Source organism: Dasypus novemcinctus, chromosome 21 (genome assembly GCF_030445035.2).
Source record: "Dasypus novemcinctus isolate mDasNov1 chromosome 21, mDasNov1.1.hap2, whole genome shotgun sequence".
Classification (NCBI taxonomy): domain Eukaryota; kingdom Metazoa; phylum Chordata; class Mammalia; order Cingulata; family Dasypodidae; genus Dasypus; species Dasypus novemcinctus.
Genome location: NC_080693.1, coordinates 17502728 through 17646906, shown reverse-complemented (window position 1 = coordinate 17646906; position 144179 = coordinate 17502728). Strand labels below are relative to the sequence as shown.

The 144179-nt window shown below is 43.1% G+C and overlaps 3 protein-coding genes, 1 long non-coding RNA gene and 1 pseudogene across 10 annotated transcripts; 2 read left to right on the top strand and 3 right to left on the bottom strand.

Moving 5' to 3' along the window:
* Nucleotides 1-46198: 46198 nt before the first annotated feature.
* Nucleotides 46199-63583, bottom strand: TVP23C (trans-golgi network vesicle protein 23 homolog C). The gene is made up of 7 exons (XM_058283453.2): nucleotides 63423-63583; nucleotides 58986-59068; nucleotides 57504-57648; nucleotides 53107-53196; nucleotides 51603-51734; nucleotides 48933-49061; nucleotides 46199-47356 (listed from the first exon to the last, which is right to left on the bottom strand). Exons 1-7 carry the CDS (start codon nucleotides 63555-63557, stop codon nucleotides 47330-47332), a joined length of 741 nt encoding a protein of 246 aa, XP_058139436.1. The 5' UTR covers nucleotides 63558-63583; the 3' UTR covers nucleotides 46199-47329.
* Nucleotides 63584-64164: 581 nt separating this feature from the next.
* Nucleotides 64165-64333, top strand: LOC111766700 (U2 spliceosomal RNA; annotated as a pseudogene).
* A 608-nt stretch (nucleotides 64334-64941) lies between these two features.
* FBXW10B (F-box and WD repeat domain containing 10B) lies at nucleotides 64942-114695 on the bottom strand. Of its 5 annotated transcripts, XM_071210310.1 has the most exons (15): nucleotides 114283-114392; nucleotides 113949-114187; nucleotides 110999-111166; nucleotides 109296-109496; nucleotides 109079-109206; nucleotides 108199-108321; nucleotides 105127-105236; nucleotides 102109-102309; nucleotides 87547-87668; nucleotides 82971-83119; nucleotides 80154-80296; nucleotides 75226-75384; nucleotides 72420-72697; nucleotides 71350-71502; nucleotides 64942-66286 (listed from the first exon to the last, which is right to left on the bottom strand). In XM_071210310.1, the coding sequence occupies exons 2-15, from the start codon at nucleotides 114127-114129 to the stop codon at nucleotides 65460-65462; spliced, it is 2943 nt and encodes a 980-aa protein (XP_071066411.1). In that variant the 5' UTR covers nucleotides 114130-114187; nucleotides 114283-114392; the 3' UTR covers nucleotides 64942-65459. The 5 variants fall into 5 exon arrangements, with proteins under 5 accessions (XP_071066411.1, XP_004469069.1, XP_058139433.1 ...); XM_004469012.4 differs by having other exon boundaries at nucleotides 113949-114695; XM_058283450.1 differs by having other exon boundaries at nucleotides 64942-66283; nucleotides 113949-114695.
* On the top strand, nucleotides 114642-120027 carry LOC139437126 (uncharacterized). Its single transcript, XR_011646779.1, has 3 exons — nucleotides 114642-114730; nucleotides 115445-115570; nucleotides 116941-120027. It is a non-coding gene; the product is annotated as an uncharacterized lncRNA (long non-coding RNA).
* Nucleotides 120028-121727: 1700 nt separating this feature from the next.
* On the bottom strand, nucleotides 121728-141213 carry TRIM16 (tripartite motif containing 16). 3 transcript variants are annotated; one of them, XM_071210311.1, is made up of 7 exons: nucleotides 138432-138449; nucleotides 135993-136096; nucleotides 135345-135440; nucleotides 132361-132594; nucleotides 128527-128692; nucleotides 127962-128057; nucleotides 124144-124868 (listed from the first exon to the last, which is right to left on the bottom strand). In XM_071210311.1, the coding sequence occupies exons 2-7, from the start codon at nucleotides 136065-136067 to the stop codon at nucleotides 124285-124287; spliced, it is 1251 nt and encodes a 416-aa protein (XP_071066412.1). In that variant the 5' UTR covers nucleotides 136068-136096; nucleotides 138432-138449; the 3' UTR covers nucleotides 124144-124284. The 3 variants fall into 3 exon arrangements, with proteins under 3 accessions (XP_004469074.2, XP_071066412.1, XP_004469075.1); XM_004469017.5 differs by lacking the exons at nucleotides 135993-136096; nucleotides 138432-138449 and adding an exon at nucleotides 140636-141213 and having other exon boundaries at nucleotides 121728-124868; XM_004469018.5 differs by lacking the exon at nucleotides 138432-138449 and having other exon boundaries at nucleotides 135993-136112.
* Between the last annotated feature and the right edge of the window lie 2966 nt (nucleotides 141214-144179).

Here is a 144179-nt window from a genome sequence, read left to right as displayed (position 1 = left end):
GTGGTATTTACTTTAGTAGCCAGGAAACTTATACAATGCCTCACTCCCCTGTGTTTCTACAGAAATTTATTTATGTGACTAAATCTCATCATAGTCATTGCTTGAAGTATAATCAATTGTTTATATGTCTGTCTCCATCACCAGACTGCAAGTCCCTTGTGGCCAGCAATGCTGCCTCCTCTGCGTGGATTTCCTAAAGGTGTGGCCTGATGCCAGGATCCAGGAACTGACCCTTGGAGATGGGACAGGGGGCCCTCCATGCAGCCAGCAGCCCAGGAAGCAGACTGGGGAGGAGATAATTGAGTCAGCTCCCACGTCTCAATATCTCCACCATGGATGGAGAAGATGGAGAAGGTCCTTCAGATCACTCTGTCACCTTTGGGGTAAGGGTCCCAGATGTCTTTTCTTCTATCTTTGGGACTTTTGTAGGCTGTTTTTAAATAAGAGAATTTGAGTTCAGAAATTAACTTAGTCTACCTATAACAGCATCTTACTGAGCCCAGCCAGCATCTTCTACCAACTTATGCTAGCCAAGGAGCCATTTAAATTTAAAAAGAAGAAAAAATTAAAAATGCCTGCTCTGTGAGAAGAAGGGTGATCTGTTGGAGAAAGGACTGGATTGGAGTCAGGAACCTGATATCTGAGTCTTAAAAATGTAATTAACATTGCTAGGGCTAGGTCCATGACTAGGCTCTTGCAAGATTCTATTTCCTCAGTTCTACAACTTCAAATTCTAAAAATGAAAGGATCATAGAGATCCTTAACAGGTCTAAAATGAGCAATCAACTAAAAGGTTTAACCCTCATAGGTATATAATTTCTGGGAAATTTTTTTAATCTTATGGCCATCAACTACCACCTAGACAATAAAGCTCATGATTTCTACCACCATTAAGGGGGAAATCAGGCAGGTTTCTCATCCCCCCTGCCATTCCCTTTCCAGGTGGTCTCTGAGGTGTGTGGTCATCTTCTAATGGGACAGGACATCAGTGGCTCACGTAGAGGAGGGTCCGAGTATGACTTGCACCCATTGTAACCTCCTCTCTGAGGGCAAACTATGTCCATGGAAACCATCCATAACGCCTGTTTAAAATAATACTTGGTCCTCGTGCTCCATCAAGGTCCTCACCCTAGCCAGGCTTCTTGCCCTGATTTAGTTTGGAAAACATGATTGCTATAACGATGACTCTGTTCCTTCTGCAGGCAAGAAGCTCATGGGGAGAATTAGTCAATTCTTCCTGGACTTCCAGGGGCCTCTGAGCAATGGGAGGAGGCCAGGGGACCGGAAACATAAAGACATCCTAGAGACGGTCGACCCTAGAGACAGTGGTCCGTGGCTTCATCGTAGGGCCATGGCTATCCCAGGGATGAGCCTCTGCTAGGACCTACCCTGGGGAGCAGGGAAAGGCCCACTGACCTGACTGGGGAAGGGAAGGACTCTGAATGGGCCATATGCTGGGGAGGGAAAGGCACAGATTTCTGTGCTGTCTGAGATAAGAGGCTTCTCAGGAAGTCTGAGTCACCCACCGTGAGTCCGTGAGTCCATTTGGAAGTATGGAGGCCTCTGACAGCCCAGCCCTGAGGCCAAGCCCAGGCTCCCTCCTAAGGGGGGGAGGAAGGGGGAGGGCCTGGGAGTTAGCATTTCCTGTTGGTGTCCTCTGACCTGGGCAGTCAACAGCCCTGGGAGGTATCCGGTCACTGGCCCGGACACTTTGAGCCTGGTATTAACAGGTCTTTGTCCCTTTACTGATCCTGCTTTTATTTCCTCTGGAATGTTCCAAGCCCCTCTTGTCATCCTGTGCCAGGAATCTGAGCATTCCAGGGTGGGAGCAAGTTACTCATCCTTTGGAGAGATTTCCTGATAGAGGATCCAGAGACCTGTATTTTGTATTAAAGTCTCTAAACCTTCCTTTTTGCTATATCTCATTGGGGATGGATTATTCTTTTGAGAAAACAGATCTTTCAACCTGGAATGATAGCTAATAGGGTCTTTACGCCGCCTGCAAATTTTCTTTGCTCCCTGCTGGCTGAAGCCTGCCATTCCATCATTAGATCTGAACTGTTATCCTTTGTTTATTCCTTTGTGTAAATGAAGGATCCAAGCAGATTTCTAACGGAAGCAGTAAACTACACAAAGATGTTGATCATCTTCAGGGCTTGGAATAATTCCTGGTGAAGATTTGGGGAAGGGAAGAAACAAAGATAGAAGATTCTATGCCACCTATTTCTTATTATGTGGCTGTAAGGGAACCTACAAAGAAAAAAAAAAGAAAAAATAATAACGTTCCCTGGTGCTGCAGAACGTTAAATAACACTCCCCCTTTTCTTTCAATAATTCAGCTTTTAATTATGTGTTCTTTCTCCGTCCCTTGGAAATGCATATTAATCCTTTTTAAAGGTTAGATAAGCCCCTTGCAAATTTCACACCTCATGACTGTTTCTTCAAGCACCAAGACGTTTCTTTGAAAGGTAATCATCAAGGAAGCTAGCGCCCTCGCATCCCAGTTTCCTGAGAGGAACTGAGCAACACTTCAGGTGCTTTGACTCCTCCAAATAGCAAACCTACTTCCGATCATAAAGCTATCTTGAGCACTGTGGGTTGTATCTGTTTGGTTATACAAAGAGGCTGAGCTCTCTGTCTTTGCGATCTCTTCAGCAGACTGTCCATGCTGCATCACATTCTGTTTTCACACTTATTCAATAATAAAATTTATTTTCTTTCCCTTTTACCTTTGCAGAGAGGTTATCTGGGTTGGGAGAAGGTTTTGTTTTTAATTATAGTTCCCCAACATATCCTAAAAAATGATAATATTAGGCAGGAGTTCTTAACCCTGGTCCGTGAGCTTTTGAACTGAAAATTCAAAAAAAAACATTGTTCTTGTGGGGACATGTTGGTGCGGGTGTAATCTATTTATTAAATAATACACAGTATAGTGTGGACTTAGTAAGGGGTCCGTGGTTTTCACTTAACTGGCAAAGGTGTCCGTGGAACAAAAAAGGTTAAGAACCCCTGATATTAGGGAATTTTTTATACATTAGGAAATAAATCAGTGGAAGTCAATAAAGCCACCCTTGATTTCAAGTAGGGAGATCAAGATTCTAAGAGTGTCACCAAGTTCCTGAAACCAGGACAGGTATTGGCACCTTGACTTAATACCTCGTCACTTTGGCCAGTCATTCAAACTCTTAGTCTCAGTTTTCTCAACCATCATAGGTTTATGAGGAATAAATGAGACTAGACACACTAAGACTGGTAATAGCAAGTGAACAATAAACATTAACTTACAACACTAATAGCAAATGTTACTGCTATTACTACAACTATAGCGACTGCCACCTGAGTCTCTCAGCAAGTCTTTCTACCAGGATCACAACTAAACCATCCTCCTGACCAACCTCTATACTCTCCTGTATGAGAGAGAATATGAAATAGTTCTCCCATGATCCTAACCTCAATTCTCCAACATCCCTCTTTCGCCCATACCTATCCATGGTAAAGATGGGAAACCATTTCTATTCTGCCCTTGGAGGGGGTCACTGTGGGAGTCATTCAATGGAATAGCAATGCTCCAGTCCCCTGTAAATGGACCCCAAATTTCCCAAAGACAAAGGGCATCTATGTGGTTGGAGCCATAGGCAAGCTGGGGTTTGTGGGAACCAGGCAGGTTTGCTCTTGGAAACCTATCCCCCACCCCAGCTTGGTTCTGGGCTAGAAGCTCATCAGCTGGAAGAGGGACAGCTGCTGACTGGGGCGAGGACAACCACGTGCCCCATCACCAGTCAACCGTGACACAGGGTCCAAGAGTGACTGCTGGGGGCTGAGCTGCCCTGAGAGCACAAGTCTTTGTCAAAAGGATGGATTTGTGTGATTCAAACCCCACAGAGCACGATCATTGTGAACCTGTCTGTCCGCATTTAATCTCTGGGCTTCACCCTTTGATGGAAGAGATTCTCTGGTTGCACAGTCACACAGCGCATGGACAGTGGCAACACAAGTTCACACTCTTTGGTGCTAAGTGCCTTGTCTGATTTGCGGCAGAACCCTGCTTTGAGGGTAGTGGGGGGAATCAAAGGAATCAGAAAACCTGTGCCTGCCCTCAGGGAGCTTTTTGTCTAGCCAGCAAAAGAACCCATAAGGCATTTGAAGCAGCAAGAATAAAGCACTCTCTTTTGGGGGATTGAGCATGTTCCTTATTTATTAATAATTAACATTAATGGCACTAGCTCAGCCTTTCTTAGAGTGGGTGTTGAAAACCACCATATTCCTCAAGATGACCGGGTAAGAATCTGTAGGTGGTGATGATGATGGTGCTACCAGCAGAAAATGTAACAAAACCCATTTTCCCTACATGCCACACATTTGAAAGATTGTGTGTATGGAAGATTGTGCTCCTAATAATTGTTACAGCCTTAAAGTCTGGTTACAGGTCACAGAGGCTGCATTCAATTCTCCATCTTGGGAAGCGGACTTGGCCCAGTGGTTAGGGCGTCCATCTACCACATGGGAGGGCCACGGTTCAAACCCCGGGCCTCCTTGACCCGTGTGGAGCTGGCCCGCACGCAGTGCTGATGCGCACAAGGAGTGCTGTGCCACACAGGGGTGTCCCCCGCGTAGAAGAGCCCAACGTGCAAGGAGTGCGCCCCATAAGGAGAGCTGCCCAGTGCGAAAGAAACTTCAGCCTGCCCAGGAATGGCACTGCACACACGGAGAGCTGACACAACAAGATGATGCAACAAAAAGAGACACAGATTCCCATGCCACTGACAACAACAGAAGTGGACAAAGAAGAACATGCAGCAAATAGACACAGAGAACAGACAACGGGGGTGGGGGCCGAGAGAAATAAATAAATAAATGAATAAATAAATAAATAAATAAATAAATAAATAAATAAATCTTTTTTTTTTTTAATTTTCCATCTTGGCCAACATTCATTTGATATGGTATGGTTTATCTAACCAGACATTTTCTCATTATTTATTTGCTATTGATTGTATTGGTTAGGTTTCCTTCTTTTGTTGTCACTCTTGTCTCATGCTGCAGCCCCAAATCACAAAATGAATCAAGGGTCAGAAGTGACTCACAGCTGAACAAAAGTAGTGATAAAGGCAGAGACATAGGGAAGCAGATTTGGCCCAATGGATACGGTGCCCCCCTACCACATGAGAGGTCCAAAGTTCAAACCCAGGGCCTCCTTGACCTGAGTGGAGCTGGCCCACACAAGGTACTGATGTGCACAAGGAGTGCCCTGCTATGCACGGGTGTCCCCCGCGTAGGGGAGCCCCACACGCAAGGAGTGTGCCCAGTAAGGAGAGCCGCCCAGCACGAAAAAAAGTGTAGCCTGCCCAGGAATGGCACCGCATACATGGATTATGCAACAAAAAGAGACACAGATTCCCAGTGCCGCTGACAAGAATACAAGCGGACACAAGAAGAACACACAGTGAATGGACACAGAGAGCAGACAACTGGGGGTGGGGCAGGGAAGGGGAGAGAAATTTTTTTTAAAAAGTAGAGACATAGACCTATACTCAGAATAACAATAAAAAGTAACAGAAATATAGTTAACTCTTAGAATAATATAATAATGAACCCCAATGGGGAGAAAGACTGATAATTTATATGTACTATAACTAATAAATCTGCAAGTGAACTCAATAACTACATGCTGCTTTAAAAAAAAGTGAATAGGACTTACGATAATTTATGTCTTAAGACTGGATTTTATTAGATCAGCCATCTGTTCCAATTCTCAGTGAATTGTCAGTTAAGAAACTATTAAATCACTCTCTGGTAAATCAATGAATTTTTCTAGAAAAGTGCAAAATCATGCTTTCCAAGAAAAAATAGTTTTGTCACTAAAGGTGAAGAAGGGACAAAAATTTTGAGGCATCGTTCATTCTAAGTTACACGAGTAGCAAAACAGCTCACACTATTTCTAAGATGTGAAAAAAACAGATTTAAAAATAATGACAAACGTTGGGCTTGGAAGAAAAGCAGGTGATGATACATGGTTAGATCTCATAATGTCAGGGGTATAACATGTAAGAGAAATTACTACTGAGTATGAAAACAAATATTTTGGTTTGTGCTTTGTCTAAACCAGTAGTTCTCAACCGGGGGAGATTTCACCCCCAAAAGGATGTTTGGCAATGTCTGGAAATATTTTTGGTGGTCATAACTAGTTGCGAGGGGGGGTTGCTACTGGATTCTAGTGGGCAGAAGCCAGGGACACAGCTAAAATCCTGCAATTTACAGGAGGGCCCTCACAACAAAGAATTATTTGGCCCAGTAATAGTGCTGAGACTGGAAACCACCATCTAAGCAACAAATGGGTGGAATAATAATCAGCTGCATGGTTTAATAGGTAGAGAGAAAGATAAAGATGATATAGATGATGGTAGATATAGAAATAGAGAAGGGGAGATAAATAGAGATACAGATAGGTAGAGGTAGAGAGATCAGATAGATTACATATATGGAAGATAGATGATGATGGAGATGGATAGATAGAGAGAGATGGATGATGGGGAATAGATAGATGATGGGTGATTGGATAGATAGATGATAGATAAAGAGAGATAGATGAAATATATATGTAATATAGAGAGGAAGGGCTTGAAGACTTTTTGATCTGTCTTCCTTGAAAATCCATGCCATAGGACAAAATATTTTGTAGGGATTTTGTTGTTGTTGATGATGATGATACTGATAATGATGATGATATTGAGCTAATATATTTTCTGAGCTGCGATGTGCACTGAAGCACCCTGCCCTGCTATGATGGAGAACCAGGGTCTGTGCTGCCCTCCTGCACCCTGCCTGGTCCACAGAGACTAGGCGGTTGCCTACAGACTGACTCCCAATTGTAACTCAGTGTTGAAATAAATCATGAAAACTGTAAAGATGGTCAACTTGTGGTCACTGAGAGTTCACCTCCTCATGAGTCTGAGTTACAGATTCTCCTTTTCCACCATGAGGACTGCAGGCACTGAAGGAGGAAAATACTTACTTGAGGTTTTGAAAGGAATACTTTAGATAAATTGTTTTTCTTGAAGAAAATGATGTCAGGAAGGGCCATTCTCATGATTTTGCAGTAGCTTTTGAGGGAGATGCATATCCCTGATGGACAAAGATTTTTGAGGCAAAAGCTACATTCCTAATCAGAGGGAATGGAGTTGAGCAGTGGGAATTTCTGCCTCTCTGGGTCTCAGAAGGCAAGCACAACCCAAGTCATCCTTACTGTTGGGTGTCCAGATGCATTTGGGGCCTCTAGTACTCCCCAAATCCAGGCTTTAGGGTTAACCTTGCAAGAGCCAGGCAAGAGCTTCTAAGAGACCATAACTCTTTAGCTACCCAATAGTCTTTCCTCCATACCAAAGAAAGTTTCTAATCTCCCGTTAGGTGAAACTATCCCACCCTCATTGGAAAGTGGCCCCCAGGATGGTGAAGCAGAGGCTCCTGCATGAAATCACATCCTTGCCCACACCACTGTAGTTCAGGGAGTCATCACATACTTGTTCTCCCATGTGGTGGAAAGGGAAGCAGATATGAGTCTGAGAACCAACAGACTGGGTTCTGAAGGCCAAAATGCTGAAATCTGTGCAGTGTGGATTCAATACTGGAGGCTAAAAAGGGATAAGGAAACATCAGTGGGTACCAGTTTGGACCCATAACTCCTATGAAGGATGCCTCCCCAGCCACCACTCCAATGTTAGATAATGGGTATCTAACCTCTGGAAAGGTTAGCTGTCTCTCTAGAAAGGCATGGATAGGTGGGAAATCTCCAAACTTGAATTACAGCAAAAAGAAAGAAATTCTGGAGTGACTAACGTGTACTCTGAATTGGCAAGGTTCTGTTTTCTACTCAGAACTGGGAACCTGATGATGATGATGATGATAATGATGATGATGACAATGATGCCATAAGGATTATTATAAGTAAATCGTCATTTATTGCAAAGTTGAGTACATGGTTTGAAAATGTGAATCCCCCTACACTACTGAACTTACATAGAAACATATATGCTCAAAGGAAGATGTAGATTTCTATCCTTTAGATGGGGCAGGGCTCAACAGAAGAATGGATACTTAATCCGGAGGCACCTAAATCAGACAATTAAAAGCCCAAAACCAGAAAAAGAATTGTTCCCTTGGCTTTCATCCTAAATATAACACAAATAAATGCCCAGTGTCTGTACTAGGACTACTTTGGCCCCAGAGACATTTGGAGAGCATTGAGAACAAACATCTGAAATTTACAACATGCCCTTGGAACAGGATATTTGGTCATTGGGATCTTCAGAAGCACTAGAACTTCCTTTACAGAAACAAGAGTGAAGCTCAAGAATTGGAAAGCATTACCGTAAGTTAGGAGTCCTAGGAGTCTCTGGGTTCCACTTGGTAAAAGAAAATAAGCAGTTTCAGACAAAGTCCTACCTTGAGGATTTCCACACAGATGCAAATTCCCAGAAAGTAACAAATTAATCTTGTCAAATTACAGTCTTGACAAAAGCAAGTCCTTCTTTTCTCTAGGCAAGTGGAGAAGCAGTATGTATACAAACACAATTGTTTTAAAATCCATCCTTTAAAGTTTACTCCAAAATTAAGTACACATAAACCAAGAGAATACAGAGCTCATCAAATGTTAGAGCAGAAAAGTCCTTCCAGAATTATCCAGTCTAGCTATGTCATGCTGCACATGAGGACTTGGGCACCAGAGTGCCTCACCAGACACTTGAAATGCCCTGCCTGCTGTTACCAAACTAGTAGAATTGGGACTAAAACTTCAGTCTTCTATTGCCTAGGGCAGACTGCTTTTATCTACTACTAACGTTCTCTTTTTTAAAAAAAAAAAAGTGTTGGTTTTTTGTTTTTTTCCAATACTGACCTCATCCAAGATAGCAGAATGTAACAAGGAAATATTAATAAAATATAACATCGTAACCTGGGAGGTGAGAAGGAGGTAAGGGGCTCCAACCTGGGGTGGGGTGGACTGAGGGGGACAGGATCTGAGTAAGAAATAGTTGATTCCAATCATCTAAGTAGACCATGTATTGGTAAAAATGTTGAGCATTAAATTATATACATGTACTACTACATATATCAATATATTATGTACATTGAACCATGTACACCAAAAGATGGACAATCTTTAAAGACATTTTTTAAAAAATCAATTTCAATAGAAGCTGGGTTAGTCAGTATAGGATAGCATCTATAACAAATAATCCCTACATTTCAGTAGCTTGACACAATCAAGTTGGTTTCTTGCGCATGTGAGAGTCCAGTGTCATTTGGTAGAGGGGGCTCTGTACCCAGCTTTAGTTGAAGGACACAGGATCTTCTCTCATCTAGGGCCTCAGGGTCTTCTTCATTCAACCAGTGGAAGGAGAAAGAATAAGAGCCTCAAAGATTGTACAGGGGTGATTCAAGAGCCAAACCTGGAAGAGCATGCATCATAGCAACCCTAATATCTTTGGTCATAATGTAGTCATGTGGTGCCTCCTAACTGTAAGGGAGTCTGGGCAGTGTAGTCCAGCTACATGCTTGGGGGGAGAAGGTCATTAGTTTTGGTTAACACATAGAAGTTCAAGTTTTCCTTCCCATGTTGGGGATTGAATTATGTCCCCCATAAAGATATGTTCAAGTCCTAACCCCCAAATCTCATTTTTGAAGTTGATCTTTGAAGATCCTCTCTAGATGAGGCCAAATTGAATCAGGGTGGGCCTGAAACCATACGACTGGAGTCCTTGGAGGGGAAATCTATTCAGAGACACAGACAAATGAGCAGGAGAAGGAAAAGCCAAAGGAGAAGTCACGTGACGGAAGCAGAGATGCATCTGCAAGGCAAGGAACCCGAAGGGTTGTTGGCAAAACAGCACCAGAATGCTATAGACTCTAGGAGAAAGCATGACCTGGGAATTTCCTGATGCTGGACTTTCAGTCTCCAAAACCATGAGATAATAAATTAATGTTGCTTAACCCAACCCATTCTGTGGTATTTGTCGTAGTAGTCCAGACTAACTAAGACACCCCATATCCCAAAAGATACATTGAGTACCCTTCAAGCAGGGTACATATTTCCCCACTCTGGGGAAAATTGATCTGGAGGACCTGGTGTAACCTGACCCAGTGACCCCCCATTCCCTTTCCCACAGAACAGACGTCCCTGAGGAGAGCCAGATTTGGGGTAAGATGCAACAATATACATAGTAGCTAATATTACTGAGCACTTAACCTGAATCTAGCGCTTTCTAAGCATTAATTCATTTAATCCAACAAATAGCATGACTTATGTTATAGATTGAATTTTGATCCCCCCCCCCCCAAAAAAAGATACATTCAACTCCTAACCCCAGGTCCCATGAATTTGACCTTATTTGACAATAAGGTCTTTGAAGATATGACTGGTTAAATAAGGCCAAACTGGATTAGGGTAAGGCCCTAATCCAACAAGACTGGTGTCCTTAAAAGATGAGGGAAGTCTGGCCACAGACACTCGGCAGAATGCCATGTGACAATGTGACAGAGATTGAAGGACTGCAGCTCCCAGCCAAGGAGCAAGCATTGCCAGGAAACCACCAGAAGCTGGGAAGAGGCAAGGAAGCCTTTTCCCCCACAGGTTTCAGATGGAGCACGGACGTACCAACACGTTCATGTCAGACTTCTTGGCCACCAGAAATGTGAAACAATAAATGTGCTGCTTTAACCCATCAAATTTGCAATACTTTGTTACAGCACCCACAGGAATTTAAGACATGGATGCCATAGTACATCCATTTTTCAAAAAATGAACCTGAGGCCCAGAGATATTAAGTGACCTGCCCCAAATCACACAGTGCCAGGGATGGGACTTAACCCCAGACACTGGCTCTAGCGGGTTCACGATTCAGAGCATGTCTAAACTTGGGTACATAGTTCAATCTACCCCATACACCTTTTCTGTTTTAGTTTTATTTAAAATAAAATTGTCCCACATTGTCAACACAGCAGGTTACCATTTGTTCTAACCAGTTTTTATTTGATGCAATTTGAAAGGGTACCTTATGGAATACCACCAGCCCATCCTAGAATACCCTGTAAGGCTCTCTGGTCCACATAATCCCTTTTAGCCCTACAACAACCCTGAGAGTCCTTGCCACCATCTCCACTGTGTGGATAAAAACCGCAGCACAGAGTTTATATGTGCCTTGTTGAGCTGGGGCTCAACCCTAGGAATCACTTGACTCCAGATCTCAAGTGATTTTCATCCCACTCTGCCTCAGGAGTAAGAGAGAAAGGAGAGCCAAGGAGCGGCCTGTGAAGTGGAAAGAAAAGAAGGAGTGGACATAGTTATGGAATGTCTTACAATTCAGAACATATAGTAATATGGGAGACTCTTTCCAGAAGAATTTATTGAAAACTTATCATGTGTAAAAATGTGAGTATGCATGCAATTATTAATTTTTCTGCCTGGTGAAGATGTGAAAGGTGTAGAAGGCACAATGTCTGCCCTTAAGGAGCTGATAGATTGTTTAGCTATGATGCATATTGACCTTTAATTTCTTAGCCCAAGACTTGAGGGTTCTCTATTAGCATCAAGGAAGTTACTGGATGTAGCTGAAGCATTTCTGCCATGGCTTTCCCAGAACCCTCTTCTATTCATCAATGTCCATCCCAACAACTCATTTCAATTGATATTCTCTGTAGTCACCAAATCCATTTCCTCTGCCCTTTATTCCTCTTGAAGTTCATTCTAACCATCTGGAGATGAATTCCCCGTTCAACCTTGCACTAACTTGGTGGCCCAGGAACGACGGTTTCTATCTCATCCAATGGGTCGCTGGGGCAAGAGCAGGGCATCAGACTTGTGCAACCCACTGCAATATCCCCCACTCAGGAGCCTCATGGCATCTCAGGGAGTCTCCTGGGGAAGACGCGGCAGGGCAGAGGACTCTGCACAGTCTGCTTGGCCTGGCCTGGTGCCTCCAGCTCACGGCCTCAAGGTCATTCTTCCGCACAATTCCACCAAGATACCTCCTACGGAAGCAGGGAGCAGATGATGAAATTGTCCATGATGGGGCAGCCAGCACTGGTGGGACCGAGCTGGAAATGCTATGGTTTAGGTGGAAAGGTATGAAACGATCAGATTTAGGGAGCTGCCTACCAGCTTGAGAACAGGTGGGACTCCTTCCACCTTTGTAGCTGACCCAGTTACAAAGGAGCCAGCAGAGGCAGCCTGGCCCAGCCCTGCTCCCACCACAGGTAGCCTGAAGGGTCCTTTGGCTCCAGAACTAGGAAGAATTCAGACTTCCTATGGAAGGCCAAGTGGGAGCCAGGGAGACTCCCCAAACCTGAGACACATCTCATCTGAGGCACAGCCCAGAGAGGGTGCTCCGCTGCCCCCCTCCCACCCTTGTCCCTCGACGTCCTTCCCCTCTGCCCTCCTTCCCAGCGGGCCAGGCGCCACGTCTAGACCTCAGGTGCCGGTTGGTGCCCCAGGCTGCTGGGCACTAAGTAGTGAAATCAGTCAACGGTTAAAACTGCTTTTCATCATGAACGTGCAGGGGCAAATGAAAAGTGAAATCAAAGGAGAGAAGGGACGATACTTTCTGGAATTTGACTCCCTCACGAGCCTTACCTATTAGTCACCCGCGGGCGTAAGGGTATGTCATTCTGCAGATTGACCAAGCTGCATGCCAAGGAGGAAGGTGGAAGCCTCCACCCCTTCCCTCTTAGTCTCCCGCCCAGGAGGGACGGCGATGCCAGTAAAAGGGGGCCCGGGAGCCCCGAGGAGAGCTCTGGGGATCCCATCAGTCATGCCATCCTTTGTTTGGAATCCCTTGGCTCCCTGCTTCCTTCCTCCAGGAGGTGTTGCCCCACCTACGGAGCGGATGGGGTGGGGGGGGGGCGGGGATCGTGGGGGGCTGGAGGGGCCGGAGGGGCAGAGGCACACCCTTCCAGGACCGGCGACTGCGGCTGCGCAGCATCTCCTCCGCCTTCTTCCCCTTCCCGAGGCCTTCGGGCCCCCTGTTTCCATCTCTCTCTCTCCTTCGCTCTCTTCTAAACAGACTCGTGGGTTGTTTTTAATGCATTCCAGATGCCAGAAGAAATGTTGGCCCAGGCTCAACAGTGCTTCTGCCATTGGGCCTCTCCCCCTCCTCTCCCCACCCTGCTCCTGTCCCTCCTCCTCCTGCTCCTTCTCCCTGCCCAAAAGGCCATAGAGAGAAATTAGGGGGCCTGGCGCCACCTGTTGGGATCAGCCCGAAGCTGAAGGAGGGGGCTCCTAGGGTGGGGCTGGAGATTTCAATTCAAGGCCCCAGTTGAAGAAGGGAGTTTTTACCTCCTGAAAAGTCCTTGAGGGGGAAGATTACATGAATTAAAATGTTTCTTTAGAAGTGAACAATGAAGGGACTAGAAACGGGCAGATGAATGGAGAAACCTCATTATTTCGTTTTATTACCCCATTTTGTTTTATTCAAGCTTTAAAAAAAATTACTGCGTGGTATCCAAATGGTTGTATGTAAGGCCAAATCTTATGAAAGTTGGAGTTTTTTTGCATCCAAACATGTGTTAAACATGTCTTAAACATGTGTTAAAGGACTAAGAGAAAACTCCATGCAAATTAGCTAAGAAGCATATAGACTGGTACAATCTACTAGGCAGAGGAAGAGGGAGATTTAGAATGAAAGAAGTGAATGGAAATACAGTTTCCATTATGGTTAGAATAGAGCAATCGTGAAGACTTTCACGACTATCATATGGACCATCAAAGTTCTAATGTAAACATAAGGAGAAATGAAGTTTGTAAACCGTATGACAACATGGGTGAACCTGAGGACATTATGTTGCGCAAAGCAAGCTAGACACAAAAGGACAAATATTGTATGATTGCGTTACTAGGAACCAAATATATTGTGTGACACATGGTATGATTCAAAAAAAATTATAGGTATCCAGTACATTTAAAAGTAAATAAATATTAAAAAACAAAAGAAGAAGATGGTGACTTAGGGCAGGTTTCTGCAAGGAATTGGCTTCCAGTCTGGTGGAAGCGGGGAGGGGAGGGACAGGGAGGCTGTGGGGAAGCACAGGGAGTAAGGTCGCAGGTTCAGATTTGGGCGCCACCCTGGCGTGGGATGGGGGAGTAGCCTCCAAACCTCAATGAGAGCTTCTGGGTCGGGGGTGTGGGGGTGTGTGGACAAAAAGCCCAGGCTCCTGAGAGGAAAGCGTCCAGCCCAGACTGTACCCATTTCACCATCCAATCAGGATTGGAAAACTTCACCAGGCGTGGTTCCACAATCCCTGCCAGCCTGGGAGCCAGTGGTCCCAGGCTTGGACAAAGGGTGAAGCTTCCAGCAGATGGGTTTTTACTTATGCGTTTTCAACAAGAACAAAGGTTTTTGGTTTTTGTTTGTTTTAATTTTTTTTAATTAATTATTTTTTTATTTTTAAAGAGGCTTTAACATAAATATTACATTAAAAATATAAGGGATTCTCAGGGAAGCGGCTGTGGCTCAATCGATTGGGCTCCCGTCTACCACATGGGAGGCTCTGGGTTCGCATCCCAGGGCCTCCCTGTGAAGGCAAGCTTGCCTGCCCCTGTGGAGAGCTGATGGCCAGCGCCCACAGAGAGCTGGTGCAGCAAGATGACACAACAAAGGGAGACAAGCAGATACAAAAGAGTGCACAGCAAATGGACACAGAGCGCAGACAGCAAACAAACCACAAGGGGGTTGAATAAATAAATAATAAATCTTTTTTTAAAAATGTGTACATATATAAAGGATTCTCATATTCCCCACTCCCGTCCCCTCCCACACCTTTCCCCATTAACAACATCCTTCATTAGTGTAGTACATTTATTACAATTAATGAACCCATATGAAGCATTGCTACTAACCGTGGACTAGAGTTTACATTATAGTTTATACTCTGTCCGCACAACTTTGTAAGTTATGACAAAATATACAATGGCCTGTAACTGTCACTGCAATGTCATGCAGGACAAATCCATTGTCCCAAAAATGCCCTCATATAACACCTTTTTTTTCTCCTCTCCCATCCCTTAGAACCTCTGGTGGCCACTGCCTTTACATCAATAATAAGAATTATTCCATTGCTAAAGTAATAGTACGTCTATAGTAGAACAATAATAAGTCTACTTTAGTCCATTGTTCGTTCCAATCTTGAGGATTTGGGGATGGTGATGCCCACTGTGCTTCTAACTGAGAGGGGACTTAGATCCCACGGTGCCGATGGATGGAGTTATCTTGTTTGTAATTGCGGATACTCTCTGTTCCTTGGGATGGGTGTTGTCCATCATCATCTTCTTGTTAGTTGTCCCGGGTGAGTTCAGCAAACTGGAGAGTCGGTGTTACAACTCTGCTGAGATGCAGGGCTCAACTGGCATATGGATGGACCAAAGATTTAAGTCTTTGGGACATACATATATATATATATTGGGGCTAATTATGGGTTCAAATAAAAGGGACAGAAGAGCCCTGTGTAAAGAGCATATAAATGAGTCTAACTCTGTTCCACTGGGGAGCATAAATTCCAGAGTAAGGCCCCGTGAAGGTTTTTAGCCTGCAGGTCTTCACCCCTCCCTCCCTCCCTCTGCCTGTGAGAGAGCCTTCTCTTTGCCAGCTTCTTCTTGGGGGCTCACCACACAGAGACAGCAGACAGGAAAGTCAGGAGAGGCAGAGCTGGAAAAGGGGTGATAGCAGCTTTGTTTCTGGCCAAGATTTATTGGGGAGAGAATGTGAAAAAGAGGGGCCAATTGAAGAGGAAAGCTGTGCAGACTGAGCTTTTGAAGGGGGCTTCAGTTGAAGCACTGAGGCTGGGGAGATAAAGCATGCTCCAGGGCAGGTGCCAGGTCTGTGGGAGACATCAAAACTAGTTTCAGTGAGGAACAGATTTTTTTATATGATTTCTTGTGCATTAAGAACGTGTTTTCCTTCTTCCTCCGGCTGCTCCACCTTTCATGACTTCTTGAGGGCCTAAAACTTGGAATCGCTCCCAGTCGTTTATTTGGGGGACATTTATTTGAGTAGCAGTAAGACTGCTGTTTCTTTGAATAGATATCTGTATAGAGTGGGCCTAAGGACCCCCCAGTTTTATGCTGATTGCAGCTTCAATGCTTTTATGTTCCCAGCCCTGAAGAGGCAGTGGCAGTAAAGACAGACTTTCCTCCCTTTAATATTTCAAACCACAACACCCAACTATAAATAAACACAGAGGACGTAATACTAAAACCTATGTCATTTTCTTTATCAGGACCGTGTGTCTCTCCAAGATGTGGGGAAACCTTTGGTCGAGGGGCACGGCGGCTGCAGTTCCCAGGCAGGACTGTGAGGTTGTCTAACAATTCTCCCACCAGCCTCAGGCAGGAAGTCTCCAATCTCTACCTCAAGACCCTGGGTTCAAATCCCGGCTCCTCCACTTTCTACCTGTGTGGCTCGGGCCTGCCACTGACCTGCTTTGCATCTGATTCTTTATCTGTAAAGTGGGGGGTGAAAACAGTACTGCTCCCTTAGCCTCGATGTGAGGATTAAATAGGTTCGTAGACAAAGCTCCTGGCGCTGTGACAGTCACGGCAAACACTCCCTAAACGTTAGTTACTAACTGGGTGAGATCCTTTAGTGAAACGGACAGGCTCAGTAAATGCTTGGGGTTGCAACCACTCAGCCAGATTAACCAAGAGACCCCCTGCCCTTGTCTCATGGAGCGCCTGGAGCCTTAGGGGCCCCTCCATCAGGCCCAAGGCTCCTCTGAAGAAGTTGGGTGAGAAAGGGCCTGGCCCACCGTGTCCTCCCCCCGACCGTGGTGCACTGGGACCGCCTCCTCGGGGCAGTGCCCTCACTGACCTCTCACTGGAGGCGGGGAAGATCCGGCGTTGCCAGACAGCCGGGGCAGCCTGTGGCCTCCGAGTTAGGGAGGTGGCCCTTGGGCCATTCCCAAAGCCCCCTGGAGAAAGGGACACACGTCCTCAGCCACTGCCCTCCACTCAGACATGATGGGCCAAGCCGCGCTTGCAACCCTCTCAGGTGCTGGAGCTGCCCACGGGTTCTGCATTGAGCTTGCCAGGAGCTCCCACCCCTTCCTCAGAAGCCCGGGTGTCCCAGCCTCTGGCTGCTCTTTCCTTGGGTTCCCAGGCCCTTCTTCCCCTCCAAATGGTTTCCCTGGTTCTTCTCACCACACCCGAAGCTCCACCCCCTTAATGGTGACCCCACAGTAGTTTACAAATGTGTGGGAGACAAGGCATGGTGGTGAGGCGTGAAAATATTTGGGGGGTCCTTCTGGATCTTCTTCTGGGCAAAACCTTATAGCCATTTCCTCCCTCATGGCCCTCTTGCCTCCTTCAAAGGCAAGGGGTAAATCCCCAGCCCAGCCCCAGCTTCTCCATTTAGATGATGCCCTCGCTCCCAGGGTACACTCGTGCGCTAGGGGGAGGCCAGCACGGTCCACCACCATGTGGGCAGAAGATGCTCGGACTCCCATTCTTCTCATTTTCCCTTCTATTTGTGTGTGTATGCTTCAAACTGTACAGAGGGCACTGTCATAACTTGGTGTTTCTGAGCAGATAAACATATTGGGGGGTGTGCCCTAACATGGAAAGGCGCCATTTTAAAGGCTTGGGGAAGATGGCCCCATTTCTTGTCTGTCGTTCTCAGATCTGGCCCCAGATTGCCTTCCCAGCGTTATTCCCCTTTGACCAGGGCAAATTCACTACCACAGGGAAGGCCTGGGTACCACCCACGCAGAAGGACCTGAGCAGGCATTGACCCTGGACTCAGTGGGTTGTGGGGAGGTCCTGGGGTTGCCCGGGGAGGGGGTACTCAGGAGGCTTGGGGCAGCTGCTGGTTACAGCCCCTGTGGAAAGATTTCAGAACATTAACAGCCAGGGGGGCTGTGCATCAGCCACCACATGCTTCCTTCCCACAGGTGCTTCTTGCCAGATGCGCCTCTGTGAGGTTTCTTTGTCTTTGCATATTCTGTTCCCTGAGGGTGAGATGTCCTTCCACCCTTCCTCTACTTGTTATAATTCTGCTCAGCATTCAAGATCTAGTTTAGATTCCTCCTCTGAGAAGCGGACTTGGCCCAATGGATAGGGCATCTGCCTACCACATGGCAGGTCTGTGGTTCAAACCCCAGGCCTCCTTGACCCATGTGGAGCTGGCCCATGTGCAGTGCTGATGCGTGCAAGGAGTGCCCTGCCATGCAGGGGTGTCCCCCACATAGGGGAGCCCTATGTGCAAGGAGTGCACCCCGTAAGGAGAGCTGCCCAGTGCAAAGGAAAGTGCAGCCTGCCCAAGAATGGTGCCGCACACATGAAGAGCTGACACAACAAGATGATGCAACAGAAAGAAACACAGATTCCCGGGGCCACTGATAAGGATAGAAGCAGTCACAGAAGAACACACAGCGAATGGAGACAGAGAGCAGACAACTGAGGGAGTGGGAAGAGAAATAAATAAAAAATAAATCTTTAAAAAAAAAAAGATTCTCCCTCCTCTGAGAAACCCTCTGATGCTTCCAGTTTGAGTGAAGTGGTCCTTTGTTTGCTCAGTCTCTTTTCGGGCATTCACAGTGTTCTATATGGTATAGCAGCTAGCTATTTTTTTTAACTTTTTTCAACCAAACTTACAGGTTGGTTGAAAACAAAATACAAAACCTATACAGAGAACTGCAACATCCCTCACCTAGGTATCCAGATCCACTAACTTTTCACACTTTGCCACATGTGCCATATCATTCTATCTACCCAGCCTTCTAGCCATCCATCGATCCACCCACGCATCCACCCATCTATCTCTATCTAAATATCTGAAAGTAGGTTGTACACATCATGACTAACTTTTTTGCCCTTCTCTCTCCCTACAGCTTTCACCCCAAAGAAAGATTGTAAGCTCCTTGACAGGAGAAATGACTGTATTTCAATAAATCTCAGATGCCAAGGATATAAAACACATCATTGCTTTATGCATCTCTAAGAAAGAAAAGAACCCATCCATTCAACTGTGGATTATAAAATGAGCCCAAATTTCAGAGATGTTAAAATCAAAAAAATAAAAGTAGTGCTTGGAGGTAGTGAAACGCGGTGCCGAATTTACCTTTGTATCTGCATCATCCCACGTCTAGAATAGTGTGTTGCATGCAGTAGGTGCTCACTAAATAGTTTTGGCCACTTTGTCGGAGGTCCCAGCTTAGAGTTCCCGGGGTCCAGAAGAGCAAGGGCTCGAGGAACCACGTGCTGGGAGTGGAGGGAACAGATATCAGCTCTTGAGCTAAAGCGCGTAAGCCCTCCTCAAGGGCAGAAGTGTCTGCTTCCTTGTGGTTCCGGGAAAGGAGTTTGGGGCCAGGAGCCCAGTCATCCCAGTTAGAGTTTCAGCCCTGCCATGGCCTGGGCAACACAAAAAAGTCACTTAATTCCTCTGAGATTCCCCAGATGAAGAAATGGCAATTAAGAAAGTAGTGGCAGTGTTCACTGAGGGCTCCCCGCCCACCAGCCACACTTCCAAGCGTTTTTACAGGTATTAGCGTGCTTTCTTAAAAGTGGAAAGCCATCTCACCGGCCCTTTCTATTTTAAAAAGGATTTGGAGAGCGGCTGCCCCCCGCAGGTCATGTGACCTTAGACAAGCCCCCTTTCTGCACTTTATAGCTAAGGAAACGGAGTGAAGACAAAATACAAGCTCGAACGTGCAAGACCTCTGAAAACCACAGAGCCAGACGAATGTGAGAGGCTACGACAGGCAAACAATGACCTTACAGATTCGAAAGTGCTCGTTGTCATCAAAAACAAGGATCTTATTTCACTCCAGCTTGTCACCATAATAGAGAGACAAGAGTCCCTGATCCCAAAGCATAAATTTTGCCCCACCGGAAGCCTTCAAAGAATGTTGAAGTCGCAACTTATTAATATAGTAGCATCCTAAAAGTTCCTGCAGTTTCCAGGAACACAAAGGAACTGGCCCCAAAGAATCCAAATCACTAAAAAACACCAAGTCCCAGCAGAAGGTATTCCTACAATTGCTAGGTCTCTGTACAATTAATGAACTGAACGATAAGAGTTTTTTTCAACTGGTCCTTTATTCCCATTTCTCTTTGTTCTAATCAGAAAATTGCCCCAGTCTCTATCCTTTCCCAAATCTGAATGGCCCTGAATTTACACAATGGACTTCCCTTGTTCCCACTGAACAGCTGGAGAATATCTGTTATAATCTTCCTTTCCCCTTTCAAAAGAATTTTGTGACTCTCTAGAGAGATTACTTAGTCTCAATATTTAATCTGCAAAAGTTAGGTATCTTTAATGGTTAATATCAGAGTTAGCGGTAGGAGGAAGCTCCAGTGGTTGGAGATTAAGGCTTAATTAGTGGGTATTTAGAGCAGTGGTACTCAAATTTCAGCGTACATCAGAATCACCAAGAGGGCTTGTTAAAACAGTGATTGCCGGGCCCCATCTGCTTGATGGCGTTGCTGATCCAGTAAGTGTGGGCTGAGATCTGAAAATCTGCATTTCTAACAAGTTTCCCAGGTGATGCTGAAGCTGCTGGTCCAAGGACCACACTTTGAGAACCACTGAATCCATGGTGATTGGAAGAGTCGGGGAAGACAATCCGCAGAAGCCTCTCCTTCTCTCTTCCTTGGGATGTGGGCTGTCACGATGTTAGGAAGAGAATGGGCAAAGGTTTGTAATACTGGGTAGGGTGATGAGTGTCCTTTGTAGAAATCTTTGCCCAAGTTTCCTTCTTTAGGTTGGGCTCAGTACGTACTATGGTATTCTCCCTTGGTGAGCAAGACATGATGAGAACTACGAGACTTCCGATAAACTCGGGCTCTGTGTATTTCTCTATGACTCAGGGAATTTCCCTGGGTGATCTCTAAGGGACCAAGGATACAGGAGGAAATCATCAGTACCAGGAGCTATCATGATGCCCAAACAAACCCCATACCCAAAGGCATGGGGTTTATAAGAAAGGAGATTTTGTTGTGCCATCTAGTGGTACCCAGTCGCAGAGTGGGGAGTGATCTGTGTTGCTACAATCCCCAGGCTGTTGGGAAGAAGCATTCCCTCTTGCTGTGCATAATGATTGTTGGATAAAGATCCTATATAAAAATTTTGAGTAGCCCATGGAAGATAATTTAGACATTTTTATTAGTACAATATAGTTCAGATTTGGAAATTCTCCATGCCGACCAACTCCTAAAGTACTCATTGTATTTCAAACAAACCAAATTCTGCCACGGTGTCCAAACCTAATCCAACCAAAGACAGGTACCCAGATTAGGGGCTGCACCAAATCAACAGGGAGAAGAAGCATCCACCCTCCTCCCCCGGATACCCCCCTACTTGGAGAGGCTGAAGGATAGAAAAGTAGAGGGCTGCATGAGACCCTGGGCAAATGCCTTCCTGCATGTTAATTTCTTCTGCAAAGCAAGAATGACAAATTTCATTGGCGCCGAAGCCATTTTGGCTCTGGCTTCCATAAACACAGTGACTTTCTGTTCTTTCGCATGCCTCTATTGGTCCCGCTTCTTTGTGCTATGGTAGGAACCTGCCCTGTCATCAGATTCAGGTTAGGGGGGTGTTTGAAGAGGTGCTCAGAAAGGCTGTGAACAACCCCTAGGAAACCGAGGCAGGCTTCAGAAAAGACAGCCAGACTCAAATGGTAGGGAACTTAGACAATGTTGCATTGTGGAGTTGAAAAGCATGCATTTTTAAGAGCCTGGGCTTACTGAGTCAACGATCTGGAACTCTTGAGAGACTAAAAATATCCCAAGAGTGGACTGAATTTTAAAAGCGGCTTTAAAAAACTTTCTGTGTGAAAACAATTGGGTATTTCTTCTTTCAAACAGTTGACCATTTTCTTTATTTAGATTTTCACAACTGGAAATGATAATAAGGACAGAGGGAGGTTCGAGCCTCAGATGGGGAATTGGGTGGTATGGCCCCAAGGGCTGTCCAGTCCTAAGATTCTATAGCCAGAGACCAAGATTTGTAAATTTAAATCCCTCAAGCCGATTTACATTGTCAAGGCAAAGAGGTCAAATGCTTTGTCTTTCCCTTTTGACCCTGGATTCTCTTTCACAGCATCAACTGGCAGGATAAAGGGTTCTTTTCAATTACGAGCTTAGCCTCTGCCAAAAGCTTGATTTTTGGTATGGCCTGCCTTCCCCCAGCAGATGTGAGCAAAGGATTCATAAGCAATCTGACAAGTCTGGTTAAAATGTATACACCTGGGAACCCTCTCCCTCCCCTCTCATCCCTCCCACCACGCAACCTTTCCCTAAGTCACACTGAAATGCATCTGGAGACACACACAAAAGGCAAATGTTCATGATAAGAATGCGAAATGGAGCAGCCACTTTGGAGGACAGTGTGGCGGTTTCTTACAAAGCTAAGCATAGGCTTATCCTATGCCCCACGAATCATGTGTCTAGGGATTCATCCAAGTGAGTTGGAAACTGATGTCCACAAAAAAGCCTGCACATGAATGTTTATGGCAATTTTATCCGTAATTACCAAAACTTGGAAGCAAACAAGGTGCCCTTCCTTGGTGAACACAGAAATGAACTGAGGCACATTCATGAAAGAAATGAGGGGAGCGGATGGAGCGCAAGTGGTTAAGTGCCTGCTTCCCATGTACAATGTCCCAGGTTTGATCCCCAGTACCTCCTAAAAACAAAAGAAACAAACAAACAAACGATAAAGCCAAGTCTCATTGGGAGCAGATGGTAGCTCAGTACTTGAGTGCCTACTTTCTGTGTATGAGGTCCTAGGTTTAATTCCTGATAGGTCCTAAAAAAAAAAAAAGAAATGAAATGAAATAGACGTGGAGGAGCCTTAGATGCATATGGGTAAGTGAAAGGAGTATCTGAAAAGGTCATTTACTGTAGGGTTCCAGCTATATTACATTCTGGAAAAGGCAAAACTGTGGAGACAGTAAAAAGGTCTGTGGTTGCCAGGGGTGAAGCAGTAGGAGAGGTGGGATAAACAGATGGCGCTCAGGGCATTTTCAGAGCAGTAAAACTATTCAGAAGAATACTGTAATGGTGGATATATGCCATTAGCATTTGTCAAGACCCATAGAACAGTACAAAGTGAAGAGAGAACTCTTATGTAATCTATGGACTTTAGGTAATAACTATGTATTGATATTGGTTCATCTATTATAACAAATGTGCCACACTAATGCAAGATAGTAATAGGGGAAAGTGTGGGCAGGATGGAGAGAAGCATATGGGAATCCTCTGTACCTCCCACACAGTTTCTCTGTAACCTAAAACAGCTCTCAAAAAATAAAGTTTATTTTAAAAAACAGCTCATGGTAATGAAAATTGAAACAGGTAAGATATTCACCATAAAGCAGAAGGAGCTGGATGGAGCAGGTGCCTTCCTGTGAGGACAGACAGGGAGGGAGGCTGGAGATTGGGGTCTGTCACTAACCGCAACTTGGAGGAGCAGCCTCTACACACGGCACAATAACTTTCCTTACCTGGGCATCATCAGGGCAGAGGCTGGACTGTATAGTTGGATAAGGACCATCAACCCTGCAGTGAAAACGCTGCAATCAAGGCATTGTCAGGTGATGCTCTCGTCAATCCTGGGCACCTCTGTCACATGGCAAAGCACATGGCAGCGTCTGCTGGTCTCTCCCATCTCTTCCCAGTTTCGTTGCTTCCAGCTTCTTGCTTTGGTGGCTTTCTCTCTCTGTATTCATCCAATTTATAAAGGACCTCAGTAGGAGGATTAAAACCCACCCTGAATGAGATGGGTTTCATCTCAAGGTATGATCCTACTCACCAGAAATTCCACCTACAATGGGTCCACACCTACAGGAAGGGATTAACTTTAAGAACACATTTTTCTGGGGTCCGTACAGCTTCAAACCATCACACCAACAGACAGGAATTCAGCGTCTGCATGAAAATCATACCCATATGCCCATGTTGGCAAAGCAAAGACTCGTCAGTAGAAACACTTCAAAAGAGCTGCATATGTTCCTAAACCTTTGTTTACTTAATCTCTCAAAACGAATCTCAGGGTTTCTGTAACAGCCAACACTAAACACGTCACTGCTTTTCAACTTGCTCCTGGACGCTGAAACAGTCATAACATCTGCATAATTTCGGAGGATTTCTTTACTTGATTAAAGGAATTTATGTACTTTCTAGCATTTACTTATTATTTTTAAGAGTGGCAAAATGGCTAAATTATATGTAACAGAAGCCAGGGACATTAAAGGAGGAGAAAAACAATTGAAAATAAGCACAAAAAAGCTCAGGGAAATAGAACAGCTGGCAGCAAGATGGCAAGGAGTAGTAGAGGCAATGTATGGTAAAACAGAGCTCTACAGTATAGAAATAAACTCTTGGGATTAAATGTTCAGCACCTCAGATGACACAGGAAATCTTGTCATGTTGGGAAGACTTCACCCTACCCTACCTATGTCCTCTACTCTGTTACAAGGGCTGATTATAGAGAATACACATGAAACAAAAAGCTACAGAGAATAGATTCAAGAGTGCTACTGAGCAATGGGGTTCCTACAAGTCCCCTTCGCAGATGGACCAGACAAGTGTGTGTAAATCTCTGCAGTGGGCACTGCTAGCACCCCACCTTGGCCCCCCTCGGTCCCTTTTTCTTGCTCAGGTGCATCCTTTCCCCAGCTTCACAGTGGTTTGCTGCCAGCAGCCCACACTTGCCAGCCTTTTTGGAAGCCAGCCCTTGGGTGACTGAAGCCGCCCTGCAGAATCAGTCAGAAGAGTCTGGGAGTTTCCACCAGCACCCCCCAGTGAGTGGGGCCCTCGGACAATGGTTGATGGGTGAGAGTGTGACAGCCCAGCTCCCTTGCTCAGGCCTGGAAAGTGCACTACTTAGGAAGGCATAGCTTTCTCCAGAGCTCCCCTGCAGAATCAGCCGAAGGTATGCTGCTCCCGGAGGGCTGGGAATCACACACGTCCCCACCGTGCTTCTCCCACTCCTTCCCTCTTCCCCCTCAGGAATCCTCATCTCGGTGTCTGCTTCTGGGGGACCTTACCCAAGACAAGGTCCCATTTTGAACACTGTTGGTGAATTTAGCAAAGAGAAGGCATCGTCTACCCACACGGCAAACACATACCCCAGCAGGGAGGCTGGGACACTGGCAATGAGAAAGGAGCTACGTTAGATCCTATTAGTGTTGCAGTGTCACAAGAGAATTCAGAGAAGAGTGAGAATAAGCAATTTTTTAAAAATTTCTTTTTGGTTTGTGGAGAACCAGAATCCAGAAGGCCCAAATGGTGGAAGACAAGTCTTTGAATGTCAAGCCAAGGAGTTGAGACTATAATTATCCTGGCTCTGGGGTCCCTCGCAGTCTTCAGCGTAAATTGTGGATGTGCGAAGGTGAATAACAGGCCAGTGAGGCCGAGGGCGGCCTAGGGCAGTACACCTGCCAGGAGGCGACACAAGAACATTGGAGAAATACTGACTTTCCACCACGAAGAGAAACCAAAACCTTTGGTAAACTGCATGTGAGAGGCAGAGAGGGGAGAAGGTTAGCAATACGATGACAAGGGTGATTCCAGGGAGAATGAATTTGAGGTGATGGCAGGACCTCCCAGGCTACATTGCAGATTGGGGCATAAAATTCAAGGGAGAGGTTATGGCTGTTGTGGCAAATGAAACCGTGTCCCCAAGAAAAGTCACAATTGAAATCTATATTCCTGTGGACACGCTGAACCCGTTGTAAATAGTATCTCTGAATATGTTCAGGTGAGTCAGGGTATAGCCTTATTGTGAAGATCCTATTTAGGTGTGGCCCAGCTGAATCAGGATGGGCCTTAATTTGTACTACTGGAGGCCTTAGAAAGGAAACCTGGAAGTCAGAGAAGCCAGAAAGGAGAGGACATTGCCATGTGACGGGAAGCAGAAAAATCAGCCAAGGAAACCCAAGGATTGCCAGCAGCCAGCCCCAGGAACTACAGACTCCAAGACAAAGCAAGACTTGCCACTATCTCGATTTTGCACTTCTTCAAGCCTCAAAACCATGAGTCAATAAATTCCCATTGTTTAAGCCAACCCACTGTGTGTTATTTGTCACAGCGGCGCTGGAAAACTAACACAGTAGAATAAGACTAGAGGAAGACCTTCCTGACCTGCCTGTTTCAATCATCTCAGCCCAGGGGTGCAAGTTCAGAAACTCATTTGCGTCACTTCACCCAAGTGCTGGCCCAGCCCTGGTGAGTCCATTCACCCAGCCAACAGTGCCCCTTCAGTCAGTCACTGGCCTGCAGAGATTCCTGACAGCATACTGAGCAGCTGTCATTTTCATGGGGCACTCCTTCCTATTGACTATTGGGATTTCTAGCCACTTCTCTCCAGTCCCCCACCAATTGTGAGCTTTCTGCAACCTGGGACTATACTACTCCATTCTCTATCCCTACTCATGTATTCCTAAATGTATCTGACTAACATTTGGATCCTGCCTGGCATCTAACACAGTTTCTTGCAAGGAGCAGATAGTCAATAAATGTGCCAATTTTACCAGGTGGTAGAGACAGAGACTGACTTGGAAGGGGCAGCAGGCTATAGAGGTGAAGACCACAGGCTCTGGGCTTTCTGAGCTAGAATTGAATCTTGGCACTACCGAGAACTAGCTATGCAACCCTGGGCCAAATTAATCTCCCCGTGCCTCAGTTTCTTCATCTTACAAAGAGGGCGTGATAATTTACCTCATAGGGTTGTTGCAAAAATTAAATGAGCTCATATATGAAAAGAGAATAGAGGAGAGGTGGGTTCACAGTGGACTATTCGTTTTTGCATACATTTTAATTTTCAACTTTTTGACATAGTAAACCTATGCACACCTGAAAATTTGCCATTGTAACCACTTTAAAGGAAGAGTTGGTTATTTTCAACATCTACCATCTGCTTGTCAAGTGACCTAGACTGTCTTATTAACTCTCCACAGCTACTTGAGGTGGAGCAAGTGGCAGTAGGAACACGCTGGTGGCCACCAAAACAGTAAGTGGCAGACGCAGGATGTGAGCACAAAGCCGAGCTTAATGCCTATTCTCTTTCCACTGTACCACAAATTAAGCTGAAGATAAGGCTCAATCAAGGTAGAAAATAAGCAAACCAACCCAGGCTCTCACAGAAGAGCCCTCTCCCCGGCCAAGCAAGCACTAAGAATAAGAAGGTGGAGCCCCTCTAACATCAGATCTGTTGGAGAAAAATGGCGCTCACTGGGACATGGAGACTGATTGCAGGCAGGAAGTTTATTGGGAAGTTCTCCCAACAGAGGGGGTCTGAAGAATAGACTTCAGTCCACCCCTAGACAGGGAGGATTTGAATTTATACAGAACTTTCCTAGGCAGGGAAATGATAGTTGGTGGGAGGGGATCAAGGGTCCAAGTGAGGTACAAGGGCCAATAGGAAGCCCTAGAGGTGATATTTTCCCTGATGTGGCTAGAGCATAGTGGGTTAGGGAGTTAGGTTTTCTTGGAATGCTGGAGGAGCATTCCTTTGATCTGTAGGGAGTAAAAGTTATTTTAATCTCCCTTTGATATGCAGGTAGTGAAGGTTTCCACCTCCCTTTGATACGCAAGTAGTGAAGGTCTCCATCTCCCTTTACTCCCTTCTCTATGTGGTTTCTTTGTTCAACCTTTGGGGAAGTGCAGTGCCCTCAGACATGTAGGCTTATGGGGGAGGGGGTTTGCCTTTCCCCAATGCATAGTGGGGGAACTGAGCTACAGCTTGTTAATTATTGCAAACCTCTAACAACGTTCTTCCCCAAAATAAGGGAGTTCAGAGATGTGACGGTGTCATAGCTCCCACCTTAGTGGGTTTCAACCTGCAGTTCTATTGACATCACAAACCCAAGCTCAAAAAACTTTTTGTCTGCATCATCTGGAAGGCATCCTTAGCTTTCAATGGCTTGATCTGTTCCCCTTGGCACTCAGCCAAACCATCAGCAGACTGGCAGTGTCCACAGAATTCCTACACCTGGAGAGCAGGTAACAACTGGGTTCCCAGACAACTATTTTTTTTAAATTTATTTCTCTCCCCAGGCTGCACTTTCTTTCACGCTGGGCGCCTCTCCTTATGGGGCACGTTCCTTGCGCATGGGGCTCCCCTACACAGGGGACACCCCTGCGTGGCACGGCACTCCTTGCACACATCAGCACTGTACATGGGCCAGCTCCACACATGGGTCAAGGAGGCCCGGGGTTTGAACCACGGACCTCCCATGTGGTAGACGGGTGCCCTATCCACTGGGCCAAGTCCGCTTCCCAAACAACTGGTAGACCACACTGATTGTGACCAGGACAGGTTGTTCCCATGCCTTAGAGAATCCTAAGTATTCCTTCAGCACCAGCATGGAAAGCAAGCACTGTCAGTACTGTAAGAAATGAATTTGAAGAGATTACCTAGAATCAGTGTTTTCCAAAGATTTCCACAGTTAAGACTGGGCCTGGTGGGAAAGAGCTCCATGGTTGATGAGCCATGTCTGTGAGGGGCACGGCAGGGCATGCAGTACACAGATGTATGATTGCAACCCTTCTTCATGCCAAACTGCTATGCATTTACTCAGGTATTGAGGGAGCACCTGGTATCCACATTTTACAGGCTTAGAGGTTGTGGAGAATACAAAAACATGTATAGGCCATGGTCCCTGCCCTCAAAAAAAGGCTCACAGATGTGAACAATCAAATAAAAATCTAAATGCAATGTGGGAAAAATGACTCTGTCTTAAAACCTTCTATGCTCTATTTTTCTTTTTTTTAAGGAGTGGGAGTCTTCAGGGGCTCTCAGCTTTCTCAATTTGCTTTAAAAACAGTCCATCAGTGTCAGCTGCCTTTTATAGAGGCCAAGCTATAAAAACCCCTGAATCTTAAAGTTGGAAGGCAGCTTGGACGTCTCTTGTCCACTGCAGGAATACCTTCAGCAACAACCTGGCATCCTCATTTGCTCTCTTTATGACCCCAGTGGAACAAGGCAGCCCAGCCCAGTCTGATCAACTACGATTGCTAGAAAATTTCCTTGGGCTGAGCCAACATCCTTTTCCTCTAATTTCCATCCAACTTCTTAATTCTGTCTTCTAGGGCCATACAAAACACAAATAACCCCTTCTTAATTCTTTCAAATATCTGAAGGCAGCTTTTTTATTAAATTTTTATTTTTATTTATCCCCCCACCCCCCACACTCACTATCTGCTCTCTATGTCCATTTGCTGTGCATTCTTCTGTGTCTGCTTGTCTTCTCTTCTTGTCTTCTCTTTAGGAGGCACCGGGAAACAATCCTGGGACGTCTGGCATGGGAGAGAGGCGCCCAACCACTTGAGCCACCTCAGCTCCCTGGCTGCTTGTGTCTCTCCTTATCTTTCCTCTGTGCCTCTTTTTTGTTGCATCATCTTGTGTCAGTTTGCAGTGCAGGTAGCTATCCACAGTGCGGATCAGCTTCGCCTTCACCAGGAGGCCCCGAGAACTGAACCGGGGACGCCCGATGTGGTAGACTGCTTGAGCCACATCCACTTCCCCCAGAACTTTTAACTGTTACCCATGTGCCATGGTTTCAGATCACCTAATCTATCCTGGGCAACCTTCTTTGCATCTTCTTTGATCTCTTCAGCTCAGATTGGCTGCCAGGCTCTATTTGGTTTCTTCCTCCCTAATCATATTTTCAGAAATTTCCTCCAGGCAGAAAGGCTAGAAAATTATAGGGCTCACTTCATTTATTTCCCTTTTCACAGGGATCCCAATCTTGAACCACCTGTTGTCCAGTATCTGAAAAAAAAGTTATTTGATCTATTCTGTACAGCTTTCTAGTTGTATACAGAGGGGGGATAAATATAGTCCTTGTTACCACATCATGTCTGGAAATGGAAGACCCCTATACTTTTTAAATTTTGAAACTTATTCCCAAGCTTTTTAAGAGACTTTTCCAAATTACAGTTCCACAAGTGATGTGTAAGAATGCCTATCTGAGGAGCAACCCAAAAGTTCTTTTATGTCTGTATCTCTGTCTGTATATTACTAGAAAGCACTACAATGTGCCAGACACACATATATTTTCATTTAATCCTCACCATTCTGTGAAGTAGGTATTATTATCCTATTTTTCAGATGAGAAAAACAGACTCAAAGAGGTTAGAGAGTTTTAAAGTGATCAGGTTCCACAGCATCAGACAAGGTAGGCCTAAATACTTGGAGAGAAGAACCAAGTTAGACACAAATCTTTTCCAATAAGTCTCTACCTTTCAAGGACATACATAAAGTTGTACTTTAAATGGAAGCATATATTTTCTAGTCACTGTGATTTTAGCTGGACAAAAGATCTTTCTAAATCCATTCTGATCAGCCTTCCATTCCCATGTTTCAATATTATGCAGAAGGCAATTTTCTCTAAAAAAAAATCACCAAAACAGACTCAAGAAAAATAGAAAACCTGAAAAGACCAATACTAATAAGAGAAATTGAATCAGGAATTTGATACATACACACGTACACATATACAATCACCATGCTTAAGAGTTTTACATTTACAAGCAGGTTCTACCAAACATTCAAGGAACAGATGAGTCATATTTTACAAATTGCACTGGAGAAAAGAAAAAAAAAGGAATACCCTCCAACTCATTTTATGAAATTAACATAGCTTTGGAACCTTCTCACAAAAAGTTGTTCCAGGGAGTACTACCAATCATTAAAGGAACAAGACTTCCAGTGTTACACAAATATATGATACAGAAAAAAGAGGGAATGCCTGTCCACTCTTTGACTCTTCGATATCAAAATGTGACAAGACAGTTTGAGAAAGTTTGAGAAAGAAAATTTTCAGGTCAATCTCACTCATAAACATAAATGAAAGATCCTTTTCAAAAAATAGAAGCAATTCAAATGCAGCTATTATAAAATTATAAGGCATCATGAAAAATTTGTATTTATCCTGTGAGTGTAAGGTTAGTTTAATATTAGAAAATTATTTAATGTAAGTCCTCACAATAATAGTTTAAAGAGAAAAATAAAATGACTTTCACAATAAATATAGAAAAAGCATATGATTGCTTTCAATATCCACTCATGACAAAAATTCTCAGCAAACCAGTGATAGGAGGTTATTTATCTAGATAAACGGCATCCACAAAAGTCCTACAGCAAATATCATATTTAGTTGTAAAATGTTGAAAGCATTTCCTTTAATTCTGGGAATAAGCAAGGCTGCTTCCTATCACCACTTCTTTTCCATCTGGCAAGCTCCTAGTTAGCGTAGAAAGTATAAATAGACAAATAACATAAAGACTGGAAAGGAAGAAACAATTTGCCTTTATTTGCAGATGGTATGATTGCCTCTATAAAATCCCAAATTATCTACACAACAATCGTACAGTGTGTTACATTTGCAACAAGCGTTTAGAAAATGTGATTTTAAAAGATACCATTAATGATAGCAACAAGAAGTACAAAGCACCTAACAATAAAACTAACAAACAACATAAAAGATCTTTATTTATGTGGAAGAGGGCAAAAGAAACCCAAAATCCTACTAAAATATAAGAACTAGGTAGACAGATGTTCCTTAACCAGATTAGTAATTATAAATCTATACTAATCAGTTATACTTAATTATACTTAATTAAGTTAGTATATTAATGGTTCAGGGATATTCAAATAAGGGAACAAAACTGAAAAGAGAGCCCAGAAATAGTCCTATAAGCATACAAAAATTCAATTCATGACAGAACTAGCATTAAAGATCAATGTGTAGAAAGAATGAACATTTCAATAATTTATTATCTACATGGAAAATAAAAAGAAATTAGAATTTGTATTAGTCTGTCATGCTGCTGCAATGGTGCTATGTAACAAACAACCCAAAATCTTAGTGGCTTATGATCCCAGACATTTATTTCTTACACATAGGTCTGTAGGTTGGCTGTGGCATATTTCAGGTCAGATTCAGGTCTGCTCCATGTATGTCTCATTCTTTGACCCAGGTCAAAGCAGAAGTGGCTACCTATGCACATCACATAGGGCAGAAGAGTCCAAGAGGGTAAACCAAAGTAGATAAGCACATTTAAAGCCTCTTGTTGGACATGGCATACATTATATCTGCAGCCATTCCATTCACCAAAGCAAGTCACATGGCCAAACTCAAAGACAGTGGGGAGGGGAATGTACTCTGCCCACAATGAACCATAGCAAGGACAAGGAAGAAAGGAAGAGCCATGAACAAACAATTCAAGATATTACAGGTCTCTTCTCATACCAAACACACACACACACACAATCAATTCCAGGTGGCTTAAAGAACTAAATATAAAAGACAACTATAGCAGTCTGATATTATTGATGAATTCCAAAAAGAAATATTGGATTATGTTTGTAAACTGATCTTTTCCTCTGGGCATATTAGAGTATACTGGATTCATAGGTTTACTTGATTAAGTGATTATGTAAACCTCTTGTGTTCGGTGTTTGGGTGTTTGGTGGGTGGGGACTTATAGACAAAAGGCATGGCAAAGGACAGAGTTAAGGTTCTTGATGTTGGAGTTTTGATATTGGAGTCTGAAGCTGAAGTCTTAAGCTGGAACTCCTGGGAAAGAGACATTGCCATTTGCCTGATACTCTACAGCTGAGTGGAGAGAGGCAAAGCCTAGAGAGCCTCACAGTCTACAGCTGACCTTGTGGAGAAAACAGGAGCTGAGGCCAGAGGAACCCAGGAAGCCTGAACCCTCGCAGACGTCGGCAGCCATCTTGTTCCAACACGTGGTGAGGAAGTAACTTATGCTTTATGGCCTGATATCTGTAAGCTCCTACCCCAAATAAATACCCTTTATAAAAACAACCAATTTCTGGTATTTTTGCATCAACACCCCTTTGGCTGAGTAATACAATAACATTATGAAACTTTCAGAAGACAATATAGGAGTATATCTTTAAATCCTTAGGGTAGAAAAGGGATTCCCAAATATGACACCTAAAAAAGAAACTATATAAGATTGATAATTTCAACATTAGAATTAAAAGCTTCTCTTCATCAGAAGTTCAAGAAAATATCTGCAGTATATATTAATGGCAAAGGCTTAGAATCCAGAATATATGAAGTACCCCTCTAAATAAATAAGAAAAGTAGGCCTGAACATATTGGAAACTTGGTATTTGACAGATGTGCCATTACAAATCAGTGAGAAAAGTGTGAACTATTCAGTATGAGGTGCTGGGACAATTGGCTGTCTAAGTGGGAAAAGATAAAGTGAAATTCCTACTTCACACTATACACCAAAATTAATTCTATATTATTTTAAAAGGTAAACATAAAAAGCAAAACTTTATAATTTTGAAAGAAAATATGGCACCCCTATTACATTGCATAAGGAAAGAGTGTTTTAAATAAAAACAGAAAAGCCAAGCCACAAAAGGTTGGAAATTTTGACTATAGTAAAAAAAGAAAAGAGAATATGCAAAAAAAAATCAAGTATAAATCAAATCATACCAAAAAAAAAAAGTTAAAAGCTACAGATTGGGAGAAGATATTTTCAACACATGTAACAAATAAAGGGTAAATGTCCAGAATATATAAAGAAGACCTATAGATACTGAAGATAATAAAGCACTGCTGAAGAAAGCATGGCACATTTGGAGAACAGACAAGCACCAGTGAGTGTCGGGGGTGGGGAACTGCATGTGTATGTGTCTTCTTGGTGCACCCTTTGCACAAGTCATCACCTTGACTTGGAATGCCCTTTCCCCATTTTGTTCCTGGAGTTGGAAAAGACTTCATGAAAATTAGTATTTCCTTGCTTTTATGCTTCCTTGGCTCATTTTGCATCCTCTTTTAGAAGAACTTTAAAATATCAAATGATATGCATTATGCTCCCCACCTCGCCCTGCACTCTGAGCATGAGCTTCTTCTCTTTTACTAAGCAATCCTTGAGCCTCTGCCACAGGTCCAACTCTGTTATAGGTACTAGGTATAAAGGTGAGCGTTCAGTTGTTGTGCCAGGTTATTCCTGTATGTGTATCTAAGAAAGGGGATGAAAGACAGGATGCTAGGAGGAAGTATGATGTGATCAGAGACAGAGGAAAAGATGGGCAAGTTTCCCAAGAGATGCTGAAATTCTGAATCAAGTAAGAAGTGACTCCTTTGCTGCTCCTTGGTGTTGAGGGAGGCATGAAATCAGAAGCCCAAGAAGGCTCCCCAGAGGGGAACATGCTGGGGGGATCACCTCCTATTTGGAAGATGCTTCCAACGTTTGGGTGACATCCGCTACCCTGTCTCTTTGTGTTTTCTCAGAAGGCTCCCAGGCCTCAGAGGGCCGCTCATTGGGCTGGTTTTTCAGTGGTTATGGGAAATCATAGGTCCATGATTATTCACACTTATCTAACTTCAGCAGGTTTTGCTGCTTGAAAACCTTTGTGTCTTCATTCTAAGAGATGAAGTTGCACATATCACTGACAGGTGGAAAAAGGTGCCAGCTGCAACCTAAAAAGAGAGGCAGCATATGTACAGTAGCCTTACAAGGACCACACCATTCAGATCCACTCATGGTCCCAGCTTGCAATGACTGCCGGTTCCTTCGTCTTCTTTTAGAAGACATTTCCTAAAAAGGAAAATGGCCTGCACTGGCCAGGTTGGGTCTCCAAGTAGGAGGTTTATCTGCCTTCTGCTTTGGAATCATTCCTCTTGCTGCACCATCCAGGGAGCCCCAAAGAAAGTAATGTGTGAATCAAGCAACCAGAAGTCTGTAGTCTAGCCCAGGATGCACTTGTTCACTTTCAGCTGGGCTGTCAGAGTGCGCGTGTGCACACACACACACAAATGTTTATTGAGAGCCACCAGGTGCCTGGCATGGGTCAGGCCCTGGGAATATAAAGGTATACAAGAGAGACAGGTTCCCTGCTATCATAGAGCTTACAGGCACTGGAGGAAACTCATACATACACAGGTAATTAGCAGGTAGCATCCTAAGTGCTATGATGGGGGAGGCATTGTAGATGGTGCTTAACAGTGGAGGCCTAAATCAGATTGTCCAGTAAGGATTCTGGTTCCACTGTGTACTAACAGCACCATGCCATTGGGCCAATTCTTACATTCTCCTGGATTGTCTTTCCTCTAAAATGGGAATTTGGTATCTGCCTCATAGAGCTGCTGCAAAGGGTCAAAGAGGTTTAGTAAATTGTCCATGGACACAGAGATAATAAGTATCCTGCCAGGATTAGACTCGGGTCTATGTACCTTTGGAGTGTGTGCCCTTAACTCTGAGACCTCACCTTGTTTCTTGGGACACATCAGCTGTTTATTCTTGTTTGTTTTTTACAGACCCTTTCAGCCACAGGCATACATACATTGTTAAAGCTTCAACTCTGATCTACAGAGATGCCTATTAAATGTATACCTTTTACCCAACCCTAAGGCTGAGTCCCCACTTTCCGTTGAATTCTGCTACTTGGATGTGACCCATTGGCTTCAAACCCAACACATCTTAAATTCAAACTCATCCTCTTCTCCCAATATTGAAAAGTCTTGGCTTCGCCTATGTCTACTTGTGTTAGCTTGGGAAAGTCACTTAACCCCTGGCCCTTAGTTTTCTCACTTCTTAAATGGAGGAACTTGGAGAGATCTGGAAGGCAGACATGGGTCACATAAATTCCTATTTTTGTTTGTGTCTGTGGTATCTGTTTTGGTGTCTGCTACATGGTTGGTACTGAATATATTTTTGTACTTATTCATTCAGCATTTACTCATTGATTAGCACTGATCCTAATTATACAAGAGACAGGAATTTAGTCTGTCTCATCATATGTAGGTTAATTTTCCAGGAAAGCCATCATTTCCCATTAAACCAAGTAAATAGAGGGTTACAGTACACAGCGGCTTCATTTACATCTTGTGATGGTGTACTGCCATCTAGTGGACTATGGGCAAGTTATAAGGCAAAAAAAAGGAGGGGTGTAAAAGTGGGCACGGCAGATTAACAAAGGCAACATCCTAGAATTTTTAAATGGTTGATGACTATCTCCAGAATTGTTACATTTCAACAATCACATTTTTGCTAACCTTTGTCACTTGCCAACAAATGACAGCATATAATTAAATTGGAAATAAGTTAGAAATGAACACTACAGCAAGTTATCAGCTCACAATATTACAATCTCTGACTTGTTTAACCAAACTAAAAAATAAATTAAATTAAATCAGGATTCTTTCCTATAACTGACTGCTTTGCTCCATTTGGATTACCTGTGCCTTATCTTAAATTGGAAACTAAATTAAAGTTGAGTCGCAGAGTTATGAGTTAGATTTCCTGATTTCTCTACCTTTAAGTTCTTAACAGCAGTGCCTTAGTTTGCCAAGTAGCTATGGCAAATACTACACAATGGATTGGCTTAACAAGAGGAATTTACTGTCGCACAGTTCGGAGGCTAGAAGCCCAAAGTCAAGGCACCAGCAAGGTCTGTAGCACTCTGGTGCTGGCTGGCCCCAGCCCTTGGAATTCCTTGACTCTCATCTCTGCCTCCCACCACATGGTGATACCACTCTCCTTGTGTCTACTCTGCTTTTTGCTGACCTCAGTTGCCCGGTGTGACCTTCTCTGACATCTGGCTCCAGTTTTTTCTTTTCAAGTCTTCCTATAATATGGATTTAGACCCACCATCATTCAACTGAGTGCCACACCTTAATGAAAAATAACAAATTCAAAAGATCCTATTTACAAATAGGATTAACGTTAAGAACATGTCTTTTCAGGGGGGCACACAATTCAATCTACCACAGTTACCATATGCCTGGCATGATGCTGAGCACTTCACATGGATTATCTCATTTAATCATTAACAATTATTATAATAAATCACTAATTCCATCCATCAGCCATGTGGAATCTAAGGCCCCTCTCAATTTAGAGGTGGAGTGGACATCGCCATCTCAGGGTCCGCAGGATGGAGGAATAAAATATGGATTAGAGTGGACTTACTGGTATTCTATTATAGAACTAGCTGTGACTCTAGCAATGGAAAAAATTATATCACTGGTGTGGAGACAGTGGCTACAGGAGTTGCTGAAGACAGGGAGAGGGAAAAAGAGGTGTGATATTGGGGCATTTTCGGGACGTGGCATTGTCCTGAATGACATTGCAGGGACAGGTGCAGGACATTATATATCCTGCCATAACCCCCTGAATGGACTGGGAGAGAGTGTAAACTACAACATAAACTATAATCCATGCTGTGTAGCAATACTCCAAAATGTACTCATCAAAGTAATGAATGTACCACACTGATGAAAGAAGTTGTCGATGTGGAAAGAGTGGGGGGTCTGGGGAGTGGGGTATATAGGAACCTCCTATATTTTTTAATGTAACATTTTGTATAATTTATGTATCTTTTTTTAAAAAAGATAATATAAATAAATCATTAATTGTTGAACTGTCTCTTTCTCTAATTCTGTTACCTTTTGCTTCATGTCTCTTTGGGAGTCTGTTGCTAGGTACATACATGTTTATAATTGTTATATCTTCCTGACGAACTGTTCCTTTGTCATTACAAAATGTCCTTTATCTCTAGTAACAAATCCTTGGAATGCAGTAACAAATTATCACAAAGTAGATGACTTAAAATAATAGGAACTTATACTGTCACATTTCTGGAGACATGAAGTCTGAAATGAAAGTGTCAGGAAGGCCTCGGAAGCATCTAGGGAAGACTCCTTCCTTTCCTCTTCCTAGTTTCTGGAGGCTGCTGGAAATCCTTGGCTTGCAACTGCACCACTTAGTCTGTCCCCTCTGCCAGGTGGCTGTCTCCCCTCTGTCTGTGTCTCTGCATGAACTTTTTATAAGAACACAAGTCATTAGATACTAGGGTCGATCATAGTCCACTATGACCTCATGTTAACTAATTTCATTGGCAAAGACCCTATTTGAAAGATGGCCACATTCTGAGATTCTAGGGGGACATGAATTTGGGGGGGAGGGGGGGACACTATTCAACCCAGTAGAGTCTGCCCTCTGGTCACCCAAAATTCTCATCTGTCCCACATTCAAATTACATTCACCCCATCCCAACATCCCCAAAACTCTTAACCCATTCCAGCATCAACTTGATGCCCCAAATCTCATTTAAATAATAACACAAAAAGCCCCAAACCTCACCATCTAAATCAGGGATGGGTGAGATTCTGGGATACAGCACATCCTAGGGCATAATTCCTCTCCATCCACTCAGAACTTTGAAACTAGAAAACAAGTTATCGGCTTCCAAAATACAAGGGTGGGACAGACATGGGCTGGACATTCCCATTCTGAAAGGAAGAAAATGGAAGGAGTAAAGGGGCTTTTGGTCTCAAGCAAGTTCACAAGGGAGCAGGGCAAATTCCATTAGGTTTCAAGGCCTCAGTTATCCTCTGTGTTTCAGTGCTCAGCCCTCTGGCTCAAGGAGGTGACCTTGTCCTCTGGAAACAGGGAAGCAACCCCACCCCCTGGACCGCACCCTCTGGACCCATGGAGGTAGCAGCAGCCCCACCAGCCTGAGCCGTCCTCAGTCTTCACTTTCTTGAAGGATAACACGTTTGCAGCTAAGTAGCTCTATCAGCCTGTTTCCTGCCTATGAAATTCCAAAGTTTAAAAGCCTTTCTTCACTCATCCCCTCTGTTCCCTTCAGTCCAAGCTGGCAGTGTTTTTGGTGTTCTGTCTCAAAACCCTTGTGGGTCTTCCACATGTGTCAAGGGATCCAAACCATTACATATGAAGGCTCTCTACAGATTCTTCCTGGATAACTCCATCTCGACTTCTGTCTTCTGCTGAAATGGTCAACGGGGTCCACAAGGCACATGCCGCTCTCTCTAGCAGGTTATCCAGCCATGTTCTTGGGGTTTTCTCCAGAACACTTTTCTCCTGTATCTTCCTCCCTTTCCCCATCAATTTCCTCCTCTTTCTCCTTCTTCTTAACATATTTGCATCTTTGAATCTAAAGTGCAGCTCTTAGAGACAGCATATAGTTGAATCATGTTTTTTCATCAACTCTGCCAATCTCTGCCTTTGACTAGAGGGTTTGATTTACTTTTAATATAATTACATAAAGTAGGACTTGCACCTGCCATTTTGCTATTTGCATTCTCGTCTTCTTGTCAATTCCTCCATTGTCTTGTTTGTGTGTGTGTATAGTGCACCACTTTTATTCACTTCTCATTTCCTTTTATGTACATTTTAAAAGATATTTTCTAGTGTATCATTTTAATTGCCTTGTTTGTTTTACTATATATTTAAGAATTATGTTTAGTGGCTGCTCTGGAGATTACAATTAACTTATTTAAACAATCTTGTTCATTTTCCTACCAATTTAATTTCAACAATATAGAGAAACTTTGTTCCAATATAGCTGTCTCTTCTTCCCTCCTTTTTGGCTATTGTAATACAAATTACATCTTTATGCATTATAAGCCCCCTCAATACAATTTTGTAAATATTGCCTTATGTAATTGACTTTTATTTTTTTAGAAGGTACCGGGGATTGAACCTGGGGCCTTGTACATGGGCAGCAGGTGCTCAAACACTCGAGATACATCCACTCCCTTTTAGCTGACTTTTAAATCAAATAAAAAGTTACAAACAAAAATACACTTTACCTGTTATATACCGTTACTCTTTATTTCTTCATGTGGCCTTGAGTTACTATCTAATGTTCTTTAATTTCAGACTGAAAATCTTCCCGTAGTGCTTTTTGTAGGGCAGGTCTGCTAGTGATGTATTCCCTCAGTTTTTATCTGAGAATGTCTTAATTTCCCCCTTGATTTTAAAGACAGTTTTCTGTATAAAGAACTCTTGGCTAACAATCATTTTCCTTCAGCACTTTGGATATGTCATCCCACTGCCTTCTGGCCTCCATGGTTTCTGATGAGAAATCAGCTGTTAATTTTATTGAGCATCCCTTATATGTAATATTAAAACACTGCAAAACGAATTATTCTTACCAAGATTTAACCATTTTTCTTGAATACACGCTTTTAGACCACTGCTAGCCTTTGGTTAATCGCCATAGTTAGTTTTGTGATTTTGCCAGTGTTCTCATCACTTTCACGGAGAGTGAATTTTTGAAGATGCTCACTCTACCATTCAGAAGGTGCTTCCCCAAGGACTTCTTTTTAATACAAAGTAGGTATATAGGATTTCCCATTAATGCAGACAGCATATACTTGATTCACATAGACATTCCTATGTTTGATATCCCATCAAAACAAGAAAATTCGTTTGGCTTTTAAAATTTCATAGTAGAACGTTAGTGCTTGTTTTCAAAGCTTATCGTATCCAACTTCAGTAAGTAATATGGAACACCAGAACACCAAAGTATAAGCTCAAAGCTACCACTCTCCAGCTCCAACGAAGAGAGAAGGCTTAGGGACAAACTGTCCATCAAAGACTGCAAACTAATGGTCCTCCCTCCCTCAGGCCCACACCATCTTTATATTATACATATATATTTAAACACCCTTTTTAATAATCTTTAAAAAAAGCTAATAGATTTGTGATGGTCAGGCTATTGTGTCAACTCGGCCAGGTAATTGTGCCCAGTTGTTTGGTCAAGCAAGCACTGGGCTAATTGTACTACAAGGGCATTTATGGACATTAGTCACCACTGACTTTACTGCAGTGGTAAATCATAGATAGCTGATTACAATTACATCAATCAGGGAGCTTGTCATCATCAGCAATGAGTGACATTTAACCCAATCGGTTGAAGCCCTTAAAAGGGGAAGTGATTCCAGCATTGAGAGAGAATTTCCCAGCTTGCCTCCCAGAACTCAACAAGAGCCTTCACTGGACTTTGATTGCAGCCCGTGGTTGCAGCTTGCCTGCAGAACCTGGACTTGTGGATCCCCACGGCTGCGTGAGAGACTCTTACAGAATCACATACTATTGACAGATATCTCTTGTTGATCCTGTTTCTCTAGAGAACCCTAATACAAGATTCAAGGACAATACAACTTGCCTCAGGCATCACTGTTCTAAAAATCAATATAATACCTAACTAATATAAAGGAGAAACCAAAATAAAGCAACTTATAGCACTGTGAACTTCAATATGAAAATACAAAGGCACAACATCTTAAGCAGTCAGATGCTTGTGAATGTAGCTAGTACAAATAGAGACTAATGCAGGGATTCTGACGTGCAACTCAAATGTGCCAAGCACAATATCACAAGTAACAGGAATTTACAAAATGGCAAAAGCCTGAGTAGAAGGCTGAACAGAGTACAACCTGCTCTCATTTAACTGGTAGCTACATTCTGGACAAGTATTGCAAATATGGGAGGGGGGGTGTCTGATTTTTATATGTAAAATGGTGTTATAGTCTAAGCTTGGATAATTATCATTGGTATCCACCAGCCAGAGACAATGAAGAGCCAACCAGTTTATGCCAAAAATAAAAACCAGATTTTAACACTTTTTACACAAGGGAGAATATACATTCTTGTTAACCAGTAGGTATCTCAGCATGAAGGTGTTAGGGGCAGTATATGTAGGACTTGGGCTTGTTTTAGGGAATTTCAAGGACTCCATTAAACATGGTTTTACTCTTTCAGAAAGCAGCAGAGTTCTGAGTGCAGATCTTAATTTTCATGTAGGCAGTAGGAGGAACAGGAAGGAGCTACCGCTGCTGTTAATAAAGCAGCAGTCACTCATGTACGTCAGGAGAGGGAGATGTTTGGCCACTTTTTGTGGTTGCCCAGCATTATTTCTATGTGCCTACATGATTATGGAATGCTCGTGTTTGTCTTACCCCACCATGGTCACAAAGTGGCTTTGTCTGATGTTGATTTTCTGTAAAACTGTGATTTGTTTCTGTTTGTTTTTTACAGAACACCACAGCCTGTTAGGGCCAGGCCAGCTCCCAGCTGACAGCTGTCAGGGACTGCTTGTTCTTTTCCATTGTAATCAGGATTTTCACATATAAATATTCAGTGGCATATTCAGAGTTATGAGAGACAGGATAGTTCTATGCTGTGCAGAATGCATCCTGATCTAAGGTATCTCTTTGTCTCCACCTGCTAAATACTGGGCACTCCCACCCAGCGTAGGGTTACCAAACCACCACCACTGCAAATTTCAAAAACACCCTCCCTGGGAAGTGGCACCATCCCCATGACAACCACTCCTCAGAATAGTCTAAATCCAAACCCTAAATCATATTAAAGCAGGATATATACGTGGAATACATCAGGCTACACCCTCACACAACACTCCCAGCAAGTTGTGTTTCCACAACTTTGAAATATTAAACAATGGCCTGATAAAAGTCTATTTATTTAAGATGATTCTGAGATGGATCATCAGTCGCTGTAGCATCTGATGTCTCCTGCATAACACCCCACAAGAGAAACATGCCTTCCCCCTTCTTCAATAACAAAATCTCGCTTTTATTCAAGGCAATATGCCTGACTAAATGCTGCATTCCCAGGCTTTCTCACACCTAGGTGACATCAATTTGGACCATGAGATATAGAAGCAAAAGTCTCTCAGGATTTCTGACAAAGCTTTTGCTTTCCCAGTAAAAGAGGAAAAACATGCACCTGGAGCTTCCCTCCTCCTTCCTTCCTTAAAAGTAGCCGCCATCTTCCCTTGTGGCAGCCATCTTGTGACAGAGGCAACAAGCATGGGGACAAAAACCAGCTTTCCAAGGCTAATGGAGCAACAGGATCCTAGATGAAATCGCTGAGTAGTAGAACCAATACAAGGAATCCAGCAGTTGTCTTCTACTTCCAGGCTGTTTACGTGAAGGGAAAAAAATTATTTTTCGTTTATGCCACTACTATTTGCAGGATTTTCTGTTATTTTCAGTTAAACACATTCCTAATAGAGGATGTCAACAGGTACAACATATAACAAAGTAAAAAATAGGTTTATATGAAGTCTTTAACACTGCAATCAACTGAACAAAAAACTGTTCTAACTATACGGAGTAAATCAATAAAGTTGACAAGCAAAAAGAAAAAACAAAACTATAAGCACATTATTTTGAAGTATAGCAGTAATGACCCAAAAATATAAAAATAGGAGGTAAAAATGAACAGAATTTAGAGTAGGAGACTACTGCTTTTCTTGTGAGCCCTTCTATACTACTTGATTTTCTGACCATGAGTGTTTCAATATTGTTAAAAAACATTAATCCTATTGGAAAAAAGCAGTATGAGATTAAATTCCTTTCTGGCACTAGCTTATGACTTCTTGATCTTGTATGTTTCCTTTCTTATTAAAACAATATGTTTTAAGATGATTCTTCCTTTTACACAGTACATTTTACATAGAATTTTAGTATGCATTCTTTAAACCAAAAATAGACTTTGGTTTCATTTTCTTGACAGTGGTTTTCAAACAGTTGCTCCTTGGAAACTGGTGGTCTGAGCTGGGTTGATGGTTCTGTAACTCCCAATCCTGTCTCCACTAGAGAAACTCTGCTTTATTTATTGCAGATACTAGGCTTTGACACAAGAATTTACTAGAAAGAGTTCCACTAGTTTTAAAAAAAGTTTGAAAATCACTGCACTAGAGCAAAGGTTAGTTAGCCACAGCTGAATTTGACCAACAAATATTTCATTGGGCTTTGTGTGTTTTTCCTTTTAAAGTTAATTTACACGAATTTAAAGATCAATTTTCATATAACCATCTAGATTTCCTCTCTCGAAAAACTGGATGACTAGCAATGTGGGAAAAGCATCCCTGCTTAACAAATGGCCACAGATAAGCAGCTCTGGTCCCGTTAGATGGGCTGTGGACTCTAAACAGTTTTCACCTAGGCAACCGCATCCATTCACTCTATCTGGTCCAGCCAGCTTCAACCCTGCTCTAAACAAGAAATCCAATTTCTTTCCTTTTTTAAAGGAAATAGCTGGAATCTTTGGAAAGACTGCTGAAATTAAGACTTTAAAAAGTTTTGAGTATCACTTCTTAGTTGTGCAACTGTATTAGTTAGAATAGGCTGTTATGTTGTGTCATGTTATAGAAACAAATTAGTTAGGAAATCCAAGTGACTTAAAACACCAACAGTTCTCATCTACCTGTATGTCCAACAGGAGGGGGAAAGGAGGAGATTCTTCTCTCCAAGTCAGTCAGGGACCAAAACTAACTAAGGATCCACCGTCTCCAGCACCGCTGGTTGCCCAGAAGGGCGAAGACTGGAGAACCTCACATGAGATTTTCCCAGAAGGAAAACAGATCACTTTCACTCTCCTATCATTGGCCTAAACAGTCACACAGCCCCAACGAAGGGAGTATTTGGTGAGCACTATCTTTGTTAGATGTAACTCTCAGTAAATTGTTTTGCCTTAGTTGTGCATCTGCACCATGAGGCTAATGATAATGGCCCTCCTTTCCTCTCCTGGTTAGGGGAAGAAGCAAAGGAGGTAATATACATATGAAAGAACTTTGAACTCTAAAGAACTATAGACATTTAAAGGATCACAGTGCACAATGGTGGAATTTGTCACTCTATGTGCTCTCACCAACACCTGTTTACTCAGAGGTGTCAAAGCATAACTCTGGGGCTGGAGAATGTGAAACTGACTTCATTTTAATTACAGCACTTGTCAATTCCCCTGTATCCAAGGCTGCCCCAGGGAATGGAAAAGGGAAAATAAACACTCACCTACCTCCAGTCTCTTCCAAGTGACTTTTCAGCCCTGATGAAATAACTGAAGTGCACCATACATTCTCCAAAGATGATTGCGACATCTCCCATTCCATGTAATCCCCTACAAACAAGCACTTAAGACACTTAGATGCAGTAGGGTCTACATCCTGTTCCCTTGAGCCTGGGTGGACTGTGACCTCTTCAATCAAAAGAGTACGGCAGAAGAGGGACTGTGTGAATTCCAAGACTAGATGAGAAAACTAACCACACCCTTCTGCCCTTTCTAGGGTTGTTCGCTCTGAGAACTCAACAGCCAGGCTGTGAAGAAACCCAAATTGGCCCACGTGCGAGACCAAGACAAGATCACAACCAGCCTAGCAGACATCCGAGCTGACAACCAACAGCCATGCCGACATGTGCCTAAAGATATCTTTGTTGACCCCTGGCCCACCCTTCACATCCTCCCTGCTGAGCCCCCAGACATGGTTTATCAGAGGCAAACTCCATTCCACTTTCCATCCCATCGAATTTGCTTTATTTGTGGTTGTTGTATGCCACTGACTTTGGGGTGACTTGTTACGAAGCAAGAGCATCCCGAACAGTGGGCTCATTAGCACCTCTAATAGCTTAATTAACACAGAGTAAAAGGAACTGAATTCAAATATGTATTTGCTGAATCACTGCATCTCAAATGCTGTACTAATGGAAACAATTATGGGTGATGCTAAAAAGACATTGTCTTGATGATTCAGGTAAGCTACGAGCAACTGAAAAGCCAAAACAGTAACATCTGTACAAGAAAGAAGTTTGTTTTTCTCTCAATGGAAAATTCAGATAGGCAGCTTGGGGCTGCTACACCCCAGATGGACCTCAGACAATTCCTATCTTATCTCACTGCCACTCACAAAAAATCAGACTTCTACCCTCCTACTCAAGATGGCTGCTCAATCTCCAGCTATTAGGTCTACACTTCAGCCAACAAGGAGAAAGAGGAGAACAGGGTTAGGCCCCCTCTATTTAAAGATACTTCCTGCAAGTGCATCCATTAGTCAGAACTTATCGTCACCCAGCTATATGCAGAAGGAAATCCAGGAAAAACTGCCTTTATTCCAGGTTGTCCTGTCTCCACTGATGTTACTACAGAAGAGGAAAGGGGAGATTGGGGAAGACGTGGTAGATCCTGCCACATGTGTATTCCAAAATCCATTTCATACTTGATTTAGGATTGCAGGTTCAAATACACAACATAGTTACCTCAAGAACCGCACCAATATATCCCCTGGTATTTTCTCAACCTTATAAGATTAGGTTAGATACTTTAGATTAAATAAAAACATGTGTATAGTGCTGTATCAACTTCTTTGACTGGATGGAGTAGCTGAATATAAGTAAAACAGTAAGCACTTAATAAAGGTTTCCTAAGAACGGAAAAGATTTAGATACAGATATTTCTCTAAAAACTGATACACATCTTGATGGATCTTCTTGTAATCTGTGTTTCCTTGGGCAACACTCAATAACCTGAGGTTTAGTTTTGTCATCTATAAACAGTGATCGCATATCACAGGTTTGTTGTGAGGGTTAAATGAGATTATACATGTCAAAGGGCTTTGTAAACAGTAGAGTTTTATACAAATATAAAGTTAGGCACCTTCAAAGCTATCACTCCAATAAAGACTCATTGAATTAAACACATCATCTCATAAAAATTTTTAACAATGTATAAATACATTCACAAAATAATCTGATTAAAAGACTTGAACAAAATTTACAGTACCTACAACAGAATTTACAGATCCTTATAAGAGTTTGTAGATAGGTTTAGTTTAGTTACATATATTGTTTTAAGAAATACCATAAATACAAATGTATGATTTACAATATCCCCATAATAGAAAAAGATTCACAAAATAAAATGTCTTTTAGGCATTCATTATGCCAAATATTTAACCTATTATTCTCACTACGACATAAGAATAATACTCTTTCATTGGTAAAAGATATATCTCATTAGGCCAAGGACCACTGGGGAACATCCAGGAAGTTCCAAAGAAAAATGTGGCTATCCTTTCCACATAATAAATAGAACAGCAGCAATCTCTAGATATTGCTTAAATATAAACTATGAAGATTCTGCTTATTAACTGGGTCTTAAGTACATGACCTTTACAAATAAAATTTAAAAATTAGTTTTTTACTTGCCTGTGTACGTCTAAGATAAGATGTTTTACCACGGAGTATGAAGTATGTTGTAAAATTAACTTTCTTACTCTTACCATGGAAAGAAAACTTTCTTCTCAAAATAATCTACAGAAATAATATGTGAACATATACAGCTCTGAGATAGACAAGAACATCTAGAAAATTTAGAAATCAAAATGCAAAGGTCTACATTACCCATGTGTGTGAATGCAAATGCTTTCATTAATTTGGGATACATGGAGATTATGAGACTATATGGAGAGACATATGGAAATTACAAGACTATTTCATGGTAAGTATATCATGAAATAAATTATGACAATGTTTCTAGTGACACCATACCTTCAAGCCTTAAGTGCTAGAAAGAAAAACAAACCTGATATGAAAACTATTTTTCCTTTTTTTTAAATAAACTTTTTCAATGGAGAAACAAACTCAACCCTCCTCTGCAAGATGCACTAAGCTCTAAATGTTTCAGCATCAAGAATCTCTTCAGTTGTTCCCCAATGTAACAGAACACATAAGCTTTGTTCTCTCTTCAGGAAGTCTGATCATTTTCCAAGTTCTGCAAAAGAAAAAATCTCCTTAATATTAAAGTTACTGCACTTTACACACCATGGATTCTAAAGCACTGGGCCTAGGAAACTGCCATATTCGTAAGCAGATCTAACTACTAAATTGCCTTACATTCAATGGCCCAATTACATTAAAAGAGGACATGCTGGAGAAGTACATCCATGGGTACCAGTCTCCCCCCAGATGTCCAGGATGTTCCATTTCTGCAGAGCATCTCCAGGTGTCCTGCAAGTCCACTAACCCTACCCAGGTCTCACTTTATCTGTATTCAATGTCCCTTCCCCTGCAAAAGCACTGAAAATCCTGAGGAAAAAACTATTATGCAGCACAAATGACAATTGCCATGGGGAGGACCACACGGGAGAGGTTTACGGGGACCATGCAAAACACATGCAGGATGAGTCATGTCCCTGAAGGAGAACTCATTTTCTCTCTCTCTCATCTTTATAAAAAAAAACAGTACAGTAAAATGGAAAGTACTATGAATTTAGAGTGCGGAGAGCTGGGATCAAGCCTTGGCTTTGCACCATTTATTAGATGTATATTCTTGAACAGGGGTTCTTAGCGAGGGGTCCATAACCTTGAATTTAAATTTAAAAAAACAAAAAACGTTACTCTTGTGGGATCATGTTTGTGTGGATGTGATATATTTATTAAATAATACGCAGTATGGTGTGGACTTAGTAAGTGGTTTTCACCTGACTGGCAAAAGGATCCCTGGAATAAAACAGGTTAAGAACCCCTGGTCTTGAAGTCACACTCTCTCCCTGCCTTCGTTATCTAAAGGGTAATCCCGGAACCCGCAGGGCAGTATCACTGGGGAACTTCTCAGAAACGCAAATTAGGAGATTCCTGCCCCAAGCGAGGGAATGAGACACTCTGAGGGTGGGGCCTAGGACACAGGGCTTTAGCCCTCCAGGGAATTCTGATGTGCTTTTAAACTTGAGAACCACTGTCCCCCACAGGGCCACCTGCAGCACCTACTGCCCTACACAAGTGTGAGGTGCTGCTCAGATGAAGACCTCACCAATTTTCCCAAGAGATTTAACCAATATGCTATTTACCCATGAAGACTGCTCAACCCACTGAAAGCCCTAATTTAAACCCTCCTGTTGGGTCCTCAAATCTTTTATGTTCGGAGGAGGAAGGAACCTCTGTGTACTTTAAAAATAATCTTCCTTTAATGATATGGTCTTATGTTTCAACATTTTCTATCTATAAAAACCCAAGACCATACAATAAACATCTTCACAACTGTTCATTTGAGCTATCATAATTCAATGAAAGCATATGAACTTAAATATTTTAAAAAGTAATTATTGATGAGAGTTCATCCCTCATAGTTTCAAAATAATTTCAGACAATAACAATACATTTTTGGAATATTTTAAAGCCTCCAAAGAGTAACTAGAACAACTTCATCATCACCTCATATTTAAATAAACATGTTCCTAAAACATTTCTGTTGAAAAGTTAGTTCATAAAAATCAAACTCTACAAGTGAGAAATCACTGCAACTGTCACTGACCTCATGAGAATGACCCTTCCACCCAGAAAAGGCTTACTTGTCTTAAAAACTGCTTCCCAAGGTAGGAGGTAGCCATGCTGGTGAGGGTCTTCCTGCTGCCCACTTTGCACCTGATGTAGCCGTACAGGTTGGCCCCCTGGAGCACCACGCCCATGATAACCACTGCCTGGGAAAAGGGAACAGACCTATGGTTACTGGCGTAAAGTGGACTGACCTTTTTCTTTGCCATGAAATGAATTAAGGCGATGTGTCATGGAAAGAGAAAGAAAAGGAAGCTTTCCAGTCAAGACCCTGTCACCTGCCCGCAGAAACCTATCCAATGCATGCTCTGCACAAGACACTGAGACACTCATGCCACAAATATTTAGTGAGCACATGATAGGTTTTAGTCTTCCATGCCAATTCTGATGCCTGTTCAAGTTTGAGAACCACAGAATGAGAAGAAAAAGTAGCTGACAGAGCTAAGGTAATGCAAATGCCTTCACTGACCACCCATCCAAAGTAGCCACTGGTCTCTCCCTAGCCCTCTCCTTCCGAGTATCCTGTGTGTCGTTATCTTTTCTAACACCTCCCATGATCTTATTTATTGTCTGTCCTCCACTAGAACGTAAGCTCTATCCGAAGAGGTACCCTTTTATCTTCCCCGATCTTATCCCCAGCTCTTAGAATAGTGCTGGCATATGGTGGACTTTAAAATATACTCCCTCAATGAATATATACAAAAGAAAAATACAAGACATTAAAGCAATTAGATAGCTGATGAGAACAGATAAAAATGATACAACACAGAGATAACTAGTACCATGGAATTAGGAAAGCCAAAAAAGAAAAAGGAAAAAAGAACATAAATAAATGTAAAGACTTAAGAGGACAATTTTCCGGATTCAAAGCAAAGGCTGAATCTGTATATTGGAAGGGAAAACAAGTTCCATAAAAATTGATTTAGAAACATACCCTGGTTATGATATTAATACTTAAAGAATAAAAAAAATCATTCACTTTAACTTACAAAAGTAAGCCTGGCCTTAGATTTCTCCACAACATTTAATACAAGAAAACAATGAAATAATGCCTCTAAAGCACTGAGGGAAAGATACTGTGGCCCAAGAATATTATCCCAGCCAAGTCATCATTCAAGTATAAAGTCAACAGGCTCATGTTCTTAAACATGAATAAGAGCCAAAGAACCAAGAAAGTTCTTTTTGAAAATAAAAATCACCCAACAATGAAATTTAGTCAACCAAAAGGTAAAAGGAGAAGGTATATGATACAAGGATTAGGGATAAGCAGTGAATGGATGTCCTTAAACAAATCCAGGACAAACAACCAATAAGAAATATTGTTTCAAAAGGGCTTCTAAACCTTAACAACACAAAATGACATTGGAACAAACAAAATTCAGACAAAAAAAAAAAACACCTCAGGGAAAAGAAAGAAAAGAGGAGGGAATGTGTTCATTCCCTTCCCTTTCTAAGCAGAGCCTGTAACATTTAGTACGTTACTTAAAGTTATAAAGGAAACCACTAAAGGAACTAAAATAAGAATATAATCCACAAAAATCCAGAGGCAGAAGTAAGGAGGACAAGTGAGATTGAAGCATATCAGAGTTAGTTTTCCCATCGCTCAGATCAAGGAATCTGTAGACACTGAATGATGTTTCTAATTTATAAGAGAATATGACATAAACATATAAAGTGATAACGATAACTAGAACTGAAAATAAGACAATTAAACTTCCAAATCCCAAAAAGAAAAGTATGTGTGTATGCAAATAAACACAAAGAGAATTTATATATTAAAAACAGGAACAAGTAACTATTGAAAAAATATTCATACCTAAAGTCAAAATATATCCAATCTCTATCAATACATGTTAAGTGGGATAAACTCATCTACTAAATGAACAAGACTCAAAAGTGTGGGTCGACAGACTGTATTTGCCAAAGATGGCAGCAATAACATCTCCTGTTCCAAGTGCTCTCTGAGAACTTCTTACGCGCCCACCAAGAGGTAGAGCCTAATTCCCATTCCCTGGAATGCGGGTGGCAGCAGAAGTGACGCTGTAACCTACGGCTTGGTTGCAGAGGCAATTTGGCTTGGGAGAGGAACACCCCTGACTGGCACGCTGAGCCGCCATGTAAACAGTCCAGCTGCTCTGACTGAGGAAGCCCAAACCAGCCCATGTGGAGAGACCACAGAGGAAGGCCAGGGACGCCAGGAGCAGACCCCTTGCCAGCACCTAGGTCCCAGCTAGCTGATTGAGCACTCAAGCCAGAACCTCCCAGCCAAGGTGTGAGAGATACAGTGATGGCAGTTTTTTAAACCACTAAGTTTTGGGGTGATTTGTTATGCAGCAACAGATAAATGGAACAGGTTACCAGGTAACAGTTTCAGAAAAGGTCACTGTATTACTTCCAAGCTAAGTTAAACATGTTAGTTTGGAGTTGACCAAGTATCCCTACCAATAAGGTAACCATGTGTCAAATGTGGTAGCCTCAGTACAAGGTGGGCTAAATAAAAATTCTGTTAGGCACTAATATCCTGGAAAATTGGTTTTAACAGGACTCTACTATCCAGTACTATCCAGTAATGTACAGTTGGGAAACAGAATTTGGAAAACACATGAGGAAATTGCCTACTAAGATAGGTCCCTAATTTCAAGGGAAGAGGTGACTGCACACCTCAGAAGTTCTCCATTGATACTTACCAACCACTTCACTCTGAAAGAGAAGAGAGCACTGAAGGCAAAGATCACCCACAGCACTGGACAGGTAATAAGTCCTAACCAAAAGATCCTCGATTCAGCCTCTGAAACAGTTTTATTCTCTTGAGAGGATGCCTAGAAAAGAGCATGAATTCAATGGTCACATTGTGATAATTATCAATAAAAAGATAAACATTTTTAATGAAAAACGTATTTCATGCAAATTCAAATACATCAATACATACAATCCAAGACCTGAGTTAGAGTCCAAAAACAAGTTAGTGACTCTTACCACTATTATAATAGGAACTAGGTTTAATATACTTTGTTTTAACTTTAGAATTTTCCATTGTGAGGGCAGAAGGGACATTTTATCATGACCCAAGACAGTTAAATATGGTCTTTGACAGGCTTCTATTCAATTCTTCCTGCTCTGCTCTGTTTATTCAAAAGAAAGTTTTGGATAATATCTTATTGGGTAAGGACCAAGGAAATCAAGGCTACAGTCATCCTAAAGACTGAAAGGTCAAGTCAGGATCTAGAAAAAGAAATGGAATCAAAGGATTCTAGATAATGACCAAAGCAACTTAACAATACTCAGGTATTTACTAGGTAGATTTTACAGTCAAAAGCAGGGGTTCTTAACAAGGGGTCTGTGAACTTGAGTTGAAATTCAAAAAATATTACTCTTATGGGGACGTGTTGAAGGTATGAGGTATTTATTAAGTTATAAATAGTATAGTGTGGACTTAGTAAGGGGTCTGTGGTTTTCACCTGATGGCAAAGGGGTCCATGGAATTAAAAAGGTTAAGAACCCCTAATCTAAAGGAATATGGATTCTTGGAGGACAAGGTTGCTTTCTGAGAAGACCCCTCCAAGGAGAAGATAAGTAATCTAATGGGTACTGTCTCCAGGCATTTTGTTGTCTGCATCCCAGAATGATCTCCATAGGGAAACTGAATGAATTCAGTGTTCGCTACTGAGCAGGCTAACTCAAAACAGGCAAGTGTGTCCCCGGTTCTTGAAGGCACAAGCTTAAAGAACAGATTGCTCCTGATCAATTCTGATTTTCTATCCAGTTGCAATTCTTCTCTTTCTTTATCCTGACAAGAGTGGAAGAGGACCATGGAAGCAAGGAAAGAACAGGATATTAGAAGTGGTTATTACTTGAACAGAAAGGAACCAATGGAGATACCAGACAATGCAACACAAGCAAAGGACCACCAGAAAGAGGCCTCACGGCAGCATCTGATAGGCAGCTTAGCATACCATAAACTGACCCCACATCCTCTTCTCAGAGGGATTCTGCCATGCATATGGTTTGTTTCTGATGTGAACTAGAGAGAAAACTATACTAAGTTTCAGAAGCCCATGTGGCTTAGTGCTGATGTGCCAAGTAATTTGCAGTAGTACTTTTTATCTTGAGTACTTCATCCTTATATATTCAGCCATAATCTACACATAATTTACCAAATGACAGTTTTACAAAAAGGAACAAATGGATTACCTTCCTGGACTCGAACACCCAATGGCTCTTTCCATCTTCATCAATATGATTCCACCAACGCAGGCCAACCATTAGTCTACCTGTGATGTTCTGGTAAAGATTAATACAGATACAAACAATTCAAAAATATTATTTAAAGATCTACCGTAAGTCCATATCTACACCTTTACTTCTGTAATGTCCAGTGAATAAAAAGCAAAAGACTAAACAGAAAGCCAAGGGCAGAACAAGGAGTAGAGGTGACAGGTAAGTAAGAAATCTATCCATGAACACTACCCTTCTCTTTTCCCTCTTAGCACTTGTCTTTTTTACCATTCTCTAATTTGTTCCTAAGCCCCTTGCTTTGTGGCTACCGTAACCTATCTTTCCCCATATATTTTAACTGTACCTACATTTATTTTATAACTATATATCTGTAAAAATGGCTTTAGGCACTGGCCTTCATTCCCTACCTTGAAAGTACCAAGTTCTTTTCCTGCTTACTGATGTAACAATTATGATAGGTCTCCTAAAGTTTCATATATTTGTTCAAGAAATATTTATCAAGCACCTCTGATCTGCTGGCACTGTGCTGGTAATAAAATGGTGAGTAACAGACACCATCCCTGACCTCACGAAGCTTCAAGAGTTGTGGGGGAGAGAAGCAATAAAATATAATAATACACAAATATACCCTTACCAACTGTGAGACGTGCTGCCAGGAAAAAGGGAGGCTTTGAGAGTGTAACAGAGAAAGCAATCTAGTTTGAATGTCAAAGAACAACTTCCTAAGTATTCAATGTCTGGAATGAAATCTAAAAGATGAACAGGAATTGATAATGCAGGGAGGGGGGTTTAACTTGGGGTCAACAAATACATTGAAGGGTTCTGTGAATTTGGATGGGAAAAAAATTCTATCTTAATTTTCATTAACCTCGAACTAAAATTTGGCATATCTTTTGTTTGTTTAAGGTATCAGGGCTGGGGATTGAATCTGGAACCTCTTTTGTGGGAAGCTGGTGCTCAACCACTGAGCTACATCAGCTCCTACAAGTTGGTTTTTTCTTTTGTTCATTTGTTGCCTGTATTTTGTTTTTAGGAGATACTGGGATCAAACCTGGGACCTCAAACACAGGAAGCAGGGGCTCAACTGCTTGAGCTACATCTGCTCCCCAATTTGGCAGATCTTTTATTTATGAATGTAGGCAACAAACCGTAGCAGAATTACTGTGCCTTTGTCACCAACAGAAACCACAGGTATTTTTCATTTTGTACTGCACATGTTAAAATATCTCACAATATTGTCTATACTCATCACTGCTTTGAAAGCAGTTATTAAGACCTGCCATAAATAATGTATTAATAAATAATTTCATACTACTATATCAAAATTTGTCTTTCTAAGTATTTTATATTTCAATATAAGAACAAATGATACTGCTTAGGAAAATATAGAAAGGAGCTTTCAAGACCAAAAAGACCATTACCTTGCAGAAATGCTAACATTTAAAAGCCAACTAAAGGAGAAGGGCTGTCAAGGAATAGCAGAAACAGCCAGAATTTTGCCTATTTTATTGGCATTTTAAAAATATAGTTCTTAGGATATTTACTTTCAAACTCCTCCATTTTCCAATTTTTCAAATGTTTGCTTTCTGCCTTTATCTTTATTAGTTTATTTTCCTAATATCCCCCAGTTTATTTCTTTGGAGTTTTTTGGACCTTTTTAGTCCATTATTTCCATTCTTTATCTAATAATAAAAGCTTTTAGTTTATGATTTTCCCTCTGAATTCAGCTTTACACACAACCCAAAAGTTTGACTGTAGGTGTTCACTGTCATTAAGGGCCAAAAATCTATATAGTTTTTGTTTCCTTTTTAAACCAAAATATTCAAGAAGCTGTTTTTTGTGTTTTTGTTTTTAACTTCTAAAAGAGGTCATTTCTGAGAACCAGTTTTTAGTCATCTTTCATTTTGTTGCATTGGATTAGAAAATGTAGTTACTTTGGCAATTTATTTGGTTTTTCTTCATAGCGGCATGTAACCATTTTTTGTAAATGTTCCTTAGGCATTGAAAAAGAGGGTTCAAAAGTACAAAGTTCCAAACACAGCTATTCAGTTGAGCTTATCAAATATTTCATTTAGATTCTTTATGATCTTACATATTTTTTGCTGCTTTGGTCTGTCAAAGGTAGGTTTGTGAAAGACTCCCTTCATGACAAGGTTTCTTCCCTCTTCTAGTTCTAATACCTTTTCACTATGCATAGTTTGAGGCCATATTAGTCTGTGAATGACCCTCACTGTGATTTTCACATTTACAAAAAATGGTCTTTTTTGTTCCATTTAAATGTTTTCTTACCCTGATTTCTACTTTTGTCTGATATTAATATTATAATGACAACTTTCTTTTGGCTTGAATAGGCCTGTTACATCTTTGACTTCTTTTATTTTTCCTAATGTTGCTATTTGTTAGTTTTCTTTTTGAACTTTCATTCTTGATCTAATCTTAGAATTCTTATCTTTAAAAAGGGAGTTGAATCAAATATTTACTATGTAACTAATTTGTTACTTCTGTCATCTTGTTTTATGCTTTGTGATATTTAAACTTCCTTGACACTGGCTTTGTCTTCCTTCTTTTGCTACATGAACTATGCTTTCAGTTGCTCCTATCTTCTTCAATGTTGTGGAAGAAACACAACGTGTTTCAAATTTTACTAATAGTTACCATTAAATTTTCAAAACCATTGTTTAACCTTTGTTACTCTATTTGTCAGAGTAAGGAATAACAAAAAAAACCCCTTATATATAAGATATAATAATAATATTTAAATGTATTTTTATCTTTCTTTCTGACAACTCCATTGAGATTTATAATTATTATAACACATCTCTACTCTAACCAGTTTCAGAACCCTTCCTAGACCTTTCCTCAAGACCAATTAATAATTTTCCCATTCTTGATTTCTTAATTTTGTTGCATCTCAGGTGGTTGGATTATATCTATAAGTAATTCTACCAAGGATAAGTGGGTGGCATTATATAAGCCCTTGTTTAAAAAGAAAGACAGCTTATCAGAAAATAAACTTTGGGGCCATAATTTTCCAAACCCTAAACCCATAAGGGTTTAATTTTAAGAGTTTGGAAATGAACAGGAACAAGCAACTGCAGGCCTTTGAACTGACTGTGGGAACAAAGGGGTAACAAGAACTGGTTAAAGGTCAGGTTCTATTTGGCAAAACAGCACTTTCATGAAAAGCAAAAAGAAACACTCATCAAAACAAAACCTGACACTAGGGCACAGTAAATATAAGAACAACAAGCAACAGAAGAAATTCAAAGAGAAACCAGCCAAAGAAGAAAGTACAAAAGAAAACCCTAAAGAAAGTAAGCCTCTGAAATCCTCCTTAAAGGCACACCACAATTCTCGGCATAATGTGGCCTACGGAAACTGGTCACCATCAAGCCAGCCACTTCTGATATGTTTAAGAATTAAAATATCTAAAAATGGCTGGGTTGCTGGATCTGAACAAACCTGTAATTAATCTTACTGGACTTTGAATCAATATACATATCCCTGAAATTACAAAATTAACCCTGGCCTTTGTTTTCTGCCTTTGATCTTTTCCCCCAAGATTTTACCAAATTTTTCAAATATGCAGAAAGGTGAACACCCATGTATTCACCACCTAGATTCTACATGCAATATTTTATTATACTTTACCACCTATGTCTCTCTCCATCCATCCATCCATGCCTCTCTTTACCCATCACTGCCTCTGAGTTTCAAACCATTTCTTATACTCCTTTCCACCCCTGAGAGCAGGGTTTCTCAACCTTGGCACTGCTGACATTTTGGCCTGGATAATTCTTCATTGTGGGGGACTGTCCTGTGCACTGTCCCTGGCCTCCAATCAGGAGTACCAACCTCCAGCTGTGATAACCAAAAATGTCTTTAGACATTGATATGTTCCCTGGGCAGCAAAACTGCTACTAGTTGAGAGCCACTGCTCTAGAGCAGATACCCACAGGAGGTTTGCAAATGGTGGGCAATCCCTAAGCATCTGTGGACAAACTATACTGAAGCCTTATCTAGAAACTGTATACCTCTACCTGGCAGCGGCCCTAAAACAAAAGCAGTTGTATGGTAGGGTGTGTGGCCACTAGTCACATTCTAAATTAATTAAGTAACTTATTTATTTATTGTTAAAGACAATGTAGGTTGATACACAGCATGGACAACTCAGTAGTAGTAGAAACTACATGCAATCTGATATACCTAGCATTTTAACGTGGATGTGGCCTGAGTTAAGAAAAGGATACATTAACACCAATCCAACATGCTTAAGTGTCATAGCCTTTACTGTTCGTAAACATTCAATCTCATATTAAATATGATTTTAAAACAAAAACAATCAAACCTACCTTCACTGCCCAAAAGTCACATGACAACAACAAGATAATTGTCACCATACAGGCAATAAAGCTGTTGCTGAACAATTCACAGAGAAGATAGACTACGATTGCACTGACTCGAAAGAATAAATGAAAAAATGATGCCACTGGGTGTCTGAAAACCAAAACATAACAAAAGAAATGCATTACATTTTACAATACAGATACTAACTAATGTTGACAGATGAAAAATGTTTCAGCTAGGGCATAATCATGCAGAGTTTTGCTAAAAACATAACAAAACAGATGACTTGAGGAAGAAGCAACCTGTCTACCTCCCTTTGTTCATAAGTTCCATTATTTAATGAGGCCCTGCCATCACAGAAAAAAAAACCTATGTAAACAAGACTCTAATACCTCAGTGAATATAAAATTTCACAAAATAAATAAGAAGCTTTATCAAGCTTGGAAGAAATAAATAAGGAAACTATATCCTTAGGATTTGAATCCTAAGATGTGGGAGGAGTTGGCAGGTGGGGAGTGAGGTATATGGGAACCTCTTATATTTTTTAATGTAACATTTTGTGAACTATGTATCTTTGAAAAAAAGACAATTAAAAAATTTCATTTCCAAAAAAAAAAAAAAATCATGCCAAAAGAATTCCTAGGCACTTAGAAACCTGACTTCAAGCATTAGGAAATTACCACTAGGCAGTTCCGTGTGTGTTTACTTTTTTCTTAAGCTGATTGAGATATGATTCACATACCATAAAATTTACCCATAAAAAGGGTAAAATTTAATGGTTTCTATTAATAGTGTATTGAAAATTATACAACTGCTGACACAATTTTAAAACATATTCATTACCCCAAAAGGAAACCCTTTAGCAGACATTCCTCATTGCTCCCCAGTGGTTCCAGGTCTAGGCAACCATATATTTACTTTCTATCTCTATAGATTTGCTAGTCTAAACTTTTCATATAAGTAGAATCATACACCATGTGTGGTCTTTTGTGACTGACATCTTTCGCTTAGCATGTTTCCAGAGTTCACATACAATTTTAATTTATTTCATTAGATGAGTATCTACAGAGAGAACTAAATTTGGAACAGACAACATCAACAGGTTTAGCTTGACATTTTCATGTTATTTTATACAAAAGACAAAATTCTGAAATTTGAACAATGACTCAGAACATAATGTCATTACAACTACCTAAAGAAATGGTACATTTTTGGTCAATAGTAGCCAGCACAAACTTAGCTGTATCATAGGTGTTCGAATAACTGGAATTGCTGATATGGAAAATCAGTACTGACTGAAATTCCATACACCAGATATACCCAAGGAATATCTAAAATGTCATCTTTGTCTCCGAATAAAGACCAACGAGCGATGCACAATATCCACAGGCACATTGCAACCCCTCTGCCTTGATTTTCACCCTCTGTTGCCCTCCAGACACAACAGCACTGGACACTAACACAACTCATGTAACTTATCCTTGTACCTGATTTTGGATTTTCTGGGCCTATTCGCAGTCTCCTCTTCAGCATCAAACAGTGAAACATCTTCAATGTCATCATTACTGTCCTAATAGGAAAATTAAATATCCATGAGGCAAAACGTAACTTAACATTTGCCTGCCTACTACATGCAAGGGAGCATGCTAGTCAAATGGAAGATTAAGACAGTCACAGCCATCAGGAATTCACAGCCTAGGGAAAGGGCATGCTCGGTTCCTTCACACACACACACCCCAGACACACACGCACACCTGCTGCAATCATCTGGAACACACCTCCCTCCCAAGGTAATCTGTATCTGCTGTCTCCAATCCCACCCCTGAGCCCTATGAGAAAACCCCTGAGGGGTGCAGAGGATGCTCCTGCAAACTTCAATATCTATTCTCAGCTGCCATCTCGCAACTCACAGAGAAAAACGGGATTACACAGGGGATAAACTCGATGTTTCTGACTCCCCAGCAAAATCACCGGAGTGCATCCTATTTCCATGACCCTATCTCATAACTCTTTCTCTTCTTAGCCATGGCAAATCCAACTACTTGGGCTCAGAATTCCTTCTTTTCCTGCCTCCTCAGGGCCTTGTTCCAGCAATTTTCCCTTTATTTACTCTGTGGGAACTTCAAGTCTTTCTACTGGATGTTTTAAAACAGACCTGATCCTGAATCTTCCCTTCCAGGGACCAGTAAAACCAGGCTCTTAAGAATGGTTCAGGCCTCCATTCACTGCAATTTGCCTCCAGCCTTAACCACAGCAATGAATCTGTTCCTTATACCTCAGTGATGGCCATTTACCTACTTTCATCTCTAGTCTCAACTCCCTTCTCTGCATGTCTTTCCTCCATGTTACTCACAGAGTAATCTTCTTAACGTGAAGACACACTGTCTCCCCTGCTCAAATTTTTCAATGGCTCCCCTACAGGTACAGAATCAAATTTAACTCCTTCATATACAGCATAGATTTCAGGATCTGGTCCTGCTTACTGATGTTCTGATACTCCCTTGCACTTGACACTTCACTCTGTGTTCTCTAAAAACACTAAGGTCTCTCCATCCTTCTACCTTTCACATGTTTTTCTCCACCCAGGAAGCTTTCCCTTCCCTATCCCCCAACTTAGCTTACCATCAGACAAACACCAAATTACCCTTCAAATTTCACAGCACTCAAACAGATCTCTAGTTGAATAACTCTCTCAGGTGTTCTTAAAGTCCAGTCTGACCTCTTACCCCCATATGGACTCTAAACTACTGGAAGGCAAAGACTGCCCTTGCACTGGAATAATTCCTAGCATTTAACAAGAGCACCTGGCCAAGTGGTACAATATTTTGTTGAAGGCATGAATGACTAAACAAAGGAAGCAATTACCTATAATGCTTGGCAGCCTGTAATCAGTGCTAGGAGAATGAAGTACAAATGCGAGCACAGGGAAGGAAGAAAATCATTTCTTCCAGAGGGCTGTGGAGAAGTTTGCTTACTCTGGTCCCTCAATGAAGTATATTTTCAAAGGCACAGAAGTAGGAAAACAAAAATTATGCATAAGTAGTGGCTAAATAAGTATATGGACCGGCCAATGTACAAGCACACATAGTAAGTGAAAGGTGGGAGGAGTAGAAGCTAAGGCTAGAAAAGTAAAATAGACTATTTTAACAGAAACAGAGATCAGAAAAAGGGTTTTAAAGACACTACATTGCTGGCTGTGAAGATAGAGGAAGAGGCCACCAACCCAGGAATGCAGGTGGCCTCTAGAAGCTGGACAAGGCATGGAAATAGATTCTAGAAGCTCCAAAAGAAACAACAGCCAATACCTTGATTTTAGCTCCATAACCTCATTTCTGACTTCTGACCTTCAGAACTGTAAGATAAGTTTGTTGTTTTAACCACTACTGCCTTCCTTAATTCATTAAGTATGCCAATCTTGTGCCCCACAGGGTCCTTTGAATTTGGGATTAATTCTACTTACAACTCTCTTTTTTACCCTGACCTTAAAAAGACTGGCATCTTCTCAGTCACTCAATAAATACTGAGTGCTTACTATGTACCAGGCACTGTGGTACAGCCAGAAACAGTTCTGCACTTAGTGTTGAATTAACTGGGGGTGGATGAGGTCAGGAGTTTGGCTTTGGAAACATAAGTTTAAGACACAGGTATAAAAACTTCAAAACATGTTTTTGTTGTTTTGTTTTTTAAGTAAAGAGTAAACAAAGGGTTCTGAGCAGAGGACTGATATATTTTGATTTGTTCAAAAGGAAAATTCTGGCTACTGCATCACAAATCTGGGAGGTGAAGGCGGAGAGGCACAGGTACAAGCTGGGAGACTGGTTAGAACGCTACTCCAATAACAGAGCCAAAAAAATACAGGCTTGGTCCAGGGTGGTGGCACTGGAGGTGGTGGCAAGCAGTTAGATTCTGGATATATTTTAAGGGAGAGCTGACAGGATTTGCTGATAGAAGGAAGGTGGGAATCAGAGCAAAGAAATCAAGAATGATTCTAAAGTTTTTATTGGGAACAGCTAAAAGGATGAGGATGACAAAGACAGAACTCTGGGCACTCCAACATTCAGAGGTCAGAAAGATGAGAGGAAATGTGCAGCAGGGACTAAAAAGGAACTACCAAAGAGTGGGACGTGAACTGGAAGAAGGTGGTGTCCTGCAAGCCAAGTAAAGAAAGCATTTCTGGGAGGAGGACCAGCATTAGCTGTGCCAAATGCTGCTCATAAGTAAGATAAAAACAGAATAGTGACCACTGTATTGTCAGCTATTATCAGTGCTCTAAAGAACAGCTGTAGTAAGGCAAGGTGGAGAGGGGGAAAGTCTGAGTGGAATGGACACGAGAGAGAAAAGAAGAATTAAGAGACAAGTCTTTCAAGGACTTTTGTATTTTGGGGAACAAAGAATGGGGTGATATCTGAAAGAGGATGTGGAGTTGAGTTTTTATTTTTTAGGATGGGAGAAATTAAAACATGTTTATAGGATATTGTGAACAAGCTGCTAAGGTGGAGGGATAATGATACAAGAGAGAAAAGCGGGAACGACTGAAGCCATGTCTGATTAGACAAGAGGGGATGGAAACCAGTGCAGAAAGAGAGGAGCCAGGCTAGGAAAGTACAGATAGATCAATTATAGTAAAAGGAAAAAGGCAATGGAGACAAGAGTTTATGGGCAAAGATGCAGATAGGAGACATGTGAAAATTCTATTCTGATGGCTTCCATTTTGTCTTTAAAAAAAAAAAAAAAGCAAAGGCATCAACTGAAAGAATAAGGGAAGAAATGGGAGGTCTGAGGGGAGAGAAGCTTTAATAGTGGCCTAAGAAAGTGGGAAAGTGGACAATGGAAGTGTAGTAATGATTGCCTGGCAGCACCAAGAGCTCAAGTCGGTTACCGCACAAAATGAAAGCTGGAACAGTCAGCTTGGTTGCCTGTTGTTCTTCAGCCTCATTCAGTCAGGGTGCAGATGCATAGCACTGAATTTAACCATAATTGCATTTTCTCCACTCAAGCTTTACCTTCTCAGAATGGTCTTTTCTGACCATAAATCCTAAAATTTTCCTATTCCCAAGACTTCAGATATCATTATCTGAAAATATCTTTAGTTATGCAATTTATTATGTCTCTCCTTCACCCCGTGGACACACCCTCATGCCCAAACTACCCCCTAACCCCTAACTCAGGGCAAGAAAAAAGCATCTGCATTGTTCACAGCTGTATGCCCAGGACCCAGAACACTGCAGGACCAACAGTACTACCTCAGCACATTATTTGTGAAATTAAGGGGGTGGGGGAAGATTTAAAATAATGCAACTGAAAATGCACTATAAACTAAATATTTTTTAAAACATGAAAAGATTTAATTGCTCTCATTAATATCTAGACGTAAACCTGTAAGGCATAATTGACTCTAAGGACACAAATGATAACCAAGGTGGACCATCAGTGTTACAATTTAGTAATGGAAAACTACAAGGCAAGGTTCTGACGGTGTCTTCTACAAGACCTCAGCGCGTCCCCAGAGTTTAGGCTAGGTGGGACCCGAGACCTGCCCGTCGTCCACGCCCCCTCCACAAATGGCTAAGGAAACACACCCGCGACTTCACGCAACAGAGTTCCCGCAGCCCAGCACTGGCTCCGACCCTGAGCGCCGCGTTTGTTTACAATGCGCTTCTACACATGCAGAAGCTACCAGCAAAAAACCGCCCCTCCACGGCCCGGCTCGTCCACACTCGCTGCACTCGCCAGGTGCGAGAAGCCTTGGAGTGCCGCGCCCGGACCACTGCCTAGGCCCTCCCTGTTGCCCCTGGAGCTCAGGCGGTGGGCGCGGTCCCAACGGCCCCGGGACGCACGGCCCGCTCGCCCATAGAGCCTGCAGCGCGGACCCCGTCCTACCCGCTTCAGCCTCTGCCGCCCTCTCCCGCGCCCACGGCCCTCACCTGCGGCAACATGGCGGCCCTGCGCCAATCCCACTTCCGGAAGAGCACGTCTGCCCGGCAACCGCCGGGTCCCCGAGGTGGAACGGATGTGGCCACCTCACCGAAGGCCTGGAGGGGCCAAAGTTCATTCCACATCCTCCCCCACTTCCGCTTCAAGGCGCCACGTGGGAGGCGCAATTCCGGGGGCGGGGCAGGCGCATGGGCGGGGCGGTCCTGGGGCGGGGCCGTCGGGGGCGGGGCCGTCGGGGCGGGGCCACTCGGGAGGCGGGGAATAGCTCTGACCTTGGGGGAACGGTCCTGGCTGTAGCCTGTGCGTTCTGTCTGCTCTGGGGGTGGGGAAGCTTCGCGGTTTGTTTAGAAGACTTCCCCAGCCTCCGAGTCAAACTGTAAAGCTGTCCCACGCCAGCGTCGGTGCCCTGAGTGCGGGGGTGGAGCTTTATGATTCCATAGTTTTGTTCGATGTTTTACCACGATACGTATTCTTTTGTCCTTTAATTTTTAGAAGCAATAGAAAAAATAAATCTGCCCTCCCGAAGGGGTAAAAAACCATCAAGAAGGACAAGAGGATTCCAGAGTAAACGATGGAAAATAACTTCGAGACACCAGGGAACAGTAAAGAATAGATGTGGAGACCGGGAGCTCTGGAGTTTGAGAACTGCCACTTGACTAGGCTGTAACTAACCTCCACGTACTCCTCCCTCCTCAAACTTGAAGTGGCAATGACAGTGATACCTACTAAATGATCGCTTTCGGCCTCTTGGCTAAGATCAAGTGTAGTATTTGTTCTTATCAGTATCATCCCGGACAAGTAGGTGGCAGGCGTTCCCCTGCCGCCCAGGGTGTGCTCCTGCCGGATGAAAGACCTGAAATAAGAGAGCGCTTAAATTTTTGAAACTGTGATAAAATTCCATCTTCCGGCCCACTTCAGACTGCTTGCTGTTGAAGCTCACGGATGTGTTCCCTGAACATCTATTGTTACCACGTTTCCTTTATTGAACGGATTCTTTCCAGTACAATCACGATTTTTACGTGGCTATTTATCAGTGCTATTTTAAACTTACTATCCTAAGGATGAAGGGGAAACAAAACGTTCTTCAGAGGCGAGAGGGCTTGGAAAAGCCATTGCATTCCCTGCAATTGGAGGTGACAAATGAGCTGCAGCTCCACCTGCCCGCGCCATGTTTTCTGAAGCTCATTTTGATCGTGGTTTCTCGTGTGCGTGTGGCTTTTGTTTTGGTTTTGGTGTGGGTTTTTTTTTGCATTCTATTTGAATTCATTACCATCCTTTAAAAAACGAGCGTATTTCACAGAAAAAAAAAATCTGAATTTTTGACTTTTCATGAAGAAGCAAAGCATCTGGCAAGGCTGCCGCACTTTGTAGGAGCACTCACGTTTGGAGGAGGCTGAGCTCTCCCACGGGTAATGGCCGAAGAGGTGGGCTTCCCCCTGCTAAGTTACCCACCCGCTTCCTGACACCACTCCTCTGAAGGTTTAAATAGAAACCTCAATACACTCAATATTAGTGACCCTCTTTGTAGAGAGGACAAATATGTTTAATTCTCTTCCATAGGAGTTAGCCCTGAAAAGGGAAAAAACAAACAAACAAAAACCACAAAATGTTCTCAAATACAATACAGTAACTCCATTGAGTCCTTCTTCTGTTAGATAACTGAACTCGCTGAGCTTCACCAATGTTCCAGAAATACCGGGGAACTCTAAATCATTATTCTGATATAATTCTGTCACTTTCTCTGTTGGAACAAAATGATAGAGTTGATGAGTGGTATCTAATTTCCAATGATTGCCTACCCCTCTCCCCATCGATGAAATCGGCCTTCAGGCAGTACAGACACAGTCTTTCCCAGACTCCCTCTGTTTCCTCACTTTGATATTACCAATTCCTTGGCTCCTAGGAAGATAACTCAGAGTTCCCATATTAATTGCCAGGGAACAGTCCAAAACAAAACCCAGAAGGCCAAACACCAACACCCACTTGGTTTTGTTTATTGTTAGACACCGTAATTTCCCAAGGCTGGTTCAGATAAATATATTTTGTCCAAGTTCAGGGGCCGCCGTCTTCCCTTGCTTCATGAAATTATCTATAGGCAGGCCTTTGATCTTCCGGAGCCATGCAGCTCTGCTGGCTTTTTCTGGATCGGGATCTCTGGTGGACTCTCTGGCCTGATATTCCTTCATCTTGGCCTCCGCGTACTCTTTCTCCTCACTGACAGTCAACAGCATGAACCCAGCGTTCATTCTAAAGGGATTGAGTGCCGACTTCGTGCAGAAGTGAGGCCGTTCTTTCTTGGGCGACAGGATCTTCGCACCCACTCTTGGAGTGAGCATACGGTTGGGTTTGATGACCTGCATGCTGGTCAACTGGCGGAGACTGCATGCTCCTCCTTCAGTTGAACTGGCCCCACCATCTTCACCCTTCAGGCTGCCAGAAACCCTGGAGCGGATAATCATGGGCTGGGGGATGGTGGACTGGACTCTGGGACTTTGCAAAGAATTCTTTAAGTTGGGCTGCAGTTTTTGGACTTCCAGAGGGATGCTGGTCTGTTTCACATCGACTGGGAGGTTGCTGAGCCTCAACTGGTCAACGGCGGGCTGGACCGATGTTCCTTTGAAACTCAGGACTTTCCTTGGATAGGAGATTGAAGGTCCCCAGGCATCAATGACTTGGGTACGGGGCCTGTAGGGATAGGCAAATGCCCCCGAGTTGTGGGCTTGCTGCAGGGCATTGACGGTCAGGAGGAACTGGTCAGGTGACATCCGGACTTGCCAGGATTTCTTTGGGCGAGAAAGCAATTCTCTAGGAGTTCCCCGTTGTTTGTATTTTTGTACTATTCCCACATCATCTGCTTTATCAAAAGAAGATAAAAACAAGTCAGTGTTCTATGACAAAGACTAAGTGATTATATATAAAATTTAACCCCATTCTAACTACCATGTAAACGGAGGTCTTTTTGGCCCAACAGATATGCTATCATGTGGGCAACCTTCCCCCATTGATACCAGAAATGGGTCTACACATATAACAAAGCAGGCTTTTAACATGTGCATCTATGAGTGTGTATTTGCCTCTAGATACACATATTTTGAAGGGAACATGTACTACCCCAATGTTCCATTCATTTTTGAAACTTCCCCTTGGGTAGGATACCTCATTTATGAATTACACAAAATATGTCTTGTAAATTTATAGCAACATGCCTATTCTTTAAAATAAAAATTGTATTGCAAAGTTTCATCTCTGCCTTATTAATCAAAATTGATTCCTTGGATGTTTCCCCAAATCAAACCTGCCTTCAAAGAATATGTCATCCCTGGGTACATGTCAAATATCGCACATAACCAAAAGGAAGTTCCTGAAAACAATTTCCAAAATGTTTTGAACAAGAGCAGTAGCTTCAAAAGCCATCAAAGAAAACAAGACATTCATTTAGACCCCTCAGAAGGGAGTTTATGACATTATAGTAAAGATCTACAAGGTGTCTGAGCTCATTAAATTAACCAATATGTCTTCACAGGTGATTAAACCTACTATATCTCTCCAATTTGGATCTTTCGGTCCCTACAATACCTCACAGATATACTGAAAGCATTATTCCCACCTTACAAAAAGAGCAACTGAATCATGAAAAATAAAAGTATTTGCCTCGTCTGACCTAGGATTAAAAGTCTTTAAAAAAAGAAAAATCTATACAGGGAATGGATGTAGCTCAAGTGGTTGAGCACCTGCTTCCCATGTATGAGGTCTCAGGTTTGATCCCGGGTACCTCCGAAACAAACAAACAACAAAGTCTATGAACCAGAGAGCGCCGTCCCCCCCACAGTAGCTTTGAACAACCAATAAGAACTGACCCAAACATCTTTCTCAAAGCATCAGAAAACAGTGAAAGGACAGCAGTAACAGGGCAAGCAGTGAATCAAGGAAAAAGGCTACTTATAAGTAATCCTGTGGTACCCTGGCTAGTCCTCCCCCCCCCCCCCAAATGCACCCCTGCCAGCACTCGCAGTGCAGATCCCTGAGCCCAGCCCCGGGAGCAGAGTAACCCTCTTGCACAGACTGGGAGCCTGGATGTTTGGTCCCATCTGTCCTGGGGTGGCACGAGGGTATTGGAGGGTGGGGCGCAGATATGGGTGTTTAGAGTTCTCCATACGGGGTTTGTATTGTTTTTATAGCTGGCCTGTAAGTTTGAAAGTATTTGAAAATAAAAAGTTTATGATTTTTTTAAAAGTCTATACCTCAAACTATACAAATCTATAACCAGCAAATTAAATTCAACAGTATGTTAAGTATATAATTTTCCTTGACAGAATGAGTTTGATCCCCTGAATGTGTGTGTGCAGGCAAACTAGCATGGAATAAAACTTTGATTTTTTCCTGATCTTTGCTTTATTTGTTTACTAAATAATATTTTATCAAAATATATCAAATTGAATATAATTAAGATGTCAAAGTTTTCCCACTCCGTTGATATGGCTGTGAGGAAGCTCTCATACCCTGTTGGTGGAAGAATAAATTGATAGAACTGTTAAAGTACAACCCTAGCAATATCTTTCAAGGTTTTAAATACACTTATCCTTCAGCTCAGCAATTCCACTCCTAGAAATTTACCCTACAGGTATACCTGTATAGGTATACAGATATAAGGTATTCTATAAACAATTATGTCCATTATTAGTATAGGTCTCATAAAATAATTATTTGCCCTCATTTTGAAGCCAATCTCTGCAGAGCATCCCATTCAAAGATATCTAGTATGTATATTAGCCACATATATTTGAAAGACATTAGAAATTTCTCCTGAAGACTCTCAAAGAACAACCCTATCCCTAATATCCTGAAATTCTTAAAATTCCCGTCTCCCAAGAGATAACAATCAGCAAGATAGCAAGCAGCTGAGGAAGAAGCTCCTAGAGTCAGCTCATGCTAAGGACAGTTAGTAATCACCCAGAGCTATCTAAGGCACATGTTTGGGGACTCCAAGAGACCAGAAGAGCATCCTGCCACATCCTTGAAGGAATGGAAGGAGGAGACTGCCCATCTGCAGAGAAGACTCGTAAGTGGAGCGTTCCACACCCCGGAGGCCAGTGCCCATCCTCCACTGGCGGCAAAAGTTGCTTCGGGAGCTATTCCATGGCTGGAATTGAGAGCGCCACTTCCCAAAAACTGGGGAGGAAGAGACGCTGGGCACCAAATTCAGCTACCAATTAGTAAATTTGATGGGCTACAGTATAATCCTAAAAACTGCTTAAGTTTGAATCCGTCCAAGTCGGAAAGAGGCCAGGAGCCGCCATCTTAACTCCACGCCTGGCACAAGGGGGAGCGGGGCAGACTGAAACCCCCAGTGCTGGCAGGGACGGGCTTCTTTCCATCCAGCTCAGATTGCAGCTCTAGCCTAGGCCCCAATGCCACCTCCAGCAGGGAGAAGTTGGCGGGCCCTGTGCCAGCCTCTCCGGGTAATTGGAGGTATATTCGGCAGACACAGTCTGCCACACACTGGGGCATCTGTGGTCATTTTGGACCTGGACTGCATAGACTGCTGCCCTCACCTACAGCTCCATCCCTACCCCAAGCAGGGGAGAAAGGGGCGTGAAGCTTCATCACTCTTTCAGGGCAACTACAGTTTAGGCCCACACGACTTGGATTATTACACATGGCTGTGGCTCTGTCCCTACCCCTAGCAAAGGAGAAAGGTGGGAGAAGCTTCATAGGTCCCTGGGGCAAAGCGGGCAGCTTGAGCCTCCACAGCTTATAGCACCAACTACATCCTTGGCTCCTACTACACAAATTGCAAGTGAGAAAGGGCAAGAGAGCCCTAAGCTACAGAGAGAAACTATACCCAGAATAAACACATTTAGTAGGCCAGATGCCAAGACACCAACGAAAAAATTACAATTCACACCAAGAAACAGGAAGATATGGCCCAGGTAAAGGAACAAGACAAGCCTCCAGATAACATAAAGGAATTGAGACAACTAATCATAGGTGTTCAAACAAATCTCCTTGATAAATTTAATGAGATGGCTGAAGAGATTAAGCTTATTAAGAAGACATTGAATGAGCACAAAGAAGAATTTGAAAGCATACACAGAAAAATAGCAGATCTTACAGGATGAAAGAGCAATAAATGAAATTTTAAAAATCCTGTAAGATCTGCTATTTGAGGAGGAAGAAGAAAGGATTGATGAGCTTGAAGAAATGGCTTCCGAAAGTGAACATACAAAAGAACAGATGAAGAGAATGGAAAAATTGAACAAGTTCTCAGGGAACTAAATGACAGCAAGAGATGTGCAAACATATGTGTCATGGGTGTCGTAGAAGGGGAAAAGAAGAGAAAAGGGGCAGAAGAAATATTTGGAAAAAATGGTAGAAAATTTCCCAACCCTACTGAAGGACATGGATATCTATGTCCAGGAAGCACAATGTACTTCCATCTGAATAAGTCCAAATGGACCAACTCCGAGATGCATAATAATCAGAATGTCAAATGCAAAAGACAAAGAGAGAATTCTGAGAGCAGCAAGAGAAAAGCAATGCATAACATAAAAGGGATACCCAATAAGATTAAGTGCCGATTTCTCATCAGAAACCACGGAAGCAAGAAGACAGTGGTATGATATATTTAAGATACTGCAAGAGAAAATGATATAAAAAATAATAACAACAATAATAATAGTGTGGTTTAGGGGGAAAATACACTAAATGTAAGATACTTCGATTAGTAGTAATATTTTGAGTATGCTCTTTAATCATTAGTTTAAAACGTTTCACAACAATGCAAGGTGTTGGTGGTGGGGTGAGGGATGAGCCCCTGTATGATGTTATGTATGTTTGTTTTGAAAATTCACAACTGTTACTATATACTTATTGTTTATGCGTGTTTATGTATGAGTGATATACTTCAATAACTTTTTAAATGAAAAAAAAATTCCTGTTCCCCGATAACAGCAATATTGTAATATTTTGCAGCAATGGCAAGATATTTTTACAACACTAAGGGGCAACAATAAAAGTGTATAAAGGGGCATAGGATTTTTCCTTCTGAAGTAATGAAAACACTGTAAAATTGACTGAGGTGATGACAGCACAACTCTGTGATGAAACTGAGAGCCACTCTGTACACATTGATGCACTGTACAAAGCACGAGGCTGTATAACACAGGGATTCCACCGGTGGATGTGGACTGTGGTTAACAGGATGAATATGAGAACGTTTTCACCTGAACGATAACAAATATGTAATAGTAATAGAGGATGCTAATAACTGGTGGGTTGGGGGGGGCGGGAAATACACCGAATGTAAGATATGGGCTATAGTTAGTAGTATAATTTTGACAATGCTCTTTTATAGTTTGTAACAAATACAATGCAAGGTGGTGGTGGTGGGGAGATACACGGGGGCCTTGTATGATGATATGCATGTTTGTTTTGTAAGTTCACAACTTTTACTAGTAAAAAAAAAATGATGGAAACATAAAAAAAAGTCCTTGTCCCCATCCCTCTCTCCCTTATGTCCTTCTCTCATATGCATAGCAACTGGCCCTCCTGAAATATCTCCTCCCCAACGGAATCCCCTAAAAAATTTCTCTAAAACCATCCCTGCCCGCCTCTCTTCTCTGAGCCCTTTACCAGACTGATGACACAACAGTGGAGGAAGGAGGGAGATTGCACGGCAGGGAGGGGCGGCAGGCTGGGTGCCAAAAACTGGACCTCGGGTCTTAAACATGTTCTCGCTGTAGGAACTCAAGTTAGTAAAGGGACAATTAAGGAAAACTGAACACTCAGGAGAAGCCTGGCACTATATCCATGCTGAAATCTCAAAAAAAACAAGCAGTTATTGACCAGCTGAAAAACAAAAAAGTAAATAAGAGAGAGGAGGTCAATTTCTAACACAAATTCAGCATGAAGTATCACCGTTCATTGTAGTTTCAGACAAGGGTTTTCCTTCTAAAGTCTCCTGTCCATCAGTCACATCGTTCGGTTCCTTAGAAACAGGACGAGCTCTTCTCTTGTCCTCTTTTTGGGGTGATCTGGGCTTGGCTTGGCTTTGATGTGGCTCTGTCACTGCTGATAAATTAAGATGGAGAAGAAAAATGTAGTAATTATGTTATACCATGAGACTTGAATAATGGGGAAGTAGCTGATAATTCAAGTGACTTTCAACCCAAATACCACCTTATTGTTTTTCTTCATATGAAACTAAGTAGTCACTAGAAGCAAAGGTCCATATCACCTTCTGACTTCCCTCACCACCACCCCCATCACTTTTTCTACTGATTGTCAAACTCTTGGTGTTATCTAAGACTCCTGACTCTTTTATCATCAAGAAAGAGCTGATTATTTTAGTGCAGAAGGCTTGGGGAAGATCTGTTGACCCTTTCTATAGATTTGTGGATCCAACTTCACAGGCCAAATATGAGGGAAGGAATCTGGCTACTCTAATACAGACTATTTCTTCTCAGGATGACATAAATGGCACAAGCCATGCCCCCTTCACACACACACACACACACACACACACACACACGCCTCCTTTATAACCAGTATTTTCTGGATGCACACATTATCTCTCAAAAGTCTAAGGAGAATTCATTCCAGATAGAACTTTTTTTTCAGTTTATAGCAACTTCTAGCATCTGTCCTGAGGAAAAAGTTATGTACTACATGTCTGGATTTGGGGGGGAAAGGGGGTTGGGTTTTTTTGTTTGTTTTTAACAGCAAGTTTTAAGGACTAGTTCTATCTACTCTGCAAAGATTCTAGTAAGTTTGAAAAGCTAGGCCTTGGAAACCAGGACATTCCATCTCATGGTCTACCTCCTTGTATGGCAGATTAAAGAGAAGAGCTTCTGCCTTCCCCAAAGGTTAGGACTTACATCCTCATGAAACCATTGGCCGAATTATTCCACAGAAATTATTCGCCGCCACCATCCCTGGACCTGCTCCACCCATTACCACTGAACTTGGCTGGCATTTAACTGTTTTACCTATGGGTACGGTGGCTACTTTCAGGAGAACGCGAGACTTGTGGGGTTTGCTTGGTAAGGCTTCCTGGGCCACATTTTGTTTACTGGAGACAGATTCCTTTAGGCTATGAACCAGAGTGCTGGACTTAGAGGGAATATCAGTGAGCTCATTCTCTTCCTTGTCCTCCTCTTTTTCCTTATCCTTGCTCTTCTTTAATTTACTCCGGTCTGGAGAGTACTGCCACTTTATGTTTTCAAACTGGAACATGATAATATTGCTCTCTGTGTTGATCACCATCCTGGAACCAAAACAATGAAGATTGTCATCTGAAGGAGAATGGAGGCCACCACTGCCCAGCTTCCAGAGGATGCATTTGAATTATTTTCCCATCCACGTCCTCAGGCCAAGGGCATGGAGCACAGGTAGTGACCATATGCACAAACAGGGTGGTAAAGGGTGAGTGCTGGAGGGCTAGAGCAGTGAAAGGTGTCAGAGCAGGCAGCAGGTTAGCCCTGTTTTGTTTTTTTTTTAATAAATAAATTAATGTGAACAGGGCAGTCAGATTGCTTCTCCTCTCAAGTTAAAATATTTTTAAATGGCAGTGGATGCAACTCAAGCAGTTGAGCGCCCACCTGCCCCATTGGAAGCCCCGGGTTCAGTTTCCAGTGCCTCCTGAAAAAAAAAAAGCAACAAGCAAAACAAATAATAAAACTAACTCAGAGAAGCTGATGTGGCTTGGTTGAGTGCCAGCTTCCCACATACAAGGTCCCGGGTTCAATCCCCAGCCCCAGGTACCTCAAAAAAAAAAAATTTTTAATGTATTTGATATGGCAATACAAGGAAAAATTACACCTAACCTATGGATGATAGTTAACAGTAATATTGCAATATTTTTGCAGCAATGGCAAAGAAGATATATCAGTTCTAAGGGATGACAATAGGATGGTAAAAGGGGGTATGGGATTTTTCCTTCTGGAGCAATGAAACATTCTAAAATTGACTGAAGTGGTGACAGCACAACTCTCTGATGAGAATGAGAGCCACACTTTGAATGGATTGTACAAAGCATGGGAATCTTTTTAGCAGAGAATCAAGTGCTAGAAGAAGGACTGTGGTTAAGAGGACAAATAAAAGAACGTTCTCTCATGAACTATAACAAATATATAATATTAATATAGGATGTTAATAATCAGGTGAGTTGGGAAGTATTATTTTGACGTTTCACAACAATGTATGATGTGGGTGGTGGGGTGATGCATGGGAGCCCTGTATGATGGTATGCATGTTTGTTGTGTAAGTTCACAGCTTTTACTATGCACTTATTGTTTATGTATATGCATGTATGTATGGTATACTTCAATAAAATTTTATTTAAAATATTTTAAGTGAATGTGACTTCCTGAGTGGGTGTCAAGTACTGAGGGTATGCCAAGCAGAAAGCTTAAGCATTCTACACACACGTCTTGAAATGCATACTTTTTTTCCTTGAAGCACAGAATCCAAACCCAAGGGTGCTGTGACAGGGACAAGGGAAGCTCTCTTCCTCTCTCCCTGCCCCTCCTGCTCCCCTGCCTCTTCACGCCATCCCCCTAGTGTCTCTGCGTGTACTCTAGGTTTAGACAGAACATTTGCACTTTGTAAAGCAGGATGAGTTCTACCTTCCTCAATCTCCACTTTTAATCCCTGGTAGATAAAGGGCCTCCCAACCTGGGCTGTCTACCCATGCCCAACCCATTGGTTTCTGGGTTCACAGCATTCACAGAGCAACCTGCTTTCTCCCCCTCTGCCTGGGACACCATGACTATGGGCAAGAAATTGTAATAATAGGTGGAGTTTCCCTTCAGCTCCAAAAGGCTACCATTTGGAGACTTTGATAGCGTAATCTCTGTATGAAAGTGACTATTTGGGTTGGAAACACTGAAATGGAATTTGGGGAATCTTTCTAATAAGAAATCCCTTTCAGACTTATTTTTACTCAAGCCCGAAGGAAATCATCTCTCTTTTGGATGTTGTGAGTGAGAAAAAGATCAGAGCTGATTTGTAACAGCTTTATTATTTGTAACTGAATGGGGTTAATTTATTGAGCCTTATTCCACCACCCCCTTCAAATGGTATAGGGTATTCATTAAGTTTCATTAAAAGGAAGGCAATATGGTTTAGGGAGATTAAAGGATGTCTCAAGGGAGTCCGTGGTAGAATGACAAGTTAATTCTATTTGATTATTTTCACCTACTATCACCTGGCGTGGAACGAGCACAGTGTGCGAATCATTATTATGTTATATGTTATATACACGATCACCCTGACCCTAGCATATAACAAACTAATTCATTACACCATTAGTTCAGTCATGGAACTGGTTTCTGTGATTCAGCTGCTCGGCTCTCCCCACTGGACCCCCTGCTACTGCCATTCCCTTGCCCCCCAAAATCCGGGCATATGAGCCGGCCCGTGGAGGTAGCAGGCCGCTGAAGGCATGATCCCGGCGGCCCATATGCAGAGCTGTGGTCTTTGCAATCAGAGAAGAATTGCATTCGTTTTTATACCCTTCCCCCCCTCTCCCACTCCCCTCCCCCACCCCTCTCCCCCATGCATCATCGGACCACCCGGAATGAATTAAGAGTCCAAATGAACTCTGATTGCTCCCCCAATGCTAAGTTTTATGGAAGCTCAACTAGCCCTACACAGGACTCTTCTCCCGCCGCGGACAAAATCAGAGCGAAGGGCTGCCTGCTCTGTCCTGCTCTCAGCAAATCCAGAGGAGAAAAAAAGAAAACATCTGAAACAAAATTTCCCATGTTTCTGACCTCCACACCTACCACCCACCTGTTGCCCTGAATAAAGAAGGACAGCACAGGGTCACCTCTGCCATTGGCTTTCATCACCTTCAGGCAGTTCCCGTTTAAGAAATTGTAAATGCGGATCTTGCCATCTGCGCAGGCGCTGATCACCCGGAGGAAGAGAAGGGACACGTGGAGCACCTCCCTAAAGGGAACAGAGCGACAGACAAGTTCTGTCTCCTGGTGAATGGCGGGGTTTGTTTGTAGCTTAGGGTACTTTTGGGGTGCGTGATTGGGAAGCAGTGGTTGTAATTGTCCTTAAAGTGACGTTTGCTGACATTTTACAATTTGGGATGTAAACCGTAAGCCCTCAAGACGTCACAGTACTACCTTGTCCGGCACTGCAGTTATTTTTTTCCTGCAATTTGGTCCCAGTGCCACGGGAGGCACAACAGAAAGGCTTGTGGTGCAGATCTGTTTTTGTTTTTGTTTTTTCGGGGGGGGAGGTGTCTGAGATGGAGATGTTCATGTTTTTCTCTTGCAGCTTGATTCCTAGCGTATGCCTTCTGCAAAAGACGTACTGAGAAGTATTTAATGTTTGATCCCTTTTAAAATAGTAGTATTATATAAAAAAAAAATTTAAACCAGAAGGGACAATGATAATAAGAAGCAAAAACAAAAACAAAAACAAAAAACTTGTGTTCAAGCAGTTTCTTTATCTTAAATTAGTGGCCTTCATTCTTTTAGTAGAAATGTGCTTAAGGAAAATTGTATCCTAAAATGAGATGTATGAGGGTCCTTTGAGATTACCAGTAGGAAAAGGGAGGGGAGAGGAGAAGAGCTAAATAGACAATTCCAACAAATCTTCCCTACAAGTTGGATCCAAGTGGGATTCCCAATATGTTGAATATTCAAGTCTGATAACTATAATTACCCCCATTGCTGATAATGATGTTGAAAAGTTGGATTTGATGCCACTGATTTGTTAGATCCTATAGGCTATGTAAGTCCATCAATCCCCTGTCATCTGTACCTATCCAAGTCCATCCAAGGTATAGCTCACATGCTACCTCCTCCCTAAAACCATCTCTTGACTCCATCGTCCTGCCTCTTCCCCTCCAGCCCCATTCACACATTTCAGGTATGCATGTCCAGGACTTAACACAGTGTTCAGCCCACAAAAGTCCATTGATCAATATTGGTTGAAAAAGTGGGTGTCTGCTTGTGTTTTCAGGGTATGGTCATTGCTGCAATGCCATTTGGCCTTAGCCTTGATCAGATCACAAGGCCACGTGACGACTTTGTAAGGCCCTTCTCACTAACGAAACGGAAATAACAAAGACCCTGAAAGGCAGGAGCCTACTTGGCAGGTTCAGAGACTAGCAAAGAGGCCAGTGAGGCTTGAACCCCTCATCATGTGATCCAAACATAAATTTAAATAAATAAATAAAACTAAAGTGTAAAATGAGTGTAATGAAAAAGTCCAACGAAGTTCTCTTTTTTCCAGGATAGACTGTAACACTGTGGTTGGTGTCCTAAGCACATTTTAGTCTGCCTATTGGGTAATCCCACCAAGGGGCAGTGCAGTAGAAGGGTTTGCCACTTTGGGTATTTCTTTTTATCTTGCTGATCTGGGCCTATACATCTCAGTATACATGTGGTAGTTCAGTCTATTCCATTATAGCCTAGTGATTAAAAGCATGGGCTTTGGGATAAAAAATCTGGCTCAAAACCTGACTGCACCACTTAGTGGACAGATAACCTTCAGAAAATAACTGTCCAGTCTTCAGCTTTCTCCTCTGTGTAATGGGAATAGTAATTTCTGTCTCACTGGGTTGCTATAAGGATGCAGTTAATTAAGATATGTAAAAAATTTAGCCCAGTACCTGGCGCAATTGTGACTATGATGATCTTGGTATAGCCCAGTCTCCCTTCAGGGTTTATCTCTGTCCTAGAAATAAATCATCTGTCTCCTTCTTACCTTCTTCATCAAAAGACACTACAGGGAGTGATATCAGTGAAAATGGTGGAGTAGGAAACACCAAAATTCCACCCCTCCATTAAAGCAATGAAAAAAAAAACAGAATCAAATTTTCAGAACTCTGGAAGTTAACCAAAGCCTTGCAGCAACTCAGGGAGCACTCATTCAAAAAAATGGTGGAAACTCAGTAAGAAGAGCAAGTTTGTGGCAATTTAACTTACCCTAGTTCCATTCCCTACTCCCCAGCCTGGAGGTAATCCTGAAAATAGCCCATATTCCTGGTACCAGAAGGAGGGAATTGAACGGACCTCATTCATGAAGAATTGTTTGGCCTGCCTGGTGGCTTCTTGGAAAACCATCTCAAAAGGCTTGTCCTTATTTTGTTTGACTAAGAACTCACCCAGTGCTAAAGATGTTACCTCGGAGGCATTTTTAGGGAAAAGTTGACAAGCAAATGTTTTATTTGCCGCTGCCTGAGGCAACAGATACCGTTGAGGCAATCAGTATGCTTCTGCAGTGCTTGGAGCTGTATGTACCCTAGAAAAAACATGCTCTTAAATTTAATCCATTCCCATGGGTGTGAATCCATTGTAGGTAGGACCTTTTGATGAAGTTACTTCAGTTAAGGTTTGCGTGTCCCAGACCAATCAGGATGGTCTTATTCCTATTATTGGAGTCCTTCAAATGTGGAATGAAATTCAGACACAGAGAGAAAGCCACAGGAAGCAAGAAACTGAATATCAAGAGAATGCAGATGAAAAGGGAGAAACCAGGAGATGCCACCATATGCCTTGCCATGTGACAAACTCCTTAGAGCTTGTCAAGAATCGCTGGCGGATGACCCCAAAATACCACAGCATTCAGGTTAAAATCATCACCTTGATGACACCTTGATTTGGACTTCTTCCTAGCCTCAAGCCATGAGCAAATAAATTCCCATGGCTTAACCTGACTCACTTCATGGCATTTGCTTTAGCAGCCTAGGAAACAAACAACTACCCAAACAGCTTTGGAGGAAAGGCTAGGGAATGAGATGTACATAAGGCTTTGAAGAGCTCAGGCATGTTCCTGGAATCTAGATGACCACACACACTGAGGGATGTGAGCATGCCCAGGAAGGACCTGAGAAGACCCTAAACTTTCACCCCTAGCTGATTCTCTGCACTAGCAGGAAGTGAAGGCTAAGGTAGAGTGGTAAACAGCCAGGCTGAGTACTGAACACTTGCTTCAGTAGGCATATGGAGCCCCTTGATAAAGACTGGGAGATATTTTGGCCCCAGCTCTTCAAGAAAATCTCTCTCTAATCATTAGGTCACCACCAAGTTAAAGGAAGGGAGAGACTTCAGTGGCCACACAAGACAAAGAATACAGACGTTACAGAATTAGTTGAGAAAAGTCACCAAACAAACAAGAACCACTACAACAAGCATCAATAACGAGAAACCCTGGGGAGGGAGGACGTTTTAGTTTCCTGGCTGCAAAAGCAAATACCATGCAATGCGTTGACTTAAGGAACAGGAACTTATGGGTTCACAGTTGTGAGGCCAAGAGAAGTCCAAAACTGAGGCATCAGTGAGCCAGTACTTTCTCCTGCAAGACTGTAGTATTCTGGGGCTGGCTGCTTGTGATCCTTGGTGCATGGCTTTTCTGTCACATGGCAGTGCACATGGTGATGTGCTCTCCTTTCTCCTCCAGGTTCCATTGACTTCCAGCTCCTGGGGCTTCTCTCTCCATCTGACTTTCACTCTGCTCATAAAGGACTCCAGAAATCCAGATGAAAGCCCAACCCGATTCAGCTGGGCCACACCTTAACTGAAGTCACACCTTGAAGAGATCTCATTCACAAATGGGGTCACATACCCCAGAATGTGGAGCAAGGCCAAGAGCATGTCTCAGCTGAGGTGCCCAGTTCAGTCCACATCAGTCTGCCCTCTGGACCTTCAGGTCTGAAAGATGTATCATTACAATTTTTGGGTCACATCCTAAAGTCCGACTCCCTCTTTGAGGTCCAGTCTCAATAATGTAGATGACATGCTAAGAAGTTTACTGCTCATCATCTCAGAGCTAGGTAGAATCACTGAAAACAGGCCCTTCTGACACCTATCTGTCATTTGCCACAGACAGAAAATACACATATACACCCACTTTCCCTTACACCTCCACTAAGCCAGTGTGCTGCTTAACAGGCTCCTATGAGGGGACAAGGATATCTAGGACCATATCTTACTAAATAACTGTTCCCTGCTAGATCCTCCAGAATTTCCATTTATTCTTTTTGTCCATAAGGATACAATTTAGTTTCCTGGACATTTTTATAATGCGCTCAAGGGAACAAGCACTATTCATGGAGTACAGGAGTGTCTAGAGCATTCTGTTAAACCCTCAACCACAGCAGACATTGACTGACCACAATATCCTTTCTAAATCAGCCCAGAGATGACCTCAGAATACATAATTGGCTCCAAGAAGCCTCCACCACTAAATTGGGACTGGTATATAAAAATGAAATCCATTTGCTGGCCTGGAATGGAACCTATCCCAAAGGCCTTTAAGTAAGCTTTTCTTTTAAGTCCAGGGTTATTTTTAAACCTCTGTACTTAGGTAATGCAAGCTTTTGTGAACATGAACTTACTGAGATAAAGACCAAGTCCAAGAAGTTTAAATTTACAAGAAAGGTCATTATTTGGAATGGTTTTGCCAATATTTATAAGTTTGGAAGATCAGAGATATGAATTTATCACTTGCATCATAAGTATACAGTTTCACTAATTTCTCAAAATCCACATCTGTTATGATTTTTCAAGAGAAATAAGTGAGGGTGGGAGAGGGAATGCTGGGGAGAGATGGTGGGGCTAGGGAAATGGAGTAACAGGTGGAAGAGGAGGAAACTAGAAGTGGGTGAAGAGCAGAGAGCAGAAGGGATTCCAGTCTAGCTCTGATGGGAAAGGGAAAAGAGGACTGAGGTCGCCAGTCCAGGCTCCCTCGGCACCTACTTTGGATGCTTGAAGGCCATTAGGCATCGCTCGTACTTCCCCACCATGCTCCAGGCCATGACCAGCCCGTCAACACTTCCCGAGAGGAGATGCCACTGGTCAAAGCACAGGCACTTCACCGCCCCTTCATGGCCATTGAGAGTCTGCAAAAGAAGATGCCACTGTTTCAGCCTGCCTTTGACTCAGGGGCTAAAGCTGGAGCTTTCTTTATTTTTTATTTTATTTTATATATGTTTTGGCACCTTCTTTTTTTCGAGATTTATTTATTTATGCATTTATTTTCTTTCCCCTTCCCCTCCCCCTACCCCACCCTGCTGTTTTTGCTGTCTGTATCCATTTGCTGTGTGATCTTCTGTATCTATTTCTCTTTTTTGTCGTCTTCTCATTTTTTCTCCTCTAAGATTCACCAGGATTCGATGTTGGGGAGCTCTGACCCTGGTTCCTGGTTTCTGCTGTGCTTTACCTTGACTGTCCCCTTCTTCTCTCTTTTGTTGTGTCATCCTCTTGCTGTGTGATCTTGCATAGGCACTGGCTCGCCACATGGGCACTCTCACCGCGTGGGCACTCAGCTGGCCACATGGGCACTGGCTTGCCACACAGGCACTGGCTCACCATGCAGGCACTCTTCCTCTTCTTCTTTTTCACCGGGAGGCCCCACGAATCCAACCCAGCTCCTCCCATAGGGTAGGCGGAAGCCCTATCCCTTGAGCCACATCCTTTTCCTGGAGCCTTCTTTAGATGAATCTCAAAGCCTTCAGTCTATGTCTGCCATTCACTTGCCATTCACCTGAGCTGATCATACTTTTGCTCAGAGAAGATGGGTGGAGGTGTGTACCCAAAAGAATTGAGAGCAGGAACTTGAACAGGTACTTGCACGCCAAGTTCACAACAGCATATTCACAATAGCCAAAAGGTGGAAGCAACTCAGTGTCCAACCACAGATGAATGGATCAACAGAATGTGGTGTATACACACAATGGAGTATTTTTCAGCTGTGAAAAAGAAAGAAGTTCGGACACATGTGACGACATGAATAAACCTAGAAAACATCATGTTGAGTGAAATAAGCCAGTCACAAAAGGACAAATATTGTATAATTTCCCTTAACTGTAATGCCTAGAATAAACAAATTCATAGAAACAGATGGTAGATTACAGATTAGTAGAGGCTGGGGAAGGAGGAATGGGAAATTATTGCATTCCAGGATTTCTGTTTGGGGTTGCGACAGTGTGATGTTATTTTATGAATCCCCCCACCAAAAAAAAGGAAAAGATTATGTTTTCAAACTAACCTACACCTGTGGGCTGGGGACCTTTTGATTGGACTACATCAGTGAGGTGTGAGCCAGCTTGGGTCTCTGCCCTCTTGCTGGGTCTGATGAAAATGGAGACACAGGGAAAAAGGGAAGCTACCAGATTTGATCCTGCCATGTGAGAGAGGATGTCAGGTTCGCCTACAGCTGCAGGAAGGCAGAGAAGCCCTGAGACTGAGAGAGAAGGCTGGAAAGAGACAAGCCGTAGGCCTGGCTGTCCTCAGCTGAGTTCCAAGAGACAGTAGATGCTGCAGGGAAAGGCAGAGACCTCGGCAGAGATCGGCGGCCAGCTGGCTTAGCCACGTGGCAGGACCCTGAGAAAGCGTCTCTGCTAAGGCCTTGATTTGGATATTTCATGGCCTCAGAACTGTCAACTTTTACCCCAAATAAATCCTCTTTATAACACCCAACCTATTTCTGGTACTTTACATCCATTGGCCTGTGGCGAATTAAGATAGGGGTCGTGCAAAGTCTCACTGATGGATGGTGGTAACGGTAGCACAACATCGTGAAGGTAATTAATACTACTGAATTGTGTCCTTGGCAGTGGTTACAATGGGAAATTTGGGGTTTACTGCAGTAAAATTAAAAAAAAAAAAAAGATGATAATGACCAGCAGAGTTGTGCCGCCCTCTCCCTAGAGCTTTCTCCTCACATAAGGATTGTAAGCAGGTGGAGGCCTTCCTCCTGGAAGTTCTGTGGCTGGGGCAGGCCCCATCTTCCTGGAGCACCAGGCAGGGCCAGAAATGGAAGGATTTAGAGTATTCAACCCCCAACTCCTTGTCAGAACCTGGGAGGGCACCTGGGGTACCCCTGGGCCTGACCCTCCTGGTTAGGTCACATGACAGTGCAATAGGTAGAAACAATTTCACAAGCCAGGCCAGCAATTTCTCCTTTGGTCTTTTGTTCCTGGCCCAAGCAATGTCTTCGCATCACCCACAAGGACCAGGGGTGAATCCTCAGGTTCAGCAAGACCATCTTTCGGTGAACATTCAGACCCTTTCAAAACCGCCCATGTTCTCTCCTCCCCAAAGAGTAAGGAGGAAAAACAACGAGGCAGCTTTGTTCCTTTCCTTAACCCATTTCAGCACCAAGATGGATTATTCTGGAAGAGAAAAGGGTACTTTACCTTGGGTGCTGTTAAAAGTCCCCGAGGCCCCTCTATGGTACCGAGTCAGACCATGGCCTTCCTCTACCACCTCATGCCAATATGGGCAACATGTGAGTGGCGGGGACCCTGCCCTCCACCCATTCAGAAGGCCCTTCTTTGGCGGCCTTCCCCTAGCTCCTCAGGACCGCCCATTTGTTTCCCATAACTCAGTTGCTCTAGTGTGGACTGGGGAGAGATCCATCTCCTCCATCTTCCAGTATGAGTGCCCACTACCTCTCACCTTCACCAGCTGGGCTGTGGCCAGGTGCCCCTCTCCCCCCACGGTCCACTGCCTCTCACCTTTACCAGGTGGGCCATGGCCAGGTGCCTCCCCCATGGCCCCGATGCTTCTCACCTTCACCAGCTGGGCCGTGGCCAGGTGCCACACTTTGATGATCCCTCGCTCACAGCTGCTCACAATGTAAGTGTCATTGATCCTGGTGGCCAAGATGGGGTCTTTGTGTTTAAATGTCTTCAAGCACTTCCCTGTCTCCACATCCCATACTGCAGAGGAGAGGGAGAGAGGTAGGGGGAGGGAGAAGGAAGGGGAGGGTGGGTTACGCTTGAGTTCTGCTCCCTGGCACAGAAGCAAAGGCCAGTCATGCCCACCACCCTGCAGGGTCAGCAACAGCTCCTCTGACCCTGGCACAGGGCAATGCACATGACCTTGGGGTCCAAGTGCTGGGCAGCTCATCTCCAGCAAACCTCTTCCTCAAGCCTGAGCATTGCTGCTGTTGAGTAGACTTCAGATGCTATTCTCCTGAGCCACACCTTCTATTTCCCCTGAAAAGAAAGCCTTCTCTCCTTATTTATATTTTAAAATATTTCTGTGCATGACTTTTGGCTTTTATTAATGGAGAAATTGTCACAGGGGTGGATTTAATGTTGCTCCCACATAGACTCGGGTAGAGCAAGCACGAGCATACCATAGGCATAGGATGGCCGTGAGATTGGGTGAGTGGGTGGGAGAGCAGAGGTAAAAGAAATTGTTGAAAGAAGGCATTACAGATTCAGGGTTGGGGACATTACAGTCTGCTTCATCAGCCTCTAAAGTATCTTTTTCCTCAGGCAAAAGAATGAGTAGCTATGGTGGCTTGGAGCTATGTACCCCAGAAACACATGTTCTTAAACTGAACCCATCCCTGGGCGTGTGAGCCCTTGTGAAGAGGGCATTTTAATGAGGTTGCCTCAGCTAAGGTATGGCCCAACTCAATTAGGATAAATCGTGATCCTATTGCCAGGAGTCTTATAAGAGAAGACCTCAGAGGAGAAAGCCACGGGGAGCAGCCAAAAGCTAGAAGTCAACGAAACCCAGAGGAGAAGCCAGGGGAAGCCACCATGTGCATTGTCATGTGACAGAAAAGCCAGGGACCAAGGATCACCAGCAGCCAGCCTCAGAGCGCCACAGTCTTCTGGCAGAAAGCATCGCCTTAGTGATGCCTTGATTTTTTACTTCTAGCCTCAAAACCATGAGCCCATAAATTCCTGTTATTTAGGCCAACCCATTGCATGGCATTTATCTTAACAGCCAAGAAACTAAAACAGTAGCCTAAGACAAAATGATAATAACAGCTGATACTTGCATAGCACTAAAAAGGAGCTAGGTACAATTCAAAGGGCTTTATATGCTTTGTCTTGTAAAGATAATGAATTAATACAGCTACCACTATTATTCCCCACATTACAGCTGAGGAAACTGAGGCAAAAAGATGTTCAGTAATCTGCTCCAGATTGCACAGATGCTGAAGGCAGAACTGAGTTTGGAATCCGAGGAGTCTGACTCCAGAAGCCATGCTCTTAACTAATTACACCAGGCTAACCCTGCTGTGTAAATATGTTTTTCTTTATTTATTCCTTATACATGTTGGCCCTTTTGTCAAGTTAGCAATAAGAGAATTGAAAGGTGAATTGCAAGATTCACTGGTAAGGTGCCCTGGTTTAATGAATTTAAAAAGCATGTGTATGGGGTTACTCTTCAGATCTCTACTTATCTCATTTCTCATTCTGTGATGGTAACACTGGCAGGTAGGGAGAGCCCAGGGGAAGCAAGCAGGCTGGTGGCCAGGGCCAAGGTTAAGCTGAGGCCAGAGATACTTTGTTCATCGAGGGCGATTTGCATTAATTTTTATTTTTTAAATATTGCATTAAAATGTTTATCTTGATTATAGAGAGTGTTGGTGCCCCCTTAAATTTTACGTCTGGGGTGAGGGCCTCCTTGGCTTCCTGCCCTGCAGAGTTGTTCGTGAGAATGTCCAAGCAGACATGGAGGCCTTGTCCATCCCGCCATCTTGAAACCCTCCCCCAGACCATTTTCATCCTTTCTGATCCAATCCTTGAAGTAATCATGGCAATTAGAGGCTCAGTCAGGTCAAGCAGGACAAAGAGGTAGAAAGCCCTGCATGTGTAACCCTACTTCAGTGTCTTTCCTACGTCTTCTTCCTCCACCAAAGCCGGGGTTTCCCAGGTCCCTTGCTTCTCTTCCCTTTTCACTCTTCTACTTTTCTGGGGAAAGACTCTCACCTACATCTATGGCTTCCATCTTTCATTATAATGGACAACTACCCAACTGACATATCTGGAGCCTCAGACTGGTGTATCCACACCTGAATATGCCTCCTGAACATTCTCCCCTGGGTGGTCTCAGGAATATCATACTCAAGGTGTTAGCTTCCTATTGCTGCTGTGAAAAATTACCTGACTTAGTGGCTTAAATGAGAACATATATATTCTCTTACAGAAGTCCAACATGGCCCTCACTGGGCTAAAACTAAAGTGTTAGCAAGAGGCTCTCCTTGCATTTCCAGGTTCTAGAGGCCATCCACATCCCTTTCTCCATCTTCAAAGCCAGCCACGTTGCATCTCTCTGGCCATTCTTTCACAGTCAAGGCTCCCTTTGATCACAGCCAAGAAAGTTTCTCCACTTTTAAGGACCCATCTAATTACACTGTGCCCACCCAGATAATCTCCCCATCTCAAGGTCCTTATCTTAATTATACTTGCAAAACCCTTTTTCCATATAAGAAAACATATTCACAAGTACCAGGGGTTAGGAGGTGGACCTCTATAGAGGTGGAGAGCATTATTCTGCTTACAACACTCAACTTTTCCCAAATAGAACTCATCACCTCCTTCCCCATCCCTACCCTACCTTTCTCTTCCTCTCTAATCCCTATTTCCCGTAAATGGCATTTCTGTGTAGTCACCGGCCTGAATTAAAAGTTCTGGCTATTACGTCCTGCTCTTTTTCCCTCACTTTTTTATGCCCAGTTGGTGGTGAACGCCTACCTTTTCTTCCTTTAGAAATCTCCCTCCAGTCAGAGACTCTTTTTATAAGCTTACATCCATCTGAGTTTTTCACACTTGCCTGTTCTCCAATATGTGTCCTCAGAGGTTCCCTGCCTCCAAGTGACCACCCCTCTTCAAATCCTTCCTCTACACTATCACCAGAGTTAGACTTCTAAATTACATGTTTGATCATGTCAATCCCCAGCTTAAGATGTATTTATGGCTTCCTGTGTCTTAGATCATAAAGTCCAACCTCCTACCATGATACATGTGGCAGTTTGATATTATTTATGAATTTCAAAGAGAGATATAGATTATTTTTGTAAACTGGTCTGTTCTTCTGGGCATGATACCCTTTGATTGTATTAAATTCAGAGGTTATACATTTACTTGATTAAATCAAGATTAGGGTTTTGATTCAACCATGTCATTAGGGGGACTCAGGGTCAATCCCTGCCCCCTTGGTGGGCTATATAAATGGACATTCACACAGAAGGAGATACAAAGAGGAAGGGAGCACCATAGATATGGAAGAGACAAGTCATTCACGTGACAGTTTGCTGCTGAAGAGAACAGAGCAGCTGAGCCCTATGACAGCCTACAGCTGAGATCAGAAGAAGCTGGGCCCAAGGAATCTTAAGGGGAAAAAGGAAGAAGAGACCAGGCAGAGGTCACCCACCGTCTTGCAAACGACTTTGGGTGAAAAACCAACCTTGAGCTGGACTCTTTAGGGCCTTGAACTGTAAGCTTTTACCCCAAATAAAAACCCATTTAAAAAGCCAACAGATTTCTGGTACCATGCATCAGCACTCATTTGGCTGACTATTACAATACAGAAGGCCTTGTATAATCTGGTCCCAAACAAACTTATCAGGTTCATCTCCAACACCAAGTGCTACTCTCCAGCCACACCAGACAACAGGTAATTCCCTGAATACACTGTTCTTTCATTTGTACTGTTCTCTTTGCTTGAAATGCCTTATGTTCCCCCATTCCTCTGCCTGTAAAACTACTCATTCTCAATACCATGCTCAAATGGGATCCTATGTGTGGGGCTTTCCTAATTTACTCTGATTTCTATGGTCCCTTAGAACTCTGCATATGATTGGGTGCACATGATTTAAAGCCAGATGGTCTGGGTTCAAACCCCCAATCTACCACTTTGCAGCTGTGATTTGGGGCAAGTAATTTTTCTCTTTAAGTTTCGGGTTACTCATCTGCATCTACCTTAGGGGGTTTTGTTAGGGTTAAATAAGAAATAGATGTAAAACACCTATCACAGTACTGTATCAAGTTAGAGCTCAATACATTTCAGCTATTATCATAAGTATATTTATTACATCCTCATTCAATACTTACATCTCTCTCCCCGTTATGAACCTACAAGCCTCTTCGGAAAATAAAAAAATCCGTATCTAAAAAAAGCATACCGTATTCATTTTTTTATCCCTAGTACCTAACAATGCCTTGCATATTGTAGCTATTCAATAAATACTGATTAAATGAATAGGGGGATGGATGGGTAGATGGATGGATGGATGAAAGAGTAAATGACTGCCTATATAATTGAGACTCTCCCATGATCATTTTGGCAACACATGAATTTGGGGAAACTTCTTAGAATGTTTAAAGCATTTCCTTCTCACCTTTCACCTGGCAATCTCTTGCTCCAGACACGAGCCTGTTCTTACATAAATCCATGCAAGTGATGGTGCCCTGGTGGCCATTGAAGATTCGAGTGCAAGTCCCACTTTTTATATCCCAGTATCTGTAGGAATCAGGCCAAAGAAATGGTTTTGAGATTTTTCTGAGGGCCCAAAGCATCACACTGTATACAAATCTTTTAGGTTGGCAGGTAGCTGGAAGGCAGCAGAGGTTCACAGTTAAACTTGAGAGTCAAAGTTCTGAATTTGAATCCCAGCTACAGCACCTATTGGGTGTGAAACTTAGGGAAAATTACTTATTTACTTATTTTCTCTGTAAGCTTCGCTTCCTCATTGATAAAATGGAGATGATGATAATAGCTACCGCATAGGATTTTGTGAAGAAGGGAATACACTAGTGCAGTGATTCTCAAACGGGTGGTTTTGCCACCCAGGAACATTTAGCAGCATCTGCAGACATTTTTGGTTGTCACAAGTGGGGAGGGGTGTGATATACTGACATCTAGCAGGTAAAGGTCATGGATGCTTGTAAACATCCTACAATGCACAGGATAGATCCTGCAATAAAGAATTCTCCAGCACTGAATGTCAATAGTGCCAAGGTAGAGAAACCCTGCACTAATCCATAGAAGGCTGGAACAGTGAAGGACACATAGAAAATGTTTGACAATGTTAGCTGGCATTTTATTAAAGGTCTCTGGAAGGACCACCAGGTCTAGAATACATGGCACCAGTTCAAATCAAGAACAACAGAACAATTTTTACCATAGTCACTTAGATCTAAAATTTGTTGTGTGTATTTCTAAAGCACATCTAAGAGATTTGTAGGGACACACATGAATCACACTGTTTTTGAAATAGGACAACTTGCCTACAGGCTCTCCTTTGTCACTGATACAGACTTCCACTTCAGCAAGACTGCCTTTGCAGTGGGACATAGTGAAACATTACAATAAGGGGTCTGGAGCCAGGCTAAACAAGAACTGATCCCAGGCCTATCACTTACTTAGCTGGATGATAGTGGATAAGTTACTGAAACACTCTGCAACCCAGTTCCTGTTCTATAAATAGGGGATAATAATGGTACTTATCTCACAGGGTTATTGTGAGGCGTGGCACATAATAAATGATTTATAAATATTTCTTTTGTTTTTCTTTGGATGTGTTAAGCTTTTCTTTCTACTGTTCCCAATGGTCCTCCAGCTTTATCAGTGCCACAATTTGTCAGAGCCTATTCTGCACCCACAGTGCATTTACCAATGCCCCAGTGGTCTGAAAAAAAGCATGCTTAGAATTTCTGTTTCTAGAAACATGGTAGACCAGGTGTCCATATTGATTTTCTTAATTTATACAGAAAAGAAATTTGATGAACACTATTAGAAAAAGGAATAGAAAAAACTTCCTGGGTTTAGTAATGCTTATAAAACCAAAATCATATAGCAAGCATTATGCTTAAGGGGGAAACTGTAGATCTATTTCTTTTAACAATGGGAACAAGATAAAGATGCCCACTTTCACCTACTACTGCTTAACATGGCACTGGAAATTCTAGCCAAAGGAAAGAAAAAGAAAAAAAGCAATGTAAGTATTAGAAAGGATGATCTATACTGTCAACATTTGCAGTTGGTAAGATCATCTACATATATTTTTAGAACAAATGAGAGGCTAGTGGGTTGCTGGAAAGAAGACCAATCTGCAAAAATCAATAGTATTTCACTATACCTGCAGTAACCAATTTGAAAATATAGACAAAAACAAGATAGCGTTCACAATAGCAAAAAAAATTACAAGGTGTATAAGCATTAACTTAAATGAGAATACACACACACACACAAGGCCTTTGTGAAGAAAACTAAGAACAAAGGAGATTATCTGAGTGAATGTTCTTCCCAAATTAATCTATAAAGTCAATGCAACCCTAATCAAAGTATAATTAGGTTTTTTGAAAAGTTGACAAACATTAAAAAATCTCATAAACTATATACCATAGATAAGTTACATAAAAATTAACAGTGGCTAGAACTCACCCTACCATCATGTACTAAAAAATTCTCCAGGACAACCAATAAGATGGTGGCAGAGTAAGGAATTGCTAGAGTCAGCTTGTGCTACAGGACAATTATTAATCACCCAGAGCTACCTAAAGCATCTATTTGGGGATTCCAAGACACCAGAAGAGCATCCTGCAACATCCTTGAACAAATGGAAGGAGGATACTGCCCATCTGCAGAGAAGATTCATAAATAGAGCACTCCACGCCACAAAAGCCAGTGCCCAACATCCACTGGCAGCACAAGCTGCCTCGGGAGTGGTTCCACGGCTGGATTGAAAGCTCCACTTCCCAAAAATGGGGAGGAAGAGATGGTTGGGCACCAACTTCAGCTACTGATGAGTAAATTCAGCAGGCTAAAGTATAACCTTAAGAACAGCTAAAGTTTGACCCTGTCGAAGTCAGAAAGAGTCTGGTAGCTGTCATTTTAACTCTGCCACTGGGATGAGGGGAAGCAGGACAGACTAAAAAATCAGTGATGGTAGGGACAGGCTTCAGTCCATCCATATCAGATTGTAGCTCGAGCCTAAGCCCCAGGCCCACCTCCAGCAGGGAGGAACCTGGAGGGACCTGCACCAGCCTCTCTGGAAAAAGACAGGCCATGCCACAAAGGCTGGGGGTCATTCTACTCTGCACCACCTAAGGAGCTGTTCTGTGAGTGGAAGCTCCATTTCCCAAAAACAGAGGAGGGAGAGATGGTTCGCCACTGACTTCAGCTACTGATTAGTAAATTCAGCTGGCTGAAGTATAACCCTAAGAACAGCTAAAGTTTGAACCTGTCCAGGCTGGAAAGAGGCTGGTAGCCACCATTTTTACTCCACCCCCGGAATAGGGGGAAGCCAGGTTGATTGAAAATCACAGTGACAATAGAGACTGGCTAATTTCTCCCAGATTGAACTGCAGTCCTAGCCTAGGTTTTAGCCCCACCTCTAGCAATGAGGAGGCTGGCAGGCCCTGCACCAGCCTCTCCGGGTAGCTGCAGGTACATTTCGCTGGCACAGACTGAATAGTCAGAAGACTACCAGGGTAATTGTGGTCATTTTGGACACACATGGCATAGACTGCTGCCAACACCTGCAGCTCAATTCCTGCCTCAGGCAGGGTAGGAAGGGGTATGAAGTTTCATCAGTCTCTCCAGGCAAGTAGAGTTTAGGCCTGCACAAGTTAGACTACTACATATGGTTGTATTTCTGTCCCTGTCCTGGCAAAGGAGAAAGGTTGAAGAAGTTTCACAGGTCCATGGGACAATGTGGGCAGCTTGAGCCAACACAGCTAATAGCACCAACTACATCCTTGACTTCTACTGCACTACCAGCAAGGGAGAAAGGGCAAGAAAGCCCTAAACTAAAGAGAGAAACTGCACCCAGAATAAATATTCTAGTAAGGCAGTTGCCAAGACACTGAGAAAAAATTACAATGCACACGAAGAAACAGGAAGATATGGCCCAGTTAAAGGAACAAGTTAGGCCTCCAGATGACATAAAGGAGTTTGAGACAACTAATCATAGATGTTCAAACAAATCTCCTTAATAAATTCAATGAGATGGCTGAAGAGATTAAGGATATTAAGAAGACACTGGACAACAACAAAGAATAATTTGAAAGTATACATAGAAAAATAGCAGATCTTATGGGAATGAAAGGCACAATAAATGAAATTTAAAATACACAGGAATCATATAATGGCATATTTGAGGAGGCAGAAGAAAGGATTGTTGAGCTTGAAGAAATTGTGTTCAAAGCGAACACACAAAATAACAGATGAATAAAAGAATGGAAAAAATTGAACAAGTCCTCAGGGAACTAAACCATAGCAAGAGACATGCAAACATATGTGTCATGAGTATTCCAGAAGGAGAAGAGAAGGGAAAAGAGGCCAAAGGAATATTTGAAGAAATAAAGGTAGAAAATTTCCCAACCCTATTGAAGGACAGGGATATCCATGTCCAAGAAGTACAATATACTCCCATCCAAAAAAATCTGAATAGACCAACTCTGAGACACACAGTAATCAGAATGTCAAATGTCAAAGACAAAGAGAGAATCTGAGAGCAGCAAGAGAAAAACAATACATAACATATAAGGGATACCAAATAAGATTAAGTGCCAATTTCTCATCAGAAATCATGGAGGTAAGAAGACAGTGGTATGATATATTTAAAATACTGCAAGAGAAAAACTTCCAACCAAGAATCTTATATCCAGCAAGACTGTCTTTCAAAAATAAGGGTAAGTTTAGAATATTCACAGATGAACAGAAACTGAAAGCGTTTGTAAGTAAGAGACTGACTTTGCAGGAAATACTAAAGGGTGTGCTATAGTCTGAAAAGAAAAGACAGGAGAAAGAGGCTTGGAAGACAGTCTAGAAATGAAGATTATATCAGTGAAAGTAACTAAAAATCTCAGAAGAGTGGTGAAAATAAAATATGATAGATAAAACCCAAAGGTCAAAACGGGTGAAATAAGAACTGCCTTTACAGTAATAACATTGAATGTTAATGGATTGAACTCCCCAATCAAAAGACACAGACTTGCAGAATGGATAAGAAAATAAGAGCCACCTATATGCTATCTGCAAGAGACTCACCTTAGACTCAAGGATACCAATAAATTGAAAGTGAAAGGCTGGAAAAATTCTGTGCATTCAGTAACAAACAAACAAACAAAAAGCCAGAGTACCTATACTTATATTAGATGAAATAGACTTTAAAAGACACTAGTAATGTGCAATCTGAGGAGGAAGTCAAGAACAAAACTTCCATTTATAACAGTGGCTAAAAGAATCAAATATTTAGGAATAAACTTAACCAATAATGTAAAGCACTTGTATTCAGAAAATTACAACTCATTATTAAAATATCAAAAAAGACCTAAATAATTGACGGAACGTTCCATGCTCATGAATTGGAAAACTAAATATCATTAAGATGTCAATCCTATTCAAATTGATATACAGATTCAGTGCAATCCCAATAAAAATTCCACAAGCATTTTTTATTTTTATTTTTATTTTTTATTTGTATTTATTTATTTATTATCAGCTTTCTATGTGTGCGGCACCATTCTTGGGCAGGCTGCACTTTCTTTCCCGCAGGGCGGCTCTCCTTATGGGGCGCACTCCTTGCACGTGGGGCTCCCCCATGCGGGGGACACCCCTGTGTGGCACGGCTCTCCTTGTGCGCATCAGCACTGCTCATGGGCCAGCTCCACAGGGGTCAAGGAGGTCCGGGTTTTGAACCGCGGACCTCCCATGTGGTAGGCAGATGCCCTATCCATTGGGCCAAGTCTGCTTCCCAGCATTTTTTAAATAAATGGAAAACATGATTATCAAATTTATTTGGAAGGGTATGGGGTCCCAAATAGCCAGGAACATCATAAAAAGGGGAATATGGAGTTGGAGTTGGACTCTCACTTCTGAACTTTAAATCATATTCCCTTGCCAAAGTGGTAAAAACAGCATAGTACTGGCATAAAGACAGACACATAGACCAATGGAACTGACTTGATGGTTGAGAAACAGACATCTACAGTCAAGTGATATTTGAGAAGCCTGTCAAGCCCACCCAGCTCAGACAGAGCAGTTCATTCAACAAATAGTGCTGAGAGAACTGGATATCCATAAGCAAAGAAGGAAAGCGGACCCCTATCTCACTCCTTACACAAAAATTAAACTCAAAATGGGTCAAAAACCTAAATAAAAAAACAAGAACCATAAACCTTCTACAAGAAAATGTAGGAAAATATCTTCAAGACCTGGTGGTAGGTGGTGGATTCTTAAAGAAGATAACAGGAGGCCTGAGATGGACTACTGAGGTTTATTGTATGTAGAAGTTTTAACTAACTTTATTGTGAAAGTGTGGAAATGTATAGAGTTGATGGTAAAACATTATAGTAAGTGATAGCTGGTTTATAAATCAGAATTTAGCTGAAAGGATAGTCTAGGGATGTAAATGCCAATTGAAAGAAAGCTGGAGAATAATCTAGGGACTGAATAGCACAGTAAACCCAGAGGTGGATGGGAATTGTGGTTGATGGTACAGATGCAAGAGTGTCTTTTGTGAGCTAGAGCAGATGTACATCACTATTGCAGGGTGGTAGAGATGGGGAGAAGCATGGGAAAAATACAACTGGAGTGACCTATGAACTACGGTTAACAGTAATAATGTAATAGTCATGCTTCTAAGCCAAAGATGTACTGTGCTGATAATGGCAGAATAGGGAAAAAGTGTGCCAGATGTATGCTATGGACCTGGTAATAATCTGATGATATTATTTTATAAGCTGTAACAAATGTTCCACCATGTTGTGGAGTGTTGCTAGAGGGGTGTTGTATGGGAATCCTGTACATGTGCATGATTGTTTTTAAGTTTCCAACTTCTGTCAAAAAATGTACTTTAAAAATAATAATAGGGTGGTTGGGAGAAAATACACCAAATGTAAGATAAGGACTATAGTTAGTAGTAAGATTTTGACAATATTCTTTCACCATTTGTAACAAATATCTCAAAACAATGCAAGGTGTTGGTGATGGGTTGATGAATAGGTCCTGCGTATAATGGTTTGCATCTTTGCTATGTAAGTTCACAACTTTTACTATATACTTATTGTTTAGGTATGTTCATATATATTAATATAAATGATAAAATAATATTAATAATAATAATAGGGTGGGTTGGGGGAAAAATACACCAAGTATAAGATACTTTGGTTAGTAGCAATATTTTAAGGATGGTTCTTAAGAATTAGTTTAAAATGTTTCACATAATGCAAGGTTATTTTTGGTAAAGTGAGGTATGATGTCCCTGTATGATGTTCTGTAGGTTTGTTTTGTGAGTTCACAACTATTATTATACACTTTTTGTTTATGTTTGTTTACATATGTGTGATATACTTCAATAAATTTATAAAAAACATTCTCCAGTCAACATCCATTTTCCCCTCTCCTTGGGGCCCATAGCGACAGCCAATCTACATTTCCCGAGGAGCCACGTCCAGAGATACTTGCAACAGTGTTCAGGGCCTGACTTGCTCAACTGCCCTAATGCCCTGGGAGCCACCCTTTCTCTCGAGAGATAAAGTTCCCTCTATTGGATGGCATTAGTCCTCCCCAGGATGTGGGTCCACCCCCACTCTCACTACTTGAGTCTCTACCAATGGTACAAGCCACCCTGGCAAAATGAGCATTCAGACATTCCCCAGGAGTCCGTCCCAGGTCAGACCATCCCCTCCGAGCATCCTAAACAGGTAACCCTCCTAATTATATATATATATATATATTTTTTAAAGATTTATTTATTTATTTAATTCCCCCCCTCCCCTGGTTGTCTGTTCTTGGTGTCTATTTGCTGCGTCTTGTTTCTTTGTCCGCTTCTGTTGTCGTCAGCGGCACGGGAAGTGTGGGCAGTGCCATTCCTGGGCAGGCTGCTCTTTCTTTTCACGCTGGGCGGCTTTCCTCACGGGCGCACTCCTTGCGCGTGGGGCTCCCCCACGCGGGGGACACCCCTGTGTAGCACAGCACTCCTTGCGCGCATCAGCGCTGCGCATGGCCAGCTCCACACGGGTCAAGGAGGCCCGGGGTTTGAACCGCGGACCTCCCATATGGTAGACGGACGCCCTAACCACTGGGCCAAAGTCCGTTTCCCCCTCCTAATTATATTTTGATACGGTTTTCTCAGCATTTTACTCTCAACCAACACCTGACACTCTCCTATGTTCGTATGTTGCCCCTCCTCAACAGACTTCAGCTCCTACATTCTGATTTATTGGACTTACTCCACTCAGCTAACATGGAGTTGAAGAATGTCAACCACCACACCATGGAGCCTAGAGTGCCTACAACTGAAAGCAGGAGGATTGCATCCAATATCCATGTGGAATCTAAACCCCCTCTTGACATAGATGTGGAATGGACACAACCAAGCTAAGGTCCACAGGAAGGAGGAATACAGTAAGGATCAGAGTGGACTTAATGATATTCTATTCATGAACTATTGTGGTTAATAATCAAGAAAATGTGGCATTGATGTGGAAAAAGTGGCCATGGTGGCTGCTGGGTGCAGGGAAGGGGAGGAAGAGAAGAGATGTGGAGGCATTCTCGGGACTTGGAGTTGTCCTGGGTGGTGCCCCAGGACAATTGCTGGATGTTGTATGTCCTCCCATGGCCCATTGGATGGAACGTGGGAAAGTGTGGGCTATGGTGTGGAACACGGGACATGGGGTGCAGCGATGCCCGGAGATATACTCACCAGATGCAATGGATGTGACATGATGATGGGGGAGAGTGTTATTGGGGGGGGAGTGGTGGGGTGGGGGCGGTGGGGGCAAATGGGGACCTCATATTTTTTTAATGTAATATCTTTTAAAAAAATGAATAAATTGAGTAGGATTTGAAAAAAAAACACATTCTCCAAATGCATAACTGAAAATGAAACAAATCAAATTAAGAAAAAATACTCACAACTGGGTGAGTTTGATGCAAGAACAGAAAAACTACACAAAAAGAATAGAGAGCTCAGAGACATTCTCATGAATATATGGAATATAACCATGTGATAAAGATGGCATTGCAAATCAATGGAGAAAATGGAAAGTTATGTAGTAGATGCTGTGAGAAACACAGCCACTTTATTTCAAAATAAGTGAAATGGAAACCCTACCTAACACTGCATACAAAATGGGACTATAAATGAATTGAAAACCTGACTATGAAACTATAACGTCAGTGGATGAAAATGTTGGAAAATATCTTTGTGACTTATTGGTGGAATGGCGACAAACCTAAGGCAAAAAATCATAAACCAATACATTTTAATACACCAATGTTAAGAAATTTTATTTGACTAAGAAGGCTGTATACAAAATTAAGGAAATTTTGTCCAAGGAAAGAATAGCAGATGATACCTGAAAGTTTAACTGAAAAAGGATTTATATGTAGAGAATACAAGGAACTGCAAATCAATAAGAAAAGTAGAGTAGCCCCAGTAGATAAGCAGGCAAATGATCTAAATAAATTCATTAATTATTAGAGAAATAAAGATGGAAGTGATTTTACATGTATTCATCTGGCAAAAGTTTGAAAGTTGGATGATGCCAAATATTAGCAGAAATGTAGGGAATTAGGGAAATGTATGGAAATAATTCTGGACTACAATCTGGCATTTCTCAGTCAAAACAGGTGCTGCCAACCCCGTGTCTCAGCAAGTCCACTCCTGGGTACATATCCCTCAGAAATCTTGCGATGCTTATGAAGGGACATAGATGAAGATGCTCCTTGAATCATTATTTACAGTCAACCTAGTGTTCATCACTGGGGAAAGCAGGTAGGTAAAATGTGTATGCAAACCTTGGAGGACTGTACAACAATTAAAAGAACTAACTGGATACACTAATGGTAACATGTATGGATCTTGAAAATGAAAACTCGAAATGAGAGATATCTAACACAATACTGTGTATGTGAATTACAAATATGTGTGCAAACATCAATACACATTTGGAAAGAACACACAAAATGAAAAACTATATATTTTTAAAGATTGGAATGGTTGCTCATAGGAGGATGAGAATTAGGAATGAAGAATGGAGAAAAAATATAATACATAGATGAATCTATAAATAAAAGAGAATTGGGGCCTTGTGCAGAGCAAGGATAATACTATTAATGAACTGAGCAGTGTAATCAACTCAGTTATCATCACCTGAGGCCCAAAAAACAATAAAATTGCACAAACAATGAAAAGATTGAGATGGAAGTGCAAAGATCCAAGCATAGCCAAAAATACTCTCAAAGAGGAAAAATGAGATGAGAGGAACTGCCCTACTAAATATAAAGACTTAAAATCTAAAATAACTGAGATAGTGTGGTATGACCAAGGATCATCAAATAGATGAGTGTCATAGAATAGAAAGCCCAGAAATAGAAATATATAGGCACTTGTTTTATGACTAAGAAGGCAGGGGAAAGAGGGCTGAAATAACTGAATATCCAAAGAGTGGGAAAAAAATAAAAGGAACTAGACTCTTGTCTCATCTGATAAGAAAAATCTTTCAGGTAGATTTAAGACCTAAAAATGAAAGGCAAAACTATACATAAATAATCTTTATTTTTATTTATTTTTTAAAGATTTATTTTATTTATTTATTCTCTCCACCCCTTGCTGCTTGCACTTGCTGTCTGCTCTCTGCATCTAATTGCTGCGCATTCTTCTGTGTCTGCTCATCTTCTCTTCTCGCCTTGTCCCGGGAACCAATCCTGGGAACTTCTGATGTGGAAGAAAGGTGCTCAATCAATTGGGTCAGCTCAGCTTTGTGGTTTGTTATGTGTCTCATTGTCTTTTTCTCTGTGTCTCTTTTATGTTGTATCATCTCGTTGCATCAGCTCACTGCATGGGCCAGGTCTCCACGTGAGACTGCTCGCTGCACGGATCAGTTAGCCTTTATAAGGAGGCCCCGGGAACGAAACCTGGGACCCTCCATATGGTAGATAGGAGCCCAATCACTTGAGCCATATCCACTTCCTAAAAACTTTTTAAAGGATACTACAAGATAATATCTTTATAACTTTAAGGTAGGGAAGGATATCTTAAACATGTCATAGAAAGCATTAACCACAAAGGAAACAGCGACAAATTCTACAAGGATTGTTGTACATCAAAAGACAGGGAAAGATGAGCCTTAAACTGGAAGAAGATATTTGCAACATAAATGTGAACAAAGGATGAGTATCCAGTAAACATAAGGAACTGTTATGAATCAATAAGAAAAGGATAAACAGAAAAACGGGCAAAAAAAAAAACTGAACAAGAATTTCATAAAAGACACAAATGGCTCTAAAACACACTTCATTAGTTATCAGGAAAATACAATGAGGTTTTATTTAATACCCCTCTGGGATTCCAAAGAATGACAATACTAAATGCTGGTGAAGATTTTTTTTTTTTTTTTTTTTTGAGATACCAGGGACAAGGTACTGAATCCGGGACCTCATATGTGGGAAGCTGGTACTCAACCACTGAGCCATATCAGCTACCCTGATTTGGCTTTTTTTGCTTTTTTTGCTTGTTGTTTGTTTTTGTTTTTTCAGGAGCACTGGGAACAGAACCCAGGAACTCTCATGTGGGAGGAGAATTTTTAAGAAGGGATATTCTCATATCCTGCTGAAGAAAGTATAAATTAGTACAACCACTTTGGAAAATAGTTTGTTACTCCTACCTAGCAATCCACTACTAAGAATATACCTTTAAAAATCTCCTGCAAATTGGGAAGTGGAATGTGGCTCAAGAAATTGAGTTCCCACCTGCATAATGGGAGGTCCTGGGTTCAGTTCCTGTGCCTCCTGGAGAAGGAGAGCTGGCATGATGGGCAAGCACGGCAAGCTGATACAGCAAGATGATGCAACAAAGAAACACAAAGAGGAAAGACAATGAGAGACACAACAAATAAGGGAGCTGAGATGGTTTAGGTGATTGAGCACCTCTCTCCCACAGGGGAGGTTTGGTTCCCGGTGCCTCCTAAAGAGAAGATGAACAGACATAGAGAACAGACAGTAAATGGACACAGAAAGCAGATAGTGACCACAAAACAATGGGGGGGGGGAATTAAATCAGTAAAGTTTAAAAATAGAGAACTGAACACTTTCGTAAAAAAAAAATCTCCTGCACTGGCACCAGGAGACATGTTCAAGAATGTCTATGATAATATTCTCTGAAAGATTGAAAATGGAGAAGCAGTGCAAATGTCCATCAACAAAAGAATAAATGAATTATAATACATTGATCTAATAAAATACTACAGCTCACTGACAAGTCGCTGAACTCCAGAGCCATCTGCCATGACCGTAGAACCTGTGTGTCTCTGTAGTCCTCAGGAGACCAGTACCTGGGGTTGTATCTACTTTGGCTGTCTCTGAGACATGCTGAAGCATGCCTAAGTGTGACCCTCTGATGACCTCCCGACTCTTTTTTGAAGACTCTTAGCCATATAAACTCATTTGTCTTTACCATTTCCCCCTTTTATTCAAGGTCTTTTTCTAGTTGCATCACCAGTTAGTGATTGGTAGTAATCCCTTGGCGCCAAGGAGGCTCATCCCCAGAAGTCATGTCCCACACTGGGGGGAAGGTAATGCATTTACATGCTGAGTTTGGCTTACAGAGTGGCCACATTTGAGCAACACGGAGGCTCTCAGGGGGTAACTCATAGGCACTTTGCAGCTCTAGGCCTACTTCAAATTTCAGGCACACAGGCTCATAAGCATAGTCATCAGTATCAGGGGCTCATCATTAGATCATCCTTCTTCACTGCTCTTTCTTTGTCCTTGCACGTGGGGGATTTTTGCTGTTCCATTGGGGAATGTGACAGAGCTCCTCTGGCTAGGAACTCAGCATGTTACTGAGTGTCATGGAGTTGGACTCAGATGTGACTTCTCTACACATGCCTTTTCTGTCACTTTTACTGAAACTGTGGATGGTGGGGGGTTGGTATATACTCAGGAGACTTGAATCTCTGGACCAGCCATGTGACAGCTGGGCCCTGAGCCTCAGCAGAGTTGCAATTCCTACTCTCCACTTCATTGGACTTACCCAAGTCAGCTAACAGGGAGGTGAAGATGGTCAACCATCACACCAGGGAACCGAGAGTGCCTACAACTGCAAGCAGGAGAATCTCATCCATCAACCATGTGGGATCTAAGTCCCCCTTCAATATACAGGTGGAGTGGACATCACTATCCCAGGGTCCACAGGATGGAGGAATAAATTATGAAATAGAGTGGACTTACTGGTATTCTACTATAGAACTATTGTGACTAGTAATGGAAGAAACTGTAGCATTGATATGGAGAAAGTGGCCACAGTAGTTGTTGAGGGCAGGAAGAAGAGATGTGATGTGGGCATTTTCAGGACTTGGAGTTGTCCTAAATGATATTGCAGGGACAGTTGCTAGACATTATATATCCTGCCATAACCCACTGAAGGTACTGGGGGAGAGTGTAAACTACAATGTAAACTATTATCAATGTGGTGCAGCAGTGCTCTAAAATGTATTCACTAAGTGCAATGAATGTGCCACAATGATGAAAGAGGTTGTTGATGTGGGAGGAGTGGGTGGGTGGGGTGTGGGGTATATGGGAACCTCTTATATTTTTAATGTAATATTTTATGTGATCTATGTATCTTCAAAAAATGCAATTAAAAAAATAAAAACTATTTTAACTTGAAAAAAAAACTATAACTCAGTGAAAATTAATGACTGCTACCTACTTCAAATGAGTTACTCTCAAAAACACAGTTCAGTGGAAGAATCAAGTCAAGGACAAAATTTTCAAATATGATTCCATTTATATTAAGTTTAAAAATGGGCAAAATAATCAATGCTGAGAAATACATAGGCAGGTGGTAAAAACTATAAAGAATTGCAAGGGAATAATAAGCTTAAAATATTGGATAACATTACCTCTGGAAGGAAGAAAGAAGCAATAAGGGAAGGGCACAGATGGGGCTTTAGGGAAAGGTGATGTTCCAGTTCTTGAGTCCATGAATGCTTATTATATTGTTAAAAACATATGTTCAGTCAATCCTCATTAGTCATAGCTTCCATATTTGTGAATTCACCTAATCACTGCAATTTATTCTTAACTCCAAAATCAATGCACTTATATGAGTGTGCACAGGATGGCAGAAATTTGAGTTGCCTAATGTGCACATTCCAAGCTGAGGTCGAACAAGGTGACACTCTCATATTGTAATAAAGTGTCCTTTTAACCTTATATTTAGTTCAATTTTTGCACTAAAAATTGGCAATTTCACTGTTTAAAATGGCCCCCAAGTGTGGCGCTGAAGTGCTATCTAGTGTTCCTTAGCACAAGAAGGCTGTGATGTGCCTTATGGAGAAAATATATGTATCACATAAGCTTCTTTCAGGTCTGAGTTATAGTGCTCTTAGCAAAAGGAGATTGTGTATTGATTGGTTGATGAAAGCATGACAAGAGGCTCACAGGAACCTAACCTTATATTTTCCCTAGAAGTAATGGTTCAGTATTTAATGATTCAGTGTTCACAGTGACTTCTTAGAACACAAGTACCAGGAATAATGAGAATCAGTTCTATGTGTACCTTTTTTAAACACTGTTTTAGATCTATACTTTATGTCATATCCACAAAAACTACTTTTCCCTGAAGGACTCAATAAAAAGAAATATAAATTATTTCTTCATCCAAGAATGCTGAAAAAGAAACATTTTCTGATTCAGCCTTCAACTAGAAAATACTCATAATTGTTATAAATCTCATAATTGTTATAAATCTGTCTCATTCAAAGCTTAAGCATTGTACAAATTGTTGGTTTTAACAATTTTTTAAAAATGAGCTACTCTAGAAATCAATGTCATTAAGAATACCTTTTTAATAAATAAAAAGTGGAAAACCTACGCCTGCTTCTTCCACAAATTGACTTCAGGCCCTGGGTGGGATGGGGGCCCATGATATTCAAAAGCCACTCACCTGATGCTCAGGTCATAACTCCCACTCAGGATAAAGTTCTCCTCCTCGCACAGGATAAGGGCTCGGATGCTCCCAGCATGCCCTCGGAACTCAATGGGTAACTGTTTAATTTGTATGATGTCCAGAAGGTGGATCTTCCGATTTGATGACACAGCTATCCTATCTCCCCCAGAATAGTGGATGACTCTGTTTTGGTCCCACCTGAGTTACCAGGAAAAAAGGATTATCCACGAAAGAAGAGAATACATCCTTCCCAGAACTTACTCTGCACTATAGCATTCTCCTACAGGAGTAGTGTAATGGAAACTTCTGGGCCTTCCAATAAAGAAGGTAGCAGAAGGCAAGGCCAATTTTTAATAATCCCTGAGGGGTGTCCACAAAGATGCCAGCTGTCATAGCCCATGCACAAAATCTGGATATGAACTCTATTATTTGCCTGAATGTTTCATTGGTCATAGGACCCAACCCAGATTTTGTAGGTGCCACTTGTTTGTTACCACACTGAGATTCTTCTTCGATCATTGGTTATAAGCCATCCTGCATCATTTGTTTCTACAAGGCATTAATTATGCTTATGAACAGTCCAGTCAAGTCCTTTCCACAAGAGATAACGGTGAGAAGGACTTTGCAATGGGGCCAAAGGATAGATTTCTTAAACAGTGGTTCCTGGAGAATCTGGGTTCTGCCATCAGTGTGTCTTGAATCAAACTTATTAGCTCTTCATTGTAGCCTTTTTTGCCCCCACTTCATTCTAAGTCAAATTAATTATATAATTTCTAATTTGTGTTCCATAACACTTTGCACACACACACCCCTTGATCACGGCTTTTCTTACATTCTGTATGAATTATTTGTGGCTTTTAAAAAAACTCTCTCTCTCCTAGTGTATCAAGAGTACTTCAAGGGCAGGGTCCATGCCAACCTAATTATATCCCCAACAAAATGCTCATGATTGGCATTGAACATATAACAGCTAAAAGAGACTGAACCACACTCACCAAGGTATGGATGTACTCAAAACATGCTTCTAGAAAACACCTGAGCAGGAATACAATAGCTGCCTCTCTTTTGATGTGTCTAAAAGTCCATTGATCCTTGTTTGAACCTTATTTATTTTCCAAAAACTGCATTGGACAGCACATGTGCTCTGTGAGCTACTAATAGATGTTCTTGGAAAACCCCTGCCTGGTCTGATAGGTTTAAGAAAATAAGGTTAAACATACTTAAATAGGCTCATTTCACACAGGATGCCTCAGAGAATTTGATTTGCTAATGAATGCTAAGTCCCCAAGAGAGAATAGAGTCCCATAGGAAAGAATAGAGTATATGTTATTTCTCAAATTTGATCATGGAAAACTTCTCACATGGAAAATCTCAGGGAAACAGTTGGAATCTCTACATGCACTGCATATCCCACCAATTTACCTATTTCCTCCATCTCTCCCTCCCTTTTTCCCTCCCTCCCTCCCTTCTTTCTTTCCACTTCTTCCTTATCGATAGCCCATGAGCATATATTAGGTTCAAAGTCCTATACTAGTAGATACCATGGTAACTACGAAAATGAATACGATGTGAACCTTGTGCTCAGTGAGCTTATTGACAGGTTAGTTGATCTAACTTGCCAATCATAGGATTGCTAGTTAGTAGGCAGAATATGAACAGGGTGACCAAATAATCTGCTGGAACTTGTAATTGTGAAAGGGACACTAACATGTATACCCTGGAGTCACAGAGCAAAATGGTATTGTTCCAGATAAATGGGATGTCTATTTACCCTAAACAAGAGGAAGGATTCTTGATATCTCTGTCCTCATTTCACTTGTCATATCTAGAATTTAATATTTTCTCTTCGAAAGAGCACCCACTCCCAAACTATCCATCAAAATCCAACTCTGCCTTTACCCCAATCTGCTCTGTTTTCCCTCCTTTGGGGCTATTCTGGAGACGCAATTTGGTAGTAAGAGTCATGACCAAAAATATAGTAGAGAAGGCATTCATAAAGCCCCGTGGATAAAGAGAGAAGCCCTGGGTCTAACGAACAGCAGATGGTTGATTATTAAAGGGTCTTCTTATGTTCTATACAAATGATGTCACACTAGGCGATCATTATAAATGCAGTTTTCATATTTAACATAGATATCCACAGTGTTTTGCTAGAGTGGGTTATAGATACATCTGTATATGACTCCATTTCTATTTTAAATGTGTTTGTACATGCATTAAAGCAGAGGTTCTTAACAAGGGGTCTGTGAGCTTGAATTTAAATGCAAAAAAACTCTTGTGGGGACGAGTTGGTGTGAGTGTGATGTATTTATTAAATGATACATAGTATTGTGTGGACTTAGGAAGGGGTCTGTGGTTTTCACCTGACTGGCACAGGGGTCCATTAAACAAAAAAGGTTAAGAACCCTTGCATTAGAGGTTCTCCTTACGGCATATCCAAATGACGTCATACTATGCAATCATTAGACATACAATTTTCACATTTTAACATGGAAAGACATCCACAGTATTTTGCTGGGGTGAGTTATTGACAAATATGTATCGTATGACTCCATTTCTATTTTAAATGTTTATATATGCATAAAAATTGTAGAAGGAGATACATCAGTATTGACAATGGTTACCTCTTGAAGATTAGATGATAGGAGATTTTTGCTTTTCTGTATACCTTACCTGGAATTTAGGGGTTTTTTTTCCAATAGGTGCATACTACTTCTAAAATTAGAATAAAACAAAAAAGTGGGTTTTTTTAAAAGAAGGATTTCATGCATGCAAGTCGTGCAAAAGTTTATTGGCCTGTATAGCCAAAATTTATAAGAGAAAAGTGTCTGTCATCTGCTGCTGAGTACAGGACAAAATCAAGGACCTATTCTCCAAAGGTTGTCTCATGTGAGTTTGGGTTTGGGGCTTGGGGTGAGGGGAGGATTGCCCTCTCTCACAAGAAAACAAGGGTCAGGGGGATTCTAGGATGCCAGTGATGGTCCTGAAGACCTGGGTCCTGACCCCAATACCTACGTGTCAGAAAGAATCCGGATATTGTAGGACCCACAGAAGACATTTCTCTCCTCCATCTGGACCTGCAGTGTCTCCTGGTTCTGGTATGCGGTCCACAGGTTGTAGTCAGTCTAACAAGGGAACACTTGGAGTCAAAGTACTGCAACAACTTGACCCGGGGCCCAGGCGTACATTGCACTAGAGTTTGGGGGGTGGGCATGAGTTCTCTCATCAGGCTGGAGCTACCGCTATGTGGTGTGCGGGGGAGAGACCCATGAACTACTAAAGTGAGCTAGCAAATGTGCAGACAAGAGTGCACAATTCTTCTTTCACCTCTTAGAATTTTCTATCTCAGATGTCTGATTCCATGAACTTTCAGTGCTGAATTCCCAATGTCTCTGATGGCACAACATCTCTTAAAAAAAAAAAAAAAAAAGCCCGCAAAATAAAGCCACGCATGTCCTTTGGCTATTTCGCTGGCGTCAGGGCTTTCACCATTATATATTCGTCTGTGGAAGTATGGCTACACACTCTACCCATCTGCTTTTCAACATTTTCATACACCTGCAACCTTAATTTGTCCTTACAGTTGCCTAACAAAGGAGATCACTTGTCCCACAAAGTATTCTCACTATTTTTCAAATGATGTATCTGGGACCCAGACAGAGGGAAGTAATTTTAATCAGGTCTCAACAGGAGACCCTTCCCTTCCTTTCACTCTTTTCTCCCTCCCTCTTTCTTCCCTCCCTTCCTTCCTTCCTCCCACCTGCCCTTCCTTGCTTCCTTCCTTTCTCCCTCCCTCCCTCTCTTTTCCTGTTCTCCTTCTTCTCTTCCTTCTTCCATCACATACATTCTGAGCAGCTGTGGTATACCAGACATTGGTATAGGTGACTAAGCCAGGACTCCCAGTTCCACTCTTCTTCTCAATAATACTCTCTCCCCTCAAAGAGCAGGAAATAACAACCATTCCCTATCAAGAAAGTAAAACCCAAGTGAGTTTATCACGGGTGAAAAGACAACTCCAAGATCATGTCAACATCTGCGCATCCTCCTGGGACTTCTCCTAAGTCTCCTGCCCAACCTTCGCCTACGCCTCTCTGCCCTTAGACTCTTCCTCAGGATGTCCTCATTCCTCAGCTCACTCTTCTTAATCTTTAACCAAGTGGTGATGGATACCTAGAAGTCTCTCTGTAGCAGAATTGGTCAACCTGCCTTCTTCCCTTCAGTATCCAAACAGCTCCAATATCCCAGCTTGAATTAAATGAGGCTTCCCTGGTTTGTGGCTGCCTAGGTTGAAATTCCTTGGCCCTTGCTCATCTCCTAAGTTTTGAGAGCCTTAGAAGCCACATGGTGGAATCACTGGGAGCATAAATTCCTGGGTTCAAATCCCAGCTCTGCCATTAACCAGCTATAAGAACTTGGGCAAGTTTTTTAACATCATAACCTTCATTTCCACATTCAGAAAATGAAAGTGCCCACTTGACCTATGGTGAAGACCAAGAAAATGATGTATAAATGATATAGAAAGCCCTTGATGCCATGCCTGCCATACTGTTTGAACTCCTCAAAGAGCACGCATTGCCACATCATTCCTCAGAAGCACTCACTTCCACCTGTTTCTAGCAGACCCCATAACTGCTTAGTCTTGCTGTTGGCTAGTCTCCACACTGCTTTACCTCTTTCACTTGTCCCTTTCCTTAAATGATAAATTCTTAGAATGTCAAAGACTCTCCTTTCTGTCAGCCAATTCCTAACTACATACCCCAAGAAAGAGGAAGGGTGTTAGTTTTGTTAAACTTAAAAGAGCAATAGACTTGGAGTTAGCAGGTCTGGGTTTGACCTGTGTCTTGTCACTTAACTAGCAGTGAGACCTTAAAGACTCAGAGCCTCAGTTTCTTCATCTGTAGAATGAGCGAACAGACCATGACAGAGGTCAAATATTGCAGGTCAGATGAGGTCCATGAATGTATTTTCTTTGGCCCACATGGTGTTAAAAAATGCTTTTATTCATTGTCAGCATTCAAGAAAGCAAGACATTTCACGTGATAGTACAGATTTCTATCTTCTCTTGAAAGTTTGGATGGTCTGGAGGTCGGGGCCACAGTCTCACAGGGCAGTAAGTACAAGAGCTGAGAAGCAGCTGGCCCTTTCAGATGGGCAGAAAACTCTCCAGCTCATCATGGTCCCCACCATTCTCCATTGCTCACATCCAGCCCACCTCACTCACACCCACCTCACCCCACTCATTTTTGGAACCCACCTGGTCCCTACAGAGTCAGGTGAACTAGATGGTTTGACAGGATGCTTCTGTTTCTAAAATCCTAATTATATCCCACAACTTCCTTATGGGAAGCTACAATCAGACCATCCCTCATTCAATATTCTTTTGGGGCCAACTGGATAGACTTTAAAATACAAGAACCTTGAGCAGAGAGGAGAAGGCAGGAAATGGAAAAAAGAAGGCAGGGGTCACATGCTTTTAGGAATGACCACCATGCCTGGAGGGGCAGAACATAGTGACGAAAGAATCTTCCCTTTACTCTTTTTCATTATTACTCAAGTACTGGTGGGGAGGTCTACAGTTAAGTGACTCTCCCCTCCCATCCTAGAACCAGAATGAACCTGGAAGTAACAGGTGGGAAGCCTTAATTCAGGTTAGGCCCTGGACATTCTGGACCAGCATCGGCCCTTCCCTCATGCCCCTCTCATTCCTCAGACTCTTGTAGCCTCTAGTGTCATGGGCTGACTCATGCCAATGAAAAGGAATGATTGCTGACATAGCTCCTGACCTCTGATCTCTCCACTAGAAGACTCAATAGCATGGACACAGATGTAGACTTAAAGTAAGGAAGGACATTGAGGGACAATCAAATCAATCTACCCATTGTACAGATGAGGAAATTATGGCTCAAGGAGAGGAAGCAACTGGCTTAAGGCCACACATTTGGTCAACCGACAGCACAGCAGAAGTCCAGTGTCACTTTGGGAATGTTGCCACCCTCGACCTGAGGGCTACGTCTGGACTTCAGCCTCCAGAGGCCAAGCAAATCGTGGCACTCCCAGACACTTGCCCCAGATGCCACTAGAACCTACCTTTGTCCTCAGTCTCCATTTCTGGCTTTTCACACGCATGCGCTTCCCATCATCTGCCATTTTAGGCACTGGGATAGAAAGCTTGTTCGCGTAAGTAGGATCTAATCCCCTTGTGTAGGACCCCTAAGGAAAAACAAAAAAACAAAACCACAGAAAGTGGCTACTCTTGGGTCCTCCTACCTACAGGAAGGGGAAATCGCTAGTTTGTGGCAAGATCTGAAAGCTGGGTAAACTCTGGCTAATCTAAGGAACACAAGCCTGGGGCTGGCTGGTTATGCCAGCAGAGTGTGCAATGGAAATCCAGGACAGTGAATACCAAATGTCTGGAGGGACACCAGCAAAAGAAGGCCAGCAATTCCCAGCTTTCCAGACTGATCTGCCTCATAGTTACCTGCTTGTTCTCATCCTCTGTCATCTACCTCTGCTGGGAAAAATCCAAGCTACTGAAAATCCACTGATTAGGGTCTAACTTCAGGCAAGAAACAGAGAAGTAAGTAGAAATGGTGGAGCTGACCACTAGGAGGGGAAAGTTGCATTTTAACCTAAAATTACTCTTTGTGGACATGTAAATGTCTGTGCATCAGATTGCCTAGGCTGCAATATAGTTCTCAGGAGACAAAACCTCTGCTTTGTGAGGTTTCAGAGATTCTGCTTCTCTGTTCCTGAGAGTTTTGCATACGTGTTGTCCCTGCTAGAACTGCACTGACAGTGGGAGAATGAAAGGTAATGAATGGGGAGACCAGAAAAGAAGGAAGGGATTGCTTGAATCTGAGATACAGCAAACGTGAGCAGCAGGGGGCCAGCTATGGTTCCACCAGGGAGACCGAGAGGCCGGAAATGATGCTGATCTAGGGATCATCCCCTTCCAGATAGGAAGTACCTGGAGGAGGGCAATTTGGTTCTGAATGGACGTGTGTATTGAGTGGTCCGTCTTGACCTGCTGTGCCAGGGCGGCCCAGTGCCGGCTCACAGAGGCACACCTGCTCAGGGAGATTTTATCCAGCATACCTGAAAAAAACAAAAGAGGGGCCCAGGAACCTCAGCACTGGCCCAAATGGGAGCTCTCTTGAGGGAGCCCCCAACACACCCCAGCATACTCAGAATGTGCTTGGAGAGGTGGATGGGTAGGTGGCGGATGAAGTCCCGGCATTTGCTGAAGCCAGAAGACAGGTCTGTGATGGCCTTCAGGTCAACCAACAGATCCAAGGGAGCGCCAACTGCCCTGGACAAGTATGCTTTTTGGGAAAACAGCCTGTTCATCTCGGAGATACACTGGAGCGAACTCTTCCATTGTCTGTCTAGAGAGGAGCCAGAGAAAACGTGCATTGTTGGGTTGGCTCCGTGGTAACTCCAGGCCAAGAGAGAGGCCTTACCAAAAGCTTTCTCCCAAAATTAAAGTCATCAGCGTTTACCCTCGGGTCATTGGATTATTGTCATTTCTTACACCACGTAAGACTAGAATACAACCTCCCCCCCACACACTGAACCTAACATAGAAGTACTTCTCAGCCTTCGCAGCTCGAGGAGATAGACACCCATAGTATCCAAATCTACACTGCTCAGGGGAAGAGGCGTGATGTCTGGAATTTCCTTTAAAATACCCACCCCCCCTCCCCCCCAAAAAAATGTTTAAGCTATTTAGATGGAAGTCAGTGAATGAAATAAGGTTGGTACAATGTCAAGAATTGCTGAAGCTGGGTGATAGATGCTCGGGGTGCATACTAGACTCTTTCTTCTACTTTTAAAATCAAATTTCCCATATAAAAAGTTGTGGGTTTTTTCACCCTTATTTCCTATAATTATTTCAGGTAGGTGCCTTGCTTCAAAGCCTACTTAGGAAGGCCGTGAAGTCAGGCACCAACTTTCCCACTGGTTTTGTTTGCTTTTCAAAACCGAATCGATGCTGCAAAAATGGCCACGGGTGGATTGAATTCTAGAGGTGTCTCGGGCGACAGAACTTGGGGCTAGAGAGTGGATTGGGGTTTGTGGCAGAGGGAGATTTCAATGGAAACTCTTTAGTTTCCTTTCTTTTTTTTCTTTTCTTAATTAATTTCATTGAAATGTAATCATAAACCATATAATCCATCTAAAGTTTACAATCAACAGCATGAGGTACAATTAGAGTTTTGCATTCATCACTTCAATCAATATTAGAGCATTTTCATTACTCCAAAAAAGAAAAGAAGAGAAAAGAAAAAATCATAAGCCAAAACAAACGCAGAAAACCAGACCCCTTAGTCACCTCTCAATCTTGCTATCCTTCTCCTGCTGTGCATATCTGCTAAACTATTTCTATCTCTATAATTTTTTGTGTTTCCTTTTTGTATAGACAGAATCTAATAATATGTAGTACTTTTTGTCTAGTTTCTTTCATTTAGCATCCATCTTTTTTTACCATTGATGGAAGGTTATTAATATTTTACTATACACTACTGTTCATAGATTGCTTTGGTTGAATTTTTGCCCAAATATCACCTGATACTAACATCTTGTAACATTAATATACATTTGTTTTCTGATCTTCATTTCCATGTGTCTCTCATTGGCAATATGGTGAAGAGGTGAAAGCCTGGGCTTCAGGGTCACACTGACCAATTTTAAACTTTGCCTTCCCCCTTACCCACTGTGAGGATGCAACGAGGACATAAAAATCAAAGACCCCAACACGTTGCCAGTGCTCAGTGAATGTGAGTTCCCCAAATTTGCCAACCCTACATGCGACTGTCCTGCCAGCACCCCTAACTCCACTGGGACTTCCCAGTCGCACACAGATTGGCTTTCTTGTGAAGCACCGTCTTACCAGGTATGCTTCTCACGTTTCCAGGAAACCTTTCTTTTCCTGAGGCTTTTGACAAAGGGAAGGATGTTTTCCTGCTTCTAGCCACCCAATAAACATGTGAAGTACCAGACTTGGGACGACATTCCTTCTCAGGAAAGAAAAAGACATCTGTGGAGTCCTGGTTGAGCCCTGAAAAACAAAACACCAAGGATCATGAAGCAGGTGTAAAGAGGAAAAAGAAACGGGCGGAAGTGGCTTTATTTTTACTTGCTTTTAAATATACACACACAGACCAAACCAGTTATGTATGTTTTTATTTGGGGGTCTCTGAGTATCTCAGCAAAATCTCAGAAAGCCCTCTGGTAGACTTTGGAAGCCCATCCACAACACGAAACTTATATATATAAGCTCTATATATAAGGAGAGAGAGACAACTATGGGTGGGAGCTGGCAAGGGGATTGCTTTTCTGTGGCTCTTACTTGGCTTTCTTCAATGATATGAAGAACTGTCCTGCATCCAAATTAGAAAATTAACTTTTTAGGAGAGAATCTCCCCTAGGAAGAGGGGAGGGTTGCCACAACCTGTCACTGGACTTCTACAACTCTACTATAATTAGCTGATTCCTACAGTGGGTGCTGAGAGCCTTTGAATGGTGCACTTCATCTGTCTGCCTTCTTGGGAAGGGGGGCATTACAAAGTGAAAGATGCTCAGAAGGAGGGGTGGGGTGAGGGCAGTCCTGGTTCTCAAACACTTCTTGGGTGACCCCAGCCATGTCTCTTAGATTCCCTGGACTTTGGTTTCCTTGCCTATAAAATTAAGGAGTTGCTCGGGTTGATCGCTCTCTAATGTAACTTACAGTTCTGACACTCTAGAGTTTTGATTTCTTTTTTTCACCACTTCCTCATTCCAGATTCCCCTTCTTTTACATCCCCAAAGCTCCAAAGAAATGAGGTGCATATATGGAGATCTAATTGTCCCCCACATCATCTAGCTTTAACATACTTTTCAAGTCCATTCATCTACAAATATGACCCCAAGCCCAGGAATCATTGGCATGAGCATTTCCCACCTTAAGAGTTCAAACTCTGAAAGTCTTCCATCTGACTGCCGCCTCCCAGCCTTGTTTCACCATGGACCTTCTGCTCCTCGCCCCCTCCCTAATCTCTAAGTCCTTCTGGTTTCTTTGGGCACCGTGATCCAGCTGCCCAAATACTTCCAAGATGCTCTCACCTAGTTGCCTAGGCCAGAGGTTCTCAAAGTGTGGTCTCCAGTCCACATCAACATCCACTGAGAACTTGTTAGAAATGAAAATTCTCAGGCCACCTCAGCCCCCACCAAGCCAGAAGGCTCTGGGGGGTGGTAAGCACAGTGAACCTGGAACGTCGTGCATGTGAGGCAGGTGCTCAACCACCGAGCTACACCCACTCCGAAGGCAATCTGTGGTTTAACAAGCCCTGCAGGTGGTTCCAGTAGGAGTAAGGTTTGAGAACTGCAGCCCTAGACTTCCTTGACCCGCTAGCTATTTGCAGCCTGGATTAAAATCTACTTTTTGGCTTTGAATTTGTGCATAAGCAAGAAATGTGGTGGAATGAATGAATAAAGCCCTACATTTTGATCTCTTGGCCTGATTTCTTGCTGTGCAGCTTTTCAGGCAAGACAATATACTAGCTTCCCCCTACGTTCCTCCCAAGCCTGGTTCAATCCCTAAGGCAGGAACCACACGGATGTTAAGCAGTTAGAGACAGGAGATCAGCCTAAGGGAGGCAGAAATTCATTTTATGTGCTCAGCTGTTAAAGGCTCTGTACTCCTGAGGGCTCTAGAGACATCTAGACACATATGGCAAGGCAGACAACCCCAGGGAATTGGCACCCATTGGTGGACCTTACCTTGAAATATATGATACCCTATCTCCTGAGTTAGACTCATTTGTAATTTCCCTATACATGGTTCTTCTGCCCCTTTTACTTGAACCTGTATTTAGCACTATAGCTGTTATATATATGTCCCAAAGACTTAAATCTTTGGTCTGTTCATATGCCAGTTGAGCCCTGAATCTCAGCAGAGTTGCAGCCAACACCTACCTACCCTCCAGCTCACTGGACTCACCCAGGACAACTAACAAAAGGATGGTTGATGATGGATAATGCCCACCCCGAAAAACAGAGTGTCTACAACTGTAAGCAAGACACTTTCATCCATCTGTCCCAAGGATCTAAGCTCCCTCTCAATTGGAAGCAGAGTGGGCATCACCAGCCTCAAATGCTCAAGACTGAAGAGTGAACAAACATAAGGGGGAAATTCAACTATGGGCCAAAGTAGAGGTACTATTATTCTAGTAATGGAAGAACGTGTAACACTGATATAAAGGCAGTGGTCACCAGAGTTTCTGAGGGGAGGAAGAGGGAAGAATAAGTGAAGCATGGGGTATTTGGAATTGTTCTGCATGACATTGCAATGACGAATACAGGCCATTACACATTCTGGCAAACCTATAAAACTGTGCAGTGCAAACCATAATGAAAACTATAGTTCATGGTTAGTAGCCATGCTTCAATATGTGTTCATCGATTGTAACAAATGCATCACACTAATGAAAGAGGTTATTAGTAGGGGAAAATGTGAGGGGTGTTGGAGTATATGGGAATCCCTTATATTTTTGATATAACTTTTATATAATCTGAAACTTCTTTAAAAATAAATTGGGCATTTTGTGTTCTTTTAAAAAAAAAAAGAAAGCTCTATACTTCCTTCTGCACTTGGGCTTTTACAGTCTTTCTAGAAGGAAGTCACATTCAAAAATTCCTCCTTTGGCAAACAGGATCAGGTGTCAGGACAAAAACCCTATCCAGCATTGCGGAAAATCCCGCTCTACCTAAGCTTGTCCACACCTCCGGTTCCTACGGGCTCCTGCAGTCTTGCTTCCTGGTCTTGGGGGGCCCCGCTGCTCTCTCCCCGTGGCCTTGTTTACCTGAGATACTGATCTGCTCTCTCAGAAACAGGACTCTGACCACGTTGGCAGCAGTGAGCAGTAGCTTGGGCTCACACATCTGCAGCAGCAAGAGCGTGTAATTTGCCTTAGTCTGGTGGGTGCTGCTCCCAAACCAACACAAGATGTCCTTCATTTTCGGTTCTATTGTTTTGTCCAACATCTGGTTCAAAGAGGACTGCACGATCTTCCCTTCCCTCTGGCTGAGGTTGATGCGGGACCTGTGGTAGATGAAATCCTTCCCCTGTGTGGTCTGCAGGATATTCTGGAAATACTGTAACAAATATAAGCTATTTAACTGCTTCAGAATGCTCACCAGAAACCTCCTCTGTGAAATCTCACTGATCCTCCGGAACCACTCTTTGGTGGAGAAGACCTTCCAAGCTAGGACACACGTTTCGCACTTCTGGCACACAGGGACAGAATCGTTTCTCCTCTCACAGCGAAAATACGGAGCATTCTTGAGCCCTCGTTCCAGGTTTTCCATGATCCTGAGATGTCAAGTTCATTTTATCCTTGCCCGTTAGCAACTCCACCGGAAGCCCAAGGAACAGGAGAGACTGATAAATACCCCAATTGTGCCCTTTCTATCATAAACATCTCCCAGAGGAAAAATAAAATGCTGCGATGGATGGAAAGCTCATCTCTCCCAGAAACTGCCGGTAGAAGTCTGGCTTTTTGTACTGACCTCCCTGGAAACATGGCTTTACCATAAATCTCCTAAACCTGGCACTGCTTATGTGGAGGCCGTTGCTGTATATTCTGTAAGAGCTGGTCATCCCATTTCTAGAACATCAAGTATGGTGTTAGTCTAACTTAAGTAACATATGAATGCCTTTTGAGGGGAAAAAATATTATGGAACCTGGTATTGGGCCTCAATTGTTTTTACTGTTACAACCTTTAAATACTTACAAATATAAAATTAGATGTAAACTCCCTATGTTTGTAGTTTTTGGGTTATAAGGTGGCTTTCCAGATGATCCTTTATGTATATGTTCGTGTATGTATATGTATGTAGAATGTATATGAATAGATGTGTAATCAGTTAATTTGGGGGCTAATCCATTTACCCCCACAATGTAAAAACGAAATTACTTGTTCCCTGACTGTAGTTTTCTCTCTCCTCTCCTGTCTTTCTCTTGTGGATCCTGCTTTGTCTCAGCTCACTGGAGCCCAGGAAAAAGGAGGGAACTAGAAAGGGACTGACAGAAGAGGAGCTGGGTCAGAAGGACTGGAGGGGGGTATCCACCACCCTATTTGGGTGTCCAGAGCTGGGCCCTTTTGACCAGCTTAAGTGCTAGAAGAAGAAGAAAAAAGAATGTATCTATGACTATCCATGTACATGTATATATGTATATAGAATGAATATGTGTATACATGTATATGTAGATATATAATGTTCATATTCATTTCCTTAAATCATTATCAAAGTAAAAACAGAAATCTTTAATTAATTTAAACTATTTATCTGCTTCAGAATGCACAGAAACCTATGCAAGGAACCATGCCCTGATGGAGACATTGTCACTGGGCCTGAGGATATATGTGGGGTCTCCTAGCCACATGGCCACCCACATGTCTGGGCAGCAGTCCAGCTGAGCAGGTAAGAGTGTAGGGCCTGGAGTTGGACTCCTGGGTTCGAACCCCTGCCCAGCTGCTTCCTAGCTCTGTGCACGTGGGCAGGAACAGCCAGGTAATGGCTCCATTTCCTCAAATGTAAAGTGGTTCTGACTTCACGGACTTTCTGTGAGGATCACATGAGTACTATAGGTAAAGCTCTTAGAAGACTGCCTGGCACACGTTGCCCTGACAAACGCCAACTATTGCCCTATTGTCATCGTCGTCACCACTGATCACTGCCACGGACAGTCATAATCAATGCCTACTACCATATTTGTCCGTGTGTGTGCTTACATTGATATACATTTAAAGAAACATTGTGTTCGTGTGTGTGGTTTTTAAAAGAAAAATGATAGGAAAATGTAAGTCTGACTTGACTTGTGAGATGTTTACCTATGACCCTGGCTTCTCCTACCCCCCCTTCCAGAATGGCTCCCTCATCTGTCTGCTTGTTATCCACTTAGGGTGTCTATTCATTTTCTCTGCTCATTGTGTCTGCTTGTTGTCTGCTCATCTTCTTTAGAAAGAACCAGGAACTGAAGCCGGGATATCCCATGTGGGAGGTGGGAGCCCAGTTGCTTAAGCCACACCCTCTCCCTGCTCATTGTGTCCACTTTCTAGTCAGATCGTTGCATCAGCCCATTGCACCAGCTCATCTTCTTTAGAAACTGAACCCAGGATCTCCCATGTGGGAGGTGAGCATCTAACTGCTTCAGCCACATCTGCTCCCACCTGGCTTTTTTGATACTTGGATCTCTAAAGCTAAACTCAGGAGTACACATGACCCCTGGGCTAGTCCCCAGCAGAAGGCTCACTGCTGCAACAGGTTATGAACCAGAAAGAGATCTTGGTTTTCCTTGGTTCTCCCAGAAAGGGGCTTCTTGGGGATTCCAAACATTTTTAATAGCAAACTCTGTTTTCCAGCCATATCTTATACAAAAGTTCAACATGTAATACAAACAAAAGTGAGATCTGATTAGTACAAATTTTTGTTTTAAGTTCAAAAGTTCACTTGATAGCAAGTCAATAATTTAGAGCAATAGTGTTATTCTGATAAAGACACAACCCTTAAAACTGGTAAAGATGACAGATATTGCCTTATATCCAGAAAATTTAAATTAGAAATTGCTCCAGGGAACATTGAGTCCGTAGAAAATGGTTTAAAAATCACTGTCAAGTACTGCCATGTTTTAGGGTCTGCAAGCAATTTTCAAATGGTTACACACACACATGTGTATATATGAGTGCAAGAGAGCATGCAAATGTAACAAACTGTTAATACTTAGTGAATATGGGTGAAGAATACATGAATGTACCAATATTCATTGTTCTATTTTCTCAACTTTTCTGTAGGTTTGAAATTTTTCAAAATAACTAATAAAGACATACCGCTAAGTTGGAAAAAAAAATACTGTAATAGACTACTACCTAACAACAACAACCCAGCAGGTCATTGCAGCCAAATGCCCATGCAGATGTTGGGTAGCCTAGAAGAGAGCTTTGATGACACACTGAAATAACACTCCTATTTCAGAGCAAGGAGGATCAAACGCGGATTCAGACGCTGAGGAGCACTGCAGTCCTAAGCAAGCTGCTTGGCCTCCCGGAGCTTCGATCTCGCCATCTTACTGATGAGGGTGGAGGAGGTGAAGGCAGGTCATACCTACCTTTTCGGGTCATTGTAAGGACTGGATATCATGGATAAGACCAACTGTCCCTGCTGTCACTGTGGTGATTATTGCTTGATAAAAGCCAAAGGCTTGTGAGAGTGTGTGCGTCGCTAGTGCCCGCCTCTCCAGACCAGACAGACTTAGAGACAAGCAATGGAAACCACCACAGAGCTGGTTCGCAGGGGTAGCTGTGCATGGGTGGGGGGCTGAGGTGGGGATGGGGACCGTGAGATGGAGTCTAACAACTCCACCTCTTCCATCTGATGAGATCATCTGGAGAGGAGCGATGTGGGATTAACATCTAACCTATTGGGAAGGTTTGAGAGAAAGGAGCTTGGCGACCAACAAAGAGGTCCAAGGTAGAATGCTTGAATATATGATGGGGACACGCCAGCCCATAAGTGCTACAGGCTAAACCTGCTTTCAAGATTCAGCTCAATTAGGATGTTACTCTGAGAAGCTGATGTCCATCAAGGAAGTAGTTTGATCCACTAATCCAACTTTGATTTTACACTTGAAGACAGATGGTGGCCCAGTGGAGGAGCCTAGACATGGGGGGGTGGGGGGGAGTGGGGGGTGACGAGACACAAACTCTAATCCCATCTCTGCTTCGTTCTAACTGTGTGGCTTTGGACAAACTGTTTGAACCACGGGAAACCCCTTTCCCTATGGTCATCCCATCCCTGCTGGGTGAGGTGAGGTGGTGGGAATTGCATTAATTAACGTAGGGTGCGCACGGGGTTCCTTCCATACCCCCGCCCCTGCTCACGCGCACAGACACCTCACCTGGGCTTTTCGTCAGAACCAAACAGACTGTACCACGATGTCGCTCGTGGCTCACCTCCCGCCACCACCCCCTCCCGCACGCGCACACATGCGTGAGGCTCCTCAAACAGCAGGGCATGATGGCAACTGTGTCACCACACTCAGCACCTCCTCTTCCCTGCAGCTGCTGGGAGAGGGTGAGGAAGGGCAGCCTTGGGGGACGACACGGGTGGGGTGCTCCTGAGCGAGGGGGGGTGCTCCCCGCGTCCGTGGCTCCCCCTCTGTGGAACTGTGGCAGTGGAGCATGGGCCTCGTGCGGGGCTCAGGCTGGGAGTTTGGGGCCTTTGGGGTTTGGGAAAATGGCCTAGGAGGGGGGCAGTTTGAGAGAGCAGAGCATGAGATGACAGATGGGGCAGACATGTGGGGAGAGGGGGAGCAGCACGAGGGATACCCCGAGAGGAGGCAGGCAAATAGGTCTCTTCTGAGTCAGGACCGTGAGCCCAGTGAGGCCAAGAAGAACATCAAATAATCCCCAAGTGGCCAAGCTGTGACACGCAGCTCACCCGGAGCTCTCCTGCCAGCTCCTGGGGGTTCTTTTGGCCCCTCCCTATGCTTTACCGATGATCCTAATTATGCCACCTCCCAAGTCACCCCAAATCTCCACCTCCTTTCCCCTCCCTCCCACATGGCATGGAGAACACCAGAATGTGCCAACTGAACCCTGGGTCTGCATCTTGCCAGACCCTGCCCCAGAGCTTCTGAGGCCTCTCCCGGTTCCTGCTCTAGCTTCTTGCCTCCCTGTCACAACCCCCAGCCCTGCACCAGCCAGGCTGGATGTGGGAAAAAGATGCTGGTTTCAGAGTAGGAGGAGGTAGAAGGGAGTTGGCTTCTGCTGTGGAGCTGTGACATTCCCGCTAGATAATTCCCTTGTGGCTCTTGGCCTGTTGCCTTTCTATAAAGGTGAGGTCATAAGTCCACCTAAGTCACAGCCTGTGAGGGTCAGATAAATGGATGAATTTCAAAAGGCGCTTTATGGGAAGCAGATTTGGCTCAATGGCTAGAACGTCTGCCTACCACATGGGAGGTCCAGGGTTCAAACCCCGGGCCTTCTGACCCGTGTGATGAGCTGGCCCGTGTGCAGTGCTGATACACGCAAGGAGTGCTGTGCCACGCAGGGGTGCCCTCCGTGGAGGGGAGCCCCATGCACAAGGACTGTGCCCCGTAAGGAGAGCCGCCCAGCATGAAACAAAGTGCAGCCTGCCCAGGTGTGGTGCCGCACACACGGAGAGCTGACGCAGCAAGATGACGCAACAAAAAAGAAACACAAATTCCCATGCCGCTGACAAGAATGCAAGTGAACACAGACGAACATACAGCAAATGGACACAGAGAGCAGACAAAGGGGGGTGGGGAGGAGAAATAAATAAAAAATAAATCTTTAAAAAGAAAAGCAGAGAGTATCTTCAACTGCATGCAAGACAGTTCCATCCATCTGCCACATGGGATCTGAGTCCCCTCATTTAGAAGCAGAGTGGGCATCACCATCCTCAAATTCTCAAGAGGAAGAAACAAACATAATGGGGGGAATGCAACTATGGACCAAAGTAGACTTATTATTATTCTAGTCATGGAAAAGCTTGTAACTCTGATGTAAAGACAGTGGTTACCAGAGGCTCTGAGGGGAGGGAGGGGCAAGAATAGGTGTAACATGAGGCATTTTGGACACATTGGAATCATTCTACATGACATCGCAATGACAGATACAGGCCATTATACATTTTGTTAAAACCTATAAAATTGTGTAGTGCAAAGTGCAAAACATAATGTAAACAAGTAGCAGTGTTTCCATATGTTTCATCAATTGAGGGAAAATGTGAGAGGGGAAGAGGTGGGGTATATGTGAATCCCCTATATTTTTTATGTAACATGCATGTAATCTAAAGCGCCTTAAAAAATTTAAAAAATTATTTAAAATAATAATAATAAAAAAGAATCATTTAACATCCCTAGAAGCTGCTTCCATTTTTGCAAGTAATCCAGCTTCCTTACTGCAGCAAAACTTCAGTATCCCAAATGAACTGCTGTAATCTATAAACTTGACTTTGACTTGTCTTTCAACAGTATATACACATTCATAAATACACACATATATATGCACAAGCATATAATGCCTCCTCTTCAGATAATCACCCACGGAAATTATTAATTTGGAGGAAAGAATTTTAGCCTCTAATGACCAGTCACTGCTGAGGTGATTCTCAGTCCTTATTAAATGACCCAGTCTCCCTCTTCACTTCCAGTACCTGGCCTCCTTCCTCTGGGGAGAAGGTGGAGTTTGTACAACAAGACTACAAAGCAAACCAGAAATAGAGAGGAAAACTGGGGGTGTCCCAGCAAGCCTGGCCGGCCAGGTGCTCCACCTGAGCCATCTGCAGTCTGGGCCCTGCCTGGGGACCAGGTGAAAGGGGCATGGGGAACCTCCCTGCAAGGGGCTCCTGCCCCTTTTGCCCCCAAGACCTACCACAGGTCTAGCCCTACATGTGGGTAGGAGAAGGTGGTAATAATGGGGGGAAGCAACAGTGCTGAAGTTGAGGTAAGTAGGAGAAGCAAGAAGTGGTGACACTACCTTTTCCTCAGCGTTCTCTCTGAGGCTAATGAGGCTGGAGGGGTGGCCTCTGGAATATGAGCATTTGCCTGGAGAGATGAAGAGCCACCAATGCGTAGGTCAGTCAGTGACCCAACAGGAAAGTCAGTCACTGATGGTGGCCCGAGGAAAAGTGAAGTCAGGAACGGTGCACCGGGACATGGAAATGAGGAACCCGTTTCACGTGCTGCCTCTTTTTGCATAGTAGATGTCTGAGTACCACCTGTTGGGGACTGGATCCCATTCCCCACAAAGACATGTTCAAGTCTTAATCTGTGCTCCTGTGGATGTGAACCCATTTGCATGTAGGACCTTTGAAGATGTTATCTTTCGTTAAGGTGTGGGCTCATTTGTGAAGAACATCTTCCAAGATGTTATTGAGATTTGGCCGAATTGGACCAGGTGGGTCTCAACCCATGTAACAGAAGGCCTTCCAAACAAAGGAAATTAGACCTGGCAGTAGAAGCCAGAAGTCAGGGGAACCCAGAAGTGCAGGCACAAGGGAAGAGAGGTTGCCATGTGATGGTCAGAAGGCCACAGATTCAGAGAAAACAAGCCTAGCCAGGACCTTGATGTTGGACTTCTAGCCTCTACAACCATGAGTCAAAAAATTCCTGCTGTTTAAGCCAACTAGTATGTGGTGTTGGGCATAGTGGCCCTGGCAAAGTAAGGCACCACTTAAAGCTATTGTTCCTATTTAGTGCATTCACTTCAATTTAAATAAACTTCTTGTTATCAAAAGATACAGCTAGTTATCTTCTAGGCCACCCTTTCAGATAGCACCTGGCACAGTAGTTGGATTCATGTGATTTTAGGACAGTCATTGCCAGGATGGAAAGAGCAAAGCTCTGGGGTTCAGTCAGTGCTGACAGCTTGTCATTTCATTATGACTCTTGGAAAAACATGGGAATTTATTCAGAATTTATAAGATCCTTGGAAGAGTATGCCACATGTACTTGAGATTTCCAAGAGAAGAGGCAAGAATCAATTATTCTGTAGCTAAAATGACATTTGACTCTGCAACCACACATATCTAGTAGTGGGACAAAACAATCTGGCACTAAAGTTCAGATGTTTATTCAAAATGAGTCTCCACAATGGAAGAAGAGATAAAGAGGGAAAATACAGAGGAATGACACCAGGCTTGGGGAAAACACACAAGGAATATAAAATGGGCTATTGTTCCCTTTTCCACTTTCCTTTTAAAAAAAATTTTTTTGTTTGTTTTAGGCTATTTTTAGTTTTCAGACCAATTTAAAAAAAAAAAGATAGATCTACTCAGTGCTTGAGGCACTGACAGAGGGAAAGCAAATATACCCAACTCTTATTTTGCTTCTCTCTTTTACATCAAGAAGAGAGGTCTTGAAACTTAAAACTATTGGACAAAGAGAGCTAACAGGGAAATGAAGTTCATGATAAGTAAAAGACACATGAAAGTTTCCTTTTATATGAATTCAAGTACTCTGGCCTAAAATATGACAATTCATGATGAAATTTACCAGTGTGACTGCAAACCAGACAGTACACTTTCAGAAATTAGGGAACAGGCCAATTGTCTTGATTTTCAAAAAGAATAATAAATTCCATTCTGGAAGCAACACACTTAGTAAACCCAATGTTAACTTGTAGCAGAACTCTAAAATGGTTTATCCAATCGTCTCTGAGAAAAGAACATGACCACCACCAACAACCCACAAGGGTTAAATAAAAACAAGGCAGGCAAGGCAGGCCTCATTTTCTCTGTTGAAACCATTACTGGGCAAGTAATCAAGGAAATGCAGACAGAGTATATCTTGGTTTCTGCCAAACATTGAAAAAGTCTTTTATCATGGCCTATGAATAAAGGGCCAAAAGGTGGACGACATTATTGCACGGTCTACCAGTGTGTAACTTATTGAACCTAAGCCCAAAAAGTATTGAGTGAGTGCTGCAAGACTCTCTGTTTGGCCCAATATTATCCAATATTTTTATTAAAAAGCTTAAGACTTGAGAGGAAATGGTTACCAATTCTGTGGGTGACATAAAACTAGGAAGGGGAGCTAAGCTTGGATGCAGAATTATGAATCAAAATGATCTCACGAGCAGCAATGATGTGATGAAATTCAGGTAAAAAATTTTTAAATCCTACCCTGCAGAAATCCTCAGACACATAAATAAGATGGGATCCCTGGAAACAAGACAACTGATGCTAAAGTCATATAATCTCGAATTAGGGTTATCAGATTGGTAGAGGAGGGAAAGACCAGGCTTGACACAAGTCATCAGGAAAGACTCTCAAATTATATTTGGAGAAGCCCAGCCTGGAGCTTCAGGTTATGTCCTCAGAAACCCACTGAAAGACAGTTTGTAATCTGACTAAACACTTGGTGAACATGAGCTCTTACTCTTAGGGAGTCCATTTACTAAAAGAAGGATGAAATTGTCGGTGGGATGAAAGATCTGGAAACCATGAGGGAAAAGGAAAACTTTGCCATGAAAAATAAGAATTCTTCCAGGAAGATCATGGTTGTGGTGGTTAAAAGATCAAACTTGAATCCAAGCTTTGCCACTCACCATGTGACCTCGTGACATTAAGCAAATGGACCACCGTGTCTTCCCTAGAAGTATTATTTGAAGAATTTCCCTTTTCATAAAAACTCAGGCAAGTCTACCCAGTCCGTGTGACATTAAAAGAGAGAAATGGGATCTGTCCCCAGAAGTCAAGGGGCTAAGGTTTGGGCTCATATCAGAATTTTCCTGTAATCCTTATTGTCCAAAAGCAGAATGAGCTACTTTGCGAGGTAGCGAGCTCTATCAGATGCCATGCCTGCAGAGAGATCTGCAAATTCTAAGAGGTAGGTTTAAGACTCTGTAGTTGGATGACATATAACTCAGCAGGTAGGTTTTTTTCCTTATATGCAATATCCATGACCTAATGAGGGAGACAGTATTGTAAAGTGGTTGAAAGATCAAACTCGAATCCAAGTTCTGCCAAACGCTCACCATGTGACCTTGTGGCATTAGGCAACTGGATCACAGTTTTCCTATCTGCAAAATGGGAGGATACAAGCAACTCCACCATCATGTGGATTCTATAAGTCACTGCACAAGAGGCACTCAAACAGTGTCCGGCATATAGAAAATGCCCCATAAAGTTAGCAATTTATTATGATTATTGCACAAGCTTTTTAGTCACTCTGAAGATTCTTGGTTACCAGTTCTGGGCACAGTGTGACGTACACCTGAGCAGACAGGAGGATATCACTGGAAGAGGATGAGGGGGACTGAGGCCTCTCTTGGAGGAAGCTCCTGAGAATGGCTGCTGACTTCTAGAAACCAGCACCGCATGGAGCAAAAGGGAGTAGCTCTGGGGAGCGGCTGCAGCTCCGTGGCTGAGTGCCTGCTTCCCACATAAGAGGTCTGGCTTCAATCCCCAGTTAGCTCTTAAAAAGGGGGGTGGGACATGTAGCAGCCCAAGACCCCTCCTCCTCAGCCACGGACCCTCATGGTTTAAGAAACCAGCTACCACTCCTGGCCGCTTGAAAGCCCCAGTTATTCCTATCCATGAGTCACCCTTAAAATGCAAGCTGCTGCCCCATCTCTGTGGTTGGCCAAGGTCTGGGCTACAGCTCCGGGCATCTAGGGCGCAGCCTCCTTTGAGGACGACGATATCGTCTCCGGTTCCTCACCCAGGTCCACAATGCGGATGGCGTTCTCCTTCTTGGAAAGCCAGAAGGCCGGGTAGACGGGCTCCGAAAACTTGCAGTCGAACTTGTGAACCAGAGTCATGGCGTCAGGCTCTACGCCAAAGAAGGAGAGGGTCCCTCCCGGGAAGTCGATGTAGACCCCGAGCCTCCGGAAAGGACTGGCCTTGAGTGGGGTCTCCGTGTCACTGTGCCAGGCTGTGAACTCCTTCCCGTTCCAATGGAGGCTCCAGGAGAAGTTGTTTCCGGAAATGCAGCTGTTGCGCTCCTCCCCTTGCCGGTCGATGCCCTTGTAGGTCAGGCCAACGTAGGTGCCGGGACCCAAGATCTCCACCTCGAAATAGTACCTGTTCAGGTACAGGCTCTGCTGGGACAGCACCTGCCTCCAGTGCACGAACCTGCTGGGCAGGTCGGGGTAGGGGTGCTCCCAGGGCGTGGTGTTGGTGACCTTGCGGTTGTCCTCCTGGAGCCGGAGGTACCTGTGCGCCGTGTCTGGGTCCAACGTGATGTCACAGGCGTCTGGGAAGGTGCGAAAGGCAAGGGGACAGGGTCAGGAACTGACAGCTGATAGAGAACGCTTTCAACCCAGTAGGCCCCCAAAGCCTGAGAAAATAGCAATCGCCCTGGTCTTAGTTTACCCAGGACACTTCTTGTTCCACTAGTAAGAGTAGGTGGGTTAGGTGGTTAGGTTGGGTATGTGGTCACAGGACAAAAAATGAAAAAATTAAAATCCATGGAACTGCACCACACAAACTGAACCCGAAGTTGGACCATGGACTCTGGTTAATGGCACAATTATAATAAAGATGTGTTTTTATCAATTGTAGCAAAAGTTCCACCCCAATGCAAGGCATTAATAATGGAGCAGCATATGCGAAGCCTGTATTTTATGCACGATTATTCTGTAAACCCACAAAAAATTTTTTAAAAATTAAAAAGACTAGGTGGGTGAAAATCAGAAAACAGAAAGAGTCATTCCATTTGCTTACTTTCTGAAGTTCAAACTTCTTGACATTTACTGGATTATTTGATGACCCGACTCAAGAGATAATATTCATCCATTCACTCATTTATTCATTCATTCATTCAACAAATATACGTGGAAATTCAGGCACTGTTCTACCCAGAATCAGCAAGGGTTTTAGGAAAGAGCACTCATCTTGATTTCATTTGTTCTTTTTTTTTTTTTCCAATATTCGACCATTATTTAGTATGGTGAATTCTTGAACATACCCCCAAATGTATTTCTCTTCCAAATTCCCTCATCCCAAAGAATAGCACCTCCACATACCTAGGTGCTCAAGTTAAAATCAGAAAGTCTGTTTTGACATCTCTTTTGCCTTCATCTCCCTCTTGCCCCTTTCCACATGTAGAAGCAGAAGCAAGTCTTGTGGCTTCTACCTTCTTCTCTCCAGTCCCAGGTTTCAAGTCCTATCTAAGCCAGCACCAAATCGCACTGATGCATTTCTTTATAAGGCTTGTCTTCCCTCCTAATCTATAAGCTCCACATTTTGTGTAGGACTCAATCTATCCCGAGGTCCTAGCACAGCAAAGATGTTCAGTGATACATTAGCTTATTAAAGCTTAAAAAACCTCTCGTGATAAAAAATATATATACCTTGAGACTTTCAGCCTTCTTTGTGTCTATGTAAGAGTAATTATGATGTCTCCTATGGATCTTAGTGGGGTTTTTCTCCATAAGACAGAAACTACTACCACAAATCTCTTTGAGATAAGCCCTTCTCAACCTTGGACTTCTACTGAGATTGCTGAGGGACACCCCCCTTAAGCTTTCCAAAAGCCCTATTTTTGACTGAATGTTTGGTTCTCCGAGGCACTGCCTTTGAAGGCATTTTCAGAACATCCTCTCTCTAGACCTGTTACTTAGGCAGGACTCTTTTGAGGTGTCTAGTGAAAACCCCACATTAAATATAGGGTAAAAGAAATTCTTTTTTTTTTTTTTAATTGTTAAAACACAGTTTCACCAGTGGTCTGTGAAAACACTACATTGTTTAGTTTTGAAAAGAAGTGAAATGCATGCTTCATTCACTTTTTTGTGCTTAAATTGACTTACAAACTAAAAGAAATTCTTAGTGGTCAATGAGACTACATCCTGGAAGAAAAGGACACCCAACATAATAGGTTAAAAAGGAAAAGTGAGTGAATTGTTGCCTTAAAAAGGCTTATATGGGGCAGCTCTGTGTTATTAATAGCCCACCCAAGAACAACAGCAGTGACATTTTTGCCCACCACTAATTTTGGTAATGATTAGCACCTGGATTTTGAGCCATAATTTTTTCTTCCTCTAATTAGATCCAGTCTCCTTAGAGGGTAGGTGATTCTATGTTTTGGGGCAAAAAAAGAACCAGGATTGGTCTGGAATATTCTGTCAGAGCCAGAAAGCAATGATGCTTTTAAGAATGTCAAGGGCAGTGCTTGAAGGAGAGAGAGACCAGCTGGAAAGTGGTACCCAGTGGCCAAGCTGGCAATTTGAGCAGCAGAACTTTGACAATGGGAACAATCTGAGTCAATAAATGGTTATGCAGTCATAATCATACTCAGAAGAGGTAAACTTCTCCTTCCACATGAAAAAAAGACGTTTGTAATACAAAAAGAGGGATTATGATAGGATATGTTTAGTTTTTATTTTAATGTTACAATTAAAAAGTATTTGGTTTCTTATTTTGTTATGCAGATGCACTTCTGCCAGGAGGCAGGAAAGAATAAATAAAGGAAACCGTGGGGAAGCCAAGAAGAACTAAGAAATAAAACAGCAGACAATCATCTGAACCTGAGGCCCCATGTAATGAGCAGGAAGAAAAGGAGTCCAGAAGTTAGGACAGCCTGTGGCCACCTCCAGAAACCAAACAGAAGCAAGACTCAACAGCATGTTCCAAAAAGATGGATTAGCCAAATATCCTGAAAATGAGCACTGCCTACACAGATGCCGTCCTTCCTCTCCTGGGAAATGAAGCCTTGTGGATGTGTTGATTATAATATACTAATTAGGAATACAGTGTTTTTAATAATGCTAACAGACCAGATCAATACCACATGATGACAGGATTGGGGTTATGCAATTCTGACCAAACCAGACTCAAAAGTATATCATTCATCAACTGCCCAGAATTCTTCAGAAGTATCAAGGTCATGGAAAGACAAAGAAAGGCTGAGGGACTTCCCAGATTTGAGGAGACTAAGGGGTCGTGAAACCATCTGGATTGACTCTGGGTCAGAAAAAGAAATCGGTGGAAGAGTTGGTGAAGTTTGAACAAATTCTGTAGATGAGTTAAAAGCATTGCATCAGTGTTAATGTGCTGATTTTGATTCATGCGCTGTGGCTATGTAAGGTGTTAACATATGGGGATGCTGGATGAAAGGTATGTGGGAATTCTTTGTTCTGTTTTTCAACTTTTTGTAAATCTGAAATTATTTCAAACTTTGAAGTTAAATTTTTTTTATTAAAAAAATTTTAAAGTGAATCATTTAGGGTTAAATAGGAGGTTGCAAGAATCTGAAACCTATATAAAAGATGGCAGTTCTTGCTTCAGTAAAGTATCAATACACTGATATCAAAAACTAGGGAAGAGGAAACCATTCACCACAACTTACACTGGAGGAACTCTTTTCTGCTGCTGGGCTCAGGTTTTGAGGTCCAATATTTACGCTGAACGACGGCAGACACTTGAGTTCTGATGTCATACTCCTCTAGAAAATCAAAGAGTTGTGAATGCACACCTGTCTGGGTGATCAGGAGAACCTAAAAGGAGGCAGGACTTCCCAGCAGCCCTTCCTAGGGTTTCCTGGGAGAAGCAGGGCCGAGAAACTAGCAATGTGTCAGAGACCCATGCTCAGTGGATCACATTTCTCTCACTGACGAAGCAAAATAAGCTTTCAAAGACCCAAGACTGACTTGGATTTCACTTAAAGCTACAGGCATCAGAGACCCAAGAAGCTAGTCTTAGAAATGCCAGCCAATTGCCAGGAATGTGCCCAGCTCATCTTCTCAACTGTAAAATAAAGCCGTCAAGATACGTGTCCATTGGTAACATGGTCCAGCTGAAGGACGGCTTTGAAAAATGAGACATTGCTTCTGATTTTGCCCTCCCTCTCCTTGCCCTCTCCTGCCCCCTCCAAGAGACACATCCCACAGCCAATGGCCCGGGAAGCTTCTCACCTTCCTTGGCAAACTCTTGGAGCTTTTCCTTATAGTTCTGCAGCAGCTGGACTATGTGCACAGTGGAGTCTGTGATGACCTTTCTTATACCCGAGAGTTTATCCTTGAGTCCGATGTACACGCTAGGGAAGGCGCTATCCTCGGTGTTCTTAAACTTGCAGTATTCCTGCAGAACAGGAGATATGGCAGAAATTGGATGAGTTTCTCAATTTCTTTTTTTTTTTTTTTTAAAGATTTATTTATTTATTTAATTTCCCCCCCTCCCCTGGTTGTCTGTTCTTGGTGTCTATTTGTTGCGTCTTGTTTCTTTGTCTGCTTTTGTTTCTTTGTCCGCTTCTGTTGTCATCAGCGGCACAGGAAGTGTGGGCGGCGCCATTCCTGGGCAGGCTGCACTTTCTTTTCACGCTGGGCGGCTTTCCTCGGGGGCGCAAGTGCGCGTGGGGACTCCCCCACGCAGGGGACACCCTTGCGTGGCACGGCACTCCTTGCGCGCATCAGCACTGCGCATGGCCAGCTCCACACGGGTCGAGGAGGCCCGGGGTTTGAACCGCGGACCTCCCATATGGTAGACGGACGCCCTAACCACTGGGCCAAAGTCCGTTTTCCTCTCAATTTCTTAAACTGGACTGTGTGGTGGCGTAGAGCTAGGTACCTCCAGAAAAACATGTTCTTAATCCCAATCCACTCCTGTGGGTATGAAGCCATTGTACGTCGTACCTTTTGATGAGGTCACTTCAGTTAAGGTGTGGCCCAGCTCACTCAGGATGGGTCTCAATCCTATTGCTGAAGGCCTTATAGGGAAGGCCACAGAGAGAGGGAGAGAAAGCCCAGAAACTAGAAGTTAATGGAAGAGAAAGGAGGAGCCAGGAGAGGCTACCATGCACATTGACATATGGTAGAAAAGCCAAGGACTAAGGATCACCAGCCGGCAGCCCTGGAAGGCCAATCTTCTGGGAGAAAGCATTGCTTTGATGACACCTTGAGTCTGAATTTCTCCAGGCCTCAGAACTGTGAGCCAATAAATTCCTGATCATGGTATTACATGGTATTTGTTTTAGCAGCCAGGGAATTAAAAACAGTTTTCTTTTCTCATTAGGTCAGTTTCTGTACTGGTAAAATGGGGTTGACAGTAATGTGTAGACCACAAAGAAAGTGTATGCAAAGTGCCCAGCCTGGGGTCTGACAACACAGAATAGCAATCACTTATTTTTTACGCTGGGAAAGACTGATAGAAATCAGGAGATACTGGATGCTCATGAACAGCTCTAATGCACAGCCCTGAGTGGGAGCCAAAGAACAAGAGCACATTTTATGCCAACATGCCAATTAAATGTCCTAGTTTTCCAGGGCTGCTATGACAAATACTTTCAAATGGGTAGCATAAACAACAGGAATGTATTATCTTGTGGTTCTGGAGGCTACAAGTCCAAACTCAAGGTCTCAGCAGACCATGCTTTCTCCCAGAGTCTGTAGCACTCTGGCACTGGCTTGCCACAGTCCTTGGGGCTCCTTGGTTACATCTCTGCCTCTGTCTCATGGTCATTTAACTCATTCTCTGGCTTCTGATTTCTGGCTTCCACTGACCGCATCCAAATTTCCTTTGCTTCTAGGGACTCCAGTCATATGGGTTAAGGTCCACCCTGATTCAATTTGGCCTCATCTAAATAGGATCTTCAAAGATCCTATTCATAAATGAGCCCACACCTTAATAATAATAACATCTTCAAAGGACTTATTTACAAATGGATTCAGACTCACAGGAATGCAGATAAAGGCTTGAATATATCTTCTGTGGGGAACAGGATTCAATCACCAATAGGAAGTAAGAGTCTTGCCCTGTTCTTTCCATCAGTACTTTTCTTAGGTATTTTAAAAACAAGCCATAGCATGAAATAGAGGAGCTGGCGGCAGCATTCCGAAGATCCACAAGCATGCCTCTCAACAGGTATGCTGCCTTTTCCTTTTCAATTCAATTCAACAAATGGTTTCCTATAATTCTTAATCTATGCATTAGAGCTTGAAACACATTTTCACATAGACACATTAAACCACTTAAATTTTAAAACAACACAATGATCAGGAACGATTGCTTTCAGAAGTAAGATAGTAATAAAATTCAAATATCATTGGAGCTTTGAAAAGCAGACAGGGTGCAGTAGAAAATTTAGTAATTAAAACAGTTGTACAACAATGGATGGATCAGTGGAAAAGAAGAAAAAGTCTAAAACCAGAGAGTTGACAGGGAGAAAGATGGATAAACATTTTAATATTGTATATAGATTTAGTACTATACATGATAAAATTAGAAATTTCAACCAGTGGGGGAAAGGATGCATTATTTAATAAATGGTGTCAATTCAGCTTGCAAACAATTTAGGGAAAAACAAGTCATCTTTCACCAAAATAGATAAATGAGTTATCTTATTCTAAAATACATTTTATACTTATTAAAGTTCTTTGTGTTTAAAATGAAGTTATAAAAGGGGGAAGAAAATAAAGGGAACTTGCTTATATACTCTTCGGACAAGATGTCTTGCAGAAACCCGTAATATAGGAAGCCTAGTTTTTATTAAGATTTTCTTTGTTTTGCTAATGAACAGTAAAGGAAATAAAAGAAAGAGAAACACTCTGTCAGTAAGTTTTAAAAACTCAATCAGGAAAAATTGTTTTTGTTTATACATATTAGAGCTGGAAGGAGCCTTGAAAATGACTTATTCCAACCTGTTCCTTTGATAAGTGAGGAATTTGAGACCCAGAGAGGTTAAGCGACTTGCCAAAAATCACAGAGCTATTTGGTGACAGACCCAGGATGGTGGAACTTATGCCCAACATAGTGTTCCAGCCCTGCAAGATTATATATTTTTCAACCCTCAGGTTAAAGGTGTATCGCTTCATATGTAATAACGCACTGCAATGAAAAGTCCCATCTCCTCTGAGAAGACTTCCTTAATTCCTCCAACCCACACGGCTCCCTCTGAGAGGCAGCAGATCTCCCGTCTCATCCCTGGCAGGCAAGCCCCCATACTATTGCCAGAGGGATTGATAAAACGTTCTGATCTGATCACTCCCCACCTCCTCTTAAAGCCCTGCATTGGCTTCTGTGACTTCAGGATCTCAAACAAACATGTCCCCTACCCAGATGCCTGCCTGGCATCCTGGGCTCCACCCTTGCAAAGTACATTAGTTCCCCAGATCAGTTGTGCCTTCTCAAACCTCTCTGCCTTGGCAATGCTGTTCCCTCTATCTGAAACATACTTCTCCTTTGTTTTGTCAATCAACCGGCTTTTATTTAGAAAAAAGAAGCCTGTCATTTCTTTGGAATGTTTCCAAAGAATCAAGTCCACCCTGGGCAGCCCACATGGTGGCTGTTTGGAGATACTGATGGAGAAGGTATTTGGACACCATCATTCAGGAAAAAACTCTTTAGAGGGTTAGGGTCCGAGGCCTTCCTACTGCTCTTGGTCTATCAGTGACTGGGATTTTGGTCCAGACACCCAGGCTCATACCCAGATGGAACAGCTTCTGCGAAAAGGCTGGTCCTCCTCAGTAACCCCTTGGGATCACATTCCAGTAAAGGAAAGGCAAAACCTGGCTCCAGCCTCCCCCCTCTGGGAAGTCTTCCCAACCTCTCCTTCATTCTGCTGAGTCAAGACCTGCTTCTCTCTGTTTCCACAGCACCCTGGGCACCCCACTTGGCACAGAGAGATTCCACTGGTTGCCTCCATCAAGCTGGCTTTTGAGGACAAGGACAAGGTCGTTATTCACTTTATGCCCCAGTTTCTGGCATGGGCCCAGATGAGCGCAGGTGCCTCCTCTTCCACCTCCCACGCCTACCTCTAGGAACAGGACGGTGTTGCTGATGGTGGCCATCTTCTCCAGCTCCTGCTGGCTCTTCTCCATCTCCATGCTCCTGTGCTCCAGGTGGGCCTTGATGCCATTGGCCTGGCTCAGAGCAGCTTGCTCCTTCTCTTCCAGGAAGAGCATCACGTCAGCCTGGGCTTTCCTCACAGCAGCAAGGAGTTCCCCAAACTTCTCCTCGGCCACCACCTTCACCTCTGAGACAGACACCTGGGGGCAGGGCAAGCAGGCAGCCAAGAACTCATTAGCAATAACCTTATCAAAGCTCAGCAGACAAAAATGATAAAGAAAATGTGGATGCATGCTGCTACATGGATGAACCATGGAGACATCAAGCTGAGTGAAATAAGCCAGACATAAAAGGACAAATATTGTATGACCTCAGTCACATACAGTATCTGAAATAAGCAAATTCAAAGAGGCAGAACACCATTTATGGACTACCAGGGGCCGAGGGGGTAAGGGAAAGACAGAGTTATTGCTTAAGGGGTGCAGAGTTTCTGTTTGAGGTGATGAGAAAGTTGGGGTAATGGATATAGATAATGGTAGCACAATATTGTAAATGTAATTAATACTACTGAATTGTACCCCTGGAAATGGTTAGAATGGGAAAATTTCAGCTGTGTATGTCATCACAATAAAAATTTTTTATATATAAACCTGAGAAACATGTAAATTAGAAAGCAATTTTCAATTGTGAAAGAAAGCTTTTATTCTGATATGAATTCTGGGTTCCTGGGAAAGGGATTTGTTCTCCAGGGTGTGCACCCTTTTTTACCCATCCTTCAACCAAGGCTCCATTTGATGGGAAAGTAAATTATAAGTCTCTGGGATCTCTTCCAGCTCTGACAGTCTGGGGCTGGGATTCAGGCTCCTGAAATCAATTTTCCTACCCTAAACAGCTCAAGGATTCAGTTTACTTCATAGCTCTATTTGCCATAGTAAATTAATAATTTAATTTTTTTTTAAACAAATCAGCAGCATGAGCTAGCTTTCCCTCACATTTCTTAGTATCTGGTCAAACTGACCATGAGAGCCATGGTGTCTTCTACCGGTTATAAGGTCTTCACATTATCGAGGGTGGATGTGGATGAGCCCAGCACCCAAGCAGGAGCAGGAAGAGCAGAACTATGTGGAGCAGAATGCTACATTCAAATAAAATAGAAAACCAAAGCAATGCAATAAACAGTAATGATTTACACAAGTGGGATGCTTCACCCATCAACAACTTTTATAAATGCCTCCAATTGATATTGTATGTGCAAAGTCAGTCCAAGTTTTAAATGTTGTCCTCTTCTCTATAGCAGTTTTTAAGGTTCGGTGTTGACAGCTCTCTCTGATAGGTACGGTCTCATCCTCACTGTACAGGCACTAAAGATCTCATTAAACTTAATATAAAGGTCTTTGTTATATTATATCCTTTGTTCATGCCCCTTTCACCTCCAGCCCACAACCTTGAACCCATTCTCTGCCTGCCTCAGCCTCCCCTGTGGTTCCCACCCAACCTCATCCCATCCAAGAGTGCTCTGAGCAGCCCATTCAGGTGAAATCTGTTTCATGTTTCATCCCAAGAGTAAAGCTCAAGCCTGGATGTCCAGAGCACCAAAGAGAGTCAAGGAAACAGACTCGCCCCCCTGGTAGAAGATGGATAGGGAAAGGAGCGAGGAAGGGAGAACAGACCCAGACAAATGAGGGGGTCCGGGCATGGAGAGGCCCCCAAAACAATGGGTCTCTGGGCCCAGGGCAAGTGGGAGCCTTGAGGTTTGAAGGGAGATGGGAAGAAGAAGTGAAGGCAGCAGCTAGGAGGGACTGTACTTGGCTGAAGACTCCAGCTCGGTCCAGGGCCCTGGATTGCAACCACACAGGAATGCCCAGTACCTGACCAGTCTACAATCTGATGGAAGAGAGACAAATTAACAGGAGAAAGGAAGCCAGATGGAAAGAAATGTATAACCTCCCTACTGCATCATTTTTTGGCCACTCTTCCATCGTCTATTGGTTTCCTTGAGGCTGGGACAGCCGGACAAAGTTGGAGGCAAATAAACTGTGGTTATGGAATTAAGGGGGAGGATAGATGGGGAATTTTCTCCAAATTCCTCAAGCCCAAACCATGACCAGCCTAAAGACCGATGGTGGTGTTGAGAAAAAGGGCAGCAAGGGAGGCCATTTGGGCAGCCCCTTTAAGAAACAAAGTTTTGGAATCAGAAGGTTTTTCTGGGACAGCTTGCCACCTGTCACTTCTCCTAAGACCTGGCCTTCCTTCCAAGGACAGTTACCCCAAAGCTAAGGCAGCAAAGACCATCCCAGCCCTTCACACCTTCAGACCCAGCACTCAAGTACTGCCTGAAGACTGAAGACCTGAGGTCCAGGGAAATCACCTGGGCCCTACATGGGTCAACCAGACCAGCACACCTGCTCCCAGGGACCCTCGCTCTCTCCCTCTTCTCACCTGCCTGGAAATAGGGACCCTCTGCTATTATTTATTAATAGGCTTTATATTTTAGAGCAGTCTTTAGGGAAAAAATGCGCAAAATATAGAGATGTCCCGTATATCCCCGCTATACACAGACAGTTTATTATTAGCAAATGCTGAAAAATAAGAATGCTGTATTACAAGAAGAGTCTTGGTTCTACTCTATATTATCAAAAAGTAAATCATGAAGTGATGAATGCACAGTAATGTGATTATACCAGACACAACTGGTTGTACACTTTGGATGGATTGTATGCTCTATTAATATGTATCACTAAAATCGATTTGTCTAAAAAAGTAGATCACTGGGCAGCTGTAACAAATCATGACAGCAAAGTGAGGCTACCCCATGATGTAGTGGACTGAATCAACAGTTTCCATTTGCTGAGAAATCCCAGGAGCCTGTGGCTTACAGCACCAAACCCACAACCCCTGGGGGGCCTAGCTGCCCCTGTGTGCTGAACACTGTCATCCAGACCAGCCTTACCAAGACGGATTTGTGGTTGGCTTGGAGCCTGGCGATGGCATTTTCATTCAACTTGAGTCTCCGTTCCAGGTCTAACTGGGCACACCGAAGTTCAGCCTGAGAAGAAGAAAGAAGAATTCTCAGGGGAAGCAGCATAGCTCACACAGAAGTTCCCCGAAGGGCAATGGCACAGTTCATCACTGAGTTCCCAGACCTTCTTCCATGAAAAGGAGAGTCTGACCCAGAAGTTCCTCTCTAGACACCAGTCTACAGTGCCCTAAGCAGAGATCAAGAGGTAAACTGTGTGCTGGCATCCACCTAGGGCAGAACTCAGCAAGACCTCACAGTATCCTTACAACAACCATGTTAGGTAGATATAACCATGATCTCCATTTTATAGGTGACAAAACTGAGATAATTATCCAAGGTCAGACAATTAATCAATGGATTTGAACCTGGCCAGTCTGACCCCCAGATCCAAAACTCAGAATAGCATGGCACTAAGCCAGGTGGCCAGGTTGGGGTCCCAATTTTCCCACCTCGCAGCTGAGTCTTGAACAAGTTTACTTTGTTTCTCTAAACTTCCATCTCTTCTCCTGTGAACTGAGGATAAATGAAGTGTCTGCTTTATAAGGTTATTGCATGTTAACTGAGGAGTTGGTTTAGTACCTGGCAGGTTGTAAACGTTCCATAAATCCCAGTGGTTGTCACGATTAAGATCACGGCCGTGTTCATGGTCATCATTGTCGTTACCCTCCATCCTCCATCCTCTCCTGCAGGCAGGCACAGCTTGCCTGAGAAGCTCAGGATGGCCTGCTTTGACCCCACTGCCACGCATCACTCCCGCCTCCCAGACTCACTCAGCACTTTCCGCCAAGGAGCATGCCAAGGCACAGAGCTGAGCCCAATTTAAACATCAAAAGTTCCTGTCACTTTCCTGCTTCTGCGAGGACAAGAGATAGCAAAATAGAAAAGAAAAAAAAATACCTTTAAGTGCCTTTAATAGCTAAAGTCTGAATTAGAAACTGTGAGTCATCATGCCTAGTGAAACTCAGACAGCATAAATTAAGGATCCCTCCCTTCTGGCCCTGAAGCCAGGGTGGTGGAGGGGGAATTCCAGTCCCTCCAGCAGAGGAAGCAGCAGGCAGGGAACTCCCCTCCTGAGACACTCTCCGTAGAGCAGGTGACATTTGCTGAGGTTCTGAGGTTCTGGGACATGGAGCAGAGGGAGCCCCAGGGACCTCCCACCCCTGAAAGCTCAGGAGTGGAGTGGGGGAGGGGGCGGCCTGGCCTGTTTAGAGGCAATCGTGCTACAAGGTGACCCATTCCGTGGGGCAGGGAACATGAACCGCTTGGTTAAGGTGATGGAAGGCACACAAAGCACACCCTAGCAACGGGCTCATGTGGCATGGCGCCTAAGCAGCATGTGTGCTCTTGTAGTCCACTCAGGATGACCCAAGCTCTGGGGACACACCCAGAGAGTATTCAGCAAGGGGGTTTCAGGAAAGGGGCTTCTCTTCGCTGTCTCTAGACTGCCATAAAAGGAGAAAAGGACTCCTCACTACCCAGTGGAGACCTCCCCGAGTGAGTCACCCCAAGGGCAGGCACTCCCAATTACAACAAAAGGTTGGGCCACTTTGGTAGACCAGTATCTCCAGTTATTCCTGTTCTGGGAAAATGGTGGGGTGCCTGAGTCCATGGCTTCAGGGTTCCATATACACATCTCAGGCTAGAAGCAGGACCATGATGCTCACAAGCACAGACAGCCACAGATCTAAGGGCACAGTACGCCCAGTCTATTTCAGCAAGGCAATGGCAAATGGTGTGCAAGGGCATAATATCTTAGGGCAGAAGACCTGACACTTGCTGGCTCATGAACGGGGACACATCATTTAGCTTCCTCTCCTCTAGGACAGAGCCGCATAAACATGTTCCTTCTCCGTCTACAGGGTGAATGTTGCATGGAGAGCTTGGTGTCTAGGGGTTAGGATAGAGATGCAAATAGGAAAAGAAGAGAGAAGAAAATTCCAGATGGTATCAGTTCCTTCAAATTTCTGACCATGTTATGTTGGTTTGTCTGGTGAGTTTGCATTTAGTAGAACCAGTGTCCCATCCTAATTTCATCGTCGGTCATTTCATCCTCCTACATGCCAGTCCAGGCAAATAACACACACTCCCTGCTCTTGAAAGACTTTACAACCTGACAGAATAGCTAACAAAAAACAAATTATGTAATACTGAATGCTAGACATTCTTCAGAGTTCCCTAGAAAAAATTCTTTCCCCAAGGGGCCTCAAATCATCCATCTGGCCACCAGCACACGGGTGGCAAACAATGCCGGTTAACTGTTCCCCAAACAAGCATGAAAACTCTCTGCTCTCAGACACCAGGACTCCTGCTAGGGATTGTCCCCTAATTCAGCATCCAGCCCAGAACTTTCTGGAACCAATATTGAGACAGAGGTCAAATGTCTTGGCCTGGCGCATGTGGATTTCAAAGACTCAAGACAGGGCCCCACCCAGCTCAGATCTTTCCTTCTCCAGGACACCTGTCCTGATCTCTCACCAGCTGGTGACCTCTCCCTCTTTTGAACATGCAATGGTTGCATTGTACCAACACTTTGGCATGCCACTGAGCCTGGCATGTGCATTGGCTTGCTGATTAGAGTTCAAGCGACACAATGTAGTCTGGCATTTACCCATTGTAAGCACTCGGTCATTTTGAGAAGCTTCAAGAAGAACGGGAATGAACCAGGTGTAAGAACAAACAAAAAAAGTGGGTCACAGAAGGAATCTCAATTTTACCACACAGACACCCACACACATGGTCTCATTTCCAGGGCAGCCAGCCTGAGCCTCAGAGCAGGGGAGAGGACTGAGCAGCTTCCAGACAAGACCAGCTGCTCTTAAAAGGGAAGCGTCCTCAGGAGCTGGCCTAGGCAAAGGGAAGTATAAAGATCCCCATTGGGAAGAGCTAGGCTCTGGAATCCCAGCAGGGTAGGATAAATAATTAATCAGAAACACCCTCCTCTCAAAATCCAAACAGAGTTTTTGCCTACAGACATAACTAGGAACCCTGGGAGCGTAAGAAAGGGCTCGTATGGCTTACCTTGTACACCCTAAGTAGATCTCATCTGCTTGGTTTCCTCCTGGCGTCTCCCGCCATTTGCAATTTCCTACACACAACATGCCTGCCGTAGTAATTATTAACCTTTAACACGGTCCAAGGTGACCTTCAGCTAGTAACTCCCGCAAGCTGGGCCAACGTTAGGGCTGATAACCCTTATCAAGTAACCCTGGAAGAAACTGTAGCCTCATCAATGTACCATGTGCTCTGAGTTAGTCTCTTGAGTTCCCTGTGAGAAATCTTACAGCTCCTAAGATTTAGAGGAGTCCCCAGGAGTGTAACTACATTTACAGGGTAAACAGCTGAAATCAGGGTGAAATGGCAAGAGCTCTCTTACGCCTGCCAGGAAGCAGAAGGTTGTGAAATGGGGCCATCACCAAGAATCTGGGCTGTCAGGCCTGTACTCATGATCGCTTTCTGGCCCCAAAAACAAACAAAATAAAAACAACTGCCCTAGAGTCCTTTGCCCATGTGTCCTTATTTTACCTTGCACAGCTCAGTTCTAGGATATCTGAATTTGGGCTTCTGGACATGCTCTGTATGACTCTCCCTGGTTCAGAATGACAACGACCCTAAGGCTTTATACCCACCAGGCATCCTATGTTTAAAATTCAGTTTGTCACTATTCTGGCACAGTCATGGAGCATTTTTTAAAAGAAACACAGGAAGTTATAGATAATGTTTGCCTCTAAGGAGGGAGACCTGCTTTTCCTGGTGTTGTCTATTGTAATGTTTGATGGAGGTGGTTTTTAACGTGTACGCATATAAGTTTTCTAGATAAAAATAATAAAATTCATATATCACTTCCAAGGAGAGATGCTCTATTCTAACATCTCTGCTGACATATGTGTGGCAGGTTTTGGAGCCAGAAATGAAAGTGAGGTCATAACCCTGTGCTCTTGGGGTCCTTCACTCATGTTCCTCTAGTAGCCTGGCTTTCCACGGGCTTCCATTCATTATTTCATGACTTAGTCCATTGTATGAACTTGAACAAGGTGGCAGAGATAATGAAAGTCCCCACCTCATAGAGTTCTGTGAAGAGACGGTGTGAAAAATCCAGGCAGTGCATTTAGCACATAGTAATGATCAGTAAGTGCTCCTGTCCTCAAGTATCAGGAGTTTTATTCTTTATCTGTCCCTCTGTTGATACAGTGCCTCTTTGTGGTTTACAGAAGGAGGGAAATGAAATGGCAGGGACCCGCTCTCCCGACGGAAGCATTGCCTGACCCTTGAGAAGCTGGACACAGCTGCAAGTGGCTTCACAAGCCGGAAACAGTGACTCACTGACTTCTGGAATACAGAGCTTTCCAGAACAGTTCCCATGAACACTAGATAGAATCAACTGGAGGACAGGTCCTGGAGAGCAAACCATCCAAAAGATCCTCCTTCCCAGAGACCCGTTTCCTTTGCTGCCCAGGTATGGTGGGCCAAGGAGTTGGGGAGGGTCTGCCGGCTGTGTTCTGTGCCGAAAGAGAAGGGCCCTGAGTATGACTATGGGACAAAAGCCCACAGCACTTCTCAGTTGAAAAAAAAAAGTGTCAGGGAAGTCAAAGTGTGAGAAAGTTTTACCAATCCCCAAGAATTTCTCAAGGTGTCAGCTTTAGGGCAAAGAACAGTCCATTGTTCTGGAAACAGTTTCCTTTTCCAGTGGAAATATAGTTACAGGTTAGACTCATAGGGTTTCTCCTCCTCTCCTGAGTCCTCCATCTGGTGAGGAACTGGTATGTTTCCCTACATTAAGCCACACTTGATATTACACCTGTCTGTAAGTGTCAAGTCGCTGTTTCCAAGCCCTTGAGTTTCACACCAGTACCTCTAGAGTGGCGCTTTCTATGGGTCATTTGTTGGGGAAAAGGAGAAAGTAGGAGACAGGTTGAATTCTTTTCTCTTGACATTCTGTCAAATCTCATGTTTTGTTCACTGTTGGTGAACAAACGAGCAAGTGTGGGGAGACGTGGACACAGAGAGAGAGCAGGTCAGGTTGGGCTGAGATGGGGACAGAGTTCCAATGCAAAGTGCCACAGATATTTACACCAGGGTAACAGCCTGATATGAAGGCCGAAGTCCTTAGAGAAGTGAGCTCGGGGCACAGCAGTGCGGAGGGCAGACCCAGGAGCCACCCAGCGGCCCAGCCTCTCCCTGGGCGCAGCATCTCCCGGCCCTCCTCGGGGACCCCAGGCACTCACCTCCACGTCCCGGCGGGCTGTGTCCAGGGGGACAGAGGCGTGGCCCCTGTGCTCGCCCTGCCCGCACTGCTCGCAGATGCACTGAAGTTCCCGCCGGCAGAAGGCCACCAGCGGGCTGTGGTGGGCGCGGCAGGTGTGCAGGTGGCAGTCCCTCACGGGCTCGGTCAACTGGTGGCCGTGCAGCTTGCTGTTCTCCTGGTGCGGCCGCAGGTGCTCCTCGCAGTAATTCACCATGCACGTCAAGCAGGATTTCACCGCCCTCACCCTGCTGGTCCCCAGGCAGAAGTCACAGGGGATCCCCGCCTCGCCCCCATCACCGGGAGCCCCCTGCTCTGCAGAGTCACCGCATTGCCCCTCGGGGCTCCCCAGGGGGGCCCTGTCTTCTCCCTCCGGGCTTGCCGGCAGGGAGTCTGGACTGAGAGGGGCCAGGGTGTGCGCGGTGACCCGGGGCAGCGGCCCTGGGGCCATCAGGTCCAGCTCAGCCATCTGGAAGGCTGTCCCAGGCTGTCCTTCCTCAGCCTCTTCGGCCCAGGAACTGGGCAGCCCAAGTCACACAAAAGAGCCACGCCTAGGAGACTGCAGCGTTGCAGGATTTTAACTGTTTCCTCCCTCCCGGAGGAAACTCGGTTACTCACTGGTCTTGCTCAGGGCTGGACGGCAGCCAGCTGCAGTGACAACAAGGCAGCTCCGTGACTCAGCTGAGCACTGGGCTGAGCACCTCTCCTCCCGGGCTCAGGTCCCGCCTCGGGTCAGCCCCCGAACTCCCACTCTTAAGGGATCATTTGTACCCCACTGGCTCTGCTGGAGACCATGAGTGTCTGTGGCTGCCCTGGAAAGGACTGGAGGTTCTTGTACTCTGCTGCAATTCATTCTTGCTTTATGTGGTTCAACATGCTCAGCTTTTTCCTTTTTTTTTTTAAATATGTTTTTATTACGGAGGTTGTGAACTTACAAAACAATCATGCATTTGTGTAGAATTCCCATACAACAACCTCCACCAACACACCACACTGCTGTGGAACATTCGTTAGAGATTATGAGATAATATCATCAGACTATTACCACTAACTATGGTCCACAGCATACACTTGGCATATTTTTTCCATACCCCCCTATTATTATCACAATACATCTTTGGCATTGATCCAAGACTATTACAGTATTGCTGTTAACTATAGTCCATGGGTTACGTCATTGTATTTTTCCCATGCTTCTCCACATTCCTCCCACCCTGCAATCATGACATACATCCACTCTAGTTCACAAAAGGACATTTTTGCATTTGTACTATTAATCACAATTCTCATCCATCTCTGCATTCACTGTGTTATTCAGTCCCTAGATTATTCTCTAGCTTTCTTCCTACCTCCCCGCCCCCCCCCCCCCCCCCCACTCTTTAAAGGGAACTAAACCATAAGGACCTCAGAGAGAGGGCAGCTAGCTTTTATCCCACCTCATAGACCTGGACGTGAGGCAGCTAGGGAAAGGACACATTTTTCACACCCTGACCTTTTCCATGTCACCTTCTGGAACATTCCAGGAGATGGGTATCCAATGGGGAAGAGAAGGGTAGGGGAAGACCCTATCTCCTCCATGTGGAACTCCCTCCAGTGATCCCTTCCAGGTGATATGTCCTGCTCTGAGGTCCCCAGAGAGGAGTGAAGGCTGAGAAGTAGCCCTTTGGTCACTTAATAAAGTGGTCCTAGACATGGCTGAGGGTTGAGGTGATGTGAAGCATTCAGCTCTTAGAAGAGGGAGTTTCGAAGCACGGCTGCTGAGTGGGCTACACCGTGTACCTGCACTTGCCCGATGGGCACTAAAGAACCCAGGGGTTATCCCAGGGTATCTGGACCCTGACTTCTGATCCTGGAGAGGCTCCAGGCTTTCCCTGAGAATTTCTTCAGATACAGGTTTGGATTCAAATGGGTTTGGAAAACTAATGGAACGCAGCAGGATGGGGTGGTGGGAGAGGCTGGGAATAGCTTCCTGGAGATTAGGGGTGGTGGGAATTCCAAGCTGATGCACTCCTGGGGGGTTCTGCACCCCTGCTGTGGGTGCTGAAGAATCTGGATTAAACCTGACAAACTCACAGCCTTTTCTTATCATTGACCAGGACATTCCAGAAATCTAAGAATTCCACAGGCTACCCAGAGGTCATGGAAAAATAAAAATCCACACCATTTGCAACCCTGTTTATTTTCAACCATGCAAGGAATATCAATATCACGATGGCCCCAAAGCAGCTCCTTTTAGCCATGTGAAGTCTCCTAAGTGTCCCTGTCCTTACTATGCTCTTTCACTGCTGAAGACACCAAAGAAAAGATTCTTAATCCCATGGTCTGTACATCTTAGGCCAGGAGGGAAAGGAGCTGGCTGCTACCCATCCAGACCATTTCCGGCTCTTTCTCCCCAGCTGTCCCACTATCAACGGACAGGTTTGCTTTCCTTTTCTTCCCTTTTGCGGAATGACCTGGTGCTAGATAAACTGGTCTACCTACATGCCACGGGGCCTCTGATCCTTCTGGGGAGGGGGAAGGGAAGGCATTGGCCCTGTCTGGCAGGTCACCCAGCTTCAAGGGCAGAATAGAAGGCGCTAAGCCTGCCTGGCCTTCCACGCGGCCTCTCATGTCTGTCTTGTTCTCTCCCTCACCCATCTCATTCCCTTTCTTCTTTCTATGTCCCTCTCACCCGCTAAACCCTGAAAGCAGCTCCTGGGCCATGCTGATTAAACCCCACTGGTGCTCTGGGGTAGGAGACAAAACGGTGGAGCAGAACACAGGAATTTTGGTCCTAGTCTGACCTGGGCAAATCATTTGCCCTCATTTCACCTCAACTGTAAAATGATTGTAACTAGATTTCTGGTTTGGGGAATTGTGGTGAGTGCTAATGTCTGAGCTGAGTGGGAAAGAGCCAGGAGCTCAAGTAGTGACATGGACATAGGACTGGACCCCATAGGACCCCAACATTCAAGGGACTGCAGAATTCACTATGTCCACAGAATCCCCTCCATTGTCTGCTTAGAGAAACAGAGCCTCAGGGACATGCTCCTCTCCTACTTCCAGGGACAGTAGCACATCAGGCCGCAAATCCCTTGTATAACTCACCCCAGACTGAGCCTATAAGGTGTCTTCTAAACTCAAATTCCCTGTGGAGCCAAACCCACCACAAACCCTGCTCCCTTCCCTTCCACTGGGCTCTGGGGCATCCCAATAATCTCAGTCCCTTCTTGGAAAGTCTCCTCTGCCTCCTTGCCTTAATGGAAACATGACTGCCTCCTGAAGACATTTTTCCTCCTCAGGATTAGATTGGAGTCCACCTCACTTCCCATTTCAATGCTTGGACCAACCACTCTCCATCCCTCTTGCAAGCCTGCTCCTCTGATGCTCTTGCCATCCACCATCCCACCCTTTCCTTTCTTCCTTGCCTTCCTCTATCAGCCTCCTGGGCCCTCCCCTGATTTTGTAGGAGATTTACAGCCTTCCCCTCCACCCCCTCTCTGCCATCCCTCTCAGAACTTCCACATCTAAACTCCTCCTTGGCCACC

Excerpts from the sequence above, each read along its gene's own strand:
- FBXW10B (XM_004469012.4), bottom strand. The coding sequence starts at position 114,453 with ATGGAAAACCTGGAACGAGGGCTCAAGAATGCTCCGTATTTTCGCTGT. Across the intron at positions 111,167-113,948 it reads AGAGCAGATCAGTATCTCAG|GGCTCAACCAGGACTCCACA; the intron begins GTAAACAAGGCC and ends TTTGTTTTTCAG. Across the intron at positions 108,322-109,078 it reads ACCAAATTGCCCTCCTCCAG|GGGTCCTACACAAGGGGATT; the intron begins GTACTTCCTATC and ends GTTTTTCCTTAG.
- TRIM16 (XM_004469017.5), bottom strand. The coding sequence starts at position 141,121 with ATGGCTGAGCTGGACCTGATGGCCCCAGGGCCGCTGCCCCGGGTCACC. Across the intron at positions 135,441-140,635 it reads CAGCCCGCCGGGACGTGGAG|GCTGAACTTCGGTGTGCCCA; the intron begins GTGAGTGCCTGG and ends TCTTCTTCTCAG. Across the intron at positions 132,595-135,344 it reads CCAACCACAAATCCGTCTTG|GTGTCTGTCTCAGAGGTGAA; the intron begins GTAAGGCTGGTC and ends CCCTGCCCCCAG.
- TVP23C (XM_058283453.2), bottom strand. The coding sequence starts at position 63,557 with ATGTGGAATGAACTTTGGCCCCTCCAGGCCTTCGGTGAGGTGGCCACA. Across the intron at positions 57,649-58,985 it reads CCCAGAAAATCCAAAATCAG|ACACCCAGTGGCATCATTTT; the intron begins GTACAAGGATAA and ends TTTGGTTTTCAG. Across the intron at positions 53,197-57,503 it reads GTGACTTTTGGGCAGTGAAG|AACATCACAGGTAGACTAAT; the intron begins GTAGGTTTGATT and ends AATCTTTACCAG.